At 60.0% G+C, this 139,698-nt stretch overlaps 2 protein-coding genes across 4 annotated transcripts; one reads left to right on the top strand and one right to left on the bottom strand.

Annotated features, from left to right (window-relative positions):
• Positions 1-34,186: 34,186 nt before the first annotated feature.
• On the bottom strand, positions 34,187-57,864 carry WNT9A (Wnt family member 9A). The gene is made up of 4 exons (XM_070569994.1): positions 57,539-57,864; positions 40,246-40,502; positions 39,323-39,585; positions 34,187-37,430 (listed from the first exon to the last, which is right to left on the bottom strand). The coding sequence occupies exons 1-4, from the start codon at positions 57,631-57,633 to the stop codon at positions 36,948-36,950; spliced, it is 1,098 nt and encodes a 365-aa protein (XP_070426095.1). The 5' UTR covers positions 57,634-57,864; the 3' UTR covers positions 34,187-36,947.
• Positions 57,865-84,084: 26,220 nt separating this feature from the next.
• Positions 84,085-126,095, top strand: WNT3A (Wnt family member 3A). 3 transcript variants are annotated; one of them, XM_070571715.1, is made up of 5 exons: positions 84,085-84,347; positions 100,016-100,257; positions 117,879-118,144; positions 123,920-124,348; positions 124,779-126,095. In XM_070571715.1, the coding sequence occupies exons 1-5, from the start codon at positions 84,277-84,279 to the stop codon at positions 125,145-125,147; spliced, it is 1,377 nt and encodes a 458-aa protein (XP_070427816.1). In that variant the 5' UTR covers positions 84,085-84,276; the 3' UTR covers positions 125,148-126,095. The 3 variants fall into 3 exon arrangements, with proteins under 3 accessions (XP_070427816.1, XP_070427813.1, XP_070427815.1); XM_070571712.1 differs by having other exon boundaries at positions 84,139-84,347; positions 123,920-124,391; XM_070571714.1 differs by lacking the exon at positions 124,779-126,095 and having other exon boundaries at positions 84,139-84,347; positions 123,920-124,454.
• Positions 126,096-139,698: the final 13,603 nt, after the last annotated feature.

The following is a 139,698-nucleotide window of genomic DNA, read 5'->3' as shown; positions in this document are numbered from 1 at the left end:
AATAGAATCACTGAAATCTTTAAAACACACATACTGGATGAGTTCGGCAGCAGATTACACATGGTTGAAGAGACACGTGGTGATGCAGAAAGCATATCCAGTGAATCTATCCAGAGGCAGCAGAGAAGACAAGAAGACAGAAAATATCAAGAGAGGTTAAGACACACGAGGGATACAATGAGAGGACCTGCTATGTGTCCATTTGGAATCTCTGAAGAAGAAAGTGGAAGAATTTATTTAGGAATGGCTACCTACATTAGGAGAATTATGTCTTAAAAGAATTTTCCAGAACACATGAAAAATATAAATCCACAGACGCAAGAAGCACAACATATCCCACACCTGCTGGAACTGAAGAATATCAACAACAAAGAGAACATCTTGCAAGAACCCAGGCAGAGAGGAGAAATCACCTATGAAGGAAAGACATGTAGACTTCCAAACAACAGTCATCGAAGCTATTGTGGTCACCTCCAAGATGGCCTCCACTACTTCCTACCTCCTGGTGTCTGTGCCTTTGTGTCGGCCCCTCACACTGAACAGATCGGCCCTGAGGAACCAGTGGATGCTGAGGAGGTGATGATGTGTGATTTCCAAGGCTGGGACATAACCAGCACTGCAGTTTCCACCTTGGTCTCTAGGATGCAAGTTCTGGAGGAAACCAATCACTACGGAAGGAAGCACATAGTGGACCTGTGCAGAGGTTCCTGAGGAGAAAAACTGAGGCCCCCAGCCAACAGCCACGTGAGTGGGTGGTCCTGAATGCAGGTCTTCAGGCCACGCAAACCTTTAGACACCGCAGCCCCAGCCAACAGCTAACCGCGACCTCACGATAGATCCCAAGGCAGAAAAGACCAGCCAAGCCCCCAATTCCTGATCCACAGAAACCACAGAGAATCATTGTGGTAAGTCACTAAGTTTTGAACTAATTTGTTATGCAGCAACAGAGCACCAATTCATTAGAGTAATAGCTACAAAGTGTTGAGAGAAAGTAAATGTCACCCTAGACCTGTGTATGTATGGAGCAAACCTATTCTCAAGACAAACAGAAGTGGAAGGAATTTAACACCAAAGCCTACTCTCAAGGAATTCTCAACTATGTGCATCACGAAGAAGTAAAATCATCCTAGAAGGACAGTCCAGTGTGTGAGAAGGAATGGTGAGCAAACAAAACGGCGATGCATGCATGAATCCAAACACAGTCCGCAGGACGGAAAACGGTCTCCAGTCTGCTGGGTGGGGACGGCGCGGAAGCACTCAGTGTGGAGCTGGAGAGGGGCGAGGGCTAAGCGCTCTGAGGTCCTTTCATTGCCTGGGAAGCGTCAGGAATTAAAGTCTCTGTTAATTCAAATAGGCAGGAATAGCTCAACAGGCAGCATGGAAAGAACAGAATCAGCATGTATAAATTTCAAGCCTTTTGGAGAAAAAACAATTAAGGGGGGAAGATTGTTAAAACAAAAATCTCCATATAAAAAACAAGGCAAGAAACTAGAAAAGAGAAAAAGAAAAGTTGGCAAAGTAGGAATAAAAATGTAAAATGATAGAAACAAGTCCAAATATATCAATAGTCAAACTGAATATGTGGGCTTTCCTTGCCACCCAAAAGACAGTGTCAAACTGGGTTTTTACAAAGCCTCAACCCCAGCTCTATGCTGTGTTCAGGAAATGCACTAAGATAATGGAATGCAGAAATCTTTAAAGCAGTAACATGGGAAGAGATGCATCAGGCCAATACTGGCTGAAAGAAAATGGGGACAGTTATAGGAATACCTGACTCTGAGAGAACACACGGCAGAGATCAGCCTCGCCCAAGCTCACCCACAGGGCAGACACTGTAGGCAGGCACCACTTCGCCACGTGCCTGCACCTCCGTAAAGTCCACCATCACTTAAGCCATAAAACAACTTCCACGTGTTTCCAACATCATGTACCATATAAACCATAAAAACAATTCAATTAGAAGTTACTATCACAACATAATTTTTTTAAATCCCCATATCTTTGGAAAGAGAGTTTCTAAAGAAGTTTAGCAAGGTGACTGGATGTAAGACCAATATAAAAAGTAATTTGGACTTTATACAGCAACAAACTATTAGAAAATATTTTTTAAAACGAAAACACCGTTTACAAAAGCAACAACCACCATCAGAAAAAACGCATCTGGGAACCAATCTAGAAAACGTTCAAAATCTGCCTAATTCAACAGCAGGCGCACCCGCCCAGTGGCCTCCCACACTCAGCTTCAGCAGCCCGGGCCTCTGGGTTCGGATCCTGGGTGTGGATCTATCACCGCTCATCAGGCCATGCTGAGGCAGCGTCCCACCCAGCAGGACTAGAAGGACCTATAACTAGAATGTAAACTATGTACTGGGGGGCTTTGGGGAGAAGAAAAAGAAAAGATTGGCAATAGACGATAGCTCAGGGCCAACCTTTATTTAAAAAAAGCAAGCACACTGCGACGGGAGTCAGTCACAGGAGTCAGACAGGAGTCAGGCCACAGACCAGGGCGCGCTGCCCCGCTTGGGTGCCGAGAGGGGTGGGGCGCTGGCACGGCGGCCCGGGGCACCGCCCAGAGGGAGGCTGGAAGGCCTGCGGGCAGCAGATCCTCAAGGACCCCGCCCACATGGCTGCCAGGTGCAGGAGGGTTCCTGCTCCTGGGCCCAGTCAGTGTTTAGGAGGCCACCGCCTGCCCACCTGCCAGGCCCACCCAGCCCAGGAGGCCCCAGTGCAGGGCAACCGTCCTGGAGGCTCCATCGGGCTGGACAAGCGAGAGAAACAGGCGCAGCCTGTCCGCCATCCACGCCCTCTGCCTGCTCGCCCATTCAGGCGAGAACAGGAGCGCGGGCTCTCCGCAGCCCCGAGGTGTGGGGCAAGCTGAGGGCTCTTTTCAGGTGGACGTTCATGAATGCTTCGCGCTGGTGAGGGACGCCTCCCTTCTCTGGGCCTCCAGCATCAGGCGCGCCCACAGACGCAAGACAAGGTCACTGGGGGCCAGGACGCACCTCCAGGCAGGTCAGCCTGCAGTACCTGGCCACCGCACCTGACACCTGCAGCAGCACCCTCACCAATGGCTAGTAGTGGTCGCTCACACCACCCTACGGAGTCTGCGGGCCAGGCGAGCTGGGGGTGGGGGGCGAGGGGGGTGCTTTCCCTGAGGGGTGGGGCTGGGATGTGGGCAGGGCCAGGACGAGGGTGGGGCTCTCCCTGAGGGGTGGGGCCAGGATGGGGCGGGACCAGGCTGAGAGCGGGGCTATCTCAGAGGGGCAAGGCGAGAATGGGGCAGATCCCTCCCTGAGGGGTGGGGCCAGGATGGGGCAGAGCTCTCCATGAGGGGCGAGGCTACGATGGGGCGGGGCTATCCCTGCGCACACGTGGCTGCTGGAATCCCGCAGGTGGAGGTGGGCTGGTGGACGGCCGTCCAGGGGTGGGGGCAGAGGCAGGACCCCCGGCACTGGACGCCGTGGGTTGGTGGCAATTGCCCTCGGGGACACAGCATAGGGGTCGGATGCCGTGGCGGGTCCAGCGTGGAGAGAAATAGAGGATCATGAAGCGGAGGAATATCGCATGGCCTTTAAAAACTGACAAATGCCCTTTTCCTGGACGTTTTCAAAGCGTACTGCGTATAAAGTAGTTTCTGTCATTAGCCAGCGATTCTGAGGGGCGCCCAAGGCTGGGCCATCAAAGCCGATTTGTCCTCAGTTTGGGGGGACATGAGTGTCTGGGCTGGGAGTGGGCCACCATCCCATGCGTCCAGGATCTGGATGGGGGACATCCCTGCGTCTCCCGGGGCAGTTTGCTCCTCTCTGCAACAGGCACCTGTGTTCTCCATGTGTAGCTATGCAGTAAGGTGTAGGGTAGGAGGAAACACTCCAGAGTGAGGGTGAGGGATGTGTCTTCTGAGCCCCATACCATACAGGCCCCCTGAGAATGTCCTGGACCCTGGGTGGGAGGAGGAGAGAGAAGGATATGGGGGGAGGGAAGGAGAATGGAGAAGAGGACGAGGAGAAGGAGACAGGAGGGGAGGAACAGGGCGAGAAAGAGGAGCAGGGGGAGAAGAAAGAGGAGGGGAGAGGGAAGAGGAGGGAGGGCCATGGAAGGACTGGCTCCTACCCTGGAGTGGCCTGTCTCCAGGGCCCAGGAGAGGAGAGGCTGCCCAGGTCCAGGGGCAGTAATAGGAATGTCAGAGGTTGGGACTTGCTCAGGGCTGGGAGCCACTGGGGCAGCACATGTAAGGGGCCAGGCCCAGGTCTCAAAGTGGGGCAATGCAGGTCTCTCCAGGCTCTATGGTCCCTGATGAGGAACCCAAGCCGTCCCTTCCCCTCCCGTCGTGAAAATCAAGGATGAGTCCTCATGGGATACATCAACCTCAAAACGCAAAGCTGGACAAACCAGGGGACCAGATAAAGCCATGTGTCTTGCCCAGACTTACTGAACAAGCTGAGGGTCCTGGTCACATTCTGGACTGAGCCCCTCCCGCCCACTATCCCCCCACCCTCCAGACGTGGCTGCTGGGGGAGGGCTAGGTCCCAGGCCACGTCAGGTGTACCATGAGGTGCAGGCAGATGGGCTGCCTGGGCATGGCAGGGAGCTGTCCAATTCCAGCTGGACATGTAGTATCTAAGTTTTCAGTGACCATGCAGGCAGCAGGACCACAACAGGCTTCCACTGCACAGATGGGATGGTGGAGTCACAGGCCAAAAGCTCGTTTGCAAGGCTGCACTGGCGTGGAGGGACAGGGGGCATCTGGAGGGGGAGGAGGAGAAATAGGGGAGAGGGAGGGGTTCCATCCCAGAGTGAGGCCATGGTGCAAATACAGGCCCACACTGGGCAGAGGAGCACAAGGCCTGGGAGGCCGCGGGTCCCACGTGTCTGGCTCAAGGTCACCCTTCACAGGTTGCTGCACCCCAGGTCCCAGTGCTCCACCCCAGACTTGCCAGTTGGGATCCTGGCTCCCCTGATGGGGTGGAGGCCCTAGCTCCTGGGAAAGCCTTGGGCCTCAGGCTCGGTGAGGTCATGGAAGGATGAGCTGGGCCCACTGTGCACAGCCCCTATTCTGGGCTGATTGTGGAGAGCAGCCCAGGGCAGTGGGCTCACCAGGAGTAGCTGCTCCAGGCAGAAGCACAGAGGACAGAGGGCTGGGCATGGGGGAGGGGGGTGGAAGGTGGGGCCGAGGGGCCTACTGGGCTGAGGGTATGGACAGAGCTGTGGCCCTGGACCACTGAGCAGGGACAGTGGGAGGGGCAGGTGGGCCAATGGGATCAGGCCTCCCCAAGGCCTCCGTGGGCACCTCACCTGTATTTCTGGTTCTCAGGGCCCGGGCAGCCAGCCAGCCTGGCCACTAAACCCCTCCTTCTGCCCACTGCTCCTCCTGTCCTTCAGTCCAGCTGCCTGTCTCTCTAGCACATGGACACCCATTGTCTGATGGGTCCCCCTTCCCTCTCTCTCCAGCCCCACCTCCCCTGTGGCCCCAGCTGACCACTCGACTTCTTTGAGCCTGGGTTGACCATGTGTCTGGTGGGGACGTGCAGAGGGCATCTGGGTGTCAGGAGTGGTGGCACCTCTTGGCCCCTCGCTCCTCGCCCGGCTTCTGCACCTCACACAGTGGTGTCCAGCAGGGGGGTCAGCAAGACTCCCACTCCCTGGAGGGTCTCACAGCTCAAAAAGAAGAGACACTCTCAGGTCCCCAAATCCTGAAAGTTAGACAGCCCCCCACCCCCAACCAAGAGCCAGTCGGCCTCTCTGCGTGTGAACTGAAGAATGGCAGAGCCCCGCGTGCTGGCCGTGCCTGGGCACAACTGCACCCTCCCAGCGACGGCCCTGCATGCCTGCCGTGCCTGTGTGCACCCGCATCCTCCCAGCCACAGCCCTGCAGGCCATCTGCCCGCACCTCCCAGATGAGGAGACCCCACAGGAGCCTGAGCCTAGGCAGGGGTCTGAGGTGGTGTGTCTGCCCTCGAGGCCTGATGCCCAGAAGGACGAGGCTGTGTGGGGATGTGGCAGGATACGGGAGCAGAAGGGTCCGTTCTGAGCCCAGCACAACCCCTCTCCACAGAGCAGCCTGTGAAGACCCTCCAGGAGGCCCAGGGGTTCAGCCGGGACAACAGCTGCCAGCTCTACCTGGGTCAGGCAGAAGGCTGTGCATGGCCAAGCTCAGGGTCAAGGCCGTGGTCTCATGGTGAGGAACCACCCCTCCCTGCCTGCCCAGACACCCGTCCAGGCCAGGCCCTGCCCCTACCCCTGCCCCTGGTCAGGGAGGGGCAGGGAGATGTGGGGACAGGAAGGCCATGGAGACCACGCCAGCCACCCCCAGACCCTATTCCATCCCTTTGGTCGTGCTGCCTGCCTGAAATTCCACATGGCAGTCCCCTCCTGAAGTCAGTCCTGAGACAAATAGCATCCAGAGCTCCCTTCAGGGCCATCGCTTCTGAGTGGACAGTTCCAGGGCAAGGCACCAGCTGGGGTGTCTAGCAGGGGCAAGGTCTCAGCTCCCCCAACCCACCCCAACCTGGGGTGGGGATGGCAGGAGGAGGTGCTGGCCAGCAGCCCCCAGAGGACAGCTCTAGGGCGCAGGAACCCGTCCCCCCACTGAATTAAGAAGGACATTTGGGTGGTGGGGCCGCAAGTCCTCCTCTCCCAGGGTCTCCGGGGGGGGGCCCTGGTCTGTGAGAGGAATGGCCTCTGCGGGAGGCGGTGCCGGGCCCTGGCGCTGCCTCTACTTACATTCCATCCCCACTTCCACGAAGGATCACAGCCACTGCCCCTGGGCCTTCTGCTGTGGCCCCTGCTGCAGCTCTGATCACGCCCAAGACTGTGGGGGCCTTCGTCCCACCCCTCTGGGGACCCACCCATCTGAGAGTCCCTCCCTCACCCACTCTCTTCCAAAACCCTTCCCCTCTGACAGCCCCTCCCTCAGCCCGCCCCCTCCCAGGACCCCTCCCTCTGACAGCCCCCCCTCAGCCCGCCCCCTCCCAGGACCCCTCCCTCTGACAGCCCCCCCTCAGCCCGCCCCCTCCCAGGACCCCTCCCTCTGACAGCCCCCCCTCAGCCCGCCCCCTCCCAGGACCCCTCCCCTCTGACAGTCCCTCCCGAGCCCCGCCCCCTCCCGAGCGCCATCCCCACCCCGCCCACCCAGGCCTCAGGGTTACGGGACCCTCTCGACCCAGGCACACACAGACCCCCTAATCACAAAAACAGCACTCCACCCACCTCACACTCCCCACCCACCTCACACTCCCCACCCACTGCAACTCTTAATGTCCGAAACAGACCCAGGCCACAGGCCCCATGGAAATCGAGCTTGGAGGCTGGGGCCTGGACAGAACCCGAGAGCAGAGATCGGCCACAGTGTTCCTCCCATCCATCCCCATCTCCGAAGGCCATGAGTCAGCTCGGCGGCCCGGGGAGAGCTGGGGGCGGTTCTTACGCTCCACCGTCTCCCCAGCCCTGGCCAGAGCCAGCAAAAACACATATAGACAGACATACAGCTTTTAAGAAAGCAGCCAATATTTCTGTATGCCTGCTTCTGTACAGTGTCGTCTCCCAGCCACCCCCAACAGCGATCTGGGGGATGTCTCAGCACAGCTGCCAGCCCAACCCCTCTCCCTCCCAGAATAGGAGAGACCTTCCCACCCCACCCAGGCTGGGACCAGACGGGCCTGGGAGGGGTGTGTGGCTGCAGCAGGGAGCATGTGCAGGGCCAGGGGAGGCCAGTGGGGCTCCAGGTCTGAGAAGTCCCACCTACACTAGCTTAGTCCAGGGGGAGGGGCTACCTGGGTGGCCTCTGGAGCCCTCCAAACCCCCTAGAACTGTCCTTCCCCAGGACCACCTCCTCCCCAGGACCCTCCCCCAGAACCCCCTCCCCCAAAACCCCTCCCTCAGGAACCCCTTCCCCAGGAGCCCCTCCCTCAGGAACCCCTCCTCCAGGACACCCCTCCCCCAGGAATCCCTCCCCCAACAGTCTCCCTCCCCCAGGACCCCCTCTCCCAGGAACCCCTCCCCTGGCAGTGCCCCTCCCTCAGGAGTTCTGGCATAGCCTTGCTCTCCCTGGCTGAGGAGCCAGCCCAGCTCTCAGCTCCTAAGTGGGGCTCTCGGTTCTTTACGAGCCTCCCACCCCATAAAAGGATCACCGCTGTGCGCCGTCCAGAACCTCTGGAAGCAGCTGCCCGCAGCCCTGCCGGCCCTGCCAGGCCCCTGGCAGCCCTGGGTGGGGCGAGTGGGAGAGGGGCCTCTCCCAGCGTGGGAAGCACGGGCCCAAGGACCCACAGAAGCATCGCGGTTGCCCGGTCTCAGGTCCCAGTCGCTCAGCAGGCCTGGTCCTGTGGCCTGGGAGCTGCAGCCAGCCTGGCCTGGACAGCGCAGGACAGCTGCAGCCCTGCCCTGCTGCACGCCCTCCTGCTGACCCTGAGGCGGGGCTGGACAGCCCCCAGGCTCCTCCTTGGAACATCCAGAGGGTCAGACAGGGGTTGACAGCAAACGCCTCCGATTAATGAAAGTTTGATGGGAATTTCGTATGTCGACGCGGATCCCCTAAACGTTCTCCAGGAACATCTGGCGGAGGTGGAGTCCTGTTTACGCTCACAATGAAGGCGTTTTTTCCAGGTCCTCAGCCTGTGTCCTTCTCTGGGCCCTGGGGCGGGGGGCAGCTTTGGGTTACCACCCACCTCCCCTCCACCTGAGCCCACCCCTCACCCGGGAGCCCACACTGAGTGGGACAGGAGCCAGAAGCCAGGCCCACCCCTGAGGGGCTGAGGCCCACTCCCCACCCACCTCTGGAGCCTCCTCCCTCCCCTCCCCTCCTCTCAGAGATTCCACATCCACCCGTAGAGGTGGGGAGTCCTTCCTGGATGCTGTCAGGCCCACAGGTGCACAGCCAGGAGGGCGGGGCAGCAGGGAGGGGCCCGCAGCCTCCACTCTGCAGGGTAGGTTGGGCTGTGCCCCACTAGGTCCTCACCCACTGTGCTCGGCCCACCCAATCCAGCCCCCCGCCCTGGTCCTGGGGCTTCGGGTCCCCTTGGGTGGGCTCCAGCCCAGCAAAACAGGGCCTTGCCAACTCAGGGGCTGTCTGGGATGCTGACAGGGGAGAGCTGAACTCCCAGGGCACAGTTGGGTTGGGGCAGACCCTGAGGTGCGAGGTCAGAAACAGGTCAGCAACACCTCAACACCAGCACCCCAGGCCCCGGAGCCCTCAGCGAAGGCCTCGTTTGGGGGTGCGTGGGGGCTCCGACCACAGCTATGCCAAGGGGATGGGGGCCAAGCGAGGCTCACCCCCCAAGGGCCCAGAGCCCAGGCTAGAACCCAGGGCAGCAAGTGGACCGTGAGCTCGGGGTCCTGGGCTGAGGCCAGTGAGATCCATTGGAACTAATCCCAGCCCGGGCTGCCCTGAGGGGTCAGGGGCCGTGTCATGGGGGGCCTGTGCCAGCTGGGCACAGCCTGCCTGCCACTGGCCATGCCGTGTGTGTGGTCTTTGTGGGAGCCACTGTTCACTTGTCTTTCTTGCCTCTTCCCTTCTAGTAAAACACAGTGGAGTGACAGCAGACGCCACCTCCACCTCCTGTGTCCTCATAAAACGTCCCTGATGTGTTTGTGTGTGCGTGCACGTGCGCATGCATGTGTGTGCACATGCAAGTGGGTGCATGCATGTCTGTGTGTGTGCACGTATGTGTGCATGCATGTGTGCACACGTGTGTGTGAGTGCATGTGTGTGCACGTGCATGTGTATATGTGCGTGCGCATGCAGTTGGGTGCCTGCGTGCATGTGTCTATGTGTGCATGCGCACGTTGCAGGCAGGCAGCTCCCGGCCAGCCCACTGGCCCGGTGCACTGCCCCGACCTTCTGGGTCCCGACGGATCTCAGGGCTGGCTTTGGAGAACCCCCGACTCTTGCACACGCTGGACTGGAGAGCTGGTCTGACTGGGAGGGGACCGTAGCGACTCCCCAACTTCAGGCAGGGCTGAAGGATAGCTCAGGGGAGCAGGGAGCAGGGTGGGGCCCACCATCCTAGACCCTGACCAGGTATCCCCAGGGCCTGAGAGCACATGGCCACACTGGCACAGGGCTCAGGGATTAATCCTCGTCCCATTGGAGCCAGTCGGTGGGAGGGGCCAGCTCTGTCCCCCATGGCTGGGCTTGCAGTATGGGGCCGCGGCAGTGCGTGCGGGCCTCTGTGAAGGGGGTGTGGGGTGTGGTGGGGATGTGAAGCTTCCCTCAGATTGGGGCCCCTGACCTCAGCCTCAGCACCCAGACATTTGCACTGACTTTCAGCCGGGGTGCTTCGTAATGCTCTGTGCTTGTCCTGCAGGCCAATCTCTGCTGCCCTGCAAACCCACCACACGGCCGTCCTCCACCCGTCCTGCGAGCAGCCAGTCCTCCCTGCCCCGGCCTAGGAGGCATACCCCCACCAAGCCAGCGTGGTGCCCGGACTAGGCAGACACCCACGAGATTGCCCCAGGCCCAGATGTCCCAGGCCCCATGTGTCCACAGCCCAGAGAATAGGAGGGCCCAGCGAGTGGAGGGTCTGGGACCATCTCTCCATCCCCACCCCCAGCCAGGCGGCAGGGCTGCGTTATCAGGTGTTGGCGGCTGCCTGTCCCCATCTGCCCAGGGGCCTGTCCCGCCAGCACTGACAGGGTCTCCTCACCAGCACTCAGCACAGATAGCTTCTCAGTCAGCCCAGCATGTCCCCACAAGCCCAGGAGCCTGGGAAGGTGGGGGCAATGCTCAGCACCTCACACAGGGGAGGGCCTGCTCCCGTCTCTCCCTCTCCCTGGGGCCTGGCTTAGCTGCCCCTGAGGCCAGCTGTGTCCTGGCTGCTCTCCTGCCAGCTGGGTCAGGAGCCACAGACCCTCAGGGCCAGCGCCTGCTAGACAGGCCCCTCCCAGGACCCCCACTCGGGAAGAACCCCTACTAGGGAAGGGCCCCTCACAGCTGCCAGCTCCCAGGTGAGAACTGGCCGCCAAGCGGTCCTCACCTGGCCTGCCTTCTAGGTCTCAGAGTCCCCACCTCCCACCCCCTCTGCCTGCCACCAGACACACCTTCCCAAGGGCCCTCCCTCTGCCACCCCCAAGCTCAGCTGCCCGGCCCGTGCGCGGCCACACTCAGCTCAGGTTCCCTAGGGGCCTCACCCAGCCGCCCTGCTGCCCTTGGTGGGGTGGAGGGGTTTCTACTGCCCAGAGTGGCCTGTCCACTCCCCTGCCAGTCTTCAGGAAGGACCTCTGCCCCCACCCCAACCCTTCTGGAGGGGGAGCCAGCGGACAGAGCATCTGGGAATGAGGTCACTGCCCCCAGGTCCTCCCTCCCCCAAGCCCTCAGCCTCTCTCAGAGGCATTAGTCAGGCCTTTGGGCAAGAATCCTCCAGGGACACCCTAGCCTGGGCTGGTTTCCGAGGCCAAAGGCCCCCATGCACCTCTCTGGGTTCTGATGGAGGTCAGTGCTCCCTGGAGGGAGGCAGGAAAGGAGGGAGGAGATGGGGTCACAGAGGGGACACAGTGGGACCCACACCCTACACACGGCTGGGGGTCTCTGCAAGGGGCAGCACATTCCACACTCCCTTCCCTGGGCCCAGGCACCTGGCCCTCCATGTCTGTCCATCTATCTGTTGGCAGTATTGGGCTGTCAGTAGGAGGAGGCCCAGCCATCCTACCTGGAGTCAGGAATCAGCCTGGGGCCAGGTCAGGACAGGGAAGAAATGAAACCTCTTCTGGGATACCGCACCTCACTGGCCCCAAGCCACACACCTACTCAACATCCCCTTGGTGTCAGGTGCCCCTGTTCCCACCGAGCCTGCTGTGAGAGCCTTCCGTGTGGAAGCAGCCATCCCCCTAGACTCCATGCCCTTAGGGGTTCTTCATGCCCCAGCTCAGCACTCACCAGCGAGCCCCTTGGAGGTCGGATGCAGCCCCAGCCACCCATAACGGGCCCAGAGCCAGAACACTGGCCAGACCAGGAAACAGGCAGTAAATGATTGCTGATTACTGTGTGGACCACTCCATTTGGGGCTCTTCCTTGTGCAGCCAGTACACATCCCCCGAAGCCCTCTGCCAGTGGCTTCCCAGGCCTCCGTGGACGTGACCTGCCACGCCAAGGGGGAGACGTGCCAGGCCCAGGGAGGCACGTGGCACTTGAGCACACAGGCTTTCCTCAGGCAGAGCTGCTGGGTCCCAGAGCTCTGCGTGTCCCCTTGCCCCAGAGCAGTGGTAGGGATGTCTGTCTACTCATATCCCAGCCAGAGTGAGAGGTGAGGGTCCCCATGCAGTGCCAGGGGGCACGGAGCATCGGAGTTGCTTGCGGGGCAGATAGAAGAGGGAGGGGTGCCCACCGGGGCAGGAGGCTCTGGACATGGCGGCCCCGCAGAGGGGCGCTCCTGATCCTCAGGAGACTGAGAAGGTGCGGGGGCAGGCAGGTCACGGCACTCAGCGGCTCTGCCCTGGGCCTCGAACTGAGGCAGTGGGTCCAGGGCATCCTTCAAGTCAATGGCTAGGGATAGGTGAGGAAGGCCCAGACACAGACTGCCAGGTGCACGACCAGTGGGCAAGGCCCACTATCCTCAGGGGCCCTCCCCTGACAAAGCTGTGTGGCCTTCCCCATCCACCTCTCCAGGATGGCCCCTCCAGGGGCATTCCTCCCCCCACCCAGAGCCCCCCTCACCTCACCACCCAATGCCAGAGCCAGCCCTGTGCGCAGACAGAAACCAAGGCCCAGCAGGCTTGTGGGGAGAGGCCCAGGGACCAGGAGGCACTCCAGAGCTTCAGGGAGCTGCCTTCCACCTGCCTGTTCAGGGGAAGACTGAGGCCACAGCCCTGGGGGCTGAGGGCTGCCCTGAGGGGCTGGGGGCTGGTCCAGGTAGGGCCAGCGAGAAAGGCCGGTCCTGGTCATCCAGGCAGAGAGCCAGGCCTGCAGGGCTGTGGAGGCCAGCTCAGAGTAAAAGGGGGGGCCAGGCCTCTGCTCAGCCACACTTGTACACGCACACCCAGGAGAACACGAACACACGCTCCCATACTCACACTCCCATACACACGCACGCATGGCTGCAAATGCCGACTGCCCAACCCCTCGATTTCCCGCCTGGAGCTGGGGAGGACGTCCCCAGCCAGCCCCCTCCCGGCCCTTGCACTCAGGAACGTTCTGTGGGAGGTGGGGGCACAGCTGTACCCCAGAACCAGTCCGAGGACCTCAAGCGCCACGGGGCCGGCTCCCCAGAGGCAGCCACGGAAGCTGGGGCTCCTGTGTGAAGGTGCAGGCGGCCCCACCCTCTCACGGGCCAGCCTGGGGTCGACGGCGGGGCTCCGGCACGTGCGTCACAGGCGCTGCGCTAGGCCAGCCATAAAGACAATACGTGGGTCACGGCCACGATTCGACGCCCTTCTGCGGCCCTGCCCGGAGGCCAGATGCAGCAGATGAAGGAACACACATCAGCGGCGGCTCGGGGCCCAGCGTGCACGGAGAGGGGGAACCAGGAGCGGTCGGGCGCACCCCTGAGCCCCAGTGGACCCACGCTGGGAGAGCCCCAAGGGCCTGTGGCTGCTGTGGGACCAGGCGAAGCTGAGCCTTTGCCGGCAGCCTTGTCACTGGGCAGCACAGCCCTTGCCTTGGTGACGAGCTCTGGCTGCCGCAGGTAGGGTGGGCAACGTGGGCAGAGGCGGGCTGTGGGCGTCCTCCCCGCGGGGACAGCGAAGACGCATCAGTCAGCTGTGGTTCCAAGAGAAGCACTCTGTCACACCAGGGCCCCCACACCAAGGGCTGTGCCTATGTGGAGGGGTGCCCCGCATGGAGGGGCCTCCCTAGAAGGAGGGGTGTCCCTGCATGGAGGGGTGTCCCCAGGAGGAGGGGCATCCCCATGGGGAGGGGCGGCCCCATGGGGACAGTGTCCTGTCTGTGCGGCAGGAGCAGGCAGAGTCTGTGAGTGGAGCCCTGCGGCTCCAGGTCTTGCCCTCATCCACAGCCTCAGCTGTCCTAGCATCCAGCCAGCCAGGGCCTGGTTCAACAAACAACAGGAGCTGCGCTTTCCCTCTGGCCAGGAGAGCCAGCAGGCCTGGACCAGCAGTGGACGCAGTGGCCAGCCCAGGTGCCCACACCTACTCACTCACACCCACGCTGCACCCCTCAGGGCCTGGGGGTCCCTCCCCTGAAGCCCTCCTGAGCTGGTCAGATAGACACCAGGCTCCAGCCTCTGCAGCCACGAGCAGAGTCTGGTCAGCTCCAGCCACTGTCCCAAGGCCCTGCTAACCAGCTGAACCCAAATTTGGGCACTGCCCACATCCAGGTCCCACACACTACAAGGGCCCTGCCAGGTTAGGAATTGGCCTTGATTACACAGATGCAGTGGTGGGTCTGGGACGGAGGCTGGATCTGTAACCAGGACCCCTCTAGACGGGGTGGGGCGCCTGCTCTGGGGGGACAGAGCACCATGTGCCCCAGAGACACAGACAGTAGGAGTCGGAGGCTGGAGGAGGCCGGGGCTCTGGCGGGCAGGGTGGTGGCTCAGCAGGCTCCACGGGTCCCCACCTGCCCCCAGTGCAGCAGAGGCTCTGGGTATGAGATGGACGTGAGTGGTCGTGCTCCCTGGGTGCAGAGGAAGGGCCAGGCCAGGTGGAGGAGTGTGGCCAGCAGGGGTGGGTGAGTGTGAGAGGCGATGCCCGGGGGTCCCCAGCACCGCAGCCTCCCCCCCTCAGGCTGGTGCAGAGGGGTGGAGTCCAGGCTTGGCCTCCAGTTGGAAAGGGCCTGGCCTGGCACAGCCCTGGGTCCCAGGGACTGAGGGAGTCCTCCCCGTGACAGCCCCAACACAAGTCCAGTCTCTGGGGCAGCGGCAGCCCCTTCCTGGGGCTGAAAACTGCGAGACCGTGCCCGCCTGCACCCCTGCCCTGGTGCCCTGGGCCCTGGTGCCCTCGGCCCTGGCGCCCTACAACCCCTGCTCATTGAGGGGCCCTGAAGCATAGGCCTCTCTCAGTGTGAGGGACCCTGAAGAAGGCTGGGGTGGGAGCTGGGGTCCACCCACCCCAGGCCTTGTGAGGGGGCCTTGTGTGGGGGTCTTGGTGGGGCTCCCGAGCACCCGGGGACCAAAGGGGCCAGGAGTCGGGGGACCCTAGGTGGGGCAGGCACAGCCCAGGAGCCTGTGTGGCAGGGTGGGTTCCATGAAAGCAGTCGTGGGGGACACAGAGGGCATCCACCGAGGTACGCACGGTCCCGCAGGAGGCAGAGGTGGGCCGCCAGGGAGGGACCCTCGTGTAGGCAACCCATGGCCTCCGTCAGGACCACTGCGGCCCCGCAGATGCCCACCGACCCCTCCTCCACACCAGGCCTGCTGCCCCAGGGTACAGAGGGGACAAAGCCAGCTGGAATGTCCAGCCACGGTGGGTGGGGTGGGCGGGGTAGGGGTCTAACATCAGACAGACATGGAATTAGGACGTGTAATAATGCCAAGAAGGAAAAGCAGGGCCCCAAGAGAAGACGCTGGGTGGGGGCTGGGACAAGACCCTCCAAGGACGAGGACAGAACTGCCGGCGAGGCCCCTGCTAGAGGGACAGGCAGGCGAGCGTGGACGAGAGGCCAAGGGGTGTGGATAGGTTTTCCACTGGGAGTGGGGGTGCTTTCATGGCTGGGGACCAAGAGGCCAGGGGCACTGTGGCTTTGCACCATGTGGCCCAGTGCGTTTTCCAGGAGCTACCACGGTATTTCGGGCTCCACACTTCTCCTCTCCAGGAATTGGGGGCTCCCATCGGAGCTGGGCGGCTCTGTGATCACTTGGACGTGGGAGGGGTAGCTAAGGGTGATCTCCAAGGTCAGACACCAGAGGTGACACAGCCTACACCTGGAGCCTGTGGTCTCTCTCCCTCCCCCCCAACCCTGGAGGCCCTGTCATGCTGTGAGGAAGCCCAGGAGTGGACGAGCCTGCAGGTCCCAGCCTGGCCTTTCAGTCCCTGTGGCTAAAGGGAGCAGGGACAAGCTGTCCACCAACTTCTGCACAGCCAAGACCCCCGAGCAGGACGAGGGCTGCTGCTGGGAGGAGCCGTGTCTCGGGGGCAGGGGCAGCCCCCACCCAGGACCCTGGCTGGCTGGCCACAGGCAGTGGGCTCTCAGAAGGCCACGGGCCCGCTAAGAGGGCTGGCTAGGACCTGAGGCTGGAGACCACGGGGCAGGACTCAGAGAAGTGCTGGGCTCTGGACCGCACCCAGCCAGAAAGGAGATTGAGAAGGAATTCCGGGAATTCACGGGCGATGGGAGAATACTGAGGGAGGCAGCGGCCCCACCAGACACCCACACGGGACTTCTCTTCTTTCTGCTTTTTTGAAGTTGACAAGAGTGTGCACATTTATGACCAGAAAAACAGCTTTAACCACTTAATGGCTCCCCACCTTCAGGCTAAGGCCACACTCTGGCTCTGGCTCACAAAGCCTGTGTCCCCAAGTCCCTGATGGCCACTGGCTGCTGCTGCCCCAGGCCACCCAGGGACCCGGTGGCTTCCCATACACAAACCTTGCATGTTCTGCTTGCCCACGTCCTCCTCCCCAGGCCTCCCCAGACTGGCCTCCAGGCCGTGCCCCAGGTCCATAGGGAGAGAGGGAGACAGGACAGGGCCACGCAGAGGCCTGGGGGAGAGAGAAGGCCCACCTGGGAGGTGTGGGTCTTGGGCCTACAGCCAGCATCCAGGGGCAAAGGTGAGACAGGGCTGGCTGCCTGAGGCCCCATCTCAGTCCTGAGGCCAGCTGTCTAAGGGGCAGGGCGCTCCCAGTGGCTAGTCAGCAAGCAGCACCACAGGGTCCGGGGGAGGGCAGTGGACCCAAGAAGATCAGGGGACCTGCAGCCCACGGGCCAGCGGGGGTCTGAGGGCTGTGTGCCTGGCACCCAGGAAGGTCCTCTGTGGCTCTGGCTCCCGAGTGTGGCTTCTGGGTAGCGGTGCAGGGGCAGAAGGCTTGGGACCCAGGAGCAAGGGGTGACGTCCTGGAGAGACAGCAGGGAGCAGCTGGGAGCAGCTCGCCCTGCAGAGCCCTGGTGGCTGCAGGGCCGGACACCACGCTGAGCACGCATGTGCCCTCTGGGGCCGGCCTGGCCCCTCTGGAGTCTGAGGCCCCCCAAGGGCGGTGGGTGTGCAGGGGGTGCCCGCAGCCCTGGGAGGAAAGAGGAGGTCGGCACTGCCTCCCGTTCCTCCGCGTGGCTACCCCCGGTGGGGCTGTCCTCCTGGACTCCTGCGGCCCTGCCCACGGGGAGCCGTGACGCCAAGGTGGGGACGAGGGAGGAGACCCACGTTCCGGCCCCACTCCGGCCCCAGCGGCTCTCAGACATTCAGCCTCTGGAGACAGCGAGGACGCAAGGACGAAACACAAAGCAAGGCGACAGGAACCACTGGTCTCCAGGAGCATCTCGGACGGCTTCTCCTGAAAGGAGAGAGATAACCCCTTCCATGGGAACACGGCTTGGGGAGGCGGGTTTCCCCATGAGAAGAGGAGTGAAGGGCCGAGCGGCCGCAGTGCGGGGCGCGGCCCAGAAGCCGGAGGGCGGACTGATGCCAGGGTGCATGGGCACCTGTGCCGCACAGCCCCCTCAGGGGCAGAGCCCACAGGTACGTGCACACATGGGGACATCCCCCCACACCACCGCTCATGGACTGAGGGGAGGGCACATGCCCACACTCACGGACACAACGGGCACACAGAGGGCCAAGTGTATGCACATGCCCGTCCAGGAGCCCCCACGTGCGACCTCGGCGACGTGGGGGCCTGGGAGCCCCAGAGCCTAGAGGGCAGGAGGACCAGGGAGCCCCAAGGAGGGAGGCAGTCCGGCAGGGAGAGGGGGTGCAGGGGCAGAGGCCACAGCCGGTTTCTCCGGGATGGTGCGCCTGCCCGCCCGGGAGTCCCCAGGGCCCAGAGGCCAGCTGGTGACCCATGTTCAGGCACTGGCATGGTGACCCCAGTTGGCCACCCCTCCCTTGCCTGTCATGCTGTGCGACCTGTCTCAGGCATGGGGTTCTGGTTTCCCTCAGACAGACCACAGCAGGGGGACTCGGGCAGTTCCCTGGACCTGCCTTCCTCTCCCAAATCCGATTGGACTTGCCCACAATCGCCTCAGCCACTCCCACGTCTAGCAGCCGTGCGCTGGGCTGCAGACCGGCCCCAGCACCCCAGTCAAGGCCTTCACCCACCCCATGGGCCGTCTGACTCCTAGGCCTCAGCGTCCCCCAGTCTCAGCCGCCTTTCCCGGGAGGGCCTCCATGGCCAGAGGTGGACATGGGACCTGTGGGGGAGCCAGTCCAGGCCTCTGGGCCTCTGGTGCCCGGCGCCCCAGCTCTGGAGCATGGCCAGCCAGCAGGGTGTGGTCCTGCTGGGTCCCTGGGGTCTCATTTCTTACATTCCATCCAAGGGCCAGATCTGACAGGCAGCATTCTTCTCACTGAGGGGGCCAGGCGGGCAGCCCCACATCAGGCCCCAAAGGAGCCTCACTGGGTGAAGACCCCCTGGTGTCCAGCCACCCCCACAGCAGTGCCCCAGGAGAAGGCCCTGGGCTGTCAGCTGGCACAGGAAAAGGACAAAGCTCACTGTCTGCAGGCTAAGGGGCAGAGGGTGCAGGAGACCTCCGTGCAGCCTCAGCCAGCTCCCTCCCCTCTCCGAGCCTCAGTTTCCCCATCTGGCTGTCCTCCTGCCATCCACCTGCTCAGTCATTCGTTTCTTCACTAAATGGTTCATTTACTCGACCCTGTGCCAGGCCCCAGGGGCTTGGACCCCGGCCCGACCTGGAAGGCCCACAGTCAGACATAACAGCAGGGAGCAGTGGGGGCTGGGACAGGGCAGCGTCCTGGGGTGAGGGTCCAACCCTCCTTCAGGGGAGTAGTCAGGGGCGGTAGCCTGGGCAAGGGGGCATTAGAGATGGGCTTTGCAGTATGAATAAGAGTTCAGGAAGCATTGTCTGGACAGTGGGGTGACTTGAAGGAGGGTGGTGCTCGGGGGCCCAGGTTTCTGGGGTCTTGTGGCTACAGCCTGAGCCCAGGAGACATGAGAGGGCAGAGTGAGGGTCAGACAGGCCGGGCAGCTCCTCAGGGTGGTGGGAAGGATAGGGGCTGCCCTGGAAGGCTCAGAACTACCCCTCCCTCCTCCTGCTCCTCCGAAGCCATGGCCCGGTCTGCCTACCCTTAAACCCTATGGGCCAGGCCTCACCACAGCCCACAGGGGGTGCACAGAGACACTGCCCCACACAGCCTGTCCCCAGGGGCCCCAGCCCACGCCCCTTAAGAGGAGGAACCCCTCTGCTGGGGAGCAGCCTTCCTGGAGGTGGTCCCCAGCCTTTGGGGCAGTCTCTGGGTTCCCAGCCGCTCGCAGGTGGGATGGGCCCTGCCCCAGTCTGGCCAGGTCGTGGGACAGGACTCCAACCCCACCCACAGCCCCACCACTCACAAGGCAGGCCCACTGGGCCTCACCCCCAAGCCTCAGTGTCGCTCCAGGAAGTAGGTGAGCGACAGCTGCCCACAGGCCCACTCTGCAGGCCATGCTGCCTCCCCACGTATTCCTCGGGTTCCTTCCCCACTTAGAAGAGAACTCCTCATTCCCAAGTATTAACGAACCACATTAATGCTTTTCTTTAAAAAGTACTGGAGTTATAAACCAATGTTACCACAATTAAAAAAAAAAAGTACTGGAACTTGGGGCTGGCTCGGTGGTGGAGTGGTTAAGTCCACATGCTCTGCTTTGGAAGCCCAGGGTTTTCGGGTTCAGATCCCAGGCATGGACCTACACACCGCTCATCAAGACATGCTGTGGAGGTGTCACACATACAAAATAGAGGAAGACTGGCACAGAGGTTAGCTCAGGGCCAATCTTTCTCACCAAAAAAAAAAAAGAAAATGTAGTGGAACGTGGTTTTTAAAAATCACATAGCACAGCCCCCATGGGGCATCTCCAGTGGAGTACCCACCCTCTGTGGGTCAGAACACCGCAGAGCACAGAACTCAGAGCTCTCTGTGACCTCCACCCTGGGCCCTCATCAAAAGGCAGATTTTGACCCACTGGGTATGTGGGGGCCAAGCGCCTGGCGAGGCCAATGTGCAGCCCACACTCTGAGCAGCAGGGGCCACAGCAACATACATGGGTGTCACTGGAGGGGATGGAGGAGGCCACACTGGGGCCCACATCAGGGCAGTGGGCTTGGTCCTCTCCTCACGTCTCAAAGATGGCTGCTGCCCCACAGAGTCTCACAGCCATATCCCAGGCCAGGAGAAGAGAATGAGGACAAAGACCAGAACAGGCAACAGAGCTTTCCTTTTCTGAGGAAGTCCCACCCAGGCAGGAGGGTAGGCCTCCCGTAATACCCGCCAACATCTCTTTGGCCACAGGGGCTCCACCAGGAGCCTCAGTGCCCGAGGAGGGTGGGTGGGAGGGAGGCCCGGGGTGGACCAGGGCCCAGACTTGGAGTGATGCTGGGTCAGGAAAACATCCATGAGGAGGCTGCCCTGAGCAGAGGAGCAGGTGCTGAGAGGGATCGGACGGCCCGTCGGGGGTTCCCGGGACTCAGGCCCAGGCATCCTGAGAGTCTGACTGGCTGTGGGAGGGCGTGGTGACCTGGCCCGGCAGTGTGGGCTGGCGGCAAGTGCCTCATCAAGGGGCAGGAGGAAGGGCGCTCCAGGGGGCGGGGCAGGCTGGCGGAGAATGTGGCAAAGCCATGGCTGCGGCAGACACGCGGCAGGCAGCAGGGTCCTGTCCAGGCCATGAGGCGCCCACTGAGGCCCTAAGTGGCCAGAGCCAGCACGGGAGGAGCGAGAGGCAGCCGGGGCCTGACCACGAAGGGCCAAGTTGGGCGCAGACCTCCTCTTGCCGGTGCCGAGGCCCAGGGCCGCTGCCAGGAGTGGGCATGGCAATGCCTACAAGGTTCTCGCCCCACCATGTGGGGCCGGCTCCCGGTGCTGGACCCGGCCCTGAGCACGCGGCCCAGGGGCTTGAGGGGGAGCCCTGGCCACACAGACCGCTGCGCAAGCGTCCCCAGGCTCAAAGGACAGCACAAGCTGCCGCTCAGGACTGGCCAGATGTGGGCTGAAGGCCTGCCAGCCACTGACAGGCTTCAACCGTCTGCTCTGTGCTGGGAAACTCCTAGTTCCTGGGCTTGGTGGGGGATGGCCATGAGCCCCGAGGAAGGGGCCGCAGTTGGGGCCGCATGGCTGGATCAGGGTATGCGGCTCCCCTAGGACTCTGTGTCCAGCTGACCCCACCCGAGACCCCTGCAGTGTCCCCAGCCTCCTGAAGCGGCCTGGCTCTGGGGCCTCGTCCGCCACATCAGCCCTGCCAGGACCAGGCCCTCAGCTCCCTGCCTGGGACGGGCCGTAGGCAGAAGTGGGGCCATGTCCTCATGCGGCCGAGCCGCCCCCGGCCTGCTGCTCCAGGGCTTAGTGTCGGCCTCAGAGCAGCCCAGAGGAAGAAGGAGCGAGGGTGGAGGGTGTGGCCCGCCAGCCGGACACACAGACGGATGAGTAAGTGGAGGGACCGGCACCCGCTAGGTGGGGACGAGGCTTGTCCCTCCCAGGCGCCCAGGGTGGGGGCTAATGGTAGGCCCAGCGAGGAGCTGGCTCTTCTGAGGAGACCCTGAGGTCCTGTCTGCGGCCTGGCCCCCACTCCCAGCCCAACCCTGCATGCCTTTGGCCTCTCCCCTGTCAGCCCTGCAGTGGGGCGGGAGGGGACAGAGCCAGCCCCCACCCGCAGGGGCCCCTTGCATTGCAAACCTCCTGGTACCTCAGTTTCCCCATCTGTGAACTGGATCCACGTAATGCTCTTCCTCTGGGGTCCCTGTGCGGCCTAAATTGGGTGGTGTGCACACACACACACACACACACACACACAGCTGTGCAGCAACATACAGACCCATGAAGCTAGACACAGAACTACGAAGCCACACACAGAACAATAAAACCACATAAAGAACCACAGAGCCACACACAGAACCAGGAAACGCATGGAACCACCACATTACACAACCACACTCCTCTCAGTCACTCGCACAAACCACACACTCACGTGCACATGCACACAGCAGAAAATCAGGTGTCTGCCAGAAAGGCAGAAACCCGACACAGCACCCAAGGGTGCAATCAGGCCTCGCATGGCATGCACATCCAGCCTGTCCCAGCCCGTCCCTCCGCCACGCCTCACTGGGGCTGGCCCTCTGCCTGAAAGTCGGGCCATCTCTGGGTCCCTCCCCCAGGAAGCCCTCTCTGGTTGCCCAGGATGAGGCAAGAGCTGGGCCCTCCAGCTCTCCGTGTGCCTGTGGATGGTGACAGTGACCAGCAGGGAACTAGGCAGTGAGCCCACCCATCTGAGCTTTCGGGTCCCATGTGCACAGAGGGCTGTGCAAGGTTCTGCCAAGGTGCCTGGCCACCCACATTTCCATGGGGCACCCACAGGCCCTCCCCTCACACGCGGTGGGCGAGGGGGCGGCCAGGGGCTGGGAGGCGGACTGAGCAGTGTGCCGCAGCTCAATTTGAAGCAGGTGGAATTGCAGACCTCACAGCCAGCCCGCTGGAGTCTCGGGATCAGCCCTCACAGAGCAGCCCGGGTCCTTCATGCCCACATCTCGAGCTGCCCCTCTGCCCCACCTGACAGACACTGGGCAGCAGGGACCCCGGAGCAGGGGAGCAGGCCGGCTGACCCCCGGCCAGCTCCAGAGGTGGCAGGTGGGTGCTGGCTGCAGCCCTGGCTGCGCCCACAGGAGGCCACCAGGCCGAGGGGCCTCTGGCTGAGCAGGGGTTCGGCTTCAGTACCAGGGAGCCTCTCGTCCCAGGGAGAGAGGGCCCTGAGCTGCCACATGGCGTGGCCAAGACCCCGTGAGGAGGCACAGAGCAGACGCTGTGCATAGGGGCTCAAGGAGCAACAGCCCCAGGGAGCGCTAGCCTGCATAGCCCGTGGCTGTGGTCAGCCAGAGTCCACAGATCACGTCCTGGGCCCTCAGCGCATGGCAGGGGGACAGCAGACGGACCAGCAGCTGAAGGAGGCAAGGTTTCCATGTGGCCACATGTGGACCAGTGGGGTGGGTGGGGTGGACAAACCCATAAGTGGCTGGGAAATGGGCAGCCAAGGACTGTGAGGTGTCCCCACTATCTGGAGTACCACAGCGTTCCCATCCCCACGCCTGGTGACCACGCACCCTCTCAGTGCCCGTCCCTGCTCGTGGGATCCAGCCTTCTCCATCGTTGGCCTTTTTCTCAAGTTGCTTATGCCTCTGCCCTGGGCTCTTGGTCGCTGTCTCCCCTTCTGGAAGGTTCTCTTCTGACGTTGGTTGGTCAGGCCTAGGTCTGCCATGAGGGCCATCGTCAGCCTGCCCCGCTGCTGGCTGCCCTCAGCTTGTCTCCTTGGTCCCTGTCTCGTAGGGCCATCTGTGCCCTTGGGCTGCTTTCCCTTCTGTAAAATGGGGACACACGTCTGAGCTCAGCCTCCAGGGCCCTCGGGCGCCTGGCCTGGGAAACGCCAGCCCTGGGGTGGCCCCTCCTGATGCAGGGCCCCCCCCAACCCGGGGCCCCTCAGGCCCCGAGGCCCCGCCCTCTGGGGTCAGGCGCAGCCCCACTTCCTCATCCATCCCGTGCAGCTACGTGATGGAACCCATGGTGTGGGCCCCTCCCACGGGGCCCCGGGCTCCTCATGAGGGACCCGACAGCCCAGCAGCCAAGCTACCAGTGAGCGAGCGACCTCCCTCCTAAGGCCTTGCCCCAGTGCCCCAGGCGACCACGCCTCCCCACAGGCCCCTCCCCAGTGCCCCAGGTGACCACGCCTCCCCACAGGCCCCTCCCCAGTGCCCCAGGTGACCACGCCTCCCCCCGCTGGGCCCACAGAGGGTCTGCCCAATCCGGCCACGCCCGCCCGGGCTGGGGAGGAGGGTGACTTCACCACTCAGCCCCTGGCAGTGCGCAGTGTCTCCGCGACGCTCCCGGCACGGCCCCGACCTCAGAGAGGCGGGTGGGCGGCTCAGCCCCACGCCCCCGGGCTCCGGGCAGTTGGCCGGACCGTCGTCCGCTCTGGAGCTGCTCCCGGGGCTGCAGACGGCCTGTTAGGCCTCCCTCAAAGCGCGAGCCCAGCCGGGGAGGCACCCAGCAGACAGAGGGCCTCCGCAACCGTCCCCCAGCTCTCCACAGCCACCCACCATGACCCCAGATGGCCCCTCTCCCCGTGGGCATCATTTATGTGCCGCCGTCCTTGAGCGCAGGGCAGACCCGCCCCACTGAGAACAGAAACATTCTCACTCAGAGACTCCTCGGCCTGGGCAAGCAATCCAGGAAGGCTGTCTGCAGGAGGCGGTGGCAGCCTTGAGTCTTGCAGAACGGGATGTCGCCAGGCAGATGAGAGGGTCGGGATGGCCTGGGCGGAGTTCAGAGGGCTTGAAGGGGTGTGGGCCACAGAAAGGGGGTACCCTGGCCAGTGGGGCAGAGCCACAGGAGAGTGCTCAGGCTGACCGTGGGAAGAGGCAGCCCCCAGCTTTCTGGGGGGAAGACCAGCCTCACAGGTATGGATGCCAGGGGAGAGGGAGGTGTGGGAGGGAGTGCCCAGGAGAGAGCCCAAGGGGAGCTGTGGACGAGGGCACCAGGCAACCTCCAGTCCTAGCTGGCTGACCCCTTGCTCCAGCATCCACAAGAAATGACCCCTCCAGACCACAGCCCGGACCAGGGTCTGCTCAGGTCTCGGGGACTCTGCATCAGCTGTAGGCGGTTCACATTTGCATCCCCATGTGGTGCCGGCAGTGCAGCTCCAGGTGTTCCTTGCTGACACCCGCACCCAGGGGCTGAGGCCAGCCTGGGTCTGGGCCCAAAGGCTGAGGCTTCCCTGGTCTTAAGCCTGACCCTGTGCCCTTGGGCACCGAGAGGGCAAGGGGGCCTCAGGCCCCAGCCCAGCCCGGGGAGCAAAGCCAGTGGGCAGGCCAGCTTTATGGACCCCACCCAGACCCTCTGCCATGGCCACCCAGGCAGACAGGGACTCTGTCCCTGCGACGTGGCAGCCAGAGGGGCCCAGGGCTGCTCCAGGTGAGCAAGGGGGCTCCCCACACCCCACAGCTGCAGCAGGCTGGGGAGGGTGAGGAGACCAGAGGCTTTGTGGGGCGAGGGGAGGGCCGTTCATCCCACCCATCCTCCACTCCCAAGGTCTCTGGGGTCTCAGACCCGACCTGGGGGAGGTGCGGATTCAGAAAAGCCAGGCTCCCAGAATCTAGAACCTGCTCTGGGGTCCAGTGGAGGGACACGGCCCTGCCCCGGGGTCGGCTGGGGGCACATGGCCCTGCCCCGGGGTCAGGTGGGGGGACAGGGCCCTGCCCCGGGGTCGGCTGGGGGACACGGCCCTGCCCCGGGGTCGGCTGGGGGGACACGGCCCTGCCCCGGGGTCTGGTCTGTGGCCCTGGCTGTGATCAGAAGGGCCCGTCAGTCCAGCTACCCGTTGAGCCCAGAGCCAAGCCCATTCCAGCCGATGACCTCGGTGTGCCCGCCGGGCGGCTCCCGCCCTCGGGGCCTGGGGAGAGGCAGGACTCAGCTAGCGCACAGCTGGCCCTGCATTCCCGGTGCCCGCTGGAGCGTGTCCCCAATCCAGTCCAAGCCCCAGCTGTTCAGAAACCTTCCGCCTGAGGCTGAGGCGGGACCAGCCCTCCCAACACCTGGGCCCAGGAGCCGCTCTGCAGGACCCCGCCACCCGGGCCACAGCGGGAGGCAGGGACCCCCCACAGTCCCAGCCCAGGGAGGCCCGTCGCTGCCCCCAGATGTCACCTTGGGCCTCCTCCAAGCCGAGCCGTGTGTAGAGAGCAGGCTGGCACCTCGGGGGCCTCACAGGGCAGCGTCCCGGGCGCTCCAGCTGCCCTCAGCTCTCCCTCAGCTTCCGTGGCCCCGCCTGTGACTGTGAGCACGCATTGAGCACCACTGCATACCCTGTGCTGAGAGTCCCTCCCAGTCGCAGGGACGCAAGAGTCCAGCCCAGCCTCGGCCACTGAAATCTTCCTGAGCACAGCGAGTCACATACTCCGCAGGAATCGGACTGGGCAGTGGCCAGGAGAGGACCACACGGGCCCAGACGCCCCGAAATAACCCTTTACAGCCCCAGGTCCTCCTCGGTTTCACACATTCTCGTATGTGACCCTGGTGAGCCACTTGGCCTAGAAGGGCCCTCTCCCCACCCCACTGGCTGCAGGCACCATCACCAGTGACGGTGACCAGTGTCCCTCCTCCCAACCTGCTGTGTGACCTTCAGGGAGTGCTCGCCGTCTCTGGGCCTCCCAGAAATGAGCTCCATGAGAGTCCCACCTGCCCTATGGGCCCCAGGCCTGAGCCAGACACACACGAGGTGGGCGCAGACACGGAGGAGCGAGCTCTTCAGAGCGCAGACTGCAGATGCGATGCAGCCTCAGCCACACAGAGACAGTCATGGGGACTGAGCCCAGGGCCCCCAGGACCACGCCTGCCCCGAGCTGGTGGGGCTGGATTGCCATCGCTTTCACACAGCGGTCCACATACCGGCGCCCGGGTAACCCTGAGCACCTGGCCTACAGGAGGGAAGGCAGCTTCCAGCTCCACATTCCGGAAGCTTCCAGGCCTGGCTCCAGCTGCCCAGGACATGCAGATTCCCAGAACCTTAGTGACCTGCTAGGGAGCATTGGCTTCACAGCACCACGGGCCCCTCTCAGCGCTCTGGCTCATTCACACGTACTCACATGCACACACTCACGCACATGGACATACACACGTTCACATACTGACATAGGCACACACACACTCAGAGGCACATGCTCGCATACTCTCGTACACATGGACACACACACGCTCACATGCTCACAGGCACACACGCACTCACAGGCACATGCTTGCACACATGGACGTACACACTCGTGCTCACTCACACATTCACATGCACACTCACTCTCACACATGGACGTACACAAGTTCACATGCCCGAGGTCCCGCCCTCGGGTCTGTTGGGCATCTGGGCGCGTCCACACCCCACGCTGCAGGCCCCATTCCCAGCAGTGGCGTGCTTCCTCTGTGCTGGCAGGAGCCTCTGTGGGCAGACCCTGGGGCCGGCTTCTCCCCGCCGTTGCCCAGCGGAATGCGTCAGCAGTCTGTCTCCCTGTGGCTTGTGCTCTCACGGGGTGTTCACAAGTCCATCTCCCTCCATCAAGCTGCAGTTTCAGCGCTAACGTTTGCCTCCTTGGTCTTAGCGCCTGCCTAGACCAGGTGCCAACAAGCTCTTGTGGAACGAGTGCGTGAACGAATGAATGACTCTCAAGAAAAGGCCCCAGGACCCTCCCCCTCTCCCCCCACCACCCCTGCCCAGCCTGGCCCCGGGGTCTGCACTTGGCACCCCTGTCCACCTCTCTGGAAGTCACTCTGCGGCCGCTGACCTGCTGGGGCCAAATCCAGCCACATGTCCTGTCCTTCCTTGTCTTGGCCACCTTGGCACGTTGTGAGACTGTCCACAGCTCCTTCACGTTTAGGGTGACTTTTTAAAGAGATGAAATTTATTTTAAATCAAGCAAAATTTAAAGGTACAATAAGGGAGAAAATTGTACATAATTTTCCTGGATTGCGTAGAGGAGGAGGAGGGAAGCCGAGCGAGATGATGAGACAAGCATTTACTTGCTGGACTGGGATAAACATCTCTTAGACACGAGATACATGTTTCTAAAGAGTCCTTCTAGAACTAAAAGAGAGAACAGGAAGTGAGGACGCTGGGCTGGCTTCGGGTCAGCCAGCGCTGGTGCCCTCAGATGGGACCCTGTGCGCCCTCTGGGCCCTCTCCCCGAGCTCCAGGAGAGGCCCTGTTTGTGTTTTTCACGAGGACCTGCTCACGCTGAGTTCATCAGTCCTAGGACGTCTGCCCCACCCTGGGGCTCCCACTGCCCAGGGTGGAACCTTGTTCTCCACATCCCCCAAATTGCTCTGTGCAGCCCTTCAAACAATTTACCAGAAAGGGTGTGTAACGGAAGTGAACTTTCTGAGAACTTGCCTGCCCCCGAGTGCTCTGTTCTGGGTCTTGTGCGAGCCTGGCTGGGCGGGGACCTCTAGGGTGGACACGACTGTCCCTTGGAGCTTGAAGGTGTGGCTCTCTTTTAGTCTAGTGCCGCCCAGTTGCTGACAATGTCCAATGTCTGTCTGACCCTCGGGCCCTATGTGCACACAAGTTAGGAATGATCTGTGGCAGGTAACAAAACTCAACCAACGGGAGTTTAAGCAAATAGATGTCCATTGTTTTAAATCATATGCACACACCAGAAATGGAAGAGACAGTGTGGAGTTTGTGCAAGAGCTCCACGGGGTCAGTGGGAACCTCAGGCTGTTCTATTTTTGCTCCTTCATCCTTCATGTGTGGCTTCCATACTCATGATCCCAGGATGGCTGCCGCAACTCCTCCATCACAGCCTGTGCTCCAAGCAGGAAAAGGGCAGAAAGGCAGAGGTGATGAGCAAAATAGGCATTGTCTTAGCAAGCTTTGCCTTTTTATTAGAGAAGGAACCCTCTCCACAGGAATTTGTCACCACACCTCATTGGCCAAAACTGTCAGGTGACCACTACAGCTGGAAGATAGCCAAGGAGACGCTGGCCTATTTTTTTCTCACTAGATTTCTTTGGCACTATCTTTCAAATTTTTATTGAAAAAATAGTATTTATTTTGCTAGCCATATTTTCATTTCCAACGTTCACTTTTGTTTTATGGTTCCTTTTCCATAGATTCTATTGTTGTCTGTGTAACTCTGTCACAAATCTCTCTAGTGACACTAACAAGTTTATTTGACACTCCCTTCCGTGCCCTGAATTACTTCTGTTTCTTCCAATGTCACTTTTTGCCTATCTCCTGAGAACACTGAGAGTGGCTCTGTGATCACGTTTTCCTTCTGTCTAAATCCCCTGGAGTCCAGGGAGCTAGGGCGCCTGCATAGACGGATGGGGAGAGCGTGGAGGCACCTGCGGAACCTGGAATCCCTGAGCGCTCAGGTCACAGGGCGCATTGCACAAGATCCACATGTCCTCGCCGACAGCAAAGAGTGAACCTGAAGTCGAGAAGGAAGTTTTCCTTTGGGAGCAAAGACGTACTGGATGAGGGGGGCGGGGCACCCCCAGGGGCGGACTGTGCGTCCTGACCCAGCGATGGCCCAGGTCCAGGGCAGGACCCAACAGCTGCATGAGACGCAGGGCGCTGACTGCAGAGGTCGGAGGCGGTGAGGGCCCTTAGGAGCACCCGGGAGCACGTGGTCTAGGGTCACCACAGATGGGATATTTGCAGGCAGAAGATGGCAAGTGTGCTAACCAGCAGTTAGGAGTTCCCCCGGAGGCCCCAAGACCCCTGGCGGCCCCACGGCCCCACGAACCCCCGCGGCCCACGGCCCCTCGCGGCCCCTCAGAAACTGTCTTCAAAGTTGGGGAGAGTCACCTGAGGGTGCTGGTCACGCCTGATAAAATCCACACCACGGAGAACAAAAAAACAAACAACCCGATCGAAAAATGGGCAGAGGACATAAACAGACATTTCTCAAAAGAAGATATGAATATGGCCAATAGACACATGAAAAGATGTTCATCATCGCTAATCATCAGGGAAATGCAAATCAAAACTACACTAAGATATCACCTTACACCCGTTAGATTGGCAAAAACATCCAAAACCAAGAGCGACAAATGTTGGAGAGGTTGTAGAGAAAAAGGAACCCTCATACACTGTTGGTGGGAATGCAAACTGGTACAGCCACTGTGGAAAACAGTATGGAGATTTCTCAAAAAGTTAAAAATTGAAATACCCTATGACCCAGCCATCCCATTACTGGGTATCTATCCTAAGAACCTGAAATCAGAAATCCCAAGAGTCCCTTACACCCCTATGTTCATCGCAGCACTATTTACAATAGCCAAGACGTGGAACCAACCTACATGCCCAGAAACTGATGATTGGATAAAGAAGATGTGGTATATATACACAATGGAATACTACTCAGCCATAAAAAAAGACAAAATTGGCCTATTCACAGCAACGTAGATGGACCTCGAGAGTATTATGTTAAGGGAAATAAGCCAGTCAGAGAAAGACGAACTCTATATGACTCCACTCATAGGTGGAAGTTAGTATATTGACAAGGAGATCTGATCAGTAGTTACCAGGGAAAAGGGGGGGGGTGGGGGGAGGGCACAAAGGGGGAAGTGGTGTACCCACAACATGACTAACAAAAATGTACAACTGAAATCTCACAAGGTTGTAATCTATCATAACATTAATAAAAAAAAAAAAAAAATCCACACCACGGAGGCCCTGCTGGCTGGTCCCTGCCCGGTGCCCCAGGCCCTCACCCAGCCAGGCCCGGACCCCTCGGGGTCCCACGCAGCCTGTGCACCGCCTGGTGAGCTCGTCCCTCCTCCTCCCCACGGCCCTGCCAGGGAGGCATCTGGGCCACCACAGCCGCCACTGTGTCCTCCCCCCGCTCCTCCTCCCCCTCCTCCCCAGCCCCGCCCCGTCCCTCCCCACCTTCCCCTCCTCCTCTCCTGTCCTCTTCCTCCTCCTCCCTCCTCTGCCCCTACTCCTTTTCCCATTCTCTCCCCCCTGCTTGGGGAGGGGGCCTCTGGCTACCCAGCTAATAACCACAGCAGGAGCCCCCAGCTCTGGCCCCCCAGCCTGGCGTTTCCATGGACAAGGGCCCAACACAAACACAGGACGGTGCAGCTCCTGCCAGCCCGGGACCCCCCACAGCCCCGGACTGGTGGGCAGATGAGGTCATCACCACAGGGGCCCTGCTGGCCTGTTGGGGGGATTATTTGTTTGGTCTTATTCCCGTGGAAACCTGCTGGACCCTCCTCCAGTCCATCCATAGGGGTGTTTGCTGTGCAGGGGAAGCAGCTTACCCAGGACCCCAGCTTCCCCTCCACCTGACCCTCTGGCCTGGCCCAACCCAGAATCCTGGTCTGTCAGGAAGCAGCCATGACTGTCAGCCCCACCTACAAGGTGTTATGGGGAAACTGAGGCCCGGGAGCCAGGCAAGGGCAAGACCATGTGAGACCAGGACACTTGTCACCAGACTGGAGTCTCCCTCTGCCTGGGACCTCAGGCAGGTGGGACAGCCCCAGGCATGCAGCCCCATCTTCTGGGCGGGGGGGCCAGGCTCTGCAGAGCGTCTGTCCCACCTGGGGGTCCATGGGCAGCCCATGGGGGCCGGAGGAGGCAGGGAGGCAGCCACAGGTGGGGTGGAGATAGGCAGTGGACGGAGGAGCTCAGAAGCAGGAGGGCAGGTCAAGGCAGGGGCAGCCTTGGTCGGCCTGGATGTCCAGAAGACCAGCACACAAGCCCGCTGCCCGCTGCCCCAGCATCCTGTCCATCCTGTGGCTGTCGCAGCAGCCCAGCCCCCACAGATGGGGTCTCCCCAGAAGGGGGGGTGCTGAGACCCCCAGAGCAGGGCAGGTGATGGGGCCGAGGTGGCCCTGACCCTCCCACGGCCTCCCATGCTGAGGGCCCTGGGCCCTCCTGAGCGGCCTCTTCCCACCCCCAGGGGCTGCTCCCTGAGATCCTGCTGTGTGCAGCCCAGCCAGGTCCAATGGGCAGTGAACACTCCTTCTCGTGGTCTTAATGGGTCCCACGGTGAGGGACATGGGGCCCGGCTGTGGCCTGCAGGCTGTCCGGGCACTGGCCTCACTTTTTCCACCCGCTCCCTCCCCCCATCTGCCTCTCCACCTTATCCTCAGTCTGCAGTCAGCCCGGGGCGGGCGGGATCCAGCTGAACACCTTCCCACCATGCCGGCGTCTGAGACATTACCTAACTCGACTCTTACCTAATCCCAGCCGTCTCCTGCCACTGTGCCCACCCTTCCCAGCAGGGCCTGGTTGGGCTGGAGCCCAGACCTGCCTCTGGCCACCTGTACATCCTGGGCTGCTTCCCCACCTGCAAACGGCACCTGAGGCTGCTGGGCAGGAAGCGGCTCTGAGCAGCCTGGGCCCTGCCGGGCTCCTTTCCTCTGGTCCTCTGCACCCCAGTGGCCTTGCCGGCCAGCCGGAGGGATGCCCCGTCCTCTAGGAACTTCCTGGAGCCTCTCGCCTGACCCGGGCGGGTGGGCGGGACGCACCTCACAGCCGCCCAGGTGTCTCTGCCCACCTGGCAGATGTGGTCAGAGGGGGCCTGCTTCTGCCTCAGGCTCCAGGCCAGCGGGAGTTGTCAGCTGGAGGAGGCCAGAGACAGGGCGGGAGGGACCACAGCAGCTGGACAGGAGGAGAGAGACAGTGTGCACATGCGTGCAGGCAGACACAGGCCATGTACACACACGCACACACACATTCACAGACACATGGATCCAGCCCCCCACATGCTCTCACACACGCACACATGCACACATGGACACAGACACGCACAAGACTAGCCAGATGCACACAGCATATCCACCACACTTGGAGCCCAGAATCGAGGGCGTGACCAGGTGTCCAGAGAGGTCTCCTTGGCAGGGAGCTGTGTGCCGGGCAGGAGGAGGTCGGCCTGACGGGAGGCCGTGCACAGTGGCCCGTCCACCCTGTGCTGCCTGGCTGGCCCCTTCTCCCCCTTGCGGCCTGGCCCCACCACCCAGCCTGCACCCAGCTGGTTTCAGCTACCGTTTCAGCTCCCGTTGCCCAGGAAGGACGGCCCCACTCAGGCCATCTTCTCTGCTCGGCAGCTCACAGACCCCTCCCGCCCCTCAGCGGGCGTGCCAGGGGAGGAAGCCTTGGTTTCCACAGTGTGCAATGAGGAGGCGCTGCCCTCACGGGTCCCCCAGGTAGCACGCTGTCCTCAAGCCCCCCACCCCCTGCCGCCATCCTTCACCTGCAGAGCCCGGTGCCCGGCTAGGGCCTTGTGGAGCTGCCCCAGCCTCTCCTCCATGGCAGCATCCACAGGGCCTGAGAGGGCGCCGTGGCCCTTCTGCTTGAGCAGACAGACCAGGCAGAGAGTCCACATTCCTCAGGCACAGCCCCTTTCCCTGGGGGCCCTGCGGCTCAGGCGGCACCAATTAGGCAGGAAGGCGTCCTCCCAGGAGAGGGGACTGCCAGGGATGGGGCAGGGCAAGTCACAACTGTGAGGGGACAGACGATGCGGGCTCGAGGGAAGACAGGCCAGCAAAGAGGCTGGGGACAGGACACCCCCTTGGGGGGTGGCATGCTGTGCCCAGAGGACCCCAGACTCAGCTGGTGGATGGACAAATGGACTGGGCCTTGTCAGGCCCCTGTGCTGTGAGGAGGTGTGAGGGGCCTCCTTCCAGAAGAGGCTGCAGGTTCAGGGAAGGGGGGAGCAGAGGCTGGCCTGGGCAGGGAGAGAGTGGCTACCGCAGGTGCCCCGTGCGCTGGGCGATGAGCTGCACCGCGGTGGCTCTGGGACCTCTTGAAGGACCTGGGCCTTGAGGTGAAGGGGGAAGAGTCTCCCAGGAGAGAGAAGGCTGTCTTGCTACCTGATGGAGCGAAGAGGGCACACTCTGCCCACCCCGCAGTGTACCCCCAGCGCCTGCCCTCGCTCTGGGCCCAGGACTATAGTCAGTGGAGCTGTGCCCCCAAAGTTCATGTCTGCCTGGGCCTCAGGGCATGACCTCATCTGAAAACTGGCCCTTTGCACACGCACTTGAGATGAGAGCATCCTGGACTGTCCAAGTGGCCATGTCCCACCACAGGCTTCCTCACAGGGGACAGACAGGGAGAAGAAGGGAAGGTGAGGAGAGGCTGCGTGACAACAGAGGCAGGGACCAGTGACAACACAGCCACCAGTGGAGTGCAGCCGGGTGACACCTTGATCTCTGGCTTCTGGACTAGGGATCTGGGAGAGAGCACGTTCCCGTTGCTGTAGCCCCCTGTGGCCGTTGTCATGGATGCCCCCATGTGTGGTCGTCGTTTCGGCTGCAACTGGAGGCTAATACAGGAAACAGAGCCCCTGCTCTGGAGGGGAGAGGAGAACAAGGCCTGGACAGGCACTCCTGGTACTAACGAGGGTGTCAAGGCTCTCACAGCCTCCCTGAGGACACATGTGAGGTATGCTGGGACAAAGGCCAGCTGGACAGAGCTGGGCACATGGGCCCCAGTGCCAGCCTTGGGATCCATGGAGCCACCTGGCATGCGGGAACCTCAGTCTCTGCCCACCAGAGCTGCAGACCCTCCACCTGTTAACCTCCAAGATGGGCTGGGCTGTGCCTGGCCCTCAACAGACCAGTTTGTTCCCCCACCTCCCCAGGCCCTCCTCCCGGGGCCACCAGAATCCCTCCGAAAGCAGGTGAGATGGAGCTATAATTTAAAATACATTTATTTAGTGTTTCCACTTGTTTCTGTTCTGTTATACAAGCTGTTAAATAAATACATTCTCCAAGTCACTCGAGTGCACACCTACTCGCTGTACAGATGAGGTAGAGAAATCGACAGGCTCGCACGAGACTCTGACACAGAGCCGAGTTCCCGGGTGTGAATGCCCTTCTCCTCCCGCCCCTCGGACCAGGTGTCACCAAGTCCAAAGCCCACGTGTCCCGTGACTGGGCCGGCGGGGAGCAGGGGGCCGGACCTGCCTGGCCCTCAGCGTGGCTCCCGCCCCCGCAGCCCCCGACAGGCTGAGCCCACCACAGGACGCGTTTTCTTCTACAGATTCTCTGCCACACGGAAGAGGAGCACATTAACACAAGGCTCCATTGGCGGGAGCTGCGCTTCACTTAGCAAAACATTCTGATATATATTTATTTATACATAAACCAGCCAGCAGACGTTTTCAGTCTGCCTTGTTTAAAAAAATACTTTTCTTAATATTTATGACATAGAACTAAATGTGGTATTTGATTAAAAAAAATAGCCTTCCTCTGACTTTCCACCTTTCCTGACCCAGCAGTGACTGGCCACAGTCTCGTCCTGGAGCGTGGCAGCTCTGCCCGCTTGGGCCCCAGCAGGTGGGGACACTTGGGGACAATCAGGATGCACCCTAGTACCCCAAGCTGTCTCCAGCCAGGCCTGTAGGAGATGGAGGCACAGACCCACATCACTCACCACGAGGGAGCCCACCCTCTCTCCCTTCTGGTGGATGGACCTCCGCATGACCCCGTCTGCACACAGTTATTCACGGGGATTTTCTCTGGACCACAGGAGAATAACTACTATTTACACTATGAAACAGGGACAAAGAGACCCATATCAACATAAATAGGTTTTCTTTAAAAAACACAGTCCCCTGGGGTTCCTGGAGCCCCCCAGACTCCAAGGAACCCCCTCGCTCAGTAGTTCCCACGTCCATGCCGCCGCCCAGCTCTGCGCTGGCCCAAACTCTGGCCCGCAGCCTCGCAGCACAGCCACTGAGCCAGCAGGAGGGGCCCAGGGCTGGAGGCTCCAGGAGCCAAAGCTGCCATTCATGCCGAGGTGGGAAAGAGGGACCCATCGGAGGGAGGAAGGGTAGAGGGCGGAGGCCATGCCCCAGCTAACCCCTGACCATGCCAACATAGTGCACACAGGCACACACACCACGCACACACAGAGACATGCTCACACACATGCACACACACATGCTCATGCACAGAGCACATACCACACATGCACATGTTCATGCATACGCAAATACCCCTGTATGCACATGCACTCTCATGCACAAACATGTGCATGTGGTCGCACTCAGGCACACACAATCACACATGCTCATGCACAGATACCACACACACACACTCATGCACGCATGCACACCAAATGTGCTTACATGCACACATGCACATTCATGAGCTCAGACACATGTATGCACACACACACTCAAACCAGGTCAGGCCATCCTTCTCCCCTCCCTGGAAAGACAAAAGCATGTCCCGGGGAACAGCTTCTGTTCACCATATCCCAGACCATACCTCTCTACTCATGCCTGTCCCCACCCTGCCTCCCCGGCAGTGACAGGGCAAGCTGTGCCTTCCTGGTGAAATGAACCCCCCAAGGGTCTGACCCTGCCCCTCTGCCCATGCCCACCCTTGGGGGTACAGCAGGCCAAACTCGGCCCCAGAATCTGCATTTCAAAGCCCAGAGTGCAAGATCCTGCACCCACAGGGTGCACAGCAGGGCCTGCCTGCGCCCCCCCCATCTCCCGCCTCACTGGGGGCAGTGGGGGGACCATGGGACCTGGCTTCCAAAAGCCCTGAAGGCAGTGGCCAGACTGAGCTCGTTTTACTTCTTCACAAACAACAGCGACATCTTTCTCAATTTAGTGGTTTCAAAGAACAAAGCAGATCAGGCAAGAGGTTGTGGGGGGGGGGGGGGGGGGCGGGGCGGGGTACTCCAGACCAGGCTTGGCCAAAAGGGAAGAGCTGCAGCCTGGGAGACTGCCGGAAAGGAGAAAATAATAATTATATATTAGTTAAATAAAAATAACTTAAAGGTCACTGATATCACTCCAAAGAGAAGTGCTCGATGTTGGGGACGGCAGTGTGCCGGCACGGGGGAGGCAGCCATCTCTCTCCTAGTGGTTTGACTCTCTAAGCCAGTGCTGGTGCCGGACAGCCAGGTGGCCGCAGAGAGGCCCTGTGTGGTCAGGAAGGTGCAGCCGACTCCTCATGGGAGCCCAGAGCAGAGAGGGGATTGGCCCCTGGGAACTGGCAACTGAGGGGCAGACACAGCTTGGAAAGCATGGGTGCAGCACCCTCGGGTCAGGTTCGGGTTCGGGGTCAGGGCTGAGCAGAGGGGATGCAAGCGTGAGACAGGGCCCTTGAAGGAAGACACAAAGGGGCAGAGACGGCCAACCCAGCTGACCCCTGGGCTCCGGCCCCGGCCTCACGCCCAAATGTGCTGTGGGCACCCAGCCCAGGGGCTCAGCCCTTGCAGGTGTAGACCTCCTCCCGCTGCGTGCACTGCCTGCACCACCACAGCAGCCGGGCCGGCCCAGGCTCAGCCCTTGCAGGTGTAGACCTCTTCCCACTGCGTGCACTGCCTGTACCACCACAGCAGCCGGGCCGGCCCGGGTTCAGCCCTTACAGGTGTAGACCTCCTCCCGCTGCGTGCACTGCCTGCACCGCCACAGCAGCCGGGCCGGCCCGGGTTCAGCCCTTGCAGGTGTAGACCTCCTCCCGCTGCGTGCACTGCCTGCACTCCACGTAGCAGCACCAGCGCACCTGGCACTGGCAGGGCCGTGTCACCACTCTGCTCTGCGTGTTGTGGCCACGTCCACAGCAGATGCTCTCACAGTTCTTTTCTCGGTGGCACCTGCGGCCAGCGGTGCCCGGGGAGAAGCGGCCAGCCAGGCAGAAGCTGGGCGAGTCGTCCAGGTGCACAAGCTCTGGTGTGCGGGGCAGGGGGTCACCACCACCTGTCCCTGGGGCCCGGCCCCGCGGCGGGGAGATGGCGCCTGCCTCGCCCGTGGCCTCATTGGTGGTGCTGCCCACCTTGAGGGCGGTCTCATACTTGTGCTTCAGGCGCTTGCCCACCTCATGGAAGGGCGCCAGCTGCCGCCAGCACGTCCTCACGGTGCAGGAGCCCGACACGCCGTGGCACTTGCACGTGGTCTCCACTCCGGCCTTGATCACCTGGTGGGAGGGAGGGAGGTGGGCACAAGGGACAGAGCAGCCCCCGCAATACCACCGGAGGGGCTGGTAAGCCACCCACCCCAGGGCCAGACCCCACAGCCCCAGGCCCAGGCCCAGCCCAGAGCATCATCACCCACTGCCCAGGCTCCCAGACTCGTGCACGGCCCCTCCCTCTCCAAGCCATGGATGCCCGGACAGAAGCCCCACGGCCAGCACATGCCTCCAGAGTGGCCCCCCCATCCCTCCAAGGTGGCCTCCACCTCATTGAGACCCTCCCTTCCCATTCCTGCGTCCGAGGCTGCTCTCTGCAAGTGCTCACACGCCAACTCCCTAGCCCGCCATCAGTAACCCACTGGGAGCTCCAAGTCTGGTCTCAGCAGTTTGCCCCCAGGAGAGCTGAGGACAAGCAGGTCAGCTCACCTAGTGGACAGGACTGGCCACTGCCAACAGAGTGTGCGTCTGAGCTGACCACATCTCTGCCTGCGCATCGGAACCAGGTGTACTGCGGATGCAGGTGCCACCCAGCACCCGACCGTGACAGTAACTTGGAAGGAGGGAGAGTCCCCAGCACCGCCCCAGAGGGAAGCACCAGCCTCACTCTGGATCTGGATCTGCCTGAGTCCCAGGCCAGGTCTTTCCCCTCCCAGGACTTGGGGTCCCTCCAAAGCCATGGAGTCAGGCCAGCTGCCCCAGGGGCCTCCTGTCCGATGGCCCGCACTGGGCCCCTGGAGGGACAGCGGGGGAATGGGGGGAGCCCCAGGCTGAGGTCCCACACCACCCCCAGGGAGGGCCGGCTCAAAGAGGATTAAGAAACCCAGCCCCGTCCTCCAGCCAAGCAACAGAAGAATCACATTTAATGACACTCTGCTGAGAAGCCCGGACAAATTTAATTAAAACGCTGCTTACCCAGGCCCAGCACAGCTAATGGAGCACTTTTCATGTTCTGACTTTTCATCAATAGCTTACAAAAGGGTGAGGCACAGGAAAGAGCCAGCCTCGCCTCCGGGATTTAATCCACCCACACCCCCCTCCTGAGACAGAGACGAGCCGGAGCCCAGTCGAAAAAGGAGGAAATTGACTCTTTAATAAGCACAGGACTCAGAACTCGCTCCTCAATAACGAGGACTCAGAGCCAGGCTGAATCTAATTACCTCGCCAACCGCCCCGCACCCGAAGGCTGGGCTCCACCTCCCCGGAGCCCCGGTGGCCCCTGACATCCCGGCCAGGCTGAACCCTGGGGGGTGTCTGGTTGAGCTGGGAAGCTCCATCCACAGGAAAGGCAACATGTGGGCTGGGAGCCCAGGGGCTGCAGGGAGTGGCCAGGAGCCAGGCGCCCCCAAGCCCAGCCACGCCTGTGGCCAGCAGCCCCAGATAGAGCCAAGACGTCCCTCTTCCCCTGAGACTTCTGAGTTGAGCTCCCTGAGAACAGAGCGCTGGCCGCAGCCAGGGCCTCTGAGACAGAAGCACTCCCCACCCCCGACTTGGGCCAGCTGCACCCCAGAACCCCTGACCCACATGCTCCCTGTGCTGCCATCCACCTAGGGTCCTGGGGACCAGACCTCCTGCCCCTTGACCCTGGCAGGCAGGGTCCAGTCCCCCAACCTCCTGGTCCAACAGCTGGGAGACCTCCTAACGGCCCCTCCCCCACACTTCTGCACGGGACGCCTCGGCACCCTCCGGGACAAGTAGGATCCCCACCTGTCTGGCAGGTTAGGAACCTCACAGGCAGGAAGACTCAGGACCCGGCTGGCACCACCCCCTTGGAGTAGAGGCACCCCAGCCCCGCAGTGCTCTCTGCACCCAGCCGCCTGCCCCCCACACACCTTCCCTCCCCCCTGCACCCCGCCTTGCCCCGCCCCTTGTCCCCGCCCTCGTGCCCCTGCCCAGCTTGCCTTCACACCCACGAGGTTGTTGTGGAAGTCCACACGCGCCCGCAAGTCCTTGCTCGACCTCCGGCCCAGAAACTCCTTGACGAACTTGCTGCTGTACTTGAGGTTGTCCCCGCAGCCACCCCACTGCCAGGCCTCGCGGTTCTCCAGGTCCGGGGCCTCGTCGCACGTGCAGCGCTCCATGCGGCCAGCGCTGCAGGCCTTGGCCAGCGCATGCGTCAGGCCGGCCGAGGAGATGGCATAGAGGAAGGCAGTCTCCTTGAAGCCTGCGGGAGGCAGTGGCCAGTCAGCACGCGCCGCAGTCCCACTTCACTCTGGGGCAGCCGAACCACGGCCAGCGCAAGCACACAGCCCAGCGGAGCAGAGTCGGGAAGGATCCTTCCTAGTGTCCGACTCGGGAGGGGACCCCTGCCTGGCCGTGTGGACACCCAGGGAGGGCGGCGGATGTGCAGGCACAGGGCTGGTCGGGCCGGAGACAATCGCGAGCACCGTGGCCGCCGCTCTGCCCAGCAAACGGAGACCCATCCATCCAGGTCTCCGACCTCCCGGACTGGCCGGGGTCCACCCTGCCTGCCCTGGGCCTCAGGCCCCCAGATTTTAAACAAGGCCGTGGAGGCGCTCAGAGTCCCAAGCAGCACCTTCCTGCGGAAGGAGACCCAGGGGCGGAGGCTTGGTACTGGGGCAGGGGGCCAGCTAGACCCCTGCCTCTCGCGCCCAGGCGCTGGCCCCTGGCCCACAGCAGGCGGCCACAACCATCAGCGCTGCCTCGGACCCTGCCAACGCTGCCAGAATCCCCTGCGCCGCCAGCCACCGTTCGGCCGTGCGTGAGAGGTGGGCGGGCAGGAGGGCAGCCGGCCCCACCCACGGACCCAGCGGAGGGGACCAGGCCCAGGGTGCTGCCCCTTCTGCACGCCTCGCGCACTCACCGCGCTTGAGCAGGCTGGCCCGGTAGCGGCCCTCCAAGGTGCAGTTCCAGCGCTCGAACCGGAACTGGTACTGGCACTCAAGCGCGCTCATGCTGACCGCCTCCACCAGCGTCTCGGCCACACCCGGGTCCCGCCGGCACATGCGCCGCTGCTTCCGCTCCAGCTTCAGCCGGTCGCAGGCCTTGTAGTGTGCGTGGGCGGCGGCCTCTGGCTCCAGGGTCAGCGGGAGGATGGTCAGGGGCTCGCTGCCCGTCAGCCTGGGCACAGAGAGGCCAGGGTGAGCACCGCCCCAGAGGCCCCCATAGGGGCTGCAGAAGAACCAGCCTGGCCTGGGGCCCTTGCACACCAGGCTTCCTCCCTGTACCTGCTCTCCCCTACTCCACCTTGCTAGCCAATACCCTGCCCTGCCTACTGCTTGTGCATCCTGCTCGGCCCCCTTCAGGCCACCGCCCTCACACCAGCTGTAGAGTGAGCACGGTCTCAGGCACCCCTATGGCTACTGGCCCCTCCCCAAGAACTCCCTTCAGGAGGTCACAGCCCATGGGATTCAGCCTTGATGTCCCTGACCAATGACAGGGAAGGAACAGATACTAGAGACCCTCACACACCTGGGAGGATGACCTGGCCAGGGCGTAGTCTGAGGGCATACAGGATGCACACCCAGCACACCCTGGCCCACCCACCCCTGCACTTGCTTACCCTGCGGAGCCAGCCCTGCCCGCTGCTCAGACCCACCAGCCTCCCACTGCCCCTGGGACCCCAGGCACATCCAGCCCAGACCCTCAGCCCACCTGCACATAGCAGAGCTCACAGCCCCCACAGGAGCACACAGGAAACAAGCCCCCACCCTCACCCCAGCTGGCCCACGGGAACTAGGGGTGCCAGGCGTCCAGACACTGGAGCCCCACCACGTCCCGGCCCCTCCTGCTGCTCCTTGAAAGCCCTGGGGGCACATGGCGGCCACAGGCTGACGCCAGAGCAGCAGCTTCTGCAGAGAAGGGATGTGGGTGGGGCCCCCTAGGACTCCACCCTCCAGCAGATCCCAGCAGTGACACTGCAGGTTCAGGTTCCTCGGGGAACAACCTGGGGTACCAGCTTTTGAAGCCCCTCCCCCTTCCTGTACCCTGCCCATGGTGGGGAGAGGCATCGTTGCATCTACTTGGTGGGGTGGGGTGGGTGGGGGCTATGCAGGGCCGTCACCTGCCCTGAGGCCCCAGACCCTGGCCCCCAAAGGAGCTGCCCTGCCCCACCCTCTCTGGTCAGCTCCCCAAGGTCAGGAGGCCAGGGCACTGAGGCTTGGGACCAGGCTCACAGGAGGCCCAGGCAGGAGCTGGGCAAGGAGGCCGCAGGGACACCAGGGTAGGTGGGCCGAGTCTGGGGGTGCAGAGCAGAAAGAACATCCCCTCCCACCCCTCCACACTCAGAGGCAGGGTGAGGAGCTCCTCCTGGGGGGCTCAGAGCCAGCGCAGCATCAGTGAGCCCTCAGGGTTGAGCAGAGAGCTGTGGGGGAGTGGGGGCAGCACCCACATAGTGTCCCTGGTAGCTTGAGCCCGGGCAGAGGGCACCACAGGGCCGGTTCGCCTCTCCCTGAGCCAGGAGGGCCCCAATGCACTGTGGGAGGCCAACATGAGCACTGGAGCTGGAGAAGCCCCAGAGGTCCCTGAGGCACAGGCCACACCCCTCGTGGCTGCGAAGCGGTGCAGATGGAGAGGCAGCATGGCCTTGGGGAGAAGGCGCCTGTGTGCATGGAGCTGGGGTTCTGCCCGCGGGCAGTGGGGTGAGGGAGGCGGCAGGGCTGACACCAGGGGCTTTGTGGACCCCCAGGCCTCTGCCCGAGGACAGCTGCTGGGCTGGGTAGGACACAGGCAGGGGCCCAGGACCCCGTGCCAGAGACCAGAAGAGCCACACTCCCCACACAAAGGCAGCTCGCTGGTCCCCAGACAGGAATGTCACAGCTGTGTCCAGAACACGGTGCCACACGGTGGAAGCCCCGCAGCCTTCCACCTGCATGTCCCCCAGGCAGAATTTCCCAAAATCAACTGAGCTCCAGCTGGTGCCAACACTGCTGCGTCCAAGAGGACCCCATAGGTGAGGCCATCCTGGGGGCGCCTGGAAAGGGCAACTGCGGGTGTGACGATGAGGGGGCTGATGGCAGGTGAGACTGCCTCTCAGCCCATCTGGAGGTGTGGGGTCTCCTGCGTCCGCACTGCACATGGGGGCTGAGGGCAGAACCCCTGACCTCCTCCAGGTGGCATGAGGCTGGAACCCTGCTGCAGCCACCCCCTGGCCCCCCTCACCCGAGGCAGCCGCTCCCCTCCTGTCTGACACCAACGCCCAGCTGGCCCTGCCCAAACCCACTCAACTGTCAGGGTGGGCTCAGCACACAACCAGCCTGGGGCTCATAGCCTGCGGTGCAGCAACAGAGAACGGACCCTCACGAGGTGCCAGGTGGCGAAGAAGCAGCAGGGGTACGGGGAGCAGGGCAGAGCCAGCGGGGGCTCCCAGGACAGAAACCCCAACACAGGAGCCCAAGGAAGAGCCGGAGGAAAGACGCGAGGTCCATAACACTCAGAATCAGGAAGGCAGTTTCTCAGCGCGACTGAGTCCAGGCCTGTAACCATCGTGACAAAGTGCAAGACTGTCTCACAGCAAAAACAGAGCGCCAAGTCAAAAGACCAGTGACAAGAACTGGAGGAAAGGCTGCAGCTCGGCTCCCAGGCCAGGGGCCAACCTCCCCAACGTGTGCACGTGTGCATGTGGGCATGGCGGACGCGTGGCCAGCACATCTCTTCCTGTGCGTCAGCAACAGGAGGAATCGAATGCGAGAGAATATGAACACACGGTTCAAGGGAAGGAAACAGCTGGCTCTTAAATGTGTAAGAGGCTTCACGCCATGTGGAGCAAAATACAACCACACTGCTGTTACTTTCCACTCATCAGATGAGCACAAACCAGTGTCTGATAAGGTCGTCGTCAAAAACATGAGGAAAGAGATGTTCCTCCTTGGCTGGAATGCTACACCAACATTCTATGAACATCCTCCCGCCAATTGCCCTCCTGGTGATGCAGGCTGCAGACACATTATCTGAAACTGGACAGACGTCACTCAATTGCCCGACAGGAATGCTGGGAGCGCCATCTGTTGTACAAAGACTGGAGATGGGCTGGGCAAGCGAGAATCCATCCCACGGGGCATCTGCAGGTGTCAGAAGAGCTACAGCCCACCGGCCCCTAGGCCGCGTGTGCTTAGTACACCAGCACAGCCCCCACTCTGCAGAGCACCCATGTGCGCATCTGGGGGTGCACAGGGGACCTGGGGCAGAGGAAATACACTCCCCTCCCTGTGGCCCATTCAAAACGACAATGGCCTGCACAGCAGGGGGCCTCAGCCCTGCACCAGCCAGGGGAGGCCAGCTTCGGCCCACACGGCCTTGTCTGGGGGCTGCGCCCTCTGGCTCAGAAAGTGCCCCAGGATGCCTGGCACAGCACAGGCCCTCCCAGCTGCCCACCCCAGGCCAGTGCACCTGCCACCGGGCTCAGTGCAGCTGCCGCCCCCAGGGGACATGTGCCTGGGGCGGCACATGGACGGGTGCATGGCCTGCCAGGCGGCCCTTGAAGGAGGGGAACTGGGGCAGGCCGCCCACAGGCAGCAGCCCCTCGGGGGGCAGGCAGGAGGCCCCGAGCCGCGCCCCATCTGGCTGGCCTCTCCCAGCACTGGACCCACTTCCCGGGAAGAAATAATGACAACGGGGTCTAAACATTGGTACTTTGCAAGACTCACGTATCTTTAGAAGATGCAATGTGTGTGGAGAAGTGGGCAGCTTGCCTGTGGAGTGCAGCTCTCACTCAAGAAGCCGCCTGGGGCCCGGGAGCTCCCACCTCCCACCCCTGAATGCACGAACCGCCCTAACGTCCTGCAGAAGCTCCCCGTCTCACTGTGTGCCTCCAGCTCCCTGTCCATGGGCACCGTGTCTGCCACCGAGGTTGGGGCCAGCGTCCCTCCCAGAGGATCCTGCGGGTCCTGTCTCCTCGATGCCCTGCAGCGGCAGAGTGTGCCACATTCGAGGGCTCCCCTGGGCTGGTGGTCAGGGCTTCACGGGGACTGCCCCAGGAGCCCTCCAGCAGGTCCCGCAGGCACTGTGGGGTCTTCACTTGCACGGGCGTTTTAGAACCCACTTGTCCACACGTGCACACATTGGGGGGGTTTGCTGGGGTGGTGCCATATCGAGTCTCCAAATCGGCGAGGGGGCGTCTCTCTCCATTTACTCAGGATTCCTTCCTGCCCTCTTGAACCCTCAGAGGTTCCCACCCAAGGTCTGCCCTGCACTGGAGTTGGCCCTGGATCCCAGGAGTGATGGTGTGCAAGAGGACCACGTCTTATAGAGCCCGTCTTCTGCCTGCTGCCGACCCGCCAAAGTGCAGGCCCTACCAGATCCAGCATTCGGTCACCTTGCTGTGCATGGTGATTCATCTCTGCTGGTTTTCAGACGCTCTGCATACAATCACACGGGCTGCAGAGGCCAGTGTGCTCTCCTCCTTTCCGTTCCCATGTGGTTCTTCCCGCCTTCCTATGCCAGAGAGGGGCCGTCAGCACGATCCTGAAGAATCTGCCAACCACCTCGGGGCCTAGCCTCCTGCCCCGCCTCCAGGCACAGAGCCACCGGGTGCCCTTGCAGGCAGGTGTGGCCACACGGTGAGGGAGAGAATCAGGGCACCACTGCCAGCAAGCGGCAGCCCTTCCTCCCTGCTCATCTCTCCTCCACACACCCGCTCACTCTCTGCCACCCAGACCTGGCCCCGGGGAGCCGGGGACCCACATGCCTGTGGAGCCAGAAGCTGACCTCTGCCTGCGAGGACCGAGCCCCGCCTCACTTGACGGGCTGTGACAGCTGGTGGTTCCTGACTCAGACAAGGCGACACAGGCAGCCCCAACCGACTCCCAGTCTCGAGAGGGCAGCCTCGCCACTTCACCACGCAGCGCGAGGCTCCAGTGTCTTTTCCTGGACACCCTGTACCTACTTAAAGGAGCTCCCTTCTGCTGTCAGTTTGCTGTGAGTGTTTGAAAACCGTAAGTGGGTGTTGGACTTTATCAAATGTCGTCCCTGCATCTTTTGATGTGTAATTTCTTCCTTTGATCCGAAAAGCAAAGGATTCCACTGATTGATTTTCTAACCTTAGACATCAAGTGCTCTTGGAATAAACCCAAGTGGCCGGGATGGCTGATCCGTTCTCTGTTCTCCGAGATGTAACTTGACGCCGTCGTCTCCAGGCCTCTCGCATCTGTGTTTGTCATCTCCGCCCGGGCTCTTCCTGCTGAGTGTCGGTGCCTTAGCGAGCGTTCTTTTTAAAACTTTCCTGGAAGAGCTGGGCCAGATTAGAATCCTGTCTCCTTAACCGTTTGGTCGAACTTGCCATGAAGCCACGCAGCCTGACCTTTTCTTGGTGGAAAGATTTCACTTCTGATCCAATTTCTTTTTTCTCTTTTTTAAAAAACAGCTTTATTGTGATATAATTCACATAGCACACAATTCGCCCATTTAAAGCATACCATTCAGTGTTCTGTAGTATATTCACAGATATGTGCTAACTCCACCACTGTCAATTTTAGGGTACTTACTTCACCTCAGAAAGAAACTTGTACCCTTTAGCTGTCATCCCCCAGGCCCTCCCCCAACCCCTGGCCACCACAAACCCACTGTCTCTGGATTTGTGTCCTATGACATTTTGCACGAGTGGAATCACACACCATGTGGCCTTCTGTGCTGGCTTCCCTGCCCGAGCACAGCGTCTTCAAGGCCCATCCAGGTAGCGTGTCAGCGCTTCATCCCTTTCTATTTCCAAGTAACATTCCGCTGCGTGGATGGACCATATTCTGTACACTCCTCAGCCAAGAGGCGCCGGGGCTGTTCACTCTCACTGCTGAGTGTGATGCCACAAGGACCACGTGTGCACACACGTGCGGAACGTCTGCACTTCTCTTGGGTACAGATCCAACAGCTCACCACAGAGGAAACTGCTGATTTGTGAGAGGAGCCGTCAGACTGTTCTCTGCAGGGGCCACACCAGTCACACCCCCAGTGACCGATCTCCTTACTTAACTACAGTGTTAGTAATTCTCCATCTCGGCTATGTTTCTGTTACCTTTCTGGTTTTCTCCATTTCATTGCGTTTTCAGGCTTAGCTGCATGAAACTGCTCACTTCCTTGCAGAGTCTGTGCTGATGCCCCCTCACAGGGTCAGCCTCCTCGGATATTTCCAGATCTTTTTGCCAGAGAGGGATCTGCTCATCTCTAATGCACATGTTTTTTGTTTCGTTAATTTCTGCACTATCTCTACTTTATTTGTTCCATTTTGGGGGGTTAGCTTGCTGTTCTTTTCTTCTCTTTTGTGACAGACGCTTGCTGAGCTTCTCTCCCCTTCCAAAATATGCATTTAAGCTACCACTGTCACCACTTCAGTCTATCCAAAACTGCAGCCTCAGGTTGCTGAGCAGAGCTTGGGTCACAGCTCAGGGCACGGAACTGAGCCTGGGTCACAGGTCAGGGCAGCAAGCAGAGCCTGGGCCACAGCTCAGGTCACCATACAGAGCCTGAGTCACAGCTGTCACTATACAGAGCCTGGGTTACAACTGTCACCATACAGAGCCTGGGTCACAGTGTAGCTCTCTTCTCTCTCGTTTCCCTCCGTCTTTTGGCTCACTGAGTTGATGTGTTCTCTCTCTGTCTTCTCTGTGTGTCTCTCACACAGAGTCTGTAACTAGACTGGGGACGCGAGCACAATTCCAATCACCTCAGTCCTATGCCTGGGGCGTTTCCTCCGCTGGGGTCCTGGGGTCTCAGGTCATCCTTTCTACCGGCCATGCCTCTTCTGTGTCTCTTTTTTCTCCTTTCTTGCCTCCTTTTGGGTTATATTTTGTTATTCTATTTTTCCCCTTGGTAATTTGAAGTTTTACAGTTCCATGATTTTCCTGGTTACCCTCAAAACTGCGTAAGTCTGTAACTCACCCACGTCCGACACTGGTCAACACTGTCCCTTCTGGGTGACAGAGGCCTGAGCGCACAAGCCTGTGACTCCCCAGATCGCATGGTACTGTGTTTCAGTTCTACTTCAGGACCAACAGGAGGCTGTTCCATGATCCCTTATCCACTCCTTCAGCGACCTTGCCCTTCATTCTTCCACATCTGGAACACAGAGGGGCCGTCACCCAGGCCTGGGCTGCAACACCAACCTTTCCTCCAGAGCAACTCTTGGTTTGTCTGAAAATGTCTTTATTTCACCTCATTTTAGAGAAGCCTTCGCTGAGCGTGGCATTCTCAGCTGGTGGTCATCATCTGTCACACGTGAGTGGAACCACACGTGCATGGCTTGTCCCCTGGTCCTCTGGCTCTGCTCTCACTCTGCAGGTGGAGGTCCCGACGACCTGGGGAGCTGACCTGCGTCTTGTCTCCTCCAGCCTCTCTGACACGTCTTTGTCTTGGGTCTGCAGTTCCAACTTGTTACGTTCCAGCTCCAATGTTTATTTTTTCTGCCTGGAAAGACACTAGGTTTCCTGAGCCTTCTAGATTGCTCTAATCAGTTTCAGAGAATTCTCGGCCATTCTCTGCAGACGTCACACCGTCCCAGCCCCCCTTCGACCTCAGGGCCCTCACAGGGCGGGGGGGACCCCCACTGTCCCCAGTTTCCCGCCCTGTTTTCCGGGTCCGCCTTCCCGTGCTGCACTCTGGGTAATTTCTCCTGACCCACCAGCCACGTTGCTAATTCTCCTCAGCTGTTTCTAATCTGCTTTCAAATCAGCCCATTACTTAAATGTTTTTCCCCCAGCTCTAACTGGCTTTTCCAAACTTGCTGGGTCAGTTTTTGTGGCTTCTCCTTCCTCACAGATGTCCCCAGCTTGTCTTCCTCTGGAAAGCCCAGTGAGGATGGTTTCATTCGGCATAGAATGCTCTGTTGACTGGTCTATGCATGCCAAGCCATCTATGACCATGTGCCGGTCACCATAACAGAGAAACTGCTAGAATAACCTGAAGCAGAGGATAAAGGTCCCCAAAATTCACACCCCCCTTGGAACCTGAGAATGTGCTCATTTGGAACCAGGATCTTTGCAGATGTAACTAAGGTACGGATCTTGAGACAAGATCATCCTGGATTAGGTCCCGCGCTGCTGAGAGCCCAGCCCCATGACAGGCCTACAGCAGCTCTGCAGAGACCCCACGCCAGCCCCAGGGAAGCAGGGAAGAACTCAGGACGGAGAGAACCGAGTCTGGGAATGCCCGTCCCCTCTGAGGACCAGGCCTGAGCCTCTCATTCCCGGCTGCTTGGGGACTGGGCCGCCCCTCTGAGCACCCCAGCCGGTCACACACTCTCTCACCTGCCCAAAGGGCAGCCAGGTGGCAGGATGGACACTACCAGATGAGGGAAGGTGCAGGTGCAGCCAGGCCGGGTTTGGAGACGTCCTTGTCCTCAGCCTCTCGCCCTTGGATGCCCCAACCCAGCCTGTACCACCCGGCCCCCAAGAGCCTGGCTCCTTCCACTCACTGGGGCGCAGACAGATTCCTACGGCCCTTCCTCCCGCCAACAGGCCCGGCCACCCCAACAGCCACCCTGCCCACAAACCCAGCTCTCCGGGCATGGGGAGCCGAGAGCCCGGGCTGGACGGAGGGAGGAGGCCAGAGCTCCAGAGGCCGCAGCGCCTGCCAAGGAACCCTCAGCCCCACCAGACAGCATTTAATTTCTGTGTGAGTCGAATTCAAAACAAATTCCAGTGCTGAGAACCAGTTCTGAGATTAACTCTCCATCCTCCAGGGGCCTGTGGCCTCCCTCCTGGGCACTTGGACCATGCAGGCAAGGGTGGGCGCACCTGGGGCTCCCCACAGGCTGCACGGTCACCCAGTGCAGAGACGTGCAGGAGGAGGCAGGGCGTAGACAAGCAGGGCAGGGGGGCAGCCCCACATGGACGGGCTGCTCACGCTGGGGTGGGGACCACGGACAGGCTTGGGGGGATGGGCTGAGTGTCCTTGTGTCCACAATGGCACCTCCATTAGTCAAGAGAGCCGCCCGGCCCTGACTCCCCTGCCCTGTGGGGCCCAAGATCCCAGGGCATGAACCCTCAGTCAGCCCCCAGCTCTGTCACTGACCAGCCGCATCCACGCAGGGGCAGTTGGCGTGCAGAGTGACTGTTCCAGCAGAGCGCCCAGCCCAGGCCTGGCCAAGGTGAGCTGGCAGGTGCGGGCCTGAGCAGACCCCACCACACGCAGGCCCACAGCACCGCCAGCCAGGCCAGGTATCCAAAAGCCTAAGAGAAATGCCCCATCCACTCTCAGCAGCGCTGGGAGCGAGCAGAACCCGTAGGACCTCCAGGCCCTAAGGGCTGCCAGCCAACTGCCCCTTTCTGGAGTAGGAGCTGGAGCCCAGGGCAGGGAGTGGCAGGCCTCTGGGCCCCCAGGCAGGGGGCTGAGGCTGCACAGGACCCCAGGGTTCAATGAAAGCTGTGGGAGAAGACAGGGACCGGGGGCTCTGTGCAGGAACCAGAACCACCAGGCCGCCTCTGTGCCCCCATCACACACCCTGGGCCTCATAGACAGGGCTGCCACACAGAGGAACATGCAGGACGCAGGACGAGAGAGCCAGAGGACCCCCCCCACCAGCCACCACCAGCATCACCTCGATGACTGGCTTCCTCCTTGGAGCTGGCTGCCCTGGCACTGGCACAGACGGGGTACGCTGGGACGACCCCATCAATACCCCATCCCGGGGTGGCCTGGGCAGCCACTGCGGCTCCATCTGTCCGGGAGGGAGCCGGCTCTGACGTGCTCTGGTCGGGGAGCCCCTGGCAGCCTCCCCTCGCGGGCCAGACCACTTCCCTGGCCGCGTCTACCTCAGGTATCGCTAAGAAAAACAAACACAGCTTGAGGCTTGCCTTTTTCCATTCCCTCGTCCGGCTGCCGGTCTCAAGAAGCAGGGCCTGCCAGCTGGGCGGCCGGGTTTCCTCCTGTGGCCAGAGGCGCCAGGCCAGCCAGGAACCGCGCTGGGAGGACCAGGGGAGGACGGCGGGCCGGGCCACAGGTCATGGAGCTGGGCGGCCAGCGTGCCACCCAGGTCGGCGCTGCCCAGACCGGGGCTGCCCTCCGGCGGAGGCCCCGGCACAGCCACCTGCCACCCAGCCCTGCCCATGGCTATCCCTTAAGGATGAGCCCCTGCAGAAACAGGCTGGTCATTGCCCAGGCCAGGCCACTGGGCCCCCTCAAAGCTGGCCTGCAGCACAGCCGACCACCCGTCCCCACCTCCCCACCTTCGCCCGGCAGAGCCCTGAGCCCTCAGTTCACAACCCCCCAGGAGCTCAGGGAGCCCTCTGTCCTCAGCACAGTGCCCACGCCACATGCAACACTGATGTCCAGACATCCAGGCCCGCAGTCTACGGCACCACTGTCAGTGCACAGGTGCATCCTGGGAAACTCAGGGCCAGGGCAGGCAGGCAGGGGACTGGCCCTCGTGGTGAACGGCATCGCAGACCCCACACCAGAGGCTCCTGGCTGCAGAGCCAGGAGCAGACGGGTGAGAAGATCCCCATAGGCCTTGGGCACACCAGCCCTGCCCAGTGTGGCACGGAGACCCCAAGGGCCCCGCTGGCATCCCCAGAGCTGAGCCACAGGTAAACGGCAAGGCTGCTGGGCTGTGGCTGGGCTTCGTGGAGGAGGTGACAGCTGAGGCAGATCCTGGAGCTCGGCTCCCCACCTGGCAGAGACCAGCTTCCAGGCCCCTGCGTCCCAGACCACTGTGCCTACTCCCAAACCTTCCACAGCCCCCTGAGCTGGGGTGGGCACCTCAGGGTACCCCCACCACCAAAACAATACACAAAGGGAGCGGGCGACCCCCAGGCCGGGATTAAGGGGCCGAGTGCTGGCCCTGCTGACAGGTGTCATTTTTCTGCAGGCAGGAAAGCCAAGCCAGGCCCCTTATCAGCTTATCGCTCCTCCCAGGCTCATGGCCTCGGCCGTGGAACCGTGGAACCGTGTGCGTGCATTCTTCTCCAGGAGAAAAACTACCCACACACTTCTCCTTTGTCCTCGATGATGGGAGGCCCCGTGGGGTGGGCGGTGGGGCGGGTGGGGGGGGGGCGCCCTCAGCTGGGCCGTTCTGGAGCCCGGGCGGGGTCCTGCTAGGGCGTGGGCCCTGGAGCCTGGTCCTGGGCCACAGCAGCAAGGACGGAACGAGATTAGGGCAGCTGTCCCCCGTCCAGACGGCTGCCGGCTGTGGCAGGACATCTGCTCACACAGCTGAGGGGGGCCAGGTGGCCATGGCTTCCCCCTCACCTCCAGCCCCACCACGAGACCTCGGGACTCCACTTCCTGCGTGCACAAGACCCCCACCCAGAGGCCCAGTCCCGGCCCAACACTCAGCGACTGCCTCTATCTGGTCTCTGTACTCGAGAGCCAGGGCAGAGCCCCCCAGGGGCCTGTGGAAGGAGACAAGGGGCAAGCAGTGGGGTGAGGGGACCCAAGGCTCCCAGAGCAGACTAGCTAAAGGAGGGGAGGGAGGCGGAAGGGACTCTGGAGACCAAAGATGCTGTGTGTGGCTGGCCCCCCAAGGATCCCCTCAGCCTCACTCGCATGCCCTCCCCCCCCACGCCTCCCGATGCCAGTCCCAGACTCATGGGCTGGGGAGCCAGGACACCTTGGTCCCTCTACTGGCCTTGGCCGTCCTGGGCCATGAGTCCAGGAAGCCCCTTCCTCCTGTGCAAGCAGAAGTGTGGGTCCCTCCATCCTCTCCCTGACCTGACCGTCTCCCCTGCCCTGGGCCCCCAAGCCCACTGCCCCCACTGTGTCCCCCTCACCCGCTGCTCTGAGATCTCACTCACAGGGCCACTTCCAAGGGGCCTTGAGGGTCTCCCTGCTGGCCCCTGGGCCACTCTGGACACTGTGGATGAGGCCCCTTGCCTGGGCCCTCCCTCCCCTCTGCTCCTGGTGCAGGCCCAGCCTCTCCTGACCCTCAGGAATGCTCTCTGCTCTCCGTGGCCTCCCCAAACTCAGGGATTCCTGGGCTCCCTGGCTGCTCTGGGCCCATCTGTCCTGAAATAGCCCTGAGGACAGCGCCTGCCCTGGCTGTCACCCAAACCCACCTGACTCCTCACACTCCTGCCCGCTCAGCTCCCAGCACCACCCCCTGGGCCTCAGCCGAGAGTCACCCAGGACCCGACTCCTCACACTCCTGCCTGCTCCACTCCCAGCACCACCACACCGGCCTCAGCAAAGAATCACCCAGGACCTGATCCTCACACTCCTGCCCACTCGGCTCCCTGCACCACCATTCCGGCCTCAGCCGAGAAGCACCCAGGACTCCTCCCTCTCCACCGGCCCCTCCCCAGCCTGCCAGCTCTGGTCTCCACCGTCTTGTGGAGAAAGGCTGAGCTCTGCTACAGGTGAACCCAGCCCCTGGCCCACACACAGTGCCCTGTGTCCTGGCAGGGTCGTCCCATTTTCTCGGCAGCACTGTCTGACCCCTTGCCCACTCACAGGCCCACCACGCAGCCTCGTCATTATACTATGAGGTTCACTCCTCCTGCCCTGGGCCCTTCCCTTCTCCTCCTCCTTCCTCCAGAGACGAGGTAGGCACCACTACCTGAAGCAGCCAGTGGGCGTGGCCACACGGGCTCCCCAGCTAGGCCCCAGGCTGGGCACACAGAGAAGCCAAGGGGTGGCCTCCTGGAGCCCACACACACAGCCCCAGGACAGCAGCCCCTCCAGAACACACCTGAGGGCCGGGCTGGGGTGCTCCCTGCACATCCCAGAGTCCCCACCAGGCCCCAAACCCAGCTGTGGTACGTGGGTGGCCACCTGCACCCTGGCTCCCCACACAGGAGGTCTAGGGCCACGCAGGAGGAGGACACACTGTGAAGACCCATGAGTACAGCCTCAACACTCAGGGGGAGACAGCATGCCGGCCCAAGGACCAAGAAACCAGGTTCTCCTAGGTCCAAAAATAGGTCCAGAATATATAAAGAGCTCTGACAACTCAACAACAAAAAGATAAACAACTCAGCCAAAAATTGGGCAAAGGAACCAAACAGATGTGTTTCCAGAGAAGATCTACAAATGGCCCTCAAGCCCACGTAAAGGTGCCCAACATCACTAGTCACCAGGGAAACGCAAATTAAAACCACAGGACACCACCTCAAATCCACCAGGATGCCTAGAATGAAAAAATTTAATTTAAAAAAACAAAATAATAAGCCTTGGCGAGAACGGAGAAATTGGAACCCTTGTGTGTTGCTGGTGGGAATGCAAAACGGTGCAGCTGCTATGGGAAACAGTTTGGTGGTTCCTCAGAAAGCTAAACACAGAGTTACCATACGACCCACCAACTCCACATCTAGAGTAAACCCAAAAGAACTGAAAACATACATCCACAAAAATCTCATACACCAATGCTCACAGCAGCATCGTTCACAACAGCCAAAAGGCAGAAACAACCCAAGTGTCCATCAACAGATGACGGGATGAAAAAATCTGTCGGATGTTCATCCAATTGAATGTTATTCAGTCACAAAAGGGCACGAGGCACAGATTCACGCTGCAGCGCAGAGAAAGCCTGAAAACCCCACACTCAGCGAGACAAGCCAGACACAAGAGGCCACGTATCACACAATTCCGTTTGTATAAAATGGCCGAGAAGCAGGGCCATGCCAGGGAGGAAGGGAGGAGAGCCCACCCCAGCAGGCGGGTGGCCTGGAGGGTCTTGCCTGGCGGCCTGGCCCACAGGAGGGCATGTATAAAATCCACAGAGACAGAAGGTGGATTCGTGGTTGCCAGGGGCAGGGGGAGGGGGCCCAGACTGGGGTGACGAAAACGTTCCGGAGCTAGGTAACGGTGCTGGCTGCACAGCATCGCGGATGTACTAAAAACCATTGAACTGCAGGTTTAACAGGGTGAACCTACAGGATGCGTGTCAGGTTTTAATAACGAAAAGAACCTCGCCCCTAATACCCAGTGGCCCCGTTCACAGTCGTCCAGAGCCCCTCAGCTGCCTTCCAGACCAGCTCTGGGCAGCTCAACGACCAGCATGGTTCGGGAGCACTGGGGTGCCACTCCTGGTGCTGCCTTCCCGGTGCAGGCCTCCAGGCTGCCTGGCTGGAGAGGCGGGACCAGCCTGCAGACCTCCCCCAAGCCAGCCAACAAACGTTTCCTGCAGAACGTGGGGAGCTGAGGCTGACATCGTGAAACAGGTTCACGGCTCACAACACCCCTCCAACTTCCTTTTAAGATTAACCACGTTGGAAACCTCAGGCCTCCACTCACAGGGACCTCCCCTGGGGACCAGCTCAGGGCACGCATGGGATCTCCAGGACAGGGCAACAAGGTGCCGGGGAGCCCAGACCCTGCTCTGCCAGACACGGATGCCAACAAGCCCCGGCCCACACCTGGCTCCATGCTGGAGGGAGCACAGGGCGGGTGGCCCCAAGGTTTGGGGGTCCCTCCCTGAGCAGGTGTCAGTACACTTGACCCGCCCTTCAGCTCCATCTTCTCACCTGAGACCACCACCAGGAGAGGGGCCGGGTGCTGCTAGCCCTCCCCACCCAGGGCAGCCCACCCAAGTCCACCACAGGGGGTGTCCAAGTCTGTATCCCAAACTCTCCAAGAGACCTGGGGCTGGCCCCTTCCTGCACGGAGCCAGGCTACCCCTCTTTGCAAGAGGGCACCGGGCCAAGCCGTCTAGGCCCCCGGAGCACGGACATCCCTGCGGCCCGGGGAGAACCAGATGGAAACACCACCTGCTAATCATGCCGCCGAGAAGCAGGGCCATGCCAGGGAGGAAGGGAGGAGAGCCCACCCCAGCAGGCGGGTGGCCTGGAGGGTCTTGCCTGGCGGCCTGGCCCACAGGAGGGCAGTAGGAGCCGCAGGGCGGGTTGGGTTGCAGCCTCGGGGAGGGGGCAGGGAGGGCTCGCGGCCCACGTGACCCTCCCCCAGGCCAGCCTCTCTGGGTTTCTGGGCTGTAACTGGAGCTGCCCTGCCTCTGAGCCTCGTGCCAGGCAGAGCTTTCGAGAGGGGGAAGGGAGAGGAGGCCTGGATCCCAGCTCCTTCCTCCAGCTCCCTCTGCACTCCAGGCAGGCACGCTGGAGGGAAGCCCCAGTGCAGGGCACTGAGAGGCCCCGGGCTCCAGCCCTCCCCGTCGGCCTAGCCTGCCTTGGACCATCTCCTCCTCCCTCTCCCTCCAGCTCCTGCCCCTTTGCTGAATCAGAGGCAAGGGCCCCAGACCTGGGCCTGGCCAGAGAGGCTGGGCCTCCACACAAACAGCTCCTCCCAGGCCGCCCCCACCCCGGGAATCAGCCTGAGGCTATCCTGAGGCACATGCTGGGCGTGACCCTCCAGAAGCCATCCCTTCCCTCCTCTGCCTGTCCAGGGGCACTGGTCTTGCCCCTCCAGAATCTCCACACACCAAGCAGAGTCCTGGCTGTCTTGCCTGGTGCAGGGAAGGCGGTGCCCCCAGCAGAGTCAGCTGTCACCACGGCACATGCCTGCCTCCTATGCTCCCCACAGGCAGGACTCAAGAAGTCTCACTTGACGAGGCCTGTGGGGCTGAAAGCAGAGCCAAGAGGGTTGGTGGAGGAGCCACGGGGGCACCACGCCCTCGCTGGGTGCTGCAGGCCCATCAGGACTCCTGCTCTGAGAGGGCACGAAGGACACACGGGAACAGCACAGCTCAAGGCCTCCTGAGGTGCAGAGGGTGGAGAAGGAGGGGCTGCCTGGGGGTGGGGCCCGACCTCCCCTGACGGATCTGATCGTCCCCGAAGCCAGCGCGAGAGGAGCGCCGGCAAGCCCAGGGCGTGTCCCAGGCCCGGGAGCAGACCCGCGGCGGGGCCTGGACAAGGAGAAGGCACAGCTGGCTGACAGGCTGCCGTGACTCACCGCGGACCTGCGGCCAGACGGCCGTCCTCTGACCCTCCCTCTGCCCGCGAGGGCGCGGCAAGGGCTGTACAGATGGCGTGCAGGGGCGTGCCAGTCTCCGCACAGCCCGGGCCCCAGGCAGGGCCGGACCCACAGCGCAGCCAGCAGAGGGCTGCGGGGTGGGGTCTCCGGGGGAAGGAGACACGGAGCTGACCCTGGAAGACAACCCCGCAGAAAGGAGCAGAAGGAGCGAGGGGGAAAGAAAAACACAAAAGGAGAGTTTCCCACGAAAATATTTTATTTTCTTTGAGAACAGGATACACCTGCAGGGCTCCTCGCCCAGTCGGCCTCTCCCTGCCCTGGCGGTGCCACATTTCTGGACCAACGGGGCCCTCTGCCGGCCAGGCCGCCGCGCGCCGGCGCTCCGGCCAGGGGCGAGGGAACAGGTGACGGGCAGAGGGCGGGGGCCAGGAGCGGCCGCAGGGCTCCCAGGACAGGGGCCGGGAAGGCGGGCTGCGGCTCCAGGGACGGTGCCCAGGCGGGAGGCGCAGAGGCTCGAGAGAGCCGGAAGCTGCCCGCACGGTGCCACCCTGGACCTCATGTGCCCATCTGCGGAGCGCAGCGAGGGTCTCCAAAGGTCGCTGGGCTGGACATTCCAGATGTGGGAGCGAGGGATGAGAAAGGGCAGGACAGAACGGCGGAGAGAGACGCGCCGAAACCACGCAAACTGCGGAGGCAAAGAAGTACGCCCCGGGCGGCTACCCCCGAGACGGCGGGAGGCGGCGGCCACTGCCCAGCCGTGCCCTGCGCACTGAGCTGGGTCCCGCTGACGCGCTCCCGCGGGCCGGGACCCGAGCGAGCGTCAGAAGCAAAGCGCAAGAAAAATAAATTCCTCCAGCTTGAAGTTATTTTTTTTTTCCTTTGGGCCTCAGTGCAAGGAACATCTGGATTTTGTACGTATTTTTTTGTTGTTAAATTAACTTCTCAAGGAGAGAAAGGAGGGGAAAACTGCAAGGGAGTGGGTGGGCAAGAGCCGGGGAGGCTCCAGCCGTTTGGCAAGAATTCGGAGGCCTAAGGGAGCTGGGACCAGGGCTTGGTCCCCGAGCTCCAGGGAGCCCCGCGCAAGGCTGCGGGCGCGGCCACCGCGACGACGACTCCGGGGCCATGGAGGACCGCGGCCCCACACCAGCCCGTCGGGTACGCCGGCCCCTCTCCCTGCGCCGCGCCGCAGGGACACCGACTCGCCGACCGAACGACGCGCGCGCCGCAAACAAACAGCTCCAGGCAACGCGGCGGCCCTAGCCAAGCAGGGCCGGCGCACCGGGCCCCGCGCACCTGGGCCGCCCCCGCCCCCGCCCCCGCGCCGCCCCGGCCCGGCCCCGCCCGTCCGCCCGCCGGGTCGCCGAGGCACCTACCCGAAGTAGGCGGCCGAGGGGCGCAGAGCGGCGAGTAGCAGCGTCAGCGCGAAGGCCGCGGCCAGCCAGCGCGCCAGCAGGGGCCCATCCAGCATCTTGCCGCGCCGCGGCGGCTGACCATCGCGCTCCCGGCCCCGCGCAGGGTGCCCCGCGGCCGCCGCCCTCTTATAGCGCCCGGGGCGCCAGGCCGGGGGCGGGGCGCCGGCCAGCTGGCCCGGCCCCGCCCGCGCCCGGGGAGGGGTCACGCCGGCGCCGGGGGCGGGCCGAAATCCGAGCCAGCGCACCGCCCCGCCGCGCAGCAGCCCGGCCACTCGGGTCTTGGGGTGCGCCCCGCGCGTGGGGAGGGGAGGCGTGCGAGGGGCGGGTGGGAACCGGGCCGGGAGGGGCAGGAGCGCGTTGGGGGACCTGGGAGGGGATGAGCCCCGGGCGGCCGTGGGGGCGGGGCCAGGGCGGAGCGTTGGCGGCCGGGGACAAGACGGCGGGGGCCGGCACTGGGCGGCGCGGGTGGAGGCCCGCGACCGGGGGGACTCGGGGCGGTGCGGGGGCGGGGTGTGGCCGGGGCGGAGCTCGAGGCCCGGACGCACGGGGGTGTTGCCGCAGGGAACTCGGTGTCAGCCCGAGGCTGGAGCGCGCGCGGCCGCTCCCTGGGGACTTTGCTGGAAAGGGAGACCGGCCAGCAGGTGATGCCCGCGCTCTTTGCGAAGCCTGAGCGCTCAGGAAGCGGACCTGGGGCCGCTGTTCCCCGGTGTGTTGACCTGGGACTGAGGGACCCTGGCCAGCCTAGGGCGCGGGCTGAGTCGCTTAGTCTTTTGGGACCGCGGTCTCCCTATTCTTACATGGACTTGGTGAGCTAGAGGCTGAGGTCCCTGCCAGCGCTGATCCCTGGGCGACCCCCTTCACGAAGTCGCTGTACCGTGGGGACTGGAAGAAGGGGTCTCCAGGGGACCGAGGGGGCTTAGTGTAGCTGGAGGCGAGAGAAGCCACCAGGGACCCGGAGGAGAGACCACGCAGCGCCCCTTCTGAAGCGAGGCCCTGTTGGAGAACTCGAAGCCCAAATTAAAGCAGATACACAAACTAGCAGGCCCAGGATGGGGTGTGGCGTTGAGGAGGCTGCTGAGAAGCCTCTGGGGAGGAGTTCGCCCGGCAGCCACCCTGGGGAGGAGAACCTGGCTTGGGGGCTGGGCTGTGGGGTGGGTGCCCGCGCCTCTGCAGTGGCCTTGAGTGACACTGAGGCTCTGTGGACAGCCAGGTGATTCTGTGAGGGGCCTCGAGAACTGGGCCTGCAGGGGCGAGCCCGGCTGGCTACAGCCATCGGAACTCAGAGGAGCTGCTGCTGAGCACAGCAACCCCAGGGCGGAGGGCCGGGCCATCGGGCTGTGAGAACCTGCGGCCTGGCGACCCGTTTGGGAACAGTGCTCGGAGGCAAAGCGGGGACAGAACAGGCACCCCACAACGGCCAAGCAGGACGCCCCACAGCGGGCATGGAGTGGGATGCCCCCCCAGTGAGCCCCGGAGTAGCATGCCCCTGCAGCCTGGCCTCCCTGGGTGAGCACAGTGGATGTGCCCTATCCTTCCCCGGGGAGCTCCCAGTTCGTGGCTCCGCAAAGGGTGGGCAGAGAGGAGACAGCCTGGACAAATCCCTTCCTCTCTGGGCCTCAGTTTCCCCATCTGAGACCCGTCTCACTCCGGGGGCGATTCCTGGCTTCTTCTGAGCTGCAGTGTGGGCTGTGGAAGCCCTTCCTCACAGCTCTGCTTCTCCCGGGGTGTGACGGCCTCATCATCCGCTTCTGGGACCCCTCCTGTGGGAGGGGCTCTCCTTCACCCTCCTCTGCTCACACCCGCTCAGCCACCTCGCCAACGGGGCCCACACCGCCAAGAGGACCTCAGCCCACCCAAGCAGTGGAGGCCTAGGCGCCCCACCCTCCCCCCACCACGGCCGTGGCAGGCCCGGGGCCTCCACCTGACAGCCTGGCCCCCACACCCGGGAAGTGTCAGGCGGGGGGCGGGGTGGGGCACAGAGCGATGACATCTTTAAAGGCACAGAGGTTGCGTCCAAGAAAAATGAAGTGTGAGATTGTAAATGTGCGTCTGGAAGGCGCAGCAGGCATTGCCCAGCACCCCTCCACAGGGTGTGCAGGGCCCTCGTGGGCTGCCTGGCGAGTCCTGGGGCAGGAGGCGGCCAGCAGAGGGCCCGGGCCAGGCCTGACCTGTGGGCCACGGCGGGTGTGATGGGGGCTGGGAAGCTGCCTGCGGCTGTGCCCTCGGGGAAATGGAGGGGGGTGGGGCTCTGCTTTCTGGGAGACCATCCACTCAGGCAGTTGGGGGAGGTGTGGGGGGGTTCCCTGTACAGGCGATGACCTGATATCCTGAGGGACTGGGAGGGGCTGCCCCCGACCCCTTCGCCTGGGGAGATGGCCGCAGACAGAGGTGGTGCCACCAGCTGCCCCACCCCAGCAGGACCAGGGAGATACCCAGGCCTCCAACCTGCCCATCAGGCCTGCTGCCTTACCCTACTTCTGCCTACACCCCCACCTCCCCCACGGCCCGCCGGTGGGCTTTCCTGAACTGCAGGGGAGAGCCAAGGTGGCCTCCAGGAGCCGTGGGGCCGGGACCTCTGCAGACCTCTGCCAGCACCTGCCTCCCCACACCCGGCCCTGCCCACCTCTGCAGACTCTGGTCTTCTCCACACCTCCCCTGGCCATCCCACATCGCCCAACCTCTCCGTGTCTGCCCAGGCTGGAGAAGGAAGGTGAATTCACAGGGAACAGCCGGCAGACTCCCACCTGGCTCAGCTGACCCTGGATGGTAAACTGAGGCCCAGAGAACTTGGTGGAATTAGCTAAAGGACTCATGGCAAGCTAGGGGAGGCATACCCCTGACCCCAGCCTCCAGCTAGGCCACCCCAAAGATGATCTCACTGGCCACAGCACAGCGTGAAAAGGGCAGATCTTTCTCGTCTGGCATTTTTGCTCTGGCTGATGGCGGAGGGGCCCCCTGTCTCCGTTAGAGGAGCCTGGGCTGGGGGCTTCCCTGACTGGAAGAACTTCATCCCCCACCACAGCCACCCAGGTCTGCTCGGCACAGGCAAGCTTGCCGGGGAAGGACATCCAGCTAGAGGGCAGGACAAGCTGTCACTGGTGCAGGGGCTGCAGCCGCTCTGTGCAGCACAAGGGCCATCGAGGAGCGGTCCAGGTCAGGCTGCATTGTCTCCACCCTGCACGTGTTCCTAAAGTGGCTTAGGAGTGGGGGACGTGGCATCTCCAGGGGGCAGATGGGCACAGCCCCAAGAGGGCCACGTGGGCGCCGGGTCAGGGCATGTGCTGAGAAATGAAGCCGCCCCAGAAGGGAAGGGGCTGTGAGTGCTCACTGGATCCTGGCACTTTTACACACATCCAGGTTTGTGGAGACCCCAGGCCTGTAGACTGGTGGAATCCCGCACAGCGATGGGTCCTGAGCATGCTGGCACAGGGAGGGGGTGCCTGGCGTGCAGAGAGGGCTGGCCAGGCCTCAGCAGAACAGCAAACTCCTGCAAAGTCAGGGGTGCCCCCATGACCCCAGGATGGATAAGGGCAGCCCCGCCTGACGCCTTCAAGGCCCCATCTAGATATGGTGGCGGAGGCCTCAATTGTCCATTCCGTGACCTCCTCAGTCCCCTCCTCCCCAGGCCAGTCAGAGAGAGAGAGAATGAGAGAGAAAGAGAGAGACACACACAGAGACAGAGACTGAGGAGAGAGACAGAGAGAGACACAGGACAGCAGGCCCGCCTTCCCCGCTGACACCCACCCAGTTCTCGCCCCCTCTTCGGGCCTCAGTTTCCCAGCCAAGAGCAAGATGAGGATGGGGTTCTGGGAGGCCAGGCTGGGGAAGCTGCACAGCCCAGAAAGGGGAGTGCTCCTCCGGGTGGTCTGAGAGGAGTGGGCAAGCAGCTGCTTATCAGGAAACATTGCCTAATTGGGAAGGTTTACGATGCCAGGCAGGGGGTCTCCCTGGGGGAGACGGTGAAATCCACTCATGAGTCATTTGAAACTGAGCCGGACAAAGAGCTCAAGGAGAAATGATCCCACCCAGCCTGCCAGCCATGGGCAGAATGAGCTCATGGGCTGTGGGACGGGTGTGCGTGTGCATGTGTGTGTGTGTGTGAGAGAGAGAGAGAGAGAGAGAAGTGGGGGGAGAGAACGCTGGTGCTCACACAGCTGGGACTGGGAAGCTGAGACCGGCAGAACCTCCACAGCCCATCCCTGCATGACCAGGCTGCCCCCTGCAGGTCAGCAAGGGAAGGGCCCAGCATCTAGGCCAGCGTCCCAGCCAGCATCCAGTTCAGCATCCAGTTCATTATCCTGGCCAGCATCCTAGCCAGCTTTCTGGTCCAGCATCCCAGCCAGCATCCGGTTCAGCATCCAGGCCAACATCCTGGTCTAGCATCCTCGTCCAGCCTCCTAGCCAGCATCCTCATCCAGCATCCCAGCCAGCATCCAGTTCAACATCCAGTGCAGCATCCTGGTCCAGCAACCCAGCCAGCATCTCAGCCAGCATGCACACACCCTCTGGGCAGCACCCAGCACAGGAGCTGTCCTGGGACAGATGCCAAATAGATATTCTTCACAGTGGGATACTATCTGCTCACACCACCTTGTCATCTGTGAGATGTGTGTTGGAGACTTGAGTGCATATAACCATTTTTAATATGTTTCAAAACTGTTAAAACGTTGTTTTGAGAGAACTGTAGATTCACATGCAGTTGTAAGAAATAATAAAGAGATCTCTTATATCTTTCACTTGGCTTCCCCAAATGGTAGCATCTTGCAAAACTCTAGGACAATGTGACAGCTAGGAAGTTGACATTGACACAGTCCCTCAACTTTGCTGCATGCACTCATCTGTGTGTGAGTGTGTTTAGACCGATGCACTTTTAACACACATGGAGGGTCATGTGTCCACCACCACAGTCCTACTGAACGTCTCCATCACCACAGGATCCTTTGTGTTGCCCTCTTATGGCCACCCCCACCCCCATCCCCCTCCCCCGGCACCTACCAATGCCTCCATCGATCGTTTTGTGTGTTCATGAATGCTCTATACATGGAATCATACAGTATGTAAGCTTTCAAGATTGGCTTTTGGACTGAGCATAACTTCCTGGAGAGCCATCCAGGCTGTCAGATGCATCAATAGTCCCATCCTTTTTATTGCTGCATAGGACTCCCCTGTAAAGATGTGCCACAGTGTCTTTAACCACCCACTCGTTGAAGGACATCTGTGCTGTGTGGAGTTTCTGGCTGTTAAGAATAGAACTGCTGTAAACATTCGTGTACAGATTCTGTGTGAATACAGGTTTTATTTCTCGGGGGTAAATGCCCAAGAGAGCAATGGCTAGGTCATAGTTGGTGCATATTTAGTTTTGTAAGAAGCTACCAAACTGTTCCCCAGAGTGGCTGCATCATTCTACGTTCCCATGAGCCATGTGTGAGTGATCCAGCCCTCTGCACCCTTGCCAGCACTTGGGGTGTCACTGTGTCTTATTTTAGCCATTCCGATAGGCATGCAGTGGCATCTCATTGTGCTTTTAGTTTGCATTTCCCTAATGGCTAATGATGTTGAACACTAATGATTTTTGTTTGCCGTCTGAATCTCCTCTTTGGTGAAATGTCTGTTCATCTCTAGCCCACTGTCTAGTTGGTTTGCGGTTTTTGATGTTGAGTTTTGAAAGTCCTTTACATATCGCAAGGATGATTTCTCTGTTTGATGTCTGGTTTGCACGTATGTTCTCCCAGCCTGTAGTTTGCCTTTTCATCCCCTTCACCTGGGCTTTTGCACAGCTAAACTTTTTACTTTTGGTGAGGTTTATCAGTGTCTCCATCATGGTCATGCTTTTGGTGTCAGGCATAAACTCTCTGCCTCGCTCAAGATTCTGAAGATTTCTCCAAATCTGGGGGTTTTTTTTCTTTCTTTTGCAGGGAAAGATTCACCCTGAGCTGACATCTGTTGCCAATCTCCCTGGGGTTTTTTCCCTCCCCAAACCCCCAGTGCATGGTTGTATATCCTAGTCATAAGTCCTTCTAGTTCTTCTCTGTGAGCTGCTGCCACAGCATGGCTACTGACAGACAAGTGGTGTGGTGGGAAACGAACCTGCGCTGCCTAAGTGGTGAGCACCAAACTTTAACCACTAGGCCATCAGGGCGGGCTCTCCAATTTTTTTAAATAGAAGTTTTATCGTTTACAGTTTACGTTTAAGTCCGTGATCCATTCTGTATTAGTGTTTGTGTAAAGTGTGAGGTTAGGTCGAGGTTCATTTCTTGCCTGTTGATGTCCAGTTGCTCCAGCACCGTTGTTGGAAAGGTTACCCACCCTCCGCGGAACTGCTTCTGTACCTTTATTTTGAAAAGTCATTTGGGTAGATTCCTGTGGGTCTGTTCCTGGGTCTCTGTTCTGTCCTGTTCATCCGTGTGTCTGTCCCTCTGCGACACCCACTGCCCTGACTTCTGGGGCTGTATAGCAAGGCTTAACGTCGGGTAGAGTGATTCTTCCCACTTTATTCTTCTTCTTCAAGACCATTTTAGCTACTCTGGGGCCTGTGCCCTTCCACGTAAGTTTTAGAACAAGCTTGTCTGTGCCTACAAGAGGCCTTGCTGGACTGTGATAGGAATTACGTTAAATCTGTGGGTCAGTGTGGGGAGAAAGGGCATCTTTGCTATGTTGAGTCTTCCAATCCATGAACATGGTATGTTTCTCCATTTATTTAGATCATCTGTGACTTCTTTTCTCATCATTGTGGGATTTCAGCATTCAGATCCTGCACCTGTTTTATGAAGTCTGTAACTGAGTATTTCATTTTCTTTGGAGTGGTTGTAAACAGTATTGTGTTTTACATTTCAGTTTCCATGTGTTCATTGTAAGTATATGTAATGTGATTGTTTCTTGTGTGCTGATCTTGTATTCTGCAACCCTACAGAACTCATTTAGTTTTAGAAGGTTTGGGGTTTTTTTAAAGATTCATTGAGATTTCCTACGTAGATAATCATGTCATCTGCCAACAGGAGCAGCTTCATTTCTTCCTTTCCTGCCTGTGTGCTTTGTATTCCTTCTCTTGTCTCATCATGCTGACTGGAATTTCAATACTATGTTGGATGAGGTGGTGAGCGGACGTCCTGGCCTCATTCTCTGTCTCATGTGGGAGCTTCCATCCCTGTGTGACGTCGGCTCTGGGCTGTTTGTTTTCTTAGTTGTTCTTCATCAGTAGAGGATGTTCCCCTCTACTCCTAGTTTGCTGAGATGTTTTGTCATGAACGGGTGGTGGATATCTTCAGATGCTTTTTCTGCATCGATTAATACAATCACCTGATTTTTCCTCTTTAGCCTGTTGACATGATGGATTACACTGATTGATTGTCACTTGTTGTCCCAGCCTTGCATTCCTGGAATTAATCCCACTTGATCATGGTATATAATTCTTTTAATATGTTGCTAGATTCGATTTGCTAACATTTTGTCATGGATTTTTGCTTCTAAGTTCATAAGGGATATTAGTCTGTAGTTTTCTCTTTTTTTGGTACTGTCTGCCTGGTTTGGGCACCAGGCAGGGTAATACCAGCTTCCTGCCATGCAGTGGGATCTAGTCCTGTCTCTTCTGTTTCCTTGAAGAAATTGCGTAAAGTCGGAGTTTATTTCTTCTTTAAGCATTTTGTGGAATTCTCCAGGGAAACCATCTGGTCATGGAGATTTCTTTTCTGGGAGCCTTTTATTTACACCAATTCTTTTTTAAATGGTTGTAGGACGATTCTTGTTGTTTATTTCATCTTGGTTGAGTTTCAGTAGCCTATAGTTTGTGAGGAATTGGTCCATTTCTTCCGAGCTGTGAATTAAGAGTGTGGGGTTGTTCAGAGCATCACCTCTTCATCCTTGTTGTGTCCCAGGGTCTGTCCTGATGCCCCCCGCCCCATCTTCATCACAGCAACTTGTGTCTTCTCTCTTTTTATCTTCTTCAGTCTCACTAAAAGTTTATAAACATTATTGTTTTTTCTGAAGAGCCAGTTTTCTGTCTCATTGATTTCTGTGTTGTTTTCCTACCTTCCGTTTAATCAATTTCTGCTCTTAACTCACTGTCTCCTTCCTTCCTGCAGTGGTCTGATTTTCTCCTCTTTTCCTAGTTTCTTGTGGTGGGAACTTAGAATCTTGACTTGAGACTGTAGCTCTTTTCTAACATAAGCATTCAGTGCTATAAATTTCCCTCTCAGCACTAATTGAGCTGCATCCCACGTATTTTGATGTGCTGTGTTTTTATTTTATCTTCTTTTTTCCCAAATGTGTGCACACCAAACAACGGAGCCTCAAAATCCAGGAAGCGAAAGCTGAGTGAGCTGAAAGGAGATGTAGACAAATCCAAAATTACAGCTGGGGACGTCGACAGCCCTCTGCCAACGATGGAGAGAACTGCTCAGCAGAAAACCGTCATGACACTGAAGAACTCAACAGTTCTGTCGGCCAAGAGGGTCTGACTGAGACCACCCAACCTCAGCAGAGCACGCGTTCCTTTCAAACCCCTGCAGAACTATCTATCGCTGCCTATCTATCGCCAAGATAGACAATACTGCAGGGCGTGAAATAAAACTCAACAAATTTAGAAGAGTTGGAATCATGCAGGGTGCATTCTCTGTCCACAGCGGCATCAGACTAGAGATCAGCGGCACAGAAGACCCCCGGAAATTCTCCAAACACTCAGAAGCTAACAACATAGTCTGAATAATTCATGAGCCAAAGAGAGTCTCAAGGGAAATTTTAAAATATGTTCTTCAAATTTTTAATTTTAGTTAAAGCAGAAATAGCCTATCCCCTGCTTTGAGAGAGGATTTCATTTCTGTTGTCTCCAAACCAGTTTTCTGAATGGCCTCTTCTCCTCCCTTGGTCCATCCACCGTGGCAGGGACGGTGCCACTCGGGAAGGGCTCCCAGGTCCATGGGCATTGAGCGGTGCCCACCATGGGGCTGGCAGAGAGAGGGGCAGGCACTCAGACTGGGAGGCCATTGCCCCCTGGAGGGCGGGTCAGGGCTGGGTGGAGCAGAGCTGCTGGCCCTTAGGGGCCAGGCCAGAGTGTGTGGGTGAGAGGCTGGTGCCCGGTCCCTGAAGCCACATCTCACGGCTGGGAACCCCACTCCTGCTGCAGGCTCCCTGGTGGGCGTTGGGGACACAGATCTTGCAGCTGGGCTCTTCCCCACCTCTAACCTGCACACCTCTGTCCTCTGGGCACAGCCTCACCCTCCCCGCAGGCTGGGTGGAGCTCTGATACCGAGGCTGCCATACTCGGTCGGTGTCCACACGAGGTGCCTGGAAAGCTGCCCTGCTCCAAGGGTATTCATGGCCTCCCAAGAGGAGGATGTGGGCACGCAGGCCACGTCGAACCCTCCCCTGGGGTCAGCATGTTAGCCGGGGCTGTCCCCCAAGCCGGGAGCTCACCCCAACATCCGCAGGTTCCTCTGAGGCTGAGGAGGGACGAGGCTGCGGGCTCAGCAGTAGGGTCCAGACTCTGCCAGCCACCCCTTCACCTCTTGGAGGCCCAGCCGCTGTCTCTCCCTGCTCGCCAGGCTGGGCCTGCACCTCCACGCTTCCTCGTGCAGACACCAATGCCTGGACCCCCAGCAACATTTTGCATGAGATTTAGAAAGAACAAGTGGAGGAGGATGGTGTGCCTTTTTGCCCGGGGTAAGGGCACCAGGCCCACGTGGTCCCCTTCGGTCCGTGAGGCCCCCCAACTCCTGCTGCCCCACTGCTTCCTGCCTGCGTGGACTTCAAATGAGCAGCTTCATCGAGACAGTGGGTTGGCCCCACAGCTGCATGAGGTCAAATCTCTGGTGAAAAGACAGCTCCGACAGCATACGTCTCTGCTTGAGCCCTGACTTGTGTGGTTTGGTGACACAGACTTCCTCAGACTCGTTGGCTTGGGGGCCATAAAGATGCTGTTCTGGCATCAGGGAGGGGTGGCCGCTGGTGGTCCCACCCGCCCGTGTCCCTCCCGAGTGCTGGCTGCAGCCCCGGCCCATCTGGGAGAGAAGGAAGCATGAACGTCCAGCAAGGTGAGCTGATTGGAAACTGACTTAAAGAGAACGAATGAACTAAAAAGAGTCACACCCTCAGCTTTGCCACAAACAATTTTCAGAGGGATTAGAGAGACTTTAAAATAACGAAAATAAGATACAGGCGAGCTTTCCATTGATTTCTGGGTGAGAAAGCCCTTCGTAAGCACAAGAAGAGCTGGTAAGCGGAGCTGGTGGCCAAGTGAAAAGACGCACATCCAGGCGTCTAGCCGTGCACCTCGGGAGTTAACCTAGTCAAAACTTTGGCCAAGGCTTGGGGCATTCATGCGAGAAAAGTAACAGAGATGCACAAACATTCAGAACAGGGGTGGGGATCAAAGCTCTATTTGTAACAGTATGAAATTACCAGCATTATAAATGTCCCCCAGAGGAGATCTGATTTCAAACAATGTTTCCAGGAAAATTTAACCGTTTAAAGACACAAGAAAAATTCTGGTTAAAGATGGTTGCTGAGCCCACACATTGATTTCTTCTTCCTCCCAAGACCTCACTAAAATAATAAATAGAAAGATATGACGCCCATGGGACAAAGTGGTCTGGAGAAGCCAAGAGATTACAACAGATTTTTTTTTTGCTTGAGGAAAATTCACCCGGAGCTGACATCTGTGTCAATCTTCCTCTTTTTTTGCTTGAGGAAGATTTGCCCTGAGCTAACATCTGTGCCAGTCGTCCTCTATTTTGTATGTGGGTCGCCTCCACAGCATGGCCACTGATGACTGGTATAAGTCCACACCCGGGAACCAAACCTGCAAACCCAGGCTGAGGAAGTGGAGTGTGCGAACTTAACCTCTATGCCATGGGGCTGGCCCCTACAACAAGTTTTGGGAAGAAAGCAGCAGGTGGGTGAGCTGGGTCTCCAGAGTGTAGTGCAGGATGGGGGATGCAGGTGGGGTCCAGCAGGCCCGCTGTGGGGACAGCCGAGTCCAGGGAGGCTGTTATGGGCTGAACTGTGTCCCCTAAAATGCCTGGTGCTCCAACCCCCAGGATGTCAGAGTATGACGGTATTTGGAGACGGGGTCTTTAGAGAGGAGACGAAGGGAAAAGGACGCCATTAGCATGTCCCTGATCCAAGGAGGAAGGAAGCAGGGGTGAGAGCAGGGCTCACATGGCCTGAGGAAGGAGGAGGGGCCGGGCAGGGCGGGATGGAGGGGCCGGTCCAGGCCATAGCCCTGCTACACCTCTGAGCAAATCCTTACCTCGCCAGGCCTCAGAGTGTCCACCTGTGAGGGGTGAGATCGGGCGTTTGAGCTGACACTCTTCGGCTCTTTATTACTCGGCACTGCCTGGAGGGGTAAGGCCTGCAGGCGGGAGGTGTGGGATTGGGGTCTGTTTTCCCCCTGGGGTCGGTGCTGAGTGGAAACTGCTGCTTTCCTCTGACGGAACCGGGCCCCTTGGAGACTAGGGCCCAGCTCACTTGCCTTCTGCTAACAGCAGACTCCATCGCAACCAGGCCAAAGCAAGGCCCCTGCAGATAGGTGAGCTCCCTGTGTTCAGGTGAGCTCCCTGCTGTGCTTTTCCCTTCCATGCACAGCAAACCAGGACATCAGTGCCGGGAGGTCAGTGAGGAGGCCAGAACACGGGGCAGGGAGAGCGAGTCCGACAGGCCCCAGGGAGGCCTGAGTCCTGTGAGGTCAGCCCCAGACGTTTGAGCCAGAGGAACGTGGGCTCCGAGACCAACAGACGCCCACATAGCAGCCACAGTCCCCGCCAGCACCCCGGGCGCCTGGAGGGAGCTTTGGACTGGCACTTGGGGGGGAGCAGACCCGAGGTGGCCATGAGAGGCCACCGTGAGCCTGTGGACCCTGCACGTCTACCAGCATGAGGACCTACTCTGAGAAGCCTTGTCCCCAACACACAGACAATGGGGACCTTGTCATCTGAAGCCACTCCAGTGACAGTGGCACGGTCTGTTCTTGCCTAAGATCTGAGCCCCGTGGATCACTCTGACACAGACAAGCAGCATTGGTATCCAAATCTGGTTTGGCGGGCAGGGTTCCAGGATGCCCCCCAAGACTCCCACCCCCAGGTGTGCACATCTTGTATAAGCCCTGCCCCTCACGTGGGGGTGAACCTGTGAATGTGATGGGACCAGATTGGCTTTGATAGGGCTGAGTGTCCAGGTGGGCCTGCCCTAATTAGGTGAGCCTGTACACACGACCAGTCCGCCCTGAGGTCAGAGAGATTGGAGGTGTGAGGTGGCCCAGGAGAAGCCAGGATGTGAGGATGGTTCTTAGCTGCTAAGAGAAGTCCTCAGCCAACAGCAGACAGTGGGGACCTCGGCTCTAAAACCACAAGGACACAGGTTCTGTTGCTGACTCTTGGGGGCTTGGAGCAGCTCTTTCCCTGGTCCAGCCTCCAGATGAGGATGCAGCCCGCTGACCCCTGATTTCAGGCTGGTGAGGCCCTGAGCAGAGGACCAGCCATGCTGCGCCCAGACTCCATCTACAGCTGGGGTGGACACGGGTTTCGTTATATGCTGGCCTGCTGCTGATCTGCTCCATGGCCACAGAAAACTAACACACTTGGTGCTGAGCTCCAAGGGGTCTCTTCAGACGTGACTTTCCACGTCAATCCTAACTTACGTTCCCAGCAGGCGAGGGTCACGGGAGCGACATTTCTCCCCAGGCTGTGCCACCCACCCCCAAGTGACCACCACTTGCTGACCACTCCTTCCCTCCAGTCTCCCCCCGTTGGCCCACAAAGACCTCTGGGAGCCCCAACTGCTGAAAGCACGTGGCCCGGTCTCCCAGGCCTCCCCAGAATTGCTCAGCAGAAGCCCAGGCTGCTTGCAAGGCCCCCCACTCCCTGGGACGCTCATGGCTCCTCAGGTGTGAGGCTGCCCTGGTGGTGGCAAGTCAATGCATACAACATGGTTTCATTATGAAGGTGTCCCCGGTGGTCGTATCTGCCAGGTTTATTAGCAGGTGGGAGGAACGCTCCCAAAGTTCCAATCTTGCCTCCTCCCATTGCCTAATCTTGTCCCTTTGGCACAGAGTCAGTCGTGGACCCCAACATCTGGTTCTGGTGTCCAGAGGTGAACTAATCTCAGGGCCGTGCAAAGGCCCTGTGGAGTGAGGACATGGTATGGCCGCCCAGTGCCCTACGGGGGTAGAGATAGCTTCCCCGGGTCCTGCATTTCTCTGAGTGTCGGGTGCCTGCCACACCACAGAGCATGGAGTCACCACAAGCACCAGTGGCTCAGGGTGGCCTGTGGGGCCCGGGCTCTTTGCTCTGGGCTCACCCTATGCCATCTTCATAACCTCATGGATCGACCCAGACTGGGGCTGCCTCTGGCCCTTCCCCACTCACACTGCTCTACACAGAACGGAACCCTCAGAGGAGAAAAGAGCTACAAATGCCAGCCATCTCAGAACAGAGGCCACAGGACACCATCTGCACCCTGGAGCAGAAGCAGCATGACCTTTAACTCAAGGCGATGACGTGAAACGAAAACAGGACATCAGCTGCCAAAGAATCAAGTGAGACAGGAAGCCTCAAGACGACGAGGACAGCGGGCCACTTGGGCCTCAGGGTCCGAGGGGGCACAGCAGTGACTGCCCTGGCCCCCTTTCCACCTCACAGACCCCAGCCAGGCACCGGAGAAACCAGGAACACAGAGACAAGGGGTGCAGGCCAAAACACCCAAGAAAACCTGGCTGTCTCCAGCCAGAGGACCAAGAAAGGACGCCCTAACAAGACGGGACACTTTAAACAGTGATTGCCCAACCCCAGCCAGACACCTTGGCAGAAACAGGCTGACCACAGCCCTGCCATCAGGGTGGGAGCCTCGCCCTACTCCCCCAGACATGCAACCACCCATTCCCGCCCACCAGGATGTATGAGAGAAGCCCCCAGCGAGAAGCCAGGAGGAACACTACCTTCTAGGCGTGACAATCCCCTCCTCATCCCTGCGGGGTTGGTGAAGGCCCAATGAGGAATCCCCCGCTGGCAGTAAGGAGGCAGCACACCCCTCACTGGCTGGTGGCAGAGAAGGCTGCAGAGACAGACTGATGAGTAATGACTGCACTCACTGTGCCAAGACCAGGGGACAGGACAAATGACAGGACCATCAACAGACACTGGCAGCAAGACGACACAGACAGTAAACCAGCTGACAAGGAACTTAAGGCAGCCATCAGAAGAATGTTTCAACCAGCAATTACATATGCACTTGAAATAAACAAAAAACCCCAGAAATTCTCAGCAAAGAAATAGAAGATGTAAAAAAAGAACCAAACGGAAACTTGAGAACTGAAAAATGCCACTAAATGAAAAATTCAAGGGATGGATTCAATGTAGAATGGAGAGGGCAGAGAAAAGAATCAGTGAACCAGATGATAGAATGACAGGGATTACCCAATCTGAGCAACAGAAAGAAATAGACCAACAAACCCCAGCAGAGCTGGTGGGAGCTGTGGGACTCTAACGAGAGACCTAACATTCGTGTCATTGGGGTCTTGGAAGGAGAGGAGAGAAAGGGCAGGACTGAGAAAGTGCTGGAAAAAATAATAGCTAAAAGTTGCCCGAAGTTGGTAAAAAACATAAACCTACAGATTTGAGAAGCTGAGTGAACCCCAAGCAAGATCAACCCAAAGAATGCACACTGGGACCCATCACAGGCAGCCTTCTGAAAACTACAGACAAAGAAAAAGACCTGGGAGCAGCAGGAGAAAAGTGACACCTGACTGAGAAGGGAAAAACAATTCGAATTTTAGCAGATTTCTCATCAGAAACCATGGAGATCAGAAGGAAGTTAAATAGCATTTTCAAGTGCTGAAATAAAAGGACTGCCAACCCAGAATTCTATATTCAGCAAAAAGAATCCTCCAAAAATTAAGGGGAAATAAAGACGTGCTCAGAGAAAGGAAAATGAAGAAACTGTGTCCCCATTTGGTCCACGCTGAAAGGTTAGTTAAACCATGACACAGAAAGGAAATGATGAAAGAAGGAAGCATGGAACATTAAGAAAGAAGGAGGAGTAAAAATATGGGTAAATACAACAGGATTTCCTCCTCCTCTGAGTTTTCTAAATTGTGTTTGATGGTGTAAGCAAAAATTATGACATTGTTTGGTGTGGTGCTCAAAAAATGTAGAGCAAGTGTTTAAGATGATTATACCACAAAAGAAGGAGGTAAAGGGGTGTAAGTTTTCTACGCTGCACTGGGACTGGTAAATGTCCAGCAGACTGTGCTGTTATATGTGCATAACATATTACCTAGACCAACCAGTACAAAAGCTCTACAAAGAGATACACTCAAAACCACAGTAGATAAACTAACACGTAATTCTAAAAAATGTTCAAATGACCCGCAGGAATGTATGAAAAAGAAAACAGAGGAACAGAAGGAAGAAACAGAAAACAAAAAATTTAAATGGCAGAAATAAGCCACGACATACCAATAATTACATTAAATGTAAATGTCCTACTTTATTTATAATAGCCAAAAACTGCAAACAACCAAAATATCCCTCAGTAGGTGAATGGCTAAACAAACTTTAGTATTATTCAGTGCAATATTAACGAATCAAAAATAACTGTTGATCCAGACAACGACTTAAACGGATCTCAAGGACATTACACTGAGTGGAAAAGCCAATCCCAACAGGTCACAGGCTGCAGATTCCACGTGTATAACCTTCTTGAAATGACTAAGTTGTAGAGATGGAGAACAGATTAGTGGTGCCAGGGCAGGGGTTTGGGGGGAGGGCTGGGTGCACTATAATGGGGGCATGAGGGAGAGCCGTGTGGTGAGCAAAGAATTCTGTACCTTGATTATGATGGTGATTCTGGGAACCTACGCACGTGATGAAATGTGTAGATGAAACAAAAAACTACATACACACATCATTCTGATGCCAGATTCCTGCTTTTGATATTGTGTTATGATTACGTAAAATGCCACCACCCAGGGGAACTTAGTAAAGGACACAAGGGACCTTTATGTACGATTTTTTGTGAATCTACAATTGTTTTTAAATAAACAGTGTCTTTTAAAAGGTAAGAGATTTGAACAGACACATCACCAAAGAGGATGCACAGAAGGCAAATTAGTCCATGAAAAGATGCTCACCAGCATTTGTCATTGGGAAATGTACATGAAAACCACAATGAGCTGGCACCACACATCTATTTAAACAGATAAGATTCAAAAAAAAAAAAAAAAAAAAAACGCTCTGACAGTAAAATGCAAAGCACTAGCTGGGATGTGGAGCAACTGGAACGCATATGTTGCTGATAGGAGTGAAAAATGGTGCAGCCACTCTGGAAAACAGTTTGGCAGTTTCTTATAAAGTTAAATATATACTTGCCATGTGACCCAGCAATCCTACTCCTAGGAGAAATAAAACTCTCCTTCACACAAAGACCTGCACATTAATGTTTACAGCAGCTCTATTCATTATTGCCAAACACTAGAAGAACCCAAATGTCCTTCAACAGGAGAATGGGCAAACAAGCCATGGTGTCTCCATGTGACGGGACATTCCTGGGCAATAAAAACAAATGAGCTACTGACAAATTCAGCAACATGGATGAAGCTGAAAGGCATCATGCTGAGTGACAGAATCCAGTCTCAAAGGGTTACATACCATACGACTCCATTCATATGACATTCTCAACATGGTGATATTACAGAGATGGGGAACAGAGCAGTGGTCAGCAGGGGCCAGAAGATGGGGAGGGTGTGACTTCAATGCTCAGCATGAGGGAGGGTTTGTGGTGACGGAATTATGTGTCCTGACTGTGCTGGTGGTTACACCATGTGTGAAAATCCGTGGAACTGTACATTTTGAAAGTTAATTTTATTGTATGTTAATTTTAAAAATTAAATTCACAAACTAATTTTCAATAGGATTTTTTTGGGAAAAATGGACAAATTGATGCTAAAATTTATACGAAAAAGCAAAGGGCCTAAAATAGCCCAAACAATTTGAGAAGGAACAAAGTTGGCAGACTGACTACAGGCTTCATGAGCAAAGAACAAGTACAGACATATAGACCAACGTACACAACAGTCTGGAAGTAGCTTCTATTTCGTGCAACTCAGGTGTCAAGGCAAAGAAACTAGGGAGAAAAAGTCTCTCAGCAAGTGGTGCCGGAACAACTGGATAAACAGATGGAAAGTGAGCCTTGACCCCTCGCTCAAAGCATATGCAAAATTAATTCAAGCTGGATCTTAGATCTAAACATGACAGCTAAATCTAGAAATTCTTCTGGAAGGAATATCCTCTAGAATTCTCCTGAAATTATCTCTGTAAGAATATCTTCACAACATTGGAGTAAGTAATCATTTCCCAGAGAGGACATAAAAAGCTCTAAATGTAGAAAAAAGACACACACTTCATCAAAATTGAAAACTTTGGTTCAACAAAAAACTTTATTAAGAAAATAAAAATGCAAGGCATCAGACTAAGAGAAAAATGTCCGCAGTACACACATCTGACAAAGGACTTGCATCCAGGATATATAAAGAACTCCTACAAATCAAACATAAAGAGGCAAACATCTCCATGAAACAATGCGAAAGACACTTCAAAGTAAGGGGATACAGAAATGTCATTGAAGAATGCAAATGAAAAGCATGATGAGCTACCACTGCACACCAACTAGCAGAACTGAAATTAAAATGAGTGACATCAGGATGTTTGAGTAACAGGGAACAGATTTACCTTCTTCCCTAAAACAACAACAAAGAGTAGAAAAGAGACGGGCAAAACACAAGAAACCACAGATAGTGAGTGTGGAACAGTGCAGGATGGGATCTCTGTAAGAGGGGAGCGAGCGAGGCAAGCTCCACAGTTGCCCAGCCAACCATCTGGAGAGCATCCACACTGCAGCAGGGAGCCACACTCGGGGGGCCGGGATCTTCCTGAGCTGAGGGGACAGGTCGGGAGTCTAGGGATCCAGAATGGCTGGAGTTCACCGGACAGGGCACCAGAGGGGAGAGAACTGCAGGGAGAGCTCTGGAGATTGGCAGCGGGCTCCCTCAAGCTGCCTGTGAGAACAGGTCAGCGCGTGCACGTGATGAAGCCACTCAAGGCCAGGGAAAGAGCAGCCTGAAGAATTAGGGGAACAATTCACAGGGCTCACACGGTTCACATCCCCACAGCCAGAGTGGAAAAGCCTCGCAATTCAGAGGACACCAAATGGAGTCTTCAGAAGGCCATTGCTTCAGCACTGGGGAAAATTAGCCCTAGACCAGATGCTGCTCGCATCCTGCCAAACTAAAGCTTACAAGAAAGTCTCACAAGAATTAACCTGCTTCCAAGTAACTCAACTGTATTCCGGAATAAAAGTGAAGAATGTGTATGAGGATACGAAAGTATTCAGCCAAATAAGGTGAAATTCATGACGTCTGGCATTCAGTCGAAAATTACCGTTACATGCAAGTAAGCAAAAAAATACGACCCTTAACAAGGAGAATGAATCAAGCAATGGACATAGACACAGATGCCACAGATGAGAAAATCAGCTGACAAGCACATCAGCACCGTGATTGTGGGGATCCCACGTGTCTGTGAAGGCAGAGGGAAGCTGAGCAAGTTACCAGGGACAAAGAACATACTAAGGCAGCCACACTCCCAAAGATGACACAAACACTGGATGGGATTAACAGCAACTAGATATGGCAGGGGACAAGACTGGTGAACTTGAAAACATAGCATGGAAGAAAAGACCGAAAATAGAAACAGAATCAGTGAGCTGTGAGAAAACTTCAAGCAGCCTAATACACGTGGGATTCGAGTCCCTGAAGGAGGACGCAGGTTTATTATGAGCTGCCTTATGAGCTTGTGGAGGCTAAGCAATTCCAGAATCCACAGACGTTCAGGAAGGGAAGACCACAGGCAGGTTAAACCACAGGGTCTTTGAAAAGATTAGTCTTTCCAGACTGTACAGGAAAAAGAGAGCATAAATTAATAACGTCAAGTATTAGAAAGGTGATGTCCCTACAGATTCGACAGCTATTAGAAAATAAAAGGGAGGGGCTGGCCCTGCGGCCGAGTGGTTAAAGTTCCGCACACTGCACTTCAGCGGCCCAGGTTTATGGGTTTGGATCCCGGGCACGGACCTACTCCACTCATTAGCCCTGCTGTGAAGGTAGCCCACATGCCAAATAAAGGAAGCCTGGCACAGATGTCAGCTCAGGGCGAATCTTCCTCACCAATAAATAAATAAATAAATAAATAATAAAAAGGAATATTAGAGACGTATATATGCTAATAAATTCAACAACTTCTATGAAATGAACAAATTCCTTGAAAAACATACACTATCAAAGCTCACAAGAAATAGATAACCCAAATAGCCCTACATCTATTTAAAAAATTGAGTGTACAGTTACAACCTTCCTATAGACAACTTCTAAGAAAACTTTAGGCCCAGATGGCTTCATTGGTGAATTCTACCAAACATTCAAGACAGAAATAATAACAATTCTCCACAGGCTCATGTAGAAAATTAAAGGCCAGAATTATCCTGATGCCAGAATCAGACAAAAATATTATCAGAAAAGAAAATTCCAGACCAATATCCCTCATGAACATAGGCGCGAAAATTCTCAACTAAGTTTAGCATACACAATTCAACAATATATAAAGAGGGCAATACATCATGACCAAGTGGGATTTATCCCAGGAATGCAAGGTTGGTTTGATATCTGAACATGAATTAATGTAATTCAGTAGATCAACAAACTAAAAAATAAAAACCATGTAATTTGTCTCAATAGATGCAGGAAAATCACTTGACAAGTTGACATTCGGATAAAAACTCTCAGCAAACTAGGAATACAAGGGGCTTCTTCAACCTGATAAAAGGTGTAAACCCTACAGCTGAGCTCATGCTTAAATGAAGCACTGCATGCCTGTCCCCCAATATCAAGAACAAGGCACGGATATCCACTCTCACCACTTTTATTTAACATTGTCCTGGAGTTTCCAGCCAATGAAATAAGGCAAGAGAAAGAAATAAAAGTTATCCAGAATTGAAAGGAAGATGTAAAACCATCTTTATGACACAATTGTCTATGTAGAAACTCCTACAGAAACTAATGGAAAAAAATCCCAGAACTAACAAGTGAGTTGATGAAGGCTACAAGATCAATCTACTAAAACCAATGGTATTTCTACATACTAGCCCCAAATAATGGAAACTGAAAGAAACAATACCATTTAAAATAGCACCTACCTTCTAGACTAAGAGGAAGGAGCTGGTCTAGAGTGCAGGTGGAAGGGTTAGGAGAGAAAGGGGAGGGCTGCTGAGTCCAGAAAGAAAGGGAACAAGTGCGTTGCAAGGAAATCTCATCCTCTGAGGCAGGAGAGATGAAGGCCCCACTGCAGGTTGTAACGGGGACGCTGATGGTCTCGATCTCCCTCGAGGAAACGAGAGAGGAGAGATGCCTATTGAGAGTGAGGGGCGGAGCTGTGCAGAGAAAGAAGGAGCTGACACAGAGCCAGGCTGGGCTCCTGGAGGTGTGTGGGGAAGTGCTGATGCCAGGCAGGGAGGCCCCACAAGCAGGGAGGAAGGGCTGAGGCCCACCCAGGGGCTGAGGTCCACCCAGGGGCTGATGCCTCTAGGAAACACGTTGTCAAGTGTCATCGGAGCCAGAGAAGAACAAGAGGGGACGAGAATAGCCAGCGAGACCCTGTCCCGCCCTGCTCACACCCTCCTGGGATGCCATCTCGCCCACCCTTGCCCACGGCGCCCAGCATAGAGGTGTGGGAATGCAACACTGCCACCTTCTTCAGCCTTGGGAGCTGGAAGCCAGCAGGTGCACCCTTCCCCCACCAGCACCAAGGGATGCTCTGGAGGAGATGCTGGGGATGCAGTGTACCAAGGAGAGGGGAGTCTTGAGCGCAGAGGGCATCAGAGGCTGTGAGCCTGGGGGCAGGACAGTGGGAGGGACCCCACCCGGGAGCCACCCAGACCCCAACCCTCCAAACGCCAGCCCCACACATCTCACTCTTGTTGCCCCCGGGCCTCAGCCCTGACTCCTGCCCTGAGGATGCTAACTCAACATCTCTAGCCACCTTGGGATCAAGCAGATCGCCCACTGTGCCTAATGCAGACTAGGCAGGGCTGCGGTCACCTGTCACCAGGCGGAGGGTCACTGCACTCAGGCCGGAGGGCTCGCTCCACCCACAGCCAAGCCCAGACAGGCACTGCCAGCAGGAGTGGGACCCAGGAGTGGCCCAGGTGTCCTGTCTGTGCCCCCTCACTCAGCATCTCCACACGTGGCCTGTTGGCCCAGAAGGAGAGCTGCGGCACCAAAGGCCTAACTGGGTGGCTGTCACAAAACTTAGCACGTCAGATGGAAAGGCTGGGCTGACACCACATTTCACAGGAGAGCGAGGCCCCAGAGCCAGGATACCAGGACGCCCACAGTTTTAATGGTCTTGGTGAGGGTCTGGGACCCCAGAACCCCACGGTGCTGATGTCTGTCCCCAAATTTTGCTTTCTTGTGGTTCTGAGCCCCTCGGTCTGTGCTCCTGGCTTTGAGAATCCCTGGCACCGAGATCTGACGGCCTTCTCATCCAGCTGCTCTGGGTCCCGGGACTCTGGCTGGGTGATACCAGCATTTCACGAGCTCATTCATTCCTCCGAGCAGAATCCAGAGTTGGAACTTGGTGGCCTGCTTCCATGAATTCCATCCGTTCTCCCCGGTGCAGAGATCTGCAGTCCCCATGTCACAAGGCCTCCTCTGTCCATCCCAGGAGAGTGGACTCAAGAATAATGCAACTTGTGACAAGACTAGGATCGGCCACGCCTCCCACATAGCCATGTCCCAGATGGAGAGAGGGGGCCTTGGAGCTGGGGGACAGAAGGCCCAGTGCCAACAGAGACAGACACGTGAGCTAAAGCTACAGCGCCCTGTGCACACGGGAACCCAGGTTATGGGGGAGTTTCGTTCCATGAGCCTTTGAGGGCAGCCACCCATGTGACATCCAGAGGCGCAGGCTGGGCATGTGTGATCCCCAAGTCAATGTCCCACAAGGCGTGGAGCGTCCCTGGGGCTTCCACCATTAACCCTGGCTCTCTGTCAGTCACCCTGAGCCTACTTTCTCTATGTAGGGAGGGGCTGACCGCAGGTTCCAGTCACTTCCACAGAGCCTGATCGGAGCCTCGATCAAAACTGAAATGGGACTCTGGGGGATTTGGAAGAGGCAGCCAGGAGTGGGGAAAACCCATGAGGGACAGACGGACCCCTTCCCAGAGGGGCTGCCCCAAACCCCTGTAGGCTCTCTCTAGGGACCCAGAGGGCAGGGAACCGGCCCACCAGGTGTGTCACCCTGTGTCCACGGGGGCCACTCAGAAAGACGAGCACGCAGACCAGGCACGGTCCTGCAGGCACACGCCCCACGCACACCTGCCTCCTGGCCCTGGCTGGTCTCCACGTGCACAGCTTCCTCACACGGCCTCGAATCCAAGTCCCACCCCGGTGTTTGGAGCTGGGAAGAACCTCCCCTCGTGGGAAACACGTGCCCACAGGGACACAAGTCTCAGGGAGACCGAACCCCAGAGCTGGTGCGAGGCCCTCCGGGGCTGAGGGACAGGGGAAGCAGAAAATCCAAGATGACCCTCGTAGCGGAGCCCATCCCAGCTACTCCCGTTAGAGCCACAGTTCTTGAACTGTGTGCCGAGGCACCCTGGGGCGCCACAGCACATTCCCAGGGCCTGCGCGATGTTCAACGTTCGAGGGAGATGCAGCTTCGCCGTTCTCCGTAGGACAGGCGCCCCCTGGCTCCGGGAGGTTCCATCCCAGCTGCGACGGGGCCACACTCCTCTGGAAGTTGCCTGTGTTCCTGAGGCTGCGACTCTGGCTGTCGCTGTGATAAAAGCAGTGTGAACGTCTCCGCGGAGCAGCAGCCCGTGGGCCGCACCGCAGGCTCCCTGGGGAGCAACTGTGGCTATGTGAGAACGAAATAAAAACTGCAAGCCTTTCTTTTAACTTATGAGAATTTTTTTTCAAAGAGCTACTAATTATTACATTGTTTGGACCTAATTCCTTGCTAAACAAACCAATCAGGCATTTCTTCTGGCCTGGGGTGCTGTGAAAACTGACTGAGCGTGGATGGAAAGTCTGCACTCCGAGTGTAGACAGCCCATCCTGAGGAGCAGGTGTCCCCGGAGTGACTCCCGTGGTGGGTCAGGGAACCTTCCAGAAGGGGCCTAGGACCAAATGGCGGGGGTCAGGAAGAACACCCCTCTTCTGACCCTGGACCCTATCCTTCTGCTCACAGCCCCTCTGAGGTTGCAGCCATGGCTCCCTGGCCTCCAGCCACTGGCTGCCAGACTCTTTCCTGCCACCCCTCAACTTCCTGGAAAAGGAGAAGCAACTGTTGGGTGATCAGTGTCTGAAAGCCTGGTTCCTCCTCCCCAGTACAGGAGGGGCCGCTACCTGGTACCTGCCACTCAGGGATTCAAACACTGCCACAGACGGGGAGCTCACTACCTCAGAAAGCAAACTGCCCTGCCATCTGGTCTCCCTATTCTGGAAGGATCTCGGCCCCTCGGGGAGTCGGGCAGCCTACAATGGGGTGAAAAAAGGACCCTTCCTCCAGGGTCATCCATAAACAGGGAGTGTGGAGTCAGACCTGTGGCCCTGGGCGGGTCAGGGACGCTCCCTCTGACTGACAGCAGAGGGCGCTGCCAGGAGGGCGCCCTCACCTTCAGCAGTGCCCACAGGGAGGGAGCCACGGCCCAGGGGGCACCTGGTGAACAGTGGCAGAGAGTGAAGACAGGCCACGGGGTTCACCTCATCCTCAGTCAGGTGCAGAATTTCCAGGCGAAAGTCAGGGAGCAGGAAAGGACCCCACCCCCTCGGCTGTGGCTCGGGTAGGAACATCCCCCTCCTGCACCTGCACTCTCTGCAGACCAGTCTGGACGGCCCCCACGGCCCCGTGCTCCTGGGCTTGCAGGAAACAGACTCCGGGGCTTCAATGGCGCCCAGAAAAATGGGGGAGGACTCCCATTCTCCCCCAAACCACTATGTGAGCCTCAAGGGGTCTGTGGAGGGCTGGCGCCCCCACCATCGGACGGACTCAGGCAGCAATCCCACCACGCCAGCCTTCCTCCAAGGCCCTGCCTGCCATCTGGGGGTGCCTGCTGCCCTTCCTCTCTGCACCCCTGTGGGCTTTTAGGGGCCAAGGCTCACAAAGACTGCAGGTGGAGGCGAAGGAAGAGCCCCCTCCAAGACCAGCATGTGGAAAGGGCCAGGTCCGGAGCCCCCAGGCCAGCGCGGCCACCGCACAGCTCACCCTGGCTGCAGCTCTCCCGAAGGAAGGCACTCTGCGAGGCACATCTTCAGGGAACCCCCCAGAGCTGGGAGCCCTCACCTGGGCACAGACTCGGGCAGGGCTCAGCTCTCCCTCTCTCCCTGCAGGAACTCAGGGTGCCCAGCTCACTCTCCCCTCTCCACCGCCTGGCACAGCAGAGTGCGGGGGCTGAAGAGGATGAGCAAGCAGCAAAGGGGGCTGAGAGGGGCCTGGCAGGTGAGGGCAGGGGAGAGACCAAGGGGACAGAGCCACCCACTCCCTTCTGTGCAGAGCCCGTGCTGGCGGGACAGCCATCCTCCTGGTGGGCACGGCCACCCCCTCTGTGTGTGCAGAGCCAGCAGCCTCTGGGGGCTCCCCATCACGTTCTAATCCCCAGGCCCTACAGCTGAGGAGGCAGAGGTGGGAGCCTGCCGCCTCGGGCTCAGCCCCCACCCCATCCCACAGCCCAGGTCCCAGTAATGCGATAATTGGGTGGGATTTTCACTGAGAGAGAGGGGAAGTCCAGAGGAGGACGAGCCAGCCCCCTTCCACCCACCCCACCTCATTCCAGGATCCCTCCCTCTGCAGGTGGGGGCGCAGTGACTCAGAGGAGGGGTAGAGGGCCTGGGCATGCGTAGACTTAGCTGGATCCCAGCAGCGGTGTGGAGGAAAGTGGACGTTCCTTGAAAGAGAATGGCTCTCACTCCATACCCGGGAAGGGGCTCTGGTGCGGTCACCAGGTGCCCCCTGAGGCCAGCGTCCTCAGGCCCCACAGCTCCCCTTGCAGATGGCGAAACCGAGGGGGGAAAGCATGCCCTGGGATGTGGCCTGCCTCTGGTTCTCCAGCCAGTGCTAAACCTGGAGGGACGCTGAGCCACCCGAGAAGTGGCCACGTGCCTTTCCTGTGGCCTCTCCGCGGGGCCCACACCCTGCAGGCCACACGGTGAGGAATGGCTCAGTGGCTGTGGGGGAGCAGATGGTCCATACGCAAAGTCACCATAGAAGAGCCCGGAGTTGGGATTTCTAGCCACAGTTCTGCTCCCCTCGATTCCAAAACAGCAGCCTGAATTCCTGCTGAGCTCACCTCGAGGCGTCCTTGAGACTGACCGGTCAGGCTCCTGCGGGGCTGGAGGCCAGCACAGGCCTCTCACCTGCTGCTGTTATCAGGTGCCCCCGGGGAAGCTGGGGAGACTTCCCAGCTTGGTCTTCCCCTCCCCAAATGAAACCCCCTGGCGTCTCCCTGGGCTACAGATGAATATGTAAATAGGGCTTCCAGCAGGACGGGAGCTGGAGAACTGGCCAGCCACTCCCTATGACCTTGGATCAGTGCCTTTCCCTCTCTGGTCCTCCCTTTCCCCATCAACTGGACCATGAGGCTTACCCACGGGCGTCAGAAATGCCTTCTGGCTGAAGAGGCTAGCAGCCCTGGGCAGACCTGCTGTCAGGGGTCCCAGAGGGAGGGTGCAGCAGCCGCACTATCCTTGTGCCCTGCAGCGCCCAGGACTGCCCCCTTCACTTTCCCGGTGGTTGTGGGGAAACGTGGAGGCGCCAACACCTGGGGCCCAGACAGCCCACTGTTTCCTAGTCCTGACCTTCAGACACGCAGCTGCACCCTGGATGCGCATCCAGCCCAGGTCCCCGGGGTAGGCCGCCCCCATCCCGCCGCTCTCCCTCGGCCGAGCCGCGCAGGCAGCCCAGTTCCCAGGGGACCAGCAAGGCGCGGCTGGAGGGGCTGGCCTCAGACGTAGGGATCCCCGGCAAAGAGATGGACAAAAGGGAGCCGCAGTTTGGCCGCCATCAGGGCCAGGGACAGAGCGCACGACGGAGCAGGAGCAGGAGCGAGAGCGGGGCAGCGCTTCCCACGGTGAGCGCCGGGCGCGCGGGTCTCCAAACCCAAGGCGGGGCCCAGGAATCCCGGGGGGGCGCGGCCCGGGAGCTCAGAGGGGACGCCTGCCCACCACGCCGTCCCGGGTCCCAGCCCGGCCAGCCGCCCATCTGGCACAGCGCAGCCCTTGGAGCCACCGCGCCACCGCACCTCGCGCACCCCGCGCACCCCGCGCACCCCGCGGCCACGGGAGGGGCTGGCGCCGCCGCCGCGCCAGCTCCCAGGGCCCCGCCCGCCCCCTGCCCGCCCCGCCCCGGCCCCGGTCCCGGCGGGCGCCCCCCGCGGCGCTGCCCCGCCCCCGCCGTCCCGCGCCGCCCCGGGCCCCGGCCCGCTGCCCGGCCGCCGGCCCACCTGGCGCAGCGCCGCCCTCGGAGCCCGCGCACCCGCGCACACGCGTGCACCCCGCGGCCGCAGGAGGGCCCAGCGCCGCCGCCCGCCAGCTCCCAGGGCCCGGCCCGCGCCGGCGCCCGCGCTCTCGGGCGGACTCCCGGCCCTCCGCGCCCTCCCGCCCGGCGATGGCCCCGCTCGGATACTTCTTATTCCTCTGCGGCCTGAAGCAGGCGCTGGGCAGCTACCCGATCTGGTGGTGAGTGAGCCTTCCCAGGGTTCGCCCCGGCCTCGGTGCGGCCCCGCCGCCATCCCCTCGGGCAGGGCCCCGCGGTGGCCCGGAGCCCGCGCCCTGTGCCCTCGGCTCCGCGGGCCGCGGGCGGGTTGTTTTCCTTGGCGGCCACCTTCGACTTGTTCGGGCCGGGGCTGGGACGCGGGTGGCGGAGCTTCCGGGGACACTGATCCCCTCGGCCTCGAGGGGCCCCTGGCGTCGGACAGGGCGGGCAGTGGGCTGGAGAGAGGCGGGAAGAGGGTCCGCACAGATGGCACGAACGCCCGGGCAGCCCGAGGCCAAGAGAAGCGGGGAGCGCGAGATCCGCCAGAGACTTTCCGTAAGGACCGTCTCTCTCTTTCTCTCTCACACACACCTTAAAACAAAGTCAGTGAGACAAGACCGAACAGCTCGGGGTAGCGCAGTTACGTAAAGACAGCGGGGACCGGCCGGGAGTGGCGGCGCACTGGGGCCAGAACCCCGCCCTCCGCGCCTCCCGCCGCTGTCCGGCCCTGGTGTCCCCAGCGACCCTCTCTGCGGAGCCCCTGCCTGGACCGCACTGGCGAGGAGGGGCTGCTCGAGAGGTGAGGAGGGAGAGAGCACTGCGTTTGAGGGCCCCTGAGTGAGAGGCCCCGGGAGCCCACACCTGAGGGCAGAGGCGTTCGGTCCTCCGCCGCAAACAAGGCGCATTCTGGGGAGATCTCCTAAATCTGGCAATAGAGGTTCAGATAACCAAGGAAAAGGTCCCGAGGTCCTACTGCACATGTCATGGGGAGAGAGGCTCAGGGTTACCCTCCCTCCGGGGCATGTAATTCGGCAGAGCCCCCACAGGCCGGGGTCACCCCAAGCCCCCACGGCGCGGGGATGATCCGAGATGCCCAAGATTCGGCGGATACAACCGCAGGGGACGCGGGCGCCGAGGGGCCGGGGCGCGCGACTGGAGGAGACTCAGAGTTGGAGAGAAGCGTCCCCACATGCGCGCGCGCGCACACACACACACACACTCCCAGGAACTCTCTCCGACGGCTTGCCTGGAATTATAATAATTACGCCGAGGGGAAGGGGGGAGACCGAGCAAGTCGAAGTACATCTAATCCGATAATAATTTTTCACTTCGAGATGGTTCAGGAGCGGGGGCGCCGGGGGTGGGGGCGCGGATCCAGGCGCAGCGGGGCGGGAGGGCGGTCCGGGTGGGGCCAGGGCCTGGGAGAGGTGGCGGGGCGGCGGGGACGCACTTCGGGAACCCCCGCGCCCTGGCACCGCGCGCCTGGCACCGCGTGATACCTGCAGCGCCCGGCCGCCTTCCCGAGCGCGGGCTGCGACGGGCGTGCCTCGGGACGCAGGGCGGGCGTCCGTGTCCCCGCCGGCCGTGAGAGCCAAGGCGAGCGCGTCCGAGAGCCCCGCGGCCGCCCGCTCCGCACAGGCTTCTAATTAGAACGCGCCGCAGCGTTCCTGGGCGCGGGAGGAAGCGCCCTCGCCCCCGCGCTCCTCCCGTAAAGACGGGCCCTGTCACCAGCCTCCTGGCTACCTCGTGCCTGGGAGCTTTGTCCTGATGGGCCTGCGAGTCCGTGGCCCCGGCTCCGCACCCTGTGCCACCTTTTCCCTTGGCCAAGTGCGTCCGGTCTGAATGGACCCCGAGACGTGAGCACCGGGTCCTCCAGGTGAGCGGGGAGGGGCGTCTCCCCCCACCCCTCGCCCGGAGACCCACCCAAGCAGGAATCTAGAGCAGCAATTTGGCCCCAGAAAGAAGGGTATGCGTTGACCCCCACTTCGCTCTCGGTGGGGTTCTGACACCCAGCTGCTCTCCCTTCCCTGAGAAGTGTCTCCGGTGGGCACCACCCCCGGACTCCCTGTGGAGAGCGGCTTCCCTCCGCTCCCTCCTCTCTGCCCCCGAGGCGCCCTGGACAGTGAAGGATGCGTCTCTCCACCCACACAGGCGGAGTGGAGGGGCCTCACAGAAAGAAGGGGGTTTCACCGCACTGGGACGGCTTTCTGTGCCGGCCCCCTGGCGGGACTCCCCACAGGTGGCTCCTCCTTTCTCCTGCCCTCCCCGCCCCAGCCGGCCTGGGCAAGGCTCTCTTTATAACTTCTCACCTTCACGCTCGGCCTGCCTAATTGGTTGTTCTGTTTCACTCCCTCCCCAAAATGAAGTGCCTGCTGCTGCGGCCACGGTGGCCAGCACCTCGCATATGAAAGTGAAAGTGAGGGGACTTCCTCACCTGGAGGGGGAGGAAACAGCCCAATCAGAGTAGTCAGGCTTTTGAAGTTGGTGTGGCTCTCGGTGGGAGAGTGGGGGGAGAGAGGAGGTGTCGCTGGGGCAGCACCCTGCAGGGATTTGAAGGGCCACCCGCCTCCCAGGACCATCCTGGAAGTGTCCTCCACTCACGAGGTCTGAGGGAAGGTCCCAGGGGAGCCGCAGAGAGGGCCCTAAGACCAGAGCGCTGAGAGCTGAGGAGCCTTCCGAGAGCACATGTTCTTGAGAGCATGTGTTCAGGGTTCCTCACGTGACAGGTGGCAGTGGGGACCCAGAGAAGGGACTGAGGCCGGGGCACCTGACACAGCGCAGCGTAGCTGAGCACCAGCATCGCCGGGCCACGCACTGCAAACCCGCAGCGGGGAGGCCCCCACTCCCCTTACAGGCTGGGTTCTTGTTAAAATAGAGCTGGAGACCGGAAGGGCCCCTGTGCACACAGGACAGGCGTCAGGGTGGGAGGACACAGGGATCCTGGAGAACAAGACCAGGGTCCCAGGAGGAAGCCTGGCTTCTTCCCGCTCCTCACGGTGAGCCAGGCCCCACCAGGCTGCACTGCCGCCTGCCACCATCTCCTGCCTCCGTTCTTGCCCTCCCTCCCCAGGCTTCACACCCGCACTGCCACCAGAGTTACTGCCCCAAGTGGCCACCGCTGCCCTGTCTCCCCTAGCACGGAGAGGACCCCTCTTTCCTACTGGGACGCCCCTCCTGCCGCCCGGCAGCACAGAGGCATACCTTGGAGAGGACCTCACCCCAACAGCACTCGCACGAGGCCATGTCCAGCCTTCTCTTGCCCCTGGGCCGGCTCAGCGGGAGGTTCTCCCTGGTCCCCCCTCCTTCTCGGCCTCCTCACCCTCCTCCCTAACCCCCTGCCCCGCACGAAGACGGCCAGCTCAGAGCCTGTGTCCAGCCCCTCTCCCCTTCTGGCCCCCAGAGAAGGCCAACCGACCCCTGGGCTTCCAGAACATCCTCTACATGACCTTCCCTGAGGCCAGGCTTCGCACACGGTGTCGGGGCAGGACACTTGTCTGTCTGTCTGTGTCTCTCTGTCTCTCTCTCTGTTACCTCTCTCTGTCTCTACCTCTCTGCGTCTGTCTGTCTCTCTGTCTATCTCTGTCTTTCTTTGGTTCTCTCTATCCCTGTCTCTCTGTGTGTCTGCCCGTCTCTCTCTCTCTGTGCCCATCTGTCTGTCTGTGTCTCTCTGTCTCTGTCTTTCTGTCTCCGTCTCTTCCTCTCTCTCTGTGTCTGTCTCTCTGTCTCTCTCTTCCTATCTCTGTCTCTGTGTCCGTATGTCTGTCTGTCTTTGTCTGTGTATGTGTGTGTCTCTTTCTGTGTCTGTCTGTCTCTCTATCTCTGCCTTTCTCTGGTTTTCTCTATCCCTGTCTCTCTATGTGTCTGCCCGTCTCTGTCTGTGTCCATCTGTCTGTCTGTGTCTCTCTCTGTGTCTGTCAATCTGTCTCTCTGTCTCTGTGCCCCTGAGGCTGGGGATGGCTGCAGCTAGCCTATAAAACTAGAGAACTCTAGACACCAGTTTGACTTCCCCGTGTTGTAGGATCTCGGGGTGCTGGGCATGGCGCTGCCCCACAGAACCACCAGTGGACGTGCTTTTGTTGAGGCACAATGTCATAAATGCCCGCCAGTGAACCATACACAGTAGAAAACTTGTTTTGTACAACCCATGAATCGAGTCTCCTTGTCTTGATCCTTTGAAAGCTGCGATAACCCTCCTCCAGAGCCCAGACCTTGCTCTCCCTCCCGTCTGGCCCCTCGGACTCGGCCCCGAGCACATGGGGTCCAATCTGGGGCTCCGGGGCTGCAGCATTTCCCAGGCCGGCTGCCCAGTGGTTTACTGGGCTTGTTGTTGTTTTTAAAAATGATCTTCTGTTTTATTTGTGTAAACCTGTTAGAGTCCTCTGTGCAGGAGAGCAGGAGGAGTGAGAGCAGCCGAGGAGGACCAGTGTGAGAGGGGCCGTAAGATCCACTTTCCATCTCCAGCCTGTGGGACGGGCACCCGGTGCCACTGTCCCACCTGAGTGGCCAGCACACAGAGGGCAGGCCCGGAGGTCCACAGGCCAGAGCCCATCCTTGGACGGTGGCCCACGAAGAATTAAGAACAGAAATTGAAAATGGGTGTTTGGACATGCCTGGGCAGCCACACGCCCCTGCAGCCATTTTACATGGTTTATAATAATCGATTGGAAGTTTAGACAAACCCAAAACCCAGGTCTTCCTCTAGGCGGTTTGAGAAGCCCTCACAGCAGGCAGCCCCCGCAGTGCCTGAGAGGGGCTGGCCTCGGGGACCACCAGCCCTCCTGACTTCACCACCCTGCACTTGCTGACCAGGTTTTTGAACCAAATGTGAGAATTTGTACTTCCCTCTTGAGTGTGTTGGGGACTGGGGCCCCCATTGTTGAGGAGCACTGGGCGAGGACCCCACAGCTGTTTGGCGCATCTGGGAGGTGGCCGGGCTTCCTCGAGCCTCCAGGGGAGGCTGCAGGCAGATTTCCGCTCAGGGCAAGAAAGGCTGCTTGGGTCCCTCACATTGGTGCTTGCGAGGTAGTGAGCTGCCCGTCCCTACAGGCGTAGAAACAGAGGCCAAGGAAGGGACAGGCCGTGGATGCCTCGGCACCTGAGAGTCAAGGTTCACAAGGCCCGCTCCACACCCCCGACCCGCGTCCTCCCGTTGAGGCCCCTAAACCCCACCAGGTGCAGTTTGGGCTCATTTGGCTCAACAGTTGGGTCAGACTTGCCCTGCCTGAGTGGAGGGTCCCAGGTAGAGCCTCGCAGAGAAGACCCCACTGCACAGACAGCATGCCTGACGCCACCCACCTGCCTGCATGCCCCACACTCCCCCAGCGCCGCTCGGCCGGGCCCAGGGTCCCCACTCCTCGCCAGGCTGGGGGCCGCCCACTCCCCGGCCCTGCCTCCTTCGAAGAGATGGCACAGGCACAGCACTGCGTCCCCACTGTGAGTTCCGTGGCCCTTCCTCCTCCCCTCTTGGCCCTTCACCCCTGGAGGTTGCTGGGCGAGACTTTGCTGAACAACCAACGAAGGAATGAAGGAATGAACGAATAGGATCTTCTCTGTGAAAAGCAGATGCTGTGTCAGATGCCTGGGCTGGGGACGCGGGATGCAGGGCAGCACTGCCTCGGTCTCCCTCCCAGCCTCCCCAGGTGACACCCCGGAGGTGTCTGGCGCTTTGGCGCGGCCACATTCCTTCCCCGACAAGACGTGCGGCTGCGTCGGAGCCGGCAGATGCGTGGCCGCGGGCACGGGCCTCCGCGCCTGCCGGGACTTGCTGAAGTATGTGTCAGTAATCCCGCGCGGCCGGGGGGCGGGAGGGGTGCTGGCGGCTGCAGCAGGGGCAGGGAAGAGGTGGCCCCCAAGCTGCGACCGGGACCTAGAACCCCTCCCCGTGGGCCTCCCAGCTCCTGGGGAGGGGTCTTCAAGGCAGAAGAGAGTGAGAGCCAGGAGGCTGCAGACCCGCTGGGGGCCCCAAGTGTGGGTGGAAGGGGAAGTGAGACCTGGGCAGCCTCGAGGCAGGTCAGCACCCCCCAAGGAGCCTGGCTCCCTTGTGGGTCCTGGACAGCTCCATCCAGAGAGGACGGAGCCCACCAGTCAAGCCCGGCAGCCATTGACCAATGGGCCAGCCACCCTCACATTTGGCTGGGGCTGAGCATGGGAACCTCCCTCTGGCCATGGAGAGACCCCATCTCACAGACAGCAATTCGAGATGGGCCAGGGGCCTCTCTCTCACCGATGGGGAGACCCTCGGGACCAACCAGGACCTCTGTCTGCAGAGACCTCCCAGGCAGGGAGGGCGGCACAGCCTCCTCATCTCCTTGTCCCCCAGGCCTGGGCAGAGCTCTGCGCCTGAGAAGGACAAGGGAAGACGTGGCCTTGCCACCCAGGTTGAGGGGTCTCATGGCCCAGATGTGAATCAGGAGGGCGCTGGGGAGGAGGCGGACGGCTCCAGCGGCTTGCAGGCTGGGGCGCAGGGTGCTCCCTGGGGGAGGTGGCCTGGGATGACGTGTGGGGAGAAGGTGCCCCCAGTCATGGAGCCAATGGACCCACCGCACGCACTGCTCACCTCCCCCTCCGGGAGCCTTGGATTGCATGTGGTCCCACAGCCTCCTGACAGATGGGGAAACTGAGGCCCAGGAGGGGAGAGGCAGAAATGGTGAAACAAGTGAACCACAGGGCTGGCGCCCCCGTCCTGCGCTCCAGGTTTGTGGAGCCCCTGCCCAGAGCCACTCTCTCCTTGAGAACTGCTGAGGCCCTGCCCATCCACAGTAGCATGCACTGCGGGCAGAGCCACCCTACAGTGCACGGTGCCTGGCGATTGCTGGAGTTTACTGCAAAGAGGCTGAACCAGGGAAGCCCAGGAGCCCGCCGCCCTCAGGACCCTCGGGAGCAGGGTCCAGGCGTGAATCCTCTCTGGCTCGCATCCTCCCGGAGGAGCTGGCAGGAGGAGGGCCTGCACCACGGCCCCTCGCTCCCAGCCTCCGTCTGTGGGGGCGGCTCCTGTCCTCAGGCCCCACTCCAGTTAGGGTAAAATCCGTGGGTGAAGTTCCTAGGCACGGGGCCCCGCCGCCTCCTCCCAGAGCGTCACAGCGCGGCCTCCGCACCTTCCCAGCAAGATGTCTGGCAAGGCGGCGGGGATCCCGGCCCTGCGACAGGGCGCGCCTCAGCAGGAGCAGTGCGGGCAGGAGGACGGAGAAAACCATTAGCGCTGGGGCGTGGGTGTGGCCACAGGCTGGGACCGGGGCCCGGGGTCCGCTTTCCAAACTGCAGGAGCCCGTTCTGGGTGAGGGTGATGCCCTTGGGAGCAAGTTACTGCTGTAAACTTGGCCGACAGCAGGACTCACGGACGCGCCATCTTTTGGGACTGACCCAGCGGCTTCCTGCTGCGCTCCTGCGTCTTGCCCACGTGATCGCGGATGCGGCGGGAAGCCTGTGCTCTGCCTCTGACGGCTCGCGGCCAGTCTCTGCCCTGCTGGGACCTTCACACCCGAGGAGGCGCTGGCAGCTGCTCAGACCCGTGGCGTGGATGCGCTCGCCTGACTGCTGGCCCTTCTGCTGTGTGGACGGCCCTGCGAGAAGGGCCTCGCAGAGCTGGGATCTGGGGTGAAGACCAGAGGGAGGAGGGCTGGATCTGGGGCAGGGCTGCAATCAGTTTGGGACCCTCTGGTTTTGAGGGGCCTGCGGGACGTCCGATGTGACGTCCAGCTGGGCGGTTAAAATTCAAGCCCCCGGCCGGGCATGGCTGAAGGTAGACCAGGATGTCTCCTGGGACGGCCTGCACCACGGGGTGGGCGGTGGAATGGAGAACTCCTGACGGGGGAGTCTTGCGGCCAGGTGCAGAGTGAAGAAAACGGACCCAGCAAAGGCAGGCCGGCCTCGGCATCTCCGAGTGCCCTGCGGTCCCAGGACCAGCACTGGCTCCCACGTCAGAGACACGGGGTCCCCAAGGTGGGGTCGGGACCTCCCAAGACCCAGACAGATAGGATTGGGGACTCATGACGGTTGCCCTCCCCCAACCCCTGCGCTCATTTGGGCCGGGGGCAGGAGTGTGGCCACCATCGGGCCACGACACTACTGTCCTTCATGTGAGTGACCCTAAGGCAGGACCCTCTCTCTGCCTGTACCCCAGTGAAAGGTCAGCGTGGGCTCCTGGGAGCTCCCGAGGCTGGGTCCACGCCTGCAACCCCTCTCAAGGACCCCTCTTGGCAGCACAGCACAGAGACCCTGGGTTTGTTCCCGGGGCCTGGGAGCGGCAGTCAGCGCCCTGCCAGGACATCCCCTTCCAACCAGCTGCTTCTGGGACTCTCCCTGTCCCCGCTTCCTCCTTATGTCACCACCATGCTCTCTTTAGGATCATCCCACCTCTGGAGGGGAGACGTGGGGTCTGGCCCCATGATCTTGCTCATTGCTGGCTCTCGGACATGGCTGGGGAGTGGGAGGCTCAGCCCCGTGCAGACACATGGGCCATGGAGGGCAGGGCCCCGCTCCTGACCTGCCCCACGAGGACACTGAGCATCAGCCTCCCAGACCCGTAACTGAACCTGCATTCTCAGGGCAGCGCCAGAAGTCCCCAGAAGCCTTCGGCCCCCAGGAGCAGGAATCGGAGGGAAACCCTGACCTCCAGACCAAAGGGCTTGGACTGAAGAAGCCTCGGGGGCTTTGCGGGCAGGGCCTCTGGAGTCCCAGGACTGGAGCCAGATGTGCCTCAGCAACCCCAAACCGTGGCTCCTTGACAGTAGTGGGCGCCAGAGCCCTGCTAGGCCCGTCGAATTAGGGCCAGAGTCAGCCCCTGGACCTGTGTCCGACCCTTCCCTGTGGTGCACATGCCGCCTGCCCAGGCTGCTCAGAAGACCCAGCACTCACCCAGTCACCTGGCACGTTGGCTGGGGAAACTGAGGCACAAGGGTTCCAAGCAGGCCAGGGGCAGGTGGGGCCACCACACATGCCCTTGATGACGATTCTGTGATGGTAGTGGGGCCACGTGGAGTCCTGTCGTGCTCTGTGCCTGGGATAGTGGCAGCCGTGCATTTTGTGCATTGACGGGTGTGCATCTTACATGTTGTCGCGGACTGCGTGTGCATGTCTCCCAGAGTCACATGTTGAAGCCCTGACCCCAAGGCGATGGTGTCAGCAGGCGGGACCTTTGGGAAGTGATTAGGTTTGGATGAGGTCATGAGGGTGGAGCCCCCATGATGGGATTAGTGCCCTTGTAAGAAGAGGAAGAGGCTGGAGATGACTTTGTCTGCCGGGTGCGGACAGGGCAAGAAGGTAGCTGTTTCCAGGCCAGGGAGAGGCCCCACCACAACCTGCCCCTGCCGGCCCCCTGATCTGGGACTTCCCGGCATCCAGAACCGTGAGAAATAAACGTCTGTTGGTTAAGAGGCCCTGTCTGTGGCATTTGTTGCACAGCCTGAACTGACCGAGATGCACTCAGAAGCGCTGTCTCATGTGCTGATATTTATACGTTTGAGGGCATCACAGTGCCCTGGGGGCACTGACGTGCCAGAGCCCCGTCCCCCCTCAGTTCCACCCAGGGATGTTGGCCAGGTGTCTTCCTCTGAGCCATAGGGCAGGAGGCCCCTGGGGTGCCACCCATCCAGGTTGTGTGGGTTGGAGGGAGTCACACGGGGGCCTGGCCGGGTGGGGAACAGTCATTGATAAGCCCCACTGGGGTCACACGGTGATGGTGGCAGGGCAAGTGGGCAGGTCAGCAGCTGGGCAGTGACCAATGGCAGGTGGAGGCCCGAGCGATGCCAGAGACTTGGACAGAATAAATAACCAGCCTCCCCAGGAGAAAGGCCCCGGGACGCAGGGCCAGGGGAACGAGGCCAGCAGGGGCAAAGAGCTATCTGAAGGCCGCAGTGGCCGCCAGTGAACACGGCGGTGGCTCGGACCCTCAAGCTGCGCATTGAGGGGCTGCCAGCCCACCAGCGCTGCCCTTTGCACCTGGGCAGCTGGGAGACAGAAGAGAGGAGCTGGTGAGGGAGGAGGGGGACAGGGGCATGTCTGTCTTTGCTGTGCAGTGAGTGACCAGACGTGGTGGCTTCAGTCAGCTCAGGACTCTGCAGCCTGACATCTGGGTGGCTCTTCTGGGTTCCCTGCTCAGGGTCTCAGGAGGCCGGAATCAAACTCCTGGCCAGTGTGGAGAGGAATGTGCTCCCAGCCTGATGTGCAGTAGAGTCCAGGTCTGGTGCTGGGAGACCCAGTTCCCACAGGCTCGCAGGCCAGCAGCGGGTCATTCTCGGCTCCGGGAACTTTCTGGTCCGGGAACACGGGCCCTCCATCTGGGAGGGCCATCAGAGCTCAGGACCTCCCACAGCTCCAGCTCCTGCTGTGGCTGGAGGCTCTGCGGAGGCAGACAGTGTGGTTAGTTAGCTCGCGGTGGCCCCGATCCGCACGTGCAGCCCGCTGCGGACATCGCGGCGTCATCTGTCCGCCGCCAGGTCCCAGGGGGCAGGGGGGCCTTGGTGGATGAGGCAGGAGAGCGACCCTCCCAGTGCAGAGCCCTTCCCTGCCCCCAAACCCCGTGCCCTCCCAAAAGCCCGGGAGCAGTCGGGGGGCTCGGGGCCCGGGACGGGAAATGCAGTCTTAGTTGCCTCCCCCACTAACCACACCGCCTCCAGTTGTGAACAGAGGCGACAGACGGCAGCCACATCCAGTTCTGAGACGGTGTCACAGGAGAAGGTGGCCCTTCCATCTCAGACGACCAGATGCAGAGATGACAGGGTGCCATCGCGCCCGCGGCACACCGCGACCGTGGGGCTAGACAAGGAGACCAGCTCCCGGCTGGCGAGCTCGCTTCTTTCCGCCGCTGGCTTTGGGCTGAGAGGCCGCGGGCTCCAATCCCTGAGTCCACATCCCATAACTGGAGCCTCGTGGGGTGCAGGGCCACCCACCGCAGCGCTTGCCGAACTTCAGCGGCCTGGCTGCGGACTCCTTCCTCTGTTCTGGATGCGGCTGGAGCCCAGCCCACGGCTGGCACCTCCGCCTGTTTCCGTTCTGAGCATGTGGGGAGGCGTGGAGGACCAGGACGAGGACAGGCCCGATGTCCCGACACCTCTCCATTCAGGCCCCCGCCCCTCGCTGCCTCCGTCCCTAAGAGACCCTCCTCAGGCTGTGACTGGTCCCCCACACACTGGGCTTCTCCCCACCTCCCGGTGCAGCCCAGCTCTGGCCGAGCACCCTGCCCCCTGCAGAGCACAGGAGGAAGGAGGTATGTGGCCTAGGGATGGTCGGTGGGCACCGCCTGCTCTGCGGAAGGCAAATGTGTATCCTGGGGGGACAGGGCGCGTCAGTGTGGAGTTTCTCCTGTCTTTATTGAGATGTAACTGACACACAGCGTTGTGTAACTCCAAGGTGTACGAGGTGACGATGTGATGTGTGTACACATTGCGAAATGATCCCACAACAAGGTTAGTGGGCACCGTTTGGAATTTTTATGATTTTTTTAATGACCCAATTTATCCTTGAGGCCCAGCGGAAATCCAGGGCTGACGGCCCCCTTTGGCCCCTCATCTCCCTCACACTGACCCATCCCTGTCCAGTCTGATGGGAGCCCCCAGCCCCCCGCCCTCCTTGGGCAGGGTCTGCATCACCCAGGCCCCTTGGGCCGGGGCAATTTGAGGAACTAAGGGGGCCATCCGGTCCAAAGTGGAGGGGGAAACCGTAGAGGTGAGAGAGGATCCGGTGGGGCTGGTGGAGGCTGGAGCAGCTGGAGTGGAGTCAGAGCTGGCGGCCGGCGCCCTGGCCTCTCTGGCTCCACTCCTCTGGGAGGTGGCGAGCCAGGGCCTGCCCGGAAGGAGGGCCGGGAGGAGGCGGGGTGAGAGCTGACTCAGCACCCCAGGACCAAGCTGGGGAGAAGCTGCGAACTTGGGAGTCCCCGCCCGGCCTGCCCTGGAGCCGCAGCCTGGGGTGTGAAGGAAGCAGGGACGTGGGCAGGCAGGAAGCGGGGTGAGGAGGGCCCGGCAGGCACATGTCTGTGCTCCCCGAGGGAGGCCGTGGGGTCCTGGGGTGGCACCTCGTCCCCCACCCAGAGCGAGAATGACAGGGGCCAGCACCTTGGGACTGATGGAGCAGACAGACCAGGTCCCCCTCCCTCCTGTCTGCACTAAATGGCCCTTCTCTTTTCCACATGCTCTGAAACTGCACACACACGAGCCCATTCAGCCAGTGAAGGCAGGTCCACTCTGAATGGGGTTTCCTCTGGCGGACCCACTTCCCTTGTCCCCACTGGAGCCCGGCTGCTGGCAACAGAAGAGAAGGAGCAGGGGACCCCCTGAGCCTCAGGAGCCAGCCCCTCAGAAACGTTCCGAGACCAGAGTCGTGACGGTCACCTGTCCCCCGCGTTCCATCAGGAAGATGTTCAACAGCCAGAAAAGATGGGGGACAGGGACAGGGACGTCTGTGTGCCCACAAGTCACAGTTCACTCTGCCCAGCCTGTCACATGCCTAACCGGCTCCTGTCCACCTGTCTGCTTCTCTCACAGCAGGGGAGACCTCGGTCCGCTTTCCCCCTGGACATTTGGCTCGTCATTAACTACAGTCCACGTTTGTTTAACAAATCACAGCCCATGTGGGGCATCAGCATGTGGGCCAGGTAGACTGAAGTGGCCAAGTTCATGGGATGGAGCAGCCGGAACCTGTCAAGGCAGCTTCACTTTCAGTGACCAGTTCATCCTGGCTTTCAAACAGAAGCCCCTTCAGCCCCGGCCAAAGTGGGACAGTCAGTCCCCAGCCTCACCCACACGCCGGCCTCTGAGGCACTTCCACTGGGGCTCCTGGTGCTCCAAGGTGTGTGGATGGGAAACCCCTACCCTGGCTCCCACAGTCACCTCCCTGGCCTGGCATGGCCTCCAGGACCAGCCACGGCTGCCCTTTCTGGGTCTGAGGCAGAAGGAGCCTGTGGCTGACCAGCCAGGCCACCCAGAGAGTGGGGAGAGGTGGACTGTGAATTTCAGGAGGCACCAAGAAGCCGCTCAAGGAGCCTGAACCCGAGTCCCGACTCCCCGACCAGCTCCCGCGGATGATCCGGCTGCTGCCCTCACAAGGCCACCTCGACACTCTGTGCTTGGTTCTTGGGGCCCCTCACATGTCCCTCCACCATTCCAGATGGTGTCGTGCCAGCCCTCTTGCTACCGGCTCTGGGTCACATCTTGCCAGTGCCCATGCGGGGGGCACATGGCCTGGCGGGTGCACCCCCCAGAGGACTTTGTGCTCCCAGAGCCCATGGCACAGAGCCCCCAGCACCTGCTTCTCGCCAGGCGCAGGTGGCACGTGGGAATACACGGGATCACTGGGAGAGGTGTCAGGAGGCGGACACAGCTGCTGGCCTCAGCCTGGACGTGCAGAACCATCCACACGGCACACGAGTCAACACAGGCTGAGCGGTCGATGGGCGGGGACAGGTCATCTTGATTGCTGGGCCGGGTCAGGTCGTCTTGGCAGGTAGCGGACATAGAAAGGGGCTGGAGCAGGTGGGACAGGAAGCGGAGGTGGCGACCTTCTAAGGGAGAGCTGGGATCTGGGGTCTTTTGCCGTCGTTTCATGGGCAGGAGTCCCTCTGTGCCGTCGTGGGCAGCATGGGCTGAGAGTGGCAGGGGGCACGCAGCTTAGATGCAGCCTGTCTCCTGGTCCTCTCCACCCCTCCCTGCCTGGCCCATCTTCTCAGCCTCAGGCCTGGCTCTCGCCCACTCGCCGGTGCCCCTGAGGGCAGAGACTGCTGAACTTGACCTGCGGGCGGCCCCTCAGCCCTCATGCCCAGCCTTCCTCCCGTCCTGCCATCTGTCTGTTTGGCCTGCCCTGGTCCGTCAGGAAGCTGAGCATCCAGGTCAGGGCAGGGTCCCCCAGAGGCAGCCGCTGTGGTCTCCACTCAGACATCCGAGCAGGGCAGGTGCAGGAGAGCGAGGTGCAGACCACAGGACGCCCCCTGGAGAGGAAAGACCACAACTGGGTGAGCACAGACAGCTGGCCTTTCTGGAAAGCTTGGGGTCCTGGACCGCGGGGCAGGCGTGGGAGAAACCTGGGGAGGTCAGTCCTGGCCATGCACCTGGCCCTCAGTAGACTGCACAAGTAGAGAATAGACGAGTGAGGACCAGCCAGCCCCACTGTTGCATGCCAGACCTGGGACAAGACCCAGCCAGGGGCAAGGGCCGGCCTGTGGTATCTGATACGAGGTCGTGGCTGGTTGGTGGCTCATCGAGGCATTCAGACAAGCAGAAGACAGACAGAAGGGGGAGTGCGAGGGAGGAGTCAGACACAGGGTGGGGACCTTCGAGGGACCCAGGAGGCAGAGGGTCTGGTCTGGGGGTGTCAGGCCTCCCCCAGGATCAGGGACACAGGGGCGGCTGCCCATGGAGGGGAGGGGAGGCTCTGCTGGGGCATCTGCAAGGTGGGTGGACACTGCTGGGGACGACAGGCTTAACTCTGAGAGGTGACCGATGAGGAGGAGGGGAGTCCGGGAGGGAACAGCATGGCACTGTGCCTGGAAAGGTGGGACACACAGGTCCGTGGCTCCCGATGTGGAGGCGCCCCATCTCCAGGGGCGGCCACAGCAGGGTTGGAGCGGCCGAGAGGAGCATGGGCCAGGGACTGGTGCAGACAGAGGAAGTGTGTGGGGCTGCTGTGGCCGGGGCGTGGGACCTGCGGGCCAGGGGAGTAGGGTGTGCAGACCCGGATTCCAGCAAGACAGCAGCAGCACCGGGTGGCCAAGGGCGAGGGCCTCATGGCCCAGGGTGAGGTGGCCTTTGAAGATTTAGAGGCACCGGGATCTGATCAGATCCAGAGAAGGAAGGATCATTTCTCTGGGAGACAGTGGTTCTCAGCTCCTCCACTCCCTCTGTGGCTGGGGGAGCAGGTCGGACTCAAGCAGGACCCAAAGGGCCACGTGAGGCGGGAGTGTGGGCTGCGGGGGGACACAGGGACCTCTGCCTGCCTTCTCGGGGTGCTCGGTCCTCACAGGGGAGAGGAGGCGCTGAACAGGAAGATCTGCTGGGGGTTCAGCTGAGGTGTCGATAAAGCTGCCGTTGCCTCAGTTTACCCCAAACAGAGGAAGGGGACACAGGTCTGTCTCTGGACTCCTGGAGCCAATGCAGGGGCCTGCCTGCCAGGCCGAGGGGCTGCACCCATGGGCCAGCTCGAGGAAGGAGGGGCCAGGCGCCCCGGGGGAGGGCGTGTGGGCAGCACCCGCTCTGTGCTCAGAGCCAGCAGGTCTCCAGCTGCGCACTCAGAACCCACAGGCGATGCCCCCTGGAAACACCCCCAGCTCTGCTTCTGGATCAGGGCTCACGCCTGCGTTCTCCCACAGCACCCAGGTCCCCGAAGCCCCTCCCAGGGGCCTCCGGACGGGGCGGTGTCTCCGTCGGTGGGAGGATTCCTCGCAGCAGGCCCGCACAGGGGCAAGGAGAGCGAGACGCAGAGGGATCAGGCGAGCTCTGCCCGCGAGACCCCACACTGTGTCCTGGGTTCTGCTCGCTGCCTTCTCGACCCCAGGGAGCGGCCCTGCCCCACCGCCTGTCACTCCATGCACATCTGACATGCGTGTGCAAAGTCTGGGGTCCAGAGAGGGGACACGCTTCGTGTCCCCTGCCCCCCGTCATTCCATGTGTGTTTCATGTGTGTGCCAAGTCAGGGTCTGGGGTGGGGACAGGCCCCACCCCCCCATCACTCCATGTGCATCTGACGTCTGTGTGAAGTCTTGGGTCTGGGGTGGGGACAGGCTTCCTCCACACGGAGGGACGTCTCACCCTGGCACGCACAAGGGCCTGAAGGATGGGGCCCTGTCGTCCTCCGAGGAAGGCCTTCCCTGGAGCAGGCCCGACTCCTGCTCCTGTTCCACAGGCCCGAGGGCAGCTCCCCCACTAACCTCCCGGTCCCCCTCCCCCAGGTCCCTGGCCGTTGGGCCACAGTACTCGTCCCTGGGCACGCAGCCCATCCTCTGTGCCAGCATCCCGGGCCTGGTCCCCAAGCAGCTGCGCTTCTGCAGGAACTACGTGGAGATCATGCCCAGTGTGGCAGAGGGCGTCAAGATCAGCATCCAGGAGTGCCAGCACCAGTTCCGTGGCCGCCGGTGGAACTGCACCACTGTCAACAACAGCCTGGCCATCTTTGGCCCTGTGCTGGACAAAGGTACAGCCTTCTGGGCGGAGGTGACAGCCTAGGGTGCCTTGGGTCAGAGCCAGCTTCCCCCTTGGCAGGGGCGGGGCAGACACAAGCCACTCTCCTGCTCTGCATGGTGTCCCACCTGTGCTTGGGCAACTCCAGCAGGTGGGCTGTGCTGCACAGGCCTCATTACCGCAGGCCTCTCCCACCAACGCGTCCTTCCCCACACTCGCCCGCTTGCAGGTGGGGTTCTCCTGCAGCTTGGGAAGGATGCGGGGTCATATAGAGATTCCTCCTGCTTCCCCTTCCCCAAAAGGGAAGGGCACCGTTCCAGGGGGACCAGGTCGACCACCACAGCCCTCAGCAGGAGCCAGGGCTTCAGGCTCAGGCGGCAGCAAAACACAGGAGGGCGGGCTGGGGGAGGGGCAGGGGGGTGCCCCAGAGGTGCACGCAGAGCTCTCCAGGGTCCTGAGCCAGGGGTGGCTGGGGAGAGGAGAGGGGGAGGGCTGGGCGTTGGTGAGCTTTGGGTGAAGAGCAGACTCCCACCAGCAATGCACAAGGGCTCCAATCTCTCCACGTCCTACCAACACTTGCCATATTCTGCCCTTTTTTCTTTTAACCATGCCAGTGGATGTGAAGTGGTATCTCATTGTGGGTTTGATTTGCATTTCTCTGGTGGCTAATGATGGTGAGCATCTTTTCATGTGCTTATTGGCCATTCGTATGTTTTCTTTGGGGAAATATCTATTCAAATCCTTTGCCCAGTTTTTAATTGGGTTGTCTGTCTTTTTATTGTTGAGTTGTAAGAGTTCTTTATATACTCTGGGTACTAGACCTTTATCAGACATGATTTGCAGATATTTTCTCCCATTGTGTAGGTTGTCTGTTCACTTTTGTGAGTGTCCTTTGATGCACAAAAGTTCCTGATCTTAGGGGGGAATCTTTAAAGTCTTTCACCATTGAGTATATGATGTTAAATGTGGGTTTTTTGTAACTGCCCTGTATCAAGTTGAGTAAGTTCTTTTCCATTCCTAGTCTGTTGAGTGCTTTGATCATGAAAGGGTGTCTGATTACATCAGATGCTTTTTCTGCATCAATAAACACGATCACATGGTTCTGCTCCTTCACTCTATTAATATGGTGCATTATTATTGGTTGATTTTCTTGTATTGAACTACCCTTGAATTCTTGCAATAAATCCCCTTGGTCATGGTGTATAACCCTTTTAATATGCTAGAGAATTTGGTTTACAAGTATTTTCTTGGGGATTTCTACATCAATATTTGTAAGGGTCTGCAGCTTCTTTTCTTACTGTCTTTGTCTGGTTTTGGTATCAGGGTAACGTTGGCCTCATAGAGTGAGTTAAGAAGTGTTTCCCCCTCTTCAATTTTTTGAAAGAGTTTGAGAATGATTGGTGTTGGTTCTTCTTTAAATGTCTGGTAGAATTCACCTGTGAAGATTTTCTCTCTTGGGAGGTTTTAAATTACAGATTCAATCTCTGAACTCATTACAGGTCCATTCAGGTTTTCTATTTCTTCTGGAGTCAGTTTTGGTAGTTTGTGTGTTTCTAGGAATTTCTCGATTTCATCCAGGTTAGTCCTTCATTATTGGAGGAAAGTTTTGCCAGACGTAGAATTCTTGGTTGACAGTGTATTTCCTTCAGCAGGAACATGTCCTGGTACTCCTTCTTGCCTCAGTGGTTTCTGACGAGAAGCTGGCTGTCAATCTTATTGAGGATCCTTTGTGTATGACGAGTCACTTCTCTCTTGCTGTTTCAAAATTCTCCCTTTGTCTCTGTCTCTTGACAGTTTGATTAAAATGTGTCTCAATGTGGATCTCTCTGCGTTTATCCAACTTGAAGTTTGTTGAACTTCTTGGAAGTAGAGATCCAAGTCTTTTATCAAATTTGGAACTTCTTTGCCATTACTTCTTCAAATATTCTTTCTGCCTCTTTCCCTCTATCCTCTCCTTCTGGGACCCCCATGATGTGTATGTTGGCACATTTGACGGTGTCAGATGGTTTGTTCATTTTTCTTCATAATTTCAGTTGAGCTGTCTTCAGGTTCACTGATTCTTTCTTCTGCCTGCTCGACTCTGCTGTTGAAAACCTAGAGTAAATATTCCATTTCAGTTTGTGCTTGTCAGCTCCACAGTTCTTACTTCGTTGCTTTTTTATAATTTCTGTCTCTTTACTGATACCCTCTCATTGTTGAGACATTGTCCTCCTGGTTTCCTTTATCTCTTTCAGCATATATAGGACAATTGATTCAGAGTCTGTCTAGTAGGTCCAATATCTGTGCTTCCTCTGGGGTAGTTTCTGTTAATTTCCTTTTTCCCATGAATGATCTATACTTTCTTGTTTCTTTGCATTCCTTATAACTTTTTGTTGAAATTTGTACTTTTTGAATATTATAATATGGACACTCAGGAAATCAAATTCTTCCTCCTCCTTGGGGTCCGTAGGTGCTTGCTTGTTTAGTGCCTTTTCTAAACTATTTTTCATGACTGTACTCTTTGTCATGTGTCATCTCTGAGCCCTCTGTTTCTTTATCTGGTAGTTTCGCAGAGATTTCCTTAATACTCTGAAGCAAAAATAAATAAATGAAAGCTCCCTACTCTGCTGTGTTGCTCATGTGCCTCCATGTGGCCTTTGGGACCTGCCTCAGAGGCCTGCAAGGCCACATTCTGTGGGTTGAGACAAAGGCTCGCCTGGGTTCTAGGGTAGGGACACAGACCCCACCCCTAGATGGCATGTCAAGGTCCCCTTGTGAGATAAACATGAGGGATGGGATGTGTACCGGTGCAGCCACCTCCAGAATGTGCCATCCACTCCAGGATGGGCTGGTGGAGACTTGCTGGCTGAGGTGGGGCCCTGGGGACCACAGCTGAATGTGCAGTCAGCAGGGAGAATCAGCTGCCGAGGACCTGGGGAGAAGGTGGTGCCAGAGGAAGGCAGCTCAGACAGAGGCAGGGTGGCTCACATTTCACAGTCCTGCTGGGAGCCTGCAGTCCCAGGGGGTATTGGTGACAGGATGGCCAAGGCCACGCACCTCTCCCACATACCTGCTTCCCTGTCTTGGAAAGGGCAACCCCATCCTTCTGTTACTTAGGGTCGCCCATGGCACCTCTCCATTGTGAGTCCCATCAGCAATACCTTCAGTGTCAATGCGGCATCTGGCCACCCCCACCAGGCCCAGCTATCCTGACACCCTGCGTGATCACAGTGGCTCCCATGCACCTGCTCAAGGCCATTCCCAGTGTCCCTGCGGCCAAGAGAGTCAAGTCAGGCCACATCCCTCCTTCGCTCAGCCCCTCCAGGGCTCCCAGCTCTCTCGAATCCTCTGGCCCTGCTGCCTCGTTTTCCTCTTCCTCTCTGTCCGGCCTGTGCTCCTCTCCGGCCTCCTGGCTCCTTCCCAAACACCAAGCACAGCTCCATCCCCAATTCTTTGCCATCACATCTGTCAGCCTCCCTGTGACCCCTGCAAGGCCCACACTGGCTGCCTTGCGGGCACGTGGTCAGTGAAATGGGAGAAACAGTCAGCCCTGCTCAGAACCAACAGCAACCCAGCAGAGGAAGGAGGGAGGGCAAGAGAGTCAGGGAGGAAGATGCACTGGGCCCTGGACTACCGCGCATGTGGACGTGGGTCCTGAGAGGGAAGCTAAGCATTGTGTTGAGGGGTAGCGGGGACTGACAGCGTCTGTTTAAGGGCCTGTGTGACCTTGACCTGAGGTCGACTTGCTTCCTGGAGCATCAGCATTCCCCATCTACAAAATGGGAGAATGTCGTCACTTGACTGACTACGCAGAGCTGCTGGTCAGGGTAATTATGTGGCAGCTCCACGCAGGGACAGCTGTGCCGTGAGTGGGAGGGGTTAGGTCCACAGGGGATGTGGCACATTAGGCATGTGTGTGAGTGTCTATGCATGCATGTATGTGCATGTACGTGTGTTCATGTATGTGTGGGTGTGCGTGCATGTGTACATGTTGTGATGCACGTGTGTGAGTATGCACACATGTGTGGTGCAGTTGCTGCCCACAGGGGTCCTGTGCTGTGCCGTGGCTGGTGGTGGTGTGGGCCAGGGTGGCCTGTTCAGCCTGTGCACGGTGGCCCAGGGCCATCTGGGCTCCTGGCTCCCAAGCCCTGATGGGGGTGCTTAGGGATCCCACTCCCCGGGGGAGAAGGAAATGGCAGGATTTCAGGAAGAACGCAGGAGCCTGTCCCACCTAGAGAGGCCACCATCTGGGTGGTGGAGAAGGGCTGTCTCCAGGGGTGCAGGGAGGGAAATGTGGTTTTACTTCTGGACTCTGTTCTACCCCCTGGGCCACACGTCTGTCTGTGCTGTCCTGATTCCCACAGCTCCGCGGTAAGTCTGAAGTCAGTAAGTGGGAGCCCTCCACTCTGGTCTGCTCTTCCAAGATTGTTCCGGCTGTTCAGGGCCCCTTAGGATTCCACGTGCATTTTAGCATCAGTTCATCAATTTCTGCAAAAGGCCTTGGAATTTTAGGGATTGCATTGAATCTGCAGGTTGATTTGGGGGGTACTGCCATCTTAACAGTATGGAGTCTTCTGATCCGTGAACGTGGGATGTCTTTCCATTTGTTTAGGTCTTCTCTAATTCTTCTCAACGATGCTTTGTAGTTTTCAGCGTACGAATCTTGTACTTCTCTGGTTAAATCTATTCCTAAGTATTGTAAGTGGAATTGTTCTCAATCTCATGTTGCTGACGTACAGAAGTGTGACTGAGTTCTAGCATTGATCTTGTCCTCTGCAACGTTGCTGAAGTTTCGTCAGTTCTAACAGGTTTGACGTGTTCCTTGGGATTTTTATGTCATTTGCTAACAGAGACAGTTTTACTTCTGCCCTCCCACCTGGACATCCTCCGTTTCTTTTTCTTGCTCAGCTGCCCTGGCTGGAGCCTTCAGGACGATGTCGAAGAGCAGTGGGCAGAGTGGGCACCCTGATATCCTCCTGGTCTTAAGGGAACAGCTTTCAGTCTTTCACTACTGGCTGTGATGTTAGCTGAGGGCCGTTCTGTTCTTAAGATTCACAGATCTAGATGTGAGTTTCCTCATTCACATCAATAAATAGATAACATACAAGAGTTTGGATATAATGTCTCTTGGTTCTTTGAATTTTTTCTGAGTAATGTGTGCCAAAATCACAAGTGATCATCAAAAAGTTATGAAAATCTTTCAGCTCATGACTCAGTCAAGTCCTCTTTCATTCTGTGGGAACAAGGAGCTGCAAGCACCTGATTGGCACAGGTCTTGGGACCCAGTCGTTATGACGACCCCAGGGCTGGACATGTGCCCAGGGGGTCTAGTGGGAGCCGGTGGTCCTGGAAGGGGAGGCGGGAGAGGAGGTGAGGGTGCTCGGAGCCACCACACCATCTAAGGGCCTGCCCGTTTCCATGCCCCGCGGGACTCATGGACCTGCCTCGGAGACCCCTGGTGCACAGCATTGCCCTCCCTCCCACAGGCCCCTCCATTCTCTTCACATTCCTACGTTGGGTACCATCATCCTCGGCTCCAAGCTCACAGTCCCAAGCCCCGCCAAGCCCCTCGAGCACCTCCTTCGGGCAGCTGTGGGGTCCTGAGGTCTGACTGTGGCCTCTGTGCCCACTCCCTGCCACACTGCCCTTCTTCGGCGTTACCCTCCCCAGAACAGCCAGGCCCTCTCCCCAAGGTGGGCCGGCTCCCTATGCTTCAGACGCCGGCTTCGCAGGCCTCCGCTGTGCAGAGCGGCTGCCCCTCACCCTCACTGCCTGCATTGGACCCCTGTCAGTCTGGCAGTCCAGTCTCTGTGGTCCTCATCCTCTCCAGCTCCTTCAGCTTTGGGGGACAGCTCCAGGCCCCAAAGCAGCTCTGTGCTTCCCAGCTCTGTCCACTTCTGCCAGTACCGTCACTCTCCCTGGGCCCCGCGGGCACTCATGGGTCTGTGTGGGCCCCGCCACGTGCAGCACAAGTGCACAGCGGGCCTATGGGCAGTTGCGAGGGGTGGGTGCTTTGTGAGCAGGTGCTGAGCGGGTGACAAAGATGAGCATACGCCTGGGGTCCTGAGGGCCGGCTCCCCTGGGAGGGGCCCCTGAGCTGGATCTCGAGGGTTTTCTCTCTTTCTTTAGAACATGTACACGCTGCTTTCCGGGCCACATGCTGTGTTTTTCACACAGCAGCAAATCCAGTCCTAACACCCACCCCCTGAGCCAGCGCTACGGTCACAGTGAGGAGACCGGCGCCACAGGGGCCAGGCCAGGACTCTTGAGGATGCCCCAGCCTGTGAGGCGTCTGCAGGCTTTTCTGGGAGTGTGGGCCCTTTTCCCCTGCACCCCCGCACTTCCTCAAAAGCCTCTCCGCGAGTCTGAGCTCCAGCAGGCCCCGGGACTCTGGTGCAGCCTCAAAGTTTAGCCCCCTGCCCCCCATGTCCACTCTCCCGTGTCCACCCCCATGTCTACTCCCACGTCCAGTCTCCTACCTCTGCCCCATGCTCCCTCAGGCCCTCCTGCCTTGGCTCCCATGCCCTTACCACTGAATAGGCAGGAGGAAGCCCCTCCCCCTCACATGCCACCAGGGCTGAGAAATGGCCCGATTCCTTGTGGCCACGGAGCTGAATGGCCGGGAGGAAGGAGCCTGCCAGGTACCCCAGAGAGGCCAGCTCTGGGAGGCCATTGTGGAGGCCCCACCTGCCCTGGCTGCACTCACTGTAATCAATCTGATTGGATTAGGGTGAGGGCAACCCTAATCGTGTCAGAGGTCACCGGGCTTTGTGGCAGGGTCCACGAGGCACCTAGCCACCCCTGCTGAGGCAGCCTCGTTGAACAGAGCTTATTGCCGCCCGGCCCAGCCCAGTGTGGACATGTGCGAGTGTGTGCATGTGTGTGCAAGTGTGCAAGCTCGTGTGCGCCAGCGTGTGTGGATGTGAGAGACAGGGCATGAACTCACACCTCCTGCTTCAAGGCCATTGGCCTGGCCTGGGCGGGGCTGGGCCCAGTGGCCCCCTCAAAGCGCCGTGTGGAAGGAGGGCTGGGTGCCGGAGTGAGCCTCGGCTCTTGCTTCAGGAGGCGGCAGGACCGCGCAGCCCGGTCGTGGGGCAGAAAGCATTTGAAGAATCTTGAGTGCATGGAGGCTGGCGTGATCGCAGCTTATCTGTCCCGGGCGGGCCCTGGCACCTGGAGGGCCTGCTCCCCCGAGGGCTGGCTGACACCCACTCTCGACCCCCACGAGGTGAAGGAGGGAGGAGGCTGCTGGCTGGGGAAGGCGGCTCTGGGTTCAGTGCCAGTAGACACACCTAGAGGAGGCCCAGCCAAGGCTGCACCCCTGAGGAGCTTGGTGGACGCGGCCAGCCCCAGGTCCAGGCCAGTGGGATCTCTGGTGACCCGTGGCTTCTTCAGGAGCTGGGCTCTTGGCCGGGTGGAGCATTTCACCCCAGACAAGTGGAAGGCGCCGCAAGGGTGATTCGCCCAGTGTGGAGCAGGGGGCCTTGGTGCCTCCCCCCATTGGGGTGAGTGGGCAGGCATGGCCCCCAGCTTCATGGTCAATGACCCCTGAACGCTGGGCCCCAGCCGAATCCATCCACTAGCTCCGGGACCTTGATGCCGGCAGGGACAGGAGCTCTGGGTTCAGTGGCTTGTCCCAGGACCCCAGCCTGGGCCTCAGTGGCTTCCTGAATGAGGAGACTCATCCTGGCCTCTGATCCCAGCACATGAGCCACCATGGCTCCCCGTGGGGTCCCCGGCCAAGAGGACACAGGACCTGTCCCTGTCCAGGGGTGTCCCCAGCCACCCTGGGGGCCAGATGCCCGCAGAGCTGTGCCAGCCCTCACTATGGGGTCTGCACCTGGACCTCACCCTACCTGGGCAGCTGAGTTGGGGGCCTGGCTGACCCCCTCAAAGGACATCCTGTCAGAGTCCCAGCCAGCTCCCTAAGACCCCATGAGCCCCTGGGGGCAGAGTCCGGGGTGTCAGTCAAGTTCTCAGCAGCCAAAGCTGGGTGCCGTCCTCTGCCCACCCCCATGCCAGTGTGGGTCAGCCCTGGGAGCAGCCCTTGGGCTTCCCGGTTCGCCCTGGGCAGCTGGGCTGGGGAGGATCAGGAGGAGGACACACAGCCGCCGCTCCCAGGCAGAGCCCCTTCCCGCGGCCGGCTCCAGGGGGTGGTCTGCCGGCCTCCCTGCGGAGGGGCCGGCTGCAGGCACGGGGCTGGGGCAGGGCAGCAGGGACGGCACAAGCCGAGGGCTCGGGGGCCCTGAAGGAACCAGCGTCCGGAATCGAGGTTGCGACCCCTGACCCGCATCGGAAAGTGTTTCGGCTCCGGCGGCTGGGGTCTCCCGCTCTCCCGCCTCCCGTATATCATTAACTCTCCCCAGCGGGAGGGTGTAAGGGGCAGGAGAGCGCCGGCCGCCCGCGGCGCCCGCGCGGAGCACAATGTCCCCGCGACGACGACAAGATTAAGCACGAGACAGGAGCGAGACGCCGCCGAGGTTCACACGCCCTCGGAGCGCGGGCCGCAGCGTGTGAACGGCGCGCCCCTCGCGCCGGCCCTCGCGCGCATACCTCCCGGTTGCCATGACTGGCTCGCCATGGCCTAATCGCCGACCGGGGGGAAGTTCACATAAAATGTCGCGGGCCATTGTGGGCCTAACGCGGCGTGGCAGTGGCTCACAAAGCCGGATTCATTAGCCCAGCAGGTATCGGGCGGCCGCGGAGGGGCGCGGGCGCATTCCGCTCTCAGGTGGCCCTCCTTTGTGCGGGCGGCCGCGGGAGCGCCGCTTGCCGTCGCGCCGCCGCTCCCGACCCCGCTTCGGGACCAGGGAAGTCCGGCGCCGGGGGAGGGGGTCCGCCTGCCGCCGGGGCTTCAGCCAGGCCTCCATCTGTCCAGCGGCGCCGCGGGACCACAGTCCCTCCCTCGCGTTGGGGCATCGGTGGGGGCAGAGGTGCCAACCCACCGAGTGCTCCAGAGGTGCCCCCGGCTCCTCTCCTGCCAGGCGGGGAGAGTTGTGCGCGCCCGGGGAGGCTGGGAGGCCGCCAGGAGGAGGGACGGCTGCTGTGCACCGCACGCCCCCGCCCCGGGGCCTCGGGTGTGTGCTGGGGGTGCAAGGTGGGTGAGGGCACCCCAGTTCTCTCCCTGACCCTCGGCTGATGCTCTGTGGGGGCGGGAGCAGAGGGAGGCCCGACGAGGCTCAGCACTGCCGCTGTTTCCCCACCCCAGGCTCTCCACAGGCCCCTTCCACCATCACAGCAGTCGCCCGGAGGAGCCTGCCAGGAGCACCAGGGAGGACTCCCCAGGGCCTGGGCCAGGTGGGGCCAGCTGTGGGATGGGGGTTTGCCTGCACACCTGCAAGAGAGGGGACACAGCAGGACATGCACAGGGAGCATCTCCGTGAGGTGTAGGGTGGTGTGCCTGGGACTCCAGACCTCCAGCCCAGGCAAAGGTTGCAGCCGTGATTGCGAGGGCTCCTCAGAGGCAGGGGGCCTGGCCCCCTGGCTGCACCCCCTCTGCTGACATTGGGGCAGCAACTGCCAGCGCCATGGGCGTCAGGTCCAAGGTCAGCACTGCCCAGAGGAGAGATGGAGCCCAGGGCCCTGGGGACCTGGGGGAGGCAGACCCAGGAGAGGGAGGGCTGTCCTGCGGGCCAGAGGTCAGCCACGTGAGGCTCCAACTGGCTGGTCCTGCAGCTCCAGGGAGGTCACTCCCCACTGGGGCTGAGTCCGTGCCTGGCCACCAGCTAACAGCAGCTAAGCAGGCCTCTGAGCCCTAGGGCCAGTCACCGAGGACCCGGCTTCACATAGAGGCCAGGCCAGACACACAAGCCACCATGGGGATGGGGGTTGTCAGAGTGTCAGAAACCCCCCACGTTAGCCCTGTTCTCATCCCTCTGATGGGAGGAGTGTATCAGAGGTCCCAAGAATGAGCCTCAGGGGCCCCCTCCCACACACCTGCTGGGTTTGGCCACTGTCCAGAGGAGGGGCTGCACTGCCTTGGGCCCAACAGGAGCCTGGGGGCTCAGCGAGGGATGCTTTGGAATCAGCTGGGACCCTTTACAGATAGAGATGCCCCTGGAACTGTGGCCCCGGGTGCACTGGTGGGCCTGCAGTAATGCACGGCCCGGGGTGACGGCTGCTGGGGCAGCCCCAGGCCCGGTTCCCTGCCGAGCTTCCCAAGGGGGCTGCCTGGGTAGACCACAGACTGCACATCCCAGGAGCTTGACCTCACATTCAGCGGTCACGTTTGAACCACATCCCCTTCCAGAAATTTCCACTGCCTGGGGTCACCCTTGTGAGAAAAGGCCACTCCAGTGCCTCCTTAGACAGCCCCGGGCTGCCTCCTCCTCCTTATCCAGTGTCAGCCCCCACAGCCTTCCCCTCCCGGGAGAGGACAGGCAGGCATCCCCTGGCCGTCGGGTGTGGGGCCCAGCAGGGCAGTTGAGGTCCCCACTCTCTCGAGGCTGCAGCCACAGAAACAGCCTGGTAGAGTCTTGGGACCTCTTCCCGGGGGTACAAGAACCTCTCCCGGGACCCCGATCTGGGCTTAGCACTGGCTGCTGTGCAGCCTGGGGCCAGTGGCTGACTGGCTCTGAGCCTCCACATGTCCCTGGGGCTGAGAGGGCCTGTGGTGGTGGCTCAGCAGGGAGGAATGCCCTTCTTCCTGTCCAGGCCGGTTCTCTCAGGGGTGATGGAAGGATTCACTGGGCCCAGGGCAGGGCAGCCTCCAGGCGGTGCTCTCCCTTCTGTCCCTGTTGAGACAGCCTCCTGGGTGACCTCCTCATGGGAAGGTCAACCCCAGGACAGAGGCTGCGACCTATTTGTCCACTTAGGACACAGTCCGTGCTCAGTTGATAGTTGACTGGCCAGCTTCATGGTGAGATGTGAAAGACGAGGCCCTGGGAATGACTTTCTCAAACTTTCTTCAACACATGGGACTTTGGAAATATAGCCTCCTTTTCTGAAGCTAAAAGGTCCTTTTCCGAAACTGCGATAGTCATTTTTTATATCATGTAGACATATTTTATATGTCTTACCCTCTCATGAAAAAGTAACAACACCTGACTGTCCTCTTTCAGTCCCCAGATGATCTCTGGTACTTGACAAGCCCATGAAATCTAAATCTGGAAACAAAGGAATTGTTAAGATCCCTGTAGTTCTAAGTTCTGAGACCCAGGGAGGTGAAGTAACCCCCAAATCCCATCATGGGTAATGCTCCACATCCTGTATCTAGGGCTGCACTGGCCTTGGCTGTGATGGGGCCCCACCAGGTGGCTCTTCCTGCCCTCCTCCAGATGCCCAGCTCTCACCACACTGGACTCCCTCATCTGCCCCATCCTCCACATAGATGAATGGATGGGTAAACAGATGGATGGATGGACGGACGGATGGGTGGGTAGATGAAGTGATAGTGGATGGATGGATGAAGGATGGATGGTTGGATAGTGGATGGATGGATGGTGGATGGAGGATGGGTGGGGGAACGCGTGGATGAATTGATGGTGGATGGATGGTGGATGAATGGATAAACAGATAGATGGTAGGCGGATGGAAGGAAGGATAGATCACTGATAGTTTGCATGGACTCAATAAATAATTGCTAATGAGACAACAGCAAGTTTCTGGGAAGATGGTTTCCCAGTCTAAGATGCTTGTCTTACAGAACGAATTTGTCACTCAATTCCCTTTCTTCTTCCTTTCCCAACCCCTGATGGCAGTGTGGGAAGAAGAGTCCTGGGCTGAGCAGAGCAGGCCTGAGGTAGCTCAAAAGGCTTATGCAGGCTCCGTTCCAGCGACTTGGTGAACTTGCAGTGCTGGTCGTTAAGCACCCCTCCCAGTAGCACGTGTCCCCTCCTCCTCTCTTGACCTCCCACAACCTGTTGGGAAGAAGGCATTTTGCTGGTGACGGAGGTGTTTCCAGTCTCACCTCCAAGAGGGGATTCCCCTCCCACGGGCAGGATGGCTCCCCACCCCCACCAGCCGCCTCTGTTGTGTAAACAGAAGCAGGAACCCCTGAGAGAGAACTTTGCTGTGACAGGCGCTGCAGGCTCCAGACCCTGGTCCAAGTGCTGGCTGTGCCCTCCCCACCCACAACCTCAAGGGAGCCCTGTCTCCCTCTGTAAACTGAGGCTCCTGCAACCAGGGGGTCATGACCTTGTTCAAACTCCAGTGGACACCTGATAAAAGCCATGGGTTCTCAGTCCAGAGAAAGGCACCAGTTTTGAGACACTGTCATTCCTGTCATTCCTGCTCACAATGTGAGGAGGGTTCTGAACCCCCTGAAACCTACCTACAGACCACTAGGACCGCCACTGCACAGTGTCTCCTGGGCATTCTGGGGTCTTCCTTCTGCATGGCCTCAGGAGGCGCTTTAACTTTTTCTTTGGAAATTGTTGTGGACTTTGAGATGCTTTGCAGGAGAGGCAGCGAGAGTCCTGGCTGCCACCACCCCCAGCCCAGGCCTCCCTCAGTGCCGACGTCGCACAAACCCAGCTGCATCTGCCAGAACTAAGTCCCATCAGTATTCTCCAAACTCCAGGCCTTACCTAGATTTCACCCATTTCTCCACCACCGTCCCTGTCCGCCCAGCACCCATCCCAGGCCCCTCGCCCCCAGCCTTGCCCCTCCTGCCCTCGAGACTGGGAGGATTGGGCAGGGCTTGTCTGATGTTCGATGCAAGTCTTTGGCGAGAATGTCCTGGAGCCTCCTGTCAGGAGGCACGTGGCATCTGCCTGTCTGTCTGTTGCTGGTGCCGGCAACCCCAGTTGCTCTGTGAGGGGGTCTGCCCTGCTCTCTAATGCAAAGTTGCCATGTTTCCCTCTGATCTGTCAGGAACTTGGGACTGCTCAGAGACCTGTGTCTTCAGTTTAAAGCCGACTTTCTTTGCCAGAGCGAAGCATCCTGCATTTTTCTGATGGTGGTCTGGTGGTTTCTTTGCGGAGGCTTCTTCTCTCTGTGAGAAAATTGCTCCAGGGGTCCTCAGACGTCAGGACGTTGTCTGGGAGGAGCCCCCCTCCTCATCTGGCAGGAGGGGAAATCGAGGCCCACAGGTGAGGGATGTGCACAAGGTCACACAGCTGGCCGGTGACAGAGCTGGGCAGGAATGAGTTCCTCTTCCTCCAAATTGAAGGGGGAGCCCCTCCAGCCGTCCCTCTCAAGTGCGTCTGGAGGCCTTGGCTCGATAAGCAGGGATCTCCAAGCCCTTGTTCAGGGCAGGGCGAGGCCCCGGCTCAGCTCCCTCTCGGCTTATCTCAAAAGCCAGAGGGTGGGGGTGCAGAGCCAGCCCTGAGCCAGGGCAGGGCAGGCTGGGCCCCGGCTGCGGGGGGTAGTCAGGCCTTGGAGAATCGGAGCCCTGAACAGGGCCACCAAAGAGAGTGCCGTGGGGAGGCACCAGGAGTGCCCGGGACATACTGGCTCTGCCCTCCCCCCCACCCCAGCTGCTCTGGGTGGCCGAGAAAGCCACCCCATCCACAGCCCCTAACCCAGGCTCGCTGCACTTCCCGGGGGGGGCGAGCAGTGAGGAGCTGAGCCCATCCCTGCCTCCCAGGGAGGGCCAGCCTGAGTCCTTGAGAAGACAAAACAAGGACAGGGACCCTGCTGAGTGGAGGGACAGGAGGAGAAGGGGTTCGTGTCCAGCACATGCTGGCCTTCATTCTCTCGTGCCTTGGGTCAGCAGAAGGCCGCTCTAGGTCTGCCTGTGAACTGACCAGTTGTCCTATGAAAGGAAAATGGGGAGTCTTGGGAAGGCAGCTGCCTGGCTGGACTTTGGGAAAGGGGACGGTGAGGGGAGCTGTCTTGGATCCCTGCAAGGACAAGCTGAGCAGAAAGGGCAGAGAGCCAGCCCTTGGGGTGGCCCTGCCAGGTGGCTCAGACCCTGCAGCCTCCTTGCCCTCCCCTCCGACCAGGCCCTCACTCCCCAACGACCATCTGTGGGACAGGCCCGGGGCCTGGGATTGGAGACCAAAGGTGAACCAGACACAGTTGCACCTCAGGGAGCTTCCAGGCCAGGATGAATCTGGGGGCAGCCAAGCCAGGGGGTGTAGGAGGGAGCCCTGAGGGCTGCCCAGGGCCAGGCATGGACCACGCCAAGACTGCATGGCCAGACCCCTCGCCCTACCCCAGAGTGGGGACAGGGACACCGCACGAGCCTCCAGCAGAGGAGCAGCTGGAAAGAACCGCAGGAAGGACAAGCGTGGCTGGAGGCCAGGGAGTGGCTGACAGAACCCGGAGGGCAGCAGGTGGGGCAGGTGGTGGCTTGTGTGCGGGTCAAGCAAGGACACTGGGGAAACAACCTGAGAAGGGGCTGGGCAGGGCCAGATGGGCATCCGACACAGGACTTTGCCTACGGTGTGTGCGTGTGCACACATGCGTGTGTGTGCATGTGTGTCTGTGTGTGTGCAAGTGCATGCTTATGAAGTGTGTCTGTGTCTGTGTGTGCATGCATGTGTGCATAGGCATGTTTATGAGTGTGTCTGTGTGTGCGTCTGTATGCGTGCATGTGTGCATGTGTATGAGAGTGTGTTTCTGTGTGTGCATGTCTGTGTGTATGCATCCACATGTGTGCGTGAGTGTGTGTGCATGTGAAAGTGTGTCTGTGTGTGTGCATGTGCATGCACATGAGAGCGAGTGTCTGTGTGTGTGTCTCTGTGTGCATCCACATGTGTGTGAGTGTGTGCGTGTGTGTGTGTGCGTATGAGTGCATGTGTCTGTGTGTGCATCCATGTGTGAGTGTCTGTGTGCATGCATGTGAGAGTGTGTGTGGCGCACATGTGTGGACAGCAGGGAGGAAGCTGGAGGCTGGGAGTGTGGGTCCCGGCTGAGAGCCTCTTCTCTGCAGGAGGGAGATGCTGGGGGCTGGGTTGGACTCACAGGGAAGGACTGGGATGGGCAGGGGCCACCACGGAGGCTGGAGGAGCCTTCAGGTGTGGGCAGTCCTTGACCGAGCTGGCACTAGGAGGTGGATAAGGAACAAATGGGGAGTCCCTTTCTGGGTTAGTGGCTGGGTGACATGGCCCCAGAGCTTCCAGCAAGCAGCGAGAGTCCAGCCCTGCTCTGGACAGAGCCCAGGGAAGACGTGGGTGGCTGTGGCCTGCAGGAGACCATCAGGAAGTGTTGGCAAATCCACAGAGTCACCAAACGCAGGTGTGTTCGCTGCCAGGTGTAGCCAGAGGGGCATGGAGGCTGGTGCAAAGGGCCCTTCCTCAACACATTTCTCTCTGCGTATTCTTTTTTTTTAAAAAGATTTTATTTTTCCTTTTTCTCCCCAAAGCCCTCCAGCACATAGTTTTGGGTCCTTCTAGTTGTGGCATGTGGGATGCCACCTCAGCATGGCTTGATGAGCGGTGCCATGTCCGCGCCCAGGATCCAAACTGGCAAAACCCTCGGCCACCGAAGTGGAGCATGTGAACTTAACCACTCGACCATGGGGCCGGCCCCTCTTTTTTTCTTTAATAATCTTTTTTTTTTTCCTGAGGAAGATTCACCCTGAGCTAACATCTGTGCTCATCTTCCTCTATTTTGTATGTGGGTTGCTGCCACAGCATGGCTGCCAATGAGTGATGTAGGTCGGCGCTCAGGATCCAAACCTGAGAACCTGGGCCACCAAAGGGGAGTGCGCAAACTTAGCCCCTCGCCATGGGACCGGCCCCCCTCTCTGTGTATTCTTGGTATTGGAGTAAATGTGCTTTTTTCAGTGACAGGAGTGGGTGGATGTGAAGGAAGCTGTGTGGGTGTCAATGTGTGCACATTGCCAGCTGGAACCCTGTCTCGCTGCTCCCCTGCCTCTGCCTGCCTGGGCTTTGGGGCACGCATGCTTGGCTGCAAACCTGGGAGCAGGTGAGCTCATGCAGGTGGAGGAAGCATGGGGAGCAGCCCATGGCCTCTGCTCGTTCCCCAGGGTGGGGGAGCCCACCTGCCTGTCCCCCTCCCAGGATAAAAGTCCCCTGGCATTGATGTGGGGTAAGGAAGCAGTAGCTCCCCCCCCCCCCCCGCAGGATGAGAGTGTCCTGAAGCCCAAGGGGGCCCTCAGGAGCCACAGCATGGCCCAGGCCTGCTGGTGTCCAGGTCGGGACACGCAGGGCACAGGTCTCTCGCCGGCACAGAAGGCACTGCGGTCCTGTCCCCACATCCCTCCTGTTGCCTCTCCCTCCTGTGGCCCAGGCCTAAGGAGAGACAGGAGTCAGAGCCAGGGCAGATGGGGTACAGGGCCCCACGTGGCGCAGCAGAGATGCCGCAGGGTGCACCGGCAATCAGACCAAGCAAGGTTCAGCCCCAGGCCTGCAGGACTCCAAAGCGCCTAGCGTTTTCGCCCAGGTCTTTAAAATGCCATGCTCAGGGAGCTCCATGAGGTGGGCCTGCCCATCATGCTCCCTGCTGCTTCTCGCAGGGCTCGGCAAACGCAGGTGCTCCACCTGCGGAACGAGCCACACAGGACCCAGGCAGCCCCACACCCTCATCCTCCACCCAAGTGGATCGTCACTCGCTGCCCTTTCAGGGACGTTTGCACACACCTGGGAAGCTCAATGCGTTCGTCCTGTCTGGGGCCGCCTGGCTGGGAGCCTGGGTCTGCAAAGCCCAGGCTGCCCCCGAATGCCCAGCACCCCCAGCCTGCCCTTGTGGGCTCTCCGTGTAGAACACCCTGCCCACTGCTTTCCCTCTCTCAGCTTCCTGCCTGTCCTCGAGGCCAGCTGCTCTAGGCTTCTGTCTACTGGGGTCAGGCTAGCCCCACCAGGAGCACCTCTCCAAGGCAGGTCGCCCTCGATGCCCCACACACCTTGTCTGATCCTGGTCGGCCTCACCGGCTTCTTCTTCCCAAGCTGCAGCCCTCCCTGACTGCCCTTCTACAAAACCAACGCCACTTCTCCTGACTCAGTTTCCCAGGTGTGGAAGGAGGAGGCTGCCTGAGGGGGCCTGGGCAGTTCCAATACCAGCCTCTAGGGTCAGAGGTGGCCTGGACGCCGACCTCTGGAGGGCCCCCTGCAACCCTCAGCATCCCCAGGCCTGAGCGCGTGGGGCCAGCACAGGGCGGGCAAGGTGCTCACTGGAGGCCACTGGTCTTTAGAAGGTTCCAGAGGAGGCAGCCCTTCAGCTGGGCCCCCTGGTGCCTGGTGGCCAGGGTGGACAAGGAAAGGGTCGCCATGCCCCACATCACGTCCCGGGCTCATAGTTTACGCCACAGTCTCACCTGTTGGTGACATTTGGGAGCTGCATTCTGGCTGTTACAAATAAAGCTGCGGTGACATTTGCTCCCCAGTCTGGCCTGGACGCCGGTTTCCTGCGGGGTAGACACCCAGGACACGAACTGCCGGGTCACACAGTGGGTGTGATGCTTTTAAGAAGCTGCAACCCGCTTTCCAAGGGCGGCACTGGTTTCTTTCCGGCCAGCAGTGAACGAGGCTCTGGTTCCCCCGGGCCTCGCCAGCACCTGCTCTGACCCGACTTCCTGACTACAGCCATCCCGCGGATCCCCGTGAGAGTGGCGTCGGGCATCTTTTCCTGGGCTCCAGGGTCCTCGCTGGTGGACGTGCACCCTCTCCCGGCCAGCTCTGCCTCTCCACTCGGTTACTGCCGCGTGCCCGGCGTGGGGACCCAGGTCTCGGCCCAGGGAGAGGCGGCGCATGCGCGCCCACCACCTGGCCCTGCCGCGCCCGCCAACCGCGTGGCCTCTCTCCGCAGCCACCAGGGAGTCCGCCTTCGTGCACGCTATCGCCTCGGCCGGCGTGGCCTTCGCCGTGACGCGCTCGTGCGCCGAGGGCTCGGCCGCCATCTGCGGCTGCAGCGGCCGCCAGCAGGGCTCGCCGGGCGAGGGCTGGAAGTGGGGCGGCTGCAGCGAGGACATCGAGTTCGGCGGGATGGTGTCCCGGGAGTTTGCGGACGCGCGAGAGAACCGGCCGGACGCTCGCTCCGCGATGAACCGCCACAACAATGAGGCCGGGCGCCAGGTAGGTCCGCGGCTCCCGCGTAACCCGGCCCTGCGCGTGCCCGGGTGCACAGGGAGACCCCTCCGACCACGGTCCTGCGGCTCTTGAGGGTGTGCCCCAGGAGACCCCTCCAACCGTGCCTCTGCGCGTCCTGGGGTGTGCACGGGGAGCGGACCGCGCCCCTGGGGGTCCCGCTGAAATAGCTTTCTGAGCAGGGTGTATACCCTGGTCCTTTGCAGTGTGTGGCCAGGTCGGGGCAGGATGGCGGGCTGGCGGAGTGCTGTCTATGGCGGCAGACTGGGGGTCTGCTCACCTCCTGCCCAGGGCTGTCTGAAACACATCACTGTCCAGTTGCTCCACGAGGTCCAGGGCTTTCCCACAGGGTGGCAAGCCCACCTGTGGAGCTGGGGTCACAAAGAAGGTGAGACAGGACAAAGGCCTGCCCTGCAGGAGCTCCTGCACATCCAGAGAGGGAGATAGCAACGCTGCTACGGAGCAGTGTGGGAAGTTCTAGGATGAGGAAATGCACCAACTCAAGGTGACCCTGTCAGTGGAGGGGCCAGACCCAGGCCAGAGGCGGGTGAGTGGAGATGTGCAAAGTAATTGGCGCTTATCTAGGCAGGGGGCTGCCAGAAGAGCCCCAGGCAGCCCAGAGCTGAAAGACTGCACACTGGTCCTTCTGGGTAGAACGTGGAGAACAGGGGAAGAAAGACAATTTTGGGATGGACTGGCTGGCAGGGACCAAGCTGTGGAGGGCCTTGTGAGCAGTGCTGGGAAGGACAGGGTCTGAAGGTGAGTGGAACTGATGGGGCCCAACTGCTGATGGGAAGCAATGTGTATAGGGTGGGAGGGGAGATTTAGTGACACAGAGATGGCGCTGGCCTTGGCCAGTGGAACCAGGGGATTACAGAGGGCTGAAGGGTGAACAAGGACCTGTGACTTATCACAACAGGGAACTAAGTGACTGTCCTTCCTGAAGACAGGGACAAATGCAGGGAGACACAGAAAGCTCCCTGACACAGTCACCTGACTTATTGCCAGGAGGGCCGTGCAGTAAGACAGGGGGACAGTCTTCGATGAACGGCGCTCAGTCGATTGGATCACAATATGGGAGAATTAACTTTGACCCCTACTTCACACCATATACACAGTCAGTTACAAACCCAAATGGGAAAAGTAAAAGAAGAACATTTACGAGAAGACATAGCGGAACATCTCTGTGGCCTTGGAGCAGGCAGAGGTTTCTCAAACAGGCCAAAAAAGCACTCATGATGAAGGAGAAATGTAAGAATGTGAACTGTATAAGAAGAATATGTGTGCATGAAAGACACCAGCATGAGAAAGAGAAGACAACCCACAGGGGGGAGGCGCTCACCGAGGCTCTCACCAACAGATTCCCAAGAGCCGTGGAACAAAAAGCACTCTACAAAATAACGAGAAAAAGACAGATAACCAGGTAGAAAAGCTGGCTGAAAAACGGAAAGCCTCTTCACGAAAGAAAATGTAGAAATGGCCAATAGATACATGAAAATGTGCTTGATATCATTAGTCATCAAGGAAATACTGCTGGAGTCTACAACCTGGGGAGGGAGAGGGTAACAGCTGGGACAGAGCATGATGGGAGAGGAGTCCACACCCTGGGGAGGGAGAGGGCAACAGCTGGGACAGAGCATGATGGGAGAGGAGTCCACACCCTGGGGAGGGAGAGGGCAACAGCTGGGACAGAGCATGATGGGAGAGGAGTCCACACCCTGGGGAGGGAGAGGGTAACAGCTGGGACAGAGCATGATGGGAGTGGAGTCCACACCCTGGGGAGGGAGAGGGCAACAGCTGGGACAGAGCATGATGGGAGTGGAGTCTACACCCTGGGGAGGGAGAGGGTAACAGCTGGGACACAGCATGATGGGAGTGGAGTCCACACCCTGGGGAGGGAGAGGGCAACAGCTGGGACACAGCATGATGGGAGTGGAGTCTACACCCTGGGGAGGGAGAGGGTAACAGCTGGGACACAGCATGATGGGAGTGGAGTCTTCTCCAGCCTCACAGAGCTGCGGGGCCCCCTACAGTGCTGTCTCTGGGAAATCAGTGCTTGGTTTATGCAAGGACCCTGAGCAGTGAGGGAACCCTGTAGGAGGGCGGCCCCGTGCACTTCTGCAGGCTGGGGAAGGCTCTGGAGCTCAGGATGTGTTAAGGTGCTCCCAAGTTGCTGGTCCCCACACACCTAGGAAAGCAGGCGCACTCTCTTCAGAGGATGATAACCTCATGAGAGGCTGCGAAAGTTTTCTACAAAGGATTTTTCAAACACAATGTCCAACACATAATCAAAGATAACCTGTCACATGAGCTGATGCCAAATGAGCGATAATCAGTAAAAGCCACAGAAACAAGACTCCAAATACTGGAATTATTAGGCACAGATTGTGAGGAAAAATTACACTTACTTATGTTCACAAAGTGAAAGTGCCAGCTTGAGCCTTTCAGCAGGGAACTGGAAGCTATAAACACAATACAACAGATTTGGGAAAGAATCATTAGAGGTTGTAGGACTGAAGAAGGAATGGGGACTTCCAGTTAAAGATGAGAAACCAAGCGCCAGGGGTCCCTCTGCACCTCCAGGGCATTGGTGACATCAGGGCAAGCAGAGCTGCCTTCCTCTGCGCCCTCCCAGAACCTCTGACATGGCAACGAGTGAACCTGAAAATAAGTAACTCTTGAGGACACGGAAAACAGAAGGGTGACAATGGCAACAGAACTTTGAAAGCTAAAAAGCAGACAGATGAATACCTGGGTCTTAGTCAACCCAAAAATAGAGTCTCAAGCCAGTGGAGGGGAAAACTGAGAACCAACCCAAGCGTTCCCATGTCAGGGATCTTGAGAAGTAGAGGCCGCACTTTATAACCCACCAGCTCTCCTGTCCAACTCCCCGAATCCAGACGGCGCCTCTCCTTCAGCATGGCAGAAGTCTGCAGGCTTATTCTCAGAAGGGCGAGGCAGACAGTGTCTGGACTGGGGGACGCCGGGCACACCTCACAGAGGGCGAGGTTGCCCAGGTGGGAGAGTCTGTCTACACGTGAATTTCTCTTCCTAATCTCCTAACACCACAGTGAAGCTCAGTTACCTCCTGGACAGGAGAATGGAGGATTCTCCCCTGGGAATTGGATGAACCCAAGAGAAGAGACTTAAAGATACCAGCCTGGGGGTTCCCCAGAGAAATGGCGTGGCCAGGACACTGTGTGGTGAGGGCCCACATTGATGAGTTCCTCCCATGCACAGGAGCTTCCAAGTGCCCCGCTTTTAAATATGAACAGGCAGGCAAGGATCACAGACATCCAAGGACAGCCTCCAGCAACCACAAGGTACAGATCAAAACAAAGAAACAAAAGCAAAACTTGTGGGAAGAGGCATTGTAAAGAGAGATGACAACTTCAAAAACTGTCACTATCCTCAGAGAGAAAACACTGTATCCATGAAACTGGAACAGGATGTTAATTTAAAAGAACATTCAGAGGGGAAAAAACTCTTAGAAATTAAAAATGGGACAGCAGAAAGAAAACTCTGAGCAGAAAGTTTGGAAGATAGTTGAGACATCCTTCCCTTAAAGTAGAGAAAAAAAGACCAAGAGGTGGAAAATAGGAAAAATAGAAAATATGGAAAGTGTGTTCTGGCGAGACAGTGATGAGCACAGAGATGAGGAAGTTGGCAAAGAAATAAGGCAGGAAGCTTCCCAGGAGTGAAGGCCACAAGTTTCAGACAAAACAGGCCCAGTAAGTGACCAGTACAACAAAGGGGAGCCAGCATCCAGACTCACCATCATGAGGTCCAACACAGAAGGCCCCTCAAGCTTCCCAGAAGAAGGCTTGGGTTTCACGCAAGGATCAGGAATCAAGTCAGCATCAGAGTTTCCAAGAACAATGAAAGCTGGAAGGAAACGGGGCGATGCTCTCAGAACTCTGAGGGGAAAAATAAGCCAAGAATTTTATACCCAGCTAAAGAATCTTTTCAACTTTTCAAGTAGAAAATATTTGTTTTTAGACTTGCACATTTTGCAAAGTTTACCAGAAGCCTCCAAGAAAGAAGTCTCCAAGAAGATGAAAGCTTCTTAGAACACCTGGTGTGTCTGAACGTCTTGAAGAGGATATTTAGACAATCAAGGGAGAGTTTGAGGCTGAATCCATGATAAGTACTTGAAAGACAGCAACAACGAAACATTTTGCAGGAAAGGAAAAGTAATCAGAATGTATCACATGGCTCTGCTGGGTGTGACATTTAACACCCTTCCGATACCCTAGGCACCAAATAGTGACCTAACTGGGATCATGCTGTAGTTTTTAGGGCACAAAAGTGCATCAGAGTGGTGACGTGTTGAGACCTAAATCCCCTCCTCGTGGCGAGGTCAGCAGACAGCACCCAACACTGAAAATCAGGAAGCGGCAAGACACTCATCTCCCAGAGCTGCGAGGGGGCAAGGCGCTGCCTGGTGGTTGGGGAGGTGCTGAGCATGGGCAGAACTCCATTCTTCTCAGCAGGTCTTAGGAACGCTTGGACTCCAAAGCAGGTGCACATACGACTTTGATGAAAGTAAAACTGAAACCAAGCCTGAGGAGGCACAGATGGGAAGTGGCGGCTCCTCTTCGGAAAAGAGAAGAAAATGGAGATTGGACAGAACGTGAGCGGGCGATTTACAGATGCCACAGGAAAGGGACAGTGTGAGAGGGAGGGTTGAAGACACGGTGGGGGGGGGGGGTGGAGGCAGCATCTGGGCGCAGAGCCCACCCGAAGCCTTGGGCCAGCACAGTCCAGTAGGCGTGTCATGGGAGCCACATATGTAGTTAGAAATTTTCAACCACAGTTAACAAGGAAACAGGTGAAAATTTGTTTTAACACTACATTTTATTTAACCCAAACATCCAACATTTCACCGTCACAGTCATGCAAGCAGCACTAACGTGCTGACTGGGATCTTTCACACCCTCTTCTTGTATGCACTCCAGGGACTTGGGGAGCCCCGTGTGGGGTTTGCATGCACAGCACTTCTCGGTTTGGACCGGCCCCATGTCAGGGGCTCATGCATGGCCTCTGCCCACCACAGTGGACAGGGCAGCCTTAGGCCTTCTGATGAAGTCACCACATCCACCTCCTTCCCCCAAAGAGAGAAGGAAAGAGAACCTGGAGCTCCCCGATGCCACGGGGAGAAATACACGCACTCCTCCCCAGGCGCTGCTGGTTGGTCACCCTCTGGCACCCAAGCCCCACAGCCTGACCCCCAGCACTGCCTCTCTCCTCCTCTTTCCGCCCCCCTACAGTCCCCTACAGTCCGATAAACCCCGCTTCCTGGGCCCTGAAGGTGCCCTGCTCAAGCCACTCCCGTTACCCATGCTCTGGTCAGCTTCCAGCCTTGCCAGCAGCTGGTGCCTACCTCCTCCGGGCTGGGGGTCTTGGGCTCTCCTGGTGAGAATGAACGTCTTCCTGCTTGCACGCTGGCACCGCCACCCCCACACGTCACAGCCCCTTCCTTCCTTCACTGGGTCATAGCTGCTGTAGAAGTAGATGCAGCCCACGAAAGAGGGGCCCTCCTAGGCCCTGCCCTCTGGCGATCTCGGGTGCCCAGAGACGGCGCGCGAAGGGGCGGCGCTGGAGCCCACGGAGATGGCGCTTTAGCGAGCTGACAGGGGGGCCGCTTTTGCCAGGCGAGCTTGGCGGGGACTGTGGGCAAGGAGCACGGCCGAGGAGACCGGTCCCGCGCAGACCCACCGGGCGCCGGCCGGCCCTGACGCCCCCGCTCGCACGCCCCTGCAGGCCATTGCCAGCCACATGCACCTCAAGTGCAAGTGCCACGGGCTGTCGGGCAGCTGCGAGGTGAAGACCTGCTGGTGGTCGCAGCCCGACTTCCGCGCCATCGGTGACTTCCTCAAGGACAAGTACGACAGCGCCTCGGAGATGGTGGTGGAGAAGCACCGCGAGTCGCGCGGCTGGGTGGAGACGCTGCGGCCGCGCTACACCCACTTCAAGGTGCCCACGGAGCGCGACCTGGTCTACTACGAGGCTTCGCCCAACTTCTGCGAGCCCAACCCCGAGACGGGCTCCTTCGGCACGCGCGACCGCACCTGCAACGTGAGCTCGCACGGCATCGACGGCTGCGACCTGCTGTGCTGCGGCCGCGGCCACAACGCGCGCAGCGAGCGGCGCCGGGAGAAGTGCCACTGCGTCTTCCACTGGTGCTGCTACGTGAGCTGCCAGGAGTGTGCGCGCGTCTACGACGTGCACACCTGCAAGTAGCGGGCGGGCTCCGCGAGAGGGGCGGGGCTCCTCCCGGTGGGGCGGGGCTCCTCCCAGTGGGGGCGGGGCTCCCAGTGGGGGCGGGGCTTCTCCCGATACATTCTGGGCTCCTGCTGGGGGCGGGGTCCCCTGGGGTGGGGCTCCTCCCTTGGGGGGTGGGGCTCCTCCCGGTGGGGCCTGCGTCCCCTGGGGCGGGGCTCCCTTGTGGGCGGGGCTTTTGATGGGGGCGGGGTCCCCTGGGGCGGGCGCGGCTTCCCGAGAGGGGCGGGGCTCCAGGGGTGAGTGGGGCTCCTCCCCGTGGGGCGGGCTCCTGGGCGGGCTCCGTGAGGGGACTGGGTCCTGGGCTGTGGACTCAGCCCTCCATCCCCCTCCTCCCCAGCCCACCTCTTGGGTTCCATCCGCCTCCTGCCTCGTCTGTGTAGAGGGCTCTCCTGGTGGAACCAGCCGCGGAGACTCGTGCGGTGGCATCTGGTCCCTGCTTCCTCTGGGGTCTGGGGGCCAGCCTCCCAGTGCAGCGCCCTGGAACTTTTCGGGCGCCAGGAGGCCTATGGCACCCCTCCCTCGACCTGGGGTCGGCCCTATGGGGAGAGCCTTCGTCCTGCAGAGCCCCACTAACGGCACCGGCTCCGTCTGGGGGAGGAGATGGAGCCTGACAGCGGGAGGCCGAGGAGCGGCCTGGCCCGAAGGCCCCACTCTGCCCTGGCGGCCCTGTGCCCTGGCGTCAGACATCCGGGCCTCTTCCCAGTGACCGTCCCTACTGTGGCCCAGGCCCCAGCCAGGGCTCTCTAGGCCTGATCAGCTGTGCCCTCTACTTTGCAGCTGTCGCAATGTTCCACCACCTGTCCCTCCCTTCTTCCTAACATCTCCCACCTGCACCAGGTCCCTCCATCCACGGAGAGAAGCAAAGCCTGCTGACCCACCCTGCCCTTGCCTCCTTCTTGGCCTCAGCACCTCCCTCAGTCCCTCCTCCACAGCCTCTTGTAAGGGGAAGACAGGAAGGGAGCCCAGAGCCACTGGCCTGTGCCACCATCCCGGCCGCCCAGCTCCTTCACCTGCCTCGGAGGCTCACTTTGGGTTGGATCGAGTTGTTTGGGAATTTGGGGAGGATAAGCCCATGACGGTGCTGCAGACAGAGAACCCACAGCTCCAAGAGGCGTGGTCTCCCTCCTAGCCCCTCATGGCCAGGACTCGCCCCCGGGTCCTGCTGCTACGGCTATGGTGTGCCAGATCTGCCTATCACTGGCCGTTGTCCTGGAGCCTCTGGCTGGCTGCTCGGCCCTCCTCGCCTTCTGACTGGTCCACCTGGCTTGGGAACGAGAGAGGCCACTCTCCTACACCAGCGCCCACATGGACTTCCGGCCAGGTGCTGCCACGCGAGACCCCTGCTCGCTCAGCCTCTGCCACTGTGAAACGTCCCCCTACCCCTGCCCCTGAGGACCCACCCTCCAGGCAGGAGGAGCCTCGTGCATACCCCTCGGGGGACTCGACCTTCCTCTGCCTTGAATTTTGCATTTTTGTTTTAATTTTATTTCCGATGCTGCTATATCCACCATACACTGGAGCTAGACAAACAGATGTGTTGTTGTTTTTTTCCTTTTCTTTCTATGAAAGAAATTATTTTAGTCATAGCTTGTGAGTTGCAAACAACGGGGAAAGTGACAAACAAAACAAAAAAAAAGAAGAAACAATCAAACAAGCCTGTGAACTGTGCTGGATTTCTGGTGGTGGGTCTCAGGCACGGGGGCTGGATGGGCGACGCCATGGGCCAGGATGGGAGGAGGCAGCGGCTTGAGTAGCTCGGAGACTCCTGGAGACTCCTGGGGACTCTGCCGTGGTCTCCAGAGCTGGAATTCCAAGGGAGGGAAGAGGGGCGGCCACACCAAGGAAAGGAGGAGGCAGCCGGTAGTCTTGAGGTCTGGGGCTAGACTAGAGACCCAACGGAAGTCTCCGGTGGGGGCAGAGAAAGCACAGCGGCCGCCTGCACAGCGGCACACACGTCCACCAAGCCAGACATGCCACTTCCCCAATGTCCACCTTCAATGCCAAGCTTCACTTGGCCGACAGCCAGGCGCTGGCTACGTGGCCATGCTTTCTGGGCTTGGGGATGTGGCCCCTGTGTGGGGACCCCATCTCGGCCCACCACAGGGCACCCCAGAAGCCCGCTCTGGCTGGGAGGTGAGGCATGCTCCCTCAACCAGAGGCCCACCCACCGGGAGCCTGGGAATCAGGCGGCACTTCTCCTGGGCCTGGCCTCCTCCTGCTGCCTGCAGAGGCCAGCTTAGTCACTGTCGTAGGGCTGGAATCCAGCTTGGAGGCCATGAGGACATCCCTCACTGACAGCAAGCCACTGCACGAGGCCAAGACCCTCAGGGGCTCCTGGTCTGCCCCTGTCCATCTCAGTCCAGGGGCCAAACTGCCCCTGAACCCCCGAGCCCCCTCACCCACCACAGGGCATAGCTCAGGCATGCAAGGCTGAGAGTGTAGGGTTGCCCCAGCACCCAGCACCATGCCCAGGACCTCGGGATGGGGATGGGGCGGCCCTGTCTTTGGGAGCCCTGTGCATGGGCCATTTGCTGGAAGGGAAGATGCCTTGCGGGGAGGGTGGTGGGAGGCCCATGCTTGCTGAAGGTGGAGGGAGGGAAGCCCACTCATGGGGTGAAGAGGGACGGCGATCTGCGTGGCTTTGCATGCAGGGTGGAGGGACACATGAGAAGCTCGGGACACCCTCAAGGACTGACAGAAGCAGCCCCTGCCCAAGCAGCTCATCGCCACCCAGCTTCCTCCAGGGGGCCCAGAGGTGCCCCCAGGTCTCAGTGGAGGATAGCCCCTGCTCTGGTGACATGCACCCAGGCTCCCCTGCCCCCCACCCCACTGGGCCCTTCAGCTCTGCTGCCCACTGCCTGTCTCCCCACCACCTCTCTTGGGCACAGACACCAACCTCATCCCCACCTGGGCACCCACGCCTGCCCTGGGTCAGCTCTGTTCCCAACAGACACTTGACCAGGGGTTCCCTGGGCACAACCCTCCCGCAGCTGGAGCATCAGGGCCACACAGTGCCCCTGAGGCACAGGAAAGAAGGACCACCCTCCACCAACAGAGAGCCATGGCTGGCTGAACAGGGGTCTTGGACAGGGGAGACCCAGGGAGGTCAGGGGGTCCTGGACACAGGGGTGCATATGCAGAGCAGGGGGTCCTGGACTTGGGGTGAGACACAGGGAGGTCAGGGCTCCACATGGAGAGTGGGGGGACATGGATGGGGGGTGCAGACCCAGGGCAAGCGGTCCTAGAGACCCAGGGAGGTCGGGGGTATCCACCCTGGACAGAGTCCCGCGCCAGGAGAGAGCCATGGGAGAGGGTGGGGAGCTGCCTGTTGGGTGGAGTGGCGGGTGGGTGCACCTCGAGGGCAAGAAAAGCCTGGTGGTGGAAGGTCATGGCCTTGTCCCTCAAGACAAGGCCTGGGGTTCCCCCAGCCTCCCCTCCATCCCCTACTGGCCATACCGGTCTTTGCTGGAGGCTCCAGGCCACCAAAGACAGAGCTGGACGGGGCCCAGCAGGGCGAAGGGACAGGCTGCAGACCCAGGGCTCCAGACTCTCAGCATCCCTCCCACCCACCTGAAATCCTGCATCAGCTCCTGAGGCCTCATGTGCCCACACAGCCATGTCCCACCCCAAGCCCACGGCCTCGTGCTGGCTGCTCTCCCACCAGGACCATTTCAGGCTGGGCCACCCACTGCTCTGGGGCTGCAGCTGACCACCAGGGATCCAGCTGAGGCCCCGACGGTCAGCCAGGGCCAGACAGGCTGCAGGCGGATGCTCTATAAAGAGGGAGCTGGGGATTAAGTGCACAGGGCAGTGACTCCGAGGCCAGAGAACAGGCAGCCCATCTCCCCACGGGGTGAGCCACCAGCAGGGGCGCCCCTGAGCCCACACAGCCTGCCAGGCCATCCTGGCCAATAGAGCCAGATAGGACACTCCCCACAGGGGTCAAGCCTGGAGGTGGGGATGCCTCCCCAGAGCATCCGTGGGCACTGTGCGTGCACAGCCAGCACAGCTGGGAGCACCCCTGACTCAGGCCTGGGCAGGAGCAGCCCTAACTGGCACCTGCTGGGAACCAGGTACTGGGGCTCCACAGATGAAAGGGCCAGAGAGAGGGGTGGGCAGGGGTGTGGGCATGCCCATAGAGTCACAGGGGCCACAAGGCCAGGCGTGTGAGGGGACTGGAGCCCCAACACTTGGAGACAAGACGGGGCCACCCAGAGGGAAAGACACAGAGGTAGGTTATGCCTGTCTGGCCCCCACACCTCTGAGTCACAGGACTGCAAACCCCCAGTATCCAGGCTCTGTCCCACTAGGGCCCAGAGAGGGGCCGACACTGGCCTGGGAATACACAGCGTATCAGGGACCCTTCTCCAGCTTCTGGGTGCCAGGCCTGAGGCCCCCTGCAGGCCAGGAGCAGGACCACAGTGGAGAGGTCCCAGCTCTCCGGAGGTGAGGCACCAGGCCTGTGCTGACCTGGGGCCAGGCCCCCTACCCTCACACCATAGCTCCAGGGCAGAGAGGGGCAGAACCTCACTGAAGAGGGCCTGTGGGGCCACAGGACAGGCCCCAGTGTATGGACAGGGGCCTGGGAAGAGCCTGAATGAGTGAGGAGGTGAAACCCTCAAGTTCCCACTGGCCAGGAGCAATCCCTGCCCCTCTCCAGGCCTCAGTTTCCCTCCCCTGCAAGAGGAAGTGGGATGAGGGGTCTCCCCAGGGTGTCTCTGCTCCTGCCCTTTGCTGACATGGGATGTTCCATCAGGAGCCCCCTCTGGAGCCTGCCTGGCCCCCAAGCTCCCCTGTACCACTACTCAGGGGGAAGGCAGAGCCCAGGCAGCCCACGGCCTCAGAGGCGGCCTCTGGGGCGTTAACAGCCCCGCCTGCCCCCTGGCTCTGGAAGAGGGCGGAAGTGGGCCTGGCGGGCCTGTTCGCAGGTAGTTGAGACAGGGGAGGAATAACCATATTAAAGGCCCGGAGGTGGCGGGGCCTCGCCCACCAGGGCCCCCTCGCCCAGCCCCCTGCAAATCTCACACTCCTGGGGCAGCAGCTTTGAAGTCCTGGAGCGGGTGTGGCCGGCCCCCTCCTCCAGGCCCCAGGGCCCTGCCTCCCCCGGAATCCCACTTTCTGGGCTCTGGGGCCTGGGTTTCCTCCCTTCAGGGACTCAGAGCCCCGCAGTGCTGGGCTGGGACCACCAGGGCAGCAGGTACAGGACCACTCCAGGCCTCCAGGCCCAGGAGGGAGGGCTAGCGACGCCCAGCCGCGGCTCTGGGCCCCATGTCCTGATGCTCCTCCCCCAGCAGGGCCTGGGCCCAGTGGACTTCAAGGCTCCATTGGCCTGGCCTTTGCCCTGCCCAGGGCTCTGGTCTGGGGACACAGTCCTGCCCTGGGGCCTGGTCTGTGGGACACGGCCCTGCCCTTGGGTCTCTCCTGATGGCCTGCATGGCCCCACTCCCTTGGCTCGCCCTACTGTGGCCTCCACTCCCAGGCCCCACTTTCCAGAAGCTGCCCAACCCTCTTGCCTGCTGCCCATTGCCCTGTTGGGACCCCATTTCCCTTCATGACACCTTCTGGGAGGACACCCAAGATCAGGGCACTCTGAGGCTCGGGCTGGAGGTCAGCAGCCTCCTCTCTAGCAGCCCCTTGGCCTCCCGGCCCGAGCAAGAACTGGGTGCCTGACCTGCCAACACTGCCCTCCAGCCCCATAGCCAGGTACTACCCAGAGTTCAAACTTGGTCTGGAAGGTGCGTGGCCTCCCAGGGCGACACTGAAGGCTGGGGGAAGGAGAGGGCCTCCCTCCCACCCCGCCTGGCAGGGGCTGTCGGCCCTCCAGTCCATAGGCACCAGCCGGTAAACTGAGGCCTGCTGGAAGCGGCCCCTCCGCCCGGCGTGAGCTCGTGCAAGTGAGGCCATCCTGTTTCCTCCTGCCCTGTGCTACATAAAGTGAGGGAAGGGAAGCAGCTAAGGGAGGACACTCCCACCCACTCCTCTCCTCGCCCCACCAGGTGACCTTGGCCGCCAAGAGTGGGTGGCTGCTTGGCCACTTTCTGGATCACCTGAGAGGGCTTCCAGGAGGAGATGAGTGTGGGGCGCAGTTTCCAAGGCTCCAACATCCTCGGACCAGGCCCCTTAGGCCTCCTATGCCTCTGAGAGTCCATCCCTGACGATGCCAGGGCCGGAGTGGGGGCTGCCAGGGCTCTGGGGAAGTCCTGGGGAGGGCCCCAGCCTGGGACTGCCACCCCCCACCTGGCAGCTGGGGCAGGAGCTAGTCAGAAGGTGCTAATTGATGTTTAGCTCTGGGCTGGCTCCTCGCTCAGGTCCTTCTCTCCTCTTTTTTATTTGAGTCTCTGGAGCGCACGGTAAACAGTCATTTGGCTCTCGGGGCCCCGCAAATTGGTGTTTATGGTGTAAGGACCAGGACTCGTCCACCCAAACACGCCCGGCCGCTGGGAGGGAGGCGCTGGGCTGGCAGGGAGACCCGGCCCCGGGGCAGCCTTCCTCCAACCCAGAGCAGCAGGCCGGCCTGCTCCTGCAGCCCCTGCTCGCGCAGCCCCGTCCGAGGCCAGGGCCCGACTAGCTCACTCACCAGCAGTGGGCTGGCACTGGCCAGAATCCTGCTGGCAGAGTGCTTGTGTGGTAGGAGGTGGCCAACACCTGGGTCATTGCATTTAATCCAGGAAGGCTTCTAGGAGGAGGCAAGGCTTCTGTGGCAGACAGCCCCCTCCAAAGGGAGCTCCAAAGGCTGCCTGCATCCTCTGGCACCCAGCGGTGCTCTGCATCCAACCCCAGCTCCTGCAACCTCCCAGGCCTTGGTCTCCCTCAGCCCCAGCAGCAAACGTCAGGACCCTCTGCCCCGCACCCCTCCCCACCCCAGTGGCCATCTGCAGCATGAAGGCAGGAAAGGGGGAGGCCCCGGCCGTGCTGCAGGTGGGTGGGTGGTGGAGTCCAGGCTCAGGCAGACAGCCATGGGAGGGCTGTGGGAGAAGGGGATGTCCACCCGTCTGCCCCTCGCCTGACATCAGCCTGAGAGGCAGGAGGCCGTGCAGGACTGCCAGAGTGGCTCCCCGGCCTCTCGGGCTCCCCAGCTCCCTCCGCTGCCTACAGTTCATGGGGCCTCCTGGTTCGGCCCAGCCCACCAGCCTGCTGTCTGCAGAGACGAGCCCAGGAGCCCTGGGAATGGCCACCAATGCCCTGGGGCCTGCACAGGGCAGCAGGGCTGCAGAGGAGGAGCTGTGTGTGTGTGCATGTGCGGAGGGCTCTAGTGCCAAGCCCCTAGACTGACCCACCCCAGGGGCTGCAGGGGCCCTGCCTGGCCACTCGGGCCCAGCTGTCTCCCTACTCCTGACTGGCTCCTGACAGATCCATGCTCCCCAGCCCAGCACTTAGGCAGGACAGTCGGAGTGAGCCCTCCAGAGAGATGCCCCTCATCTGGGGAGAGATTCGGGAGTGATGGGGGCACCTGCGATTGTGGTGCCAGCATCAGCTGGCCTGAAGCCACGCTGGGGTCCCTGTGCATGTGCCCCCCAGGAGCCATGCTCCAGCTCCCACACCAGCGCCCCCAGAAGGGAGCGTGAGGAAGGGCGCCCTGGGCTCAGACCACAGCGCGGCCGCCTGCCACATCGCACCGGGGAGCTGAAGCTTGGAGGGTGTGCTCTCAGAGTGAGCAGCATACTGAGGACGAGTCCTGTGCTGGGTCTCTCCTGCCCTGGGAGCCACTAAGCAGAGGGTGCATCCGGGGAGGACAAGTGCCATCCTGAGGTCAGAGATCAGCCTGGCAGGTCAGGGCATGAGGACAGGCCTGGACCCTGGGCAGAATGAGGGGCCTCCCTGGGGATCCCCCTGCACACCGGCCCGGCCCAGCCCTGCCAACACCCCACCCAACAGCCCCCAGCATGGCGGCAGCCTCCAGCTCAGGTCCGTCCCACTGTCACTGTTCGCTGCAGATGTTTTTTGCTAAGTTGACGAGGGACAGTTTCTCTCCAGGACAGAACAACGCGAGGCGCTGACTGCACTGGCCTGGCCCAGTGGCTGGTCTCCCCGCCCTCAGGCAAGCACAGCCCCCGCACCCCCCTTTCCCTGATAGACCACAGACAGGCCAGAATGAGGCCCACTCTGTCAGGGCCTTGGCCCTTCTCCAAGTGCCTGTGTCTCCCTCTGCCCCTTGCGTCCCTCTCTGCAGCCAGGCCCATGGACATGAGGCCTTGAAGGTTGGGCTCACGGCCCCAAAGCCCCTGGCTTCTCGCCTGGTGGGCCTCCATGACCTCCGCCCCTCCCTGCCCACCAGCCTCCCTTCCTGGGCCTGCACCCAGCCCCTGAATGCAGCTGGGGAGCCAGTGGCCCTGCCTCCCCTCACAGACAGTCCTACAGGGCTACAGGGCGGTGGGAGGTGGCAGCCTGTCAGGAAGAGGCTCGAGACTCCCTCCTAAGGAAGCAGCTCCCCAGGTTCGGGTGCCCAGCTTCGCCCACAGGTGGAGGCTAGGGGCTGGAGAGGGCAGGGCCAGCCCACCACAGCCTGGGACCCAGAGCAGGCCGGCCGTGCCCTCCCCTGGGGGTGACAGTGAGCATGCCAGACCCTGGGGCCTCTGCAGGATGCACACCTGCTGGGACAGACCAGAGCAGGAGGCTGGCCCAGGGTGCCCAGCTCAGGGCGTGACCCGGGGCCCAGGTGGGGCGCCGGGCAAGGGGCGGGCACTGGTGGCAGGTGCCAGGACACCGCGATGCCTCAGCTGGCTTTTTAATTAACCTCAGCCGCTCTGAAGGGCCCCAATTAAGTGGAGAATGTGATGGCAGTGCGGGGTCAGGCAGAGGGGCGGGTTTTAATTAAAGCGCCGGTTCCCAGCCGGGGCAGCGGCCTGGGCAGGAGCGCCCCCGCCCGACGGCCTCTGCGGGGATCCTGCGCCTCAGGCTCACAGGGAGCCCCGCCTACCCTTGGCCGGCTGAGACACTGCAGGGCCTGAGGCTTCCGTCCAGTCTGTGTGGCCCCAGGCAGGGCAGCCCCTCTCTGAGCCACCGTCCCTGCTGGCTGCCCCCTGAGGCCTGCCCTGCCCTCTCGCCATCCTCTCTGGAATAATCAGCAAGCAGTTAGTGAGCATTTGTGCTGTGTCCACTGAAAAGGCCCTGATGGGCAGTGAGGGACAGACAAAACAACAAAACAAGTAAATGCATGAGTGTGTTGGTGTGCCATGGAGGAGAGCAAGGTGAGGGCACAGAGAAGCAGGGAGAGCTGTTTGGGGGCAGCGGGGAGCACAGGTGGAGGGAGGGAGGGGCAGCCAGTGCAAAGGCCCTGGGACGGGAGCCCAGGCACCATGAGGAACTGTGGGGGCTGGCGTGCCTGAAGCCTGCGAACCAGGATGAGGGGCCGGGGGCAGAGGCCATGGACACAGGCTCTCGGCTTCCTTGGGGAGCTGCACAGCACTACTTGCTGGGTCCCAGAAACCCCGGAGTGCCTGAGCCCCCTGCCCCGGACCCCACTCAGCATGTTGCCCAGACCCCCTGAGGACAGTCCACACCTGGGCCTGGGACTGGGGTTTGCCGGGGGAGGGGATGGCAGGCGGCCCATGAGTCCTGCCCCACAGCTGCCGGTCTGTCTTCAAGGCAGTTTTGCAATAACCGACACTGCAGGGCCAACATTCTCCATGCCTGGCTTCCTGCAGACACGGGGCTCCCGGGCGATGAGTGAGGGCAGGGGGTGAGGGGTATCCTCCAGCGCCAGCACGGGCCGCATCAGTCCTTCCCCTGGTCCTGCTGGGGTGCAGGCAGGGGGCACCCAGGAGGGGGCCGGTGTGACCCCAAGAGCCACAGCTGCTGCAATGGGCAGAGGTCATCGCTGTGTGGCCCTAAGCCTCACAGCCGACTGACTGCCTCAACCAACCGCCCAGCGGCAGACACACACTCATCCGGGCAGGCCAGGCAGCCACTTGCGAGAAGTCGACCGCCCAGAGGCCCCTGTGTGCAGACACCACCTGGACAGGCACAGGGAGGAGAAGGGTGTCCAGGGCCCCATTGTTTTAGCCCGGGCACCAGCTGGGAGAGAAGAAGCCTGCACGAGGTCCCAGGGCAGCCAGAACACACGACCCCAAACGGGGGCCTCAAAACAACAGGAATTTGTTCTCTCCACGTCTTGGCCAGAGGTCCAAGATCAAGGTGTGGACTAGCCATGCTCCCTCCAGAGGCTTCAGGGGAGGGTTCTTCCTGCTTCTCCCAGCTGCTGGTCCCCCTAGCATTCCTGGGCTTGCAACTGCGTCACCCGAATCTCTGCCTCTGTCACTACGTGGCGTGTCCCCGTGTCCCGCTGTCTCAAATCTCTCTCTCCTTTCTTATAAAGACACCTGTCATTGGATTCAGGGCCCGCCCTAAGCCAGGGTCATCCCATCTCAATCCTTACCTTGATGACAGCAGCCAAGACCCCACTTCCATGTGAGGTCACATTCTGAGGCTCTGGGCAGATGTAAATGTGGGGGACACAGCTCCACAACATTGCGCCATGGCTGCACCCACTCGAGACCTCGGGCCAGTCCGTGTCACCGAGATGCCCCAGGTCCTGACCCCCCAAACCCTGGGCATGAGCACTGTTGCTTTAAGCCACTGAGGTTTTTGGAACTTGTCACACAACGAAGACCAGCCGTTCCCTCTCCTGGGGTTTCCAGAGCCCCAGGTGTGTTTGATGCCTCCCAGCCCAGGCAGGGTCCCTCCCTCCTGCTGTCCTCTGTACCTGGTGATGGGGAGAAGGCCTAAGAGAGGGGCACACCCCCCCCCTCAAACTTGGGGGTGGGTCCCAAGAGAACAGCTTTGTCCAGGTGGAGCCTGGGGCTGCACCCCTCACATTGCATGTCGCCCCCAGTCCCGGGGGCCCCATCCCTTCCTCCCTCCCCACTTACCACCTGGCTGGTGCCGTGGCTCCACGCCTTGGTCAGCCTGGTTCTGGTGGCCTCCTCCTGCTGGTGACCTAGCCTCCAGCCCCTCCCCAGCCACCACCAAAGACCACCAGGGAAGGCCCCGAGTCACAGGGCTCCTCCGGCCCCTCAATCTCTGCTGGCCCTGCTGCCCTGAGCCTGCCCACACCACATCCCCACATGGGGCCTCTTCTAGCCCCACTGGCCTCATCCAGAAAAAATCCCTGCCCCTTGGCCCACACAGCTGCCCCAAACAGGGCACACCCAGCTGTCCTCCAAGGACAAAAGGGGCCCCTCCCCTCCACTGTCCTCATCACACATACCTCTCCCATGTGACTTCCTGTCACACAAGAAATGATGGACTCTTAGCTCTAGCTCACCTTGAGCAAGCCTTATCTGATGCCAATCCCCTGTGTCAAAAGTCCACTTAGCCTCCTCTTACATGCCACAAGGAACAGTAGCTCCCCACATACGCAGCTGCTCCCCACTCTCTGCTGCCCTTTGCTGACCTGGCTGCACCCCCAGCCCTTGGGCACTCCCGGAAAGCTCTGACGTGAGCAGGCCCCAGTGTCACCCCCCAGGACAGAGCAGCTGCAAGCCCTCAGCCCTGTCCCTTGATGGGGCAGCCCATGGCCGGCTGGTCCCCAGGAGCTCTGAGCTCAGACACAGGCCCTGCAGGTGGCCAAGGGACCACACCGCAAGTGTCCCAGACAGGCCCCAGCTGAGGGTCCAGCTGGTCCCTTTGCAGGATTTGAGGGAGAATTTTTTCAGACCTCCAAATGTCCCAGCAGGTAGACATCTGGCCTGGAAGGAGATGGGACCCTCCCCTGGGCCCCCGAGGAGGGGGTAGGGTCAGCGCTGGGGGCTCTATTGCAGGTGGGAGGGCAAAGGGCAGAGGGCAGGGGGCATGGGGGGGTGGGACCATCTGCCCCCGACAGGGTTATTAAGGGACAGGAGGGTGCTGCCCTGTGGACAGCAGGGCCACAGAGGCAGGGGAGGCCCAGTCTGAGCTCCCTGCAACTCTGTCATTGTCGCCCAGACTGGAAACAGCCCAAGCGTCCATGTTTGGTGGGACCAGGGCAAGCAGGTGCGAAGGTGCTGGCCTGGGTGGAAATTCTGTGTCCTTGCCAGGGTGTGGGCTTCACTGGGGCACGCATGGATGGATCCATCCCAAAGCTCATCGAATTGCACCTGGAACAGATGTGCACGTCACTCACATGAACCCTGCCTCAGTCTAAAAGGAAAGCCCCAGAGGGTGCCAGGGCCGGGCTGCCCACTCGCCACGTCCAGTCATGGAGCCCCCTCTGGTTACCTGAATGCCCATCCTGTCCTCAGGCCTCCGTGTCCTCCCTGGCAGGGGAGAGGGGGTCCTAGGAGTCTAAGACTGGCAGGCAGTCCCCAGCAGACCGTGAGCAAGGACTGGTCTCTGGGACCTGGGCTTGTGGGGAAGCGGGGCAGGGGCCAAGCAGAGGGACGCCCAGAGGACTGGGGCAGAGGGAGGTGACAAGACTGCAAAAAACTGACCACTTTCCACAGGCAGGGCTGGCAGGAGGCAGTCTTCCACCGCATGGATCTAGATCTTTCTGGATCTGGCCCCTTCCTAGTAGCTGGGCCAGATCAGCTGTTCAATCCCACGGACACACCTGGGGTGGGGCCAGCCAGGGGACCCCAGAGATCCCACCCTAACCTCTGTGGGGGTGCTGCAGGCAGACTGCTTGCCAAGGTCCTGCAGGCAGAAGGGGCATCTGAGGCCCGCCAGGCGTCAGCAGCACTGTTGGGGGCTGTATGTGCACCAGGGACCCTGACAGACCGGTGAGGCCCATGGGCCCCTTCTCAGAACGAGGTCTCACTACTGCCTAAAATAAATAATGCACCATTTCAAGAGAAGCAGACCCCATTAGGCTCCAAGACCCTTGGGACAGGTGACTTCAGGATGACAGGTTGCCATCACCTTGACGTAGCGATGACCCTGAGGGGTACTAAGGGCGGTCAGATGGTCCCAGGACACACACCTCCAGGTGCCCTGCTGACCGCACTCCATCTGCACCCCCACAAGGTGAGGAGACGTGCAAGTGAAGCCCTGCGCAGACAGGGGCACGGGACGCAGTACCGTCACATGTCAGCCTCTGTTATCCGCACCGGAGGTGACAAGGCTGGGGCGGGCTGACAGCCTTGTATTTCAGTTGAGTCTGGAGCACAACAGTATTTCACGGCTCCTCTAACTGCTCTGACGTGACATGAAAGTGTCTGAGGCTTCTGATGCTGACAACACCACAGGTGCCGGGCAGACTGCTGTTTGCAGGGAATGTCACCCACACCCAGAACGGTAGGCAATGCTCACCGTCAGTCAGAGGGCCCTGTGGCAAAGGCATCTTTTCAGCATCCCCATGCGAGGCCCAAGGAGTGGGGCATCCTGTTATCACCTCGCTTGCTGTCCGCCCAGGCCTGGGGCGAGACAGAACCAACCAAGGCACAGTCCTGGCCCCGTGGAGCCGGCCTTCGGGGAGGGCCGCCATGCTGGGACAGAGGGAACAAGGCTGTGGTGCAGGATGTCCTGGCCTGTCCCAGAACAGGAAGGAGCCCCATGAGCTGGGCTGGGTAAGGGGCCAGAATTGGGATGCAGGGAAGGGAGGGGCCAGCATGAGATGAGGAGACTGAGGCAGGAGCAGATGTGGAGGAAATGGGGATGCTCAGAGGCCCCAAGGTAAGAGGCCTCTCTCGTGTGGAACTAGCCTGTCATCCCCACACTGCCCCTCAGTGACCATGCAGTCGGGCGAGCCTACCCCTGCTGGCCAGGGGAGCCACAGGAGTCAAGGCCCAGGGGCCCCTGACTGCAGCCCAGGCTCAGACCAAAGGGCACAGCTGCCCTGGGCGGAGCAGGGACCCAGGTGTGGGCAGAGGGGCTCACGCGGTCAGAACAGCCATAACCACTCCTGCAGCAGGAACCAGTGGGCTTGGGTGGTGGGCTTGGGGGTGGGCCTGGAGGAGGAGGGAACAGACAGAGCAGAGGGAGGGGCGGGGCCCTGTCTGGACAGAAATCTGTCTCCGGGTCCCCTTTGGGCTCAAGGCGTCTCTAGAGGCCAGCCCAGTGGAGCCGGGAGCAGGCAGGGGTGCGAGGGGAACAGGAGAGCCCCCTCACCCCACCATCCAGGGAAGTTTCTAGGGGATAAGGCTTCCTGCAACCAGGTGCTGGATGCTGAGGTATTGAGCTCCTTATCACTAGATGAGTCCAGGATAATGTTGCAGCCCTCAGAGGCCCTGAAGCTCATGTCCCGGGGCAGGGCAGGGCTGAGGGAACAGCGAAGGTGCTGGCAACAGGCGTGCTGGGGCTGGGTTCTAGGGGTTCCCTCCTAGCTCTGTGATGCTGGGTGGGCTTGCAACCTCTCTGTGCAGCCTGAGCCTAGAGCAAATGCCTCCCACCTCACAGGTGCAGCACGCAGAAGCTGCACGAGGTGCCTGACAGGCGGGGTCCCAGGGTGTGAACATCTCCTACTCCCTGGCCTCTGCCCCTTTCCTCCCACTGGTCCTTCCATCTCTCTGGCCACCTTCCCTGGGGCCCGTCTGGTCCAGCATCCCTGTGTCTGGCTGGGTTCTTGGGCTCAGGGATCCCCAGAGTGGAGGAGCTGGATCCCAGACCCCAGCCAGGCACTGCCCAAGATCAGGCTGAAGGTGAGGATCTGGGCTGGGGGATTCAGCCTGACAGCAGAGGCCACTGCAGATGCGGTGGGACCCTCTTCCCGGTGCACCTCGCCCCCTCCTGGCAGAAGCTGGGCAGGTGCCTCGCCCAGTCTGTCCCCAGCGACCCCAAGAAAGAGAGGAAGGGAGGTCCTGGCTCCCCTGGTAAAGAGAGCACCGGGGCCTCAGTTTCCCCAGGTAACTGCCCCACACTTCTTGGCTTCTGGTGGGAGGGAATATTTCCTCTAATGTCCTACCCTGGGCCCCAAACCTGTCTGGCCTGAAGTGGCCCCTTTTCCCAAGTGGGGGAAGGTAAACTCCGGGGGGGGAGGGGCAGTGATGGCCCTGCTCTGCGCCTTCCACACGCAGGGCATGGGGCTGGAGCACCCCCGCAATGTCACTCAAGCATTTTGATGGGGGACCCCTCGCAGTAGCAAGAGGGTGGGGAGATGGAGAAGAAAGGTAGGGGCCGGGCTGGGCCGGGAGGCCAGAGCCAGATCCCAGGTGGGGGACACAGCCAGGCCCCGAGCCTGGAGAAGGAGGACAGGGACCGCAAGCGTCCTCCCCTCCCTTCTGATCAGCCCGGGGAGGCTTTCCAGAGGAGGAGCTCCCCCTTCCCGTCACCTGGGCCCCCGCTCGGCGGCCCCTCCGGGGCAGCGTTGCCCCTGCCCGGCTTTGACTCCCTGCTCGCAACGCGCT

Source organism: Equus przewalskii, chromosome 13 (assembly GCF_037783145.1).
Source record: "Equus przewalskii isolate Varuska chromosome 13, EquPr2, whole genome shotgun sequence".
NCBI lineage: Eukaryota > Metazoa > Chordata > Mammalia > Perissodactyla > Equidae > Equus > Equus przewalskii.
This window is presented reverse-complemented; position numbering and strand designations above follow the sequence as displayed.

Bases quoted from the DNA above. Each gene is read 5' to 3' on its own strand.
- WNT9A (XM_070569994.1), bottom strand. From the start codon at position 57,633: ATGCTGGATGGGCCCCTGCTGGCGCGCTGGCTGGCCGCGGCCTTCGCG. The intron at 40,503-57,538 runs GTAGGTGCCTCG...CTCTGTGCCCAG, and splicing joins CCCTCGGCCGCCTACTTCGG to GCTGACGGGCAGCGAGCCCC. The intron at 37,431-39,322 runs GCAAGCTGGGCA...CCCTCCCACCAG, and splicing joins ACAACCTCGTGGGTGTGAAG to GTGATCAAGGCCGGAGTGGA.
- WNT3A (XM_070571715.1), top strand. From the start codon at position 84,277: ATGGCCCCGCTCGGATACTTCTTATTCCTCTGCGGCCTGAAGCAGGCG. The intron at 84,348-100,015 runs GTGAGTGAGCCT...CCCCTCCCCCAG, and splicing joins GGCAGCTACCCGATCTGGTG to GTCCCTGGCCGTTGGGCCAC. The intron at 124,349-124,778 runs GTGAGCTGCCAG...CCTCCTCCCCAG, and splicing joins TCTTCCACTGGTGCTGCTAC to CCCACCTCTTGGGTTCCATC.